The sequence below is a fragment of the Rhinolophus sinicus genome, linkage group LG13, assembly GCF_036562045.2.
Source record: "Rhinolophus sinicus isolate RSC01 linkage group LG13, ASM3656204v1, whole genome shotgun sequence".
Classification (NCBI taxonomy): domain Eukaryota; kingdom Metazoa; phylum Chordata; class Mammalia; order Chiroptera; family Rhinolophidae; genus Rhinolophus; species Rhinolophus sinicus.
In genome coordinates this window covers 24255241-24399419 of record NC_133762.1, presented here as the reverse complement: position 1 = coordinate 24399419, position 144179 = coordinate 24255241, and the positions used below count along the sequence as shown (strand labels likewise).

The 144179-nt window shown below is 42.6% G+C and overlaps 1 protein-coding gene across 5 annotated transcripts; it reads right to left on the bottom strand.

Moving 5' to 3' along the window:
• Positions 1-24904: 24904 nt before the first annotated feature.
• Positions 24905-99185, bottom strand: ZFP64 (ZFP64 zinc finger protein). Of its 5 annotated transcripts, XM_019726073.2 has the most exons (9): positions 98978-99185; positions 95420-95659; positions 84219-84380; positions 83101-83163; positions 79856-80107; positions 41260-41409; positions 40943-41005; positions 29196-29447; positions 24905-26171 (listed from the first exon to the last, which is right to left on the bottom strand). In XM_019726073.2, exons 1-9 carry the CDS (start codon positions 99021-99023, stop codon positions 25462-25464), a joined length of 1938 nt encoding a protein of 645 aa, XP_019581632.2. In that variant the 5' UTR covers positions 99024-99185; the 3' UTR covers positions 24905-25461. The 5 variants fall into 5 exon arrangements, with proteins under 5 accessions (XP_019581632.2, XP_074173605.1, XP_019581634.2 ...); XM_074317504.1 differs by lacking the exon at positions 40943-41005; XM_019726071.2 differs by lacking the exons at positions 24905-26171; positions 29196-29447; positions 40943-41005; positions 41260-41409 and adding an exon at positions 71947-73510 and having other exon boundaries at positions 98978-99180.
• Positions 99186-144179: the final 44994 nt, after the last annotated feature.

The window sequence follows — 144179 nt, the reverse complement described above, 5'->3', positions numbered from 1 at the left end:
CCGGCAATGGCATTCTTGAATAAATGAGTGGGATTTTAATTACAGTCGAGCAGAACGTAATACTTTCTAGGGCTGGGGGAAAACATTCCTGGGAAGTAAAGTTGGGGGTCATAAAAACTGAGGATTACTTTAGCTAGTCATTTGTAACAGGTAAATGGTCGAGTTTTAACTTCCTGGAGTTCAGGCTGGAGAAGCAGGAGGGGGTATCTTACGTGGGAGGAGAGTCCAGTTGAGAAAGGGGAGGAAGGTTTATGAATGTTTCCAGGGCTGCAAATTCATAAAAAAACAATAGTATTTATGGTAAGAAAGACACAGCTTCAGGGTTAACCTCATAAATGTGCCAATAGTGCTCAGCTGGAGAAACCCTGGTCTAGAGTTTAGCTGACTGATTATTGGGGGTGGGGGAGAAGCCCTTCTCTTGCAATCCACTATAATACAAATCCAGAGCAATACTTTTCCTTTTTAGGATGGGGCCTGGCCCGTGACGTATCATTTCATTGGGATAAATATTCCAGTCCCCGGAGGCCTTGCCAATAACGAACCACCGACAGGGAAGATCAGTTGAGGAGCTGGGAATATGTCATTTGTCCCACAACAGACAACATACACCCCACCACTTAAGAAATAACTAAAAAGGCATGGGAAATAGAAATAAGATACTTAGTTCTTTCTTTTGGTCGGGAGGGTGTAGGGAAAACCAGAACACAAGTTGAAAGAGGACGTTTGGCCTTGTGGTAATCTCTCTAATTGCAGAAGTGTTCTTTAAAAGACTTTTCACAGACGTCCTTGAAATTAAATGCAGAATATAGTTTGTATGTATGTGTACAGGGGCTGCAGTTTTCATCAGATTCTCGGTGGGGTCTACAACCCCCAAAAGACTAAGAATCACGATTGGCAAAAGGTTCCAAGTACTACTTGTGGCTAAATGCATTGCCCCCACACCCCCACCCCACCCCCAGTTTTGAATAAGCCATACTTTGGTGAAAAGAAAATCAAACAGTACAAGACTAGGGGGAGGAGATCCCTCACTTATCTTGGGCACAAAATTTAAAGGAGGTGCCAAAAAACTCAGTAATCACAATAAATACTATTTTAATGCACTACGTATTTTTAAAACTCAAACTTACTGGAAATGAAAAAAATTAATAGAGAAAGTCCATGATGAACAAAATATCAAAATTTTAAATAAAAACAGGGTCAGTATTACTGATTTTTCCTTTTGCTGCAAGCTCCAAGATGACTTGGAAGGGAGCTGTTACTGATCACGGCTGTTCCAAGTTTCTTGTGTATTCTTCTAGAAAGATTCTATGCAAACGCAAGCAAGTATGTACAGGTTTACTACCTACATGCATGACTTTTGTTACGCTATATACAGCATTCTGTACCTCACTTTCTTCATTCGCTATACCTTCGAGATTGTTCCATAGCAGAATAAAACATACTACATAGTTATGTTATAAATATATTTCATACATTACAATTATGCAAGAAAACACACTTATTGTCCTCTCTTTCAAAATACTGATCTAACCAGTTGCTTTGGATAATGAACCTTTCTTTTGCAAACCACACTCTTTTCCTTTAAAATCCATTTCTCTAATACTGGATGCGTTTGCTTGCCAGGTTACATTATAGTAAAACAAAGAAACAAACAAACAAAAGCCTCCAGAGAACCATACTTAATGCGTTCTCTATTTTTAAAAAGTGCACACCTCCTGCACCGGGGTTGGTAAAGTGTTTAGAAATGGCGAGATTGGTTTGGCGACACGCCCACGTAAACTGAGTGTCCTGCAGGGCACCCTGGCCTCCTCAAGTTACTGGTCACTGCTAATTAGTTTAGAGAGTATAAACCCTCCATATTCTCAAATTCCGTTTTCAAAGAAACAGGAGGCTTAAGTTGCCACAGATGCGAATGATGTCACTAAAAGGGACCTCAGGAGCTGTAGTCGAAAATCATCTGAGGCTGACAAGGCAACATAAACCCACGATGTGGTCCTCTGCTAATATAATTTAGCCAACACGAGAACCATACAGAACTGTCCCTTCAGAAGCTCAGTGGCCTCCAATACATTCTGAAGGCTATACACCTCTGGTTTCAGTTCCAGCTGAAGAAAAAAGTAAAACAGAGAGTCTTGCGTTGGAAATTTGACCAGTGTATTGTCGTAGGGTATTTCCCTCATGCCAATGAAGGCAGCGATTTAGTAAAATTGACTTTACGCGGTTCCCTTTACTGCTTTTCTGATTATATATTTACTACAGACAATAATTCCACAAATATTTACGGAGGGTCTACTTGGTGCCTGCATGCTTCCAGGGCTGGTGATACAGGATGAAGGCAAACAAAAGACAATGTGCCCCCCACTCCAGAGACGAACTTATTTCCTTCTGTGCATATGCTAACATATTATGTTTTACAACGATGGGGATTTCTTGTGTGTATACGCACATGCTTATACAGACAGCTGTATAGATTCTCTCAATGACATCTGTGAGAACAGTAAGAGTCTCCCAAATAAGCGATTTAAAAAATAGTCCTGTTTATCTTTAACCTTTACATAGAATTGTCCTTCAAGTTGCTGAAACTCTGAACCCTACTCTATATTTAAAAGAATGTCCTGTCTTTGATCATGGGTCAAGGTTGTCATATTTATGTGACTAAAAATGACAGCAATAACAATAACCATAGTAGAAATAAAAATGCTCCATTATTGAGGTCTGGGTATATGACAGATGCACGACGAAGCATGTTACTTCAGCTGGCTCTGGAAACCACACAGCAGCCCTGAGAGGCTGGTTGGCATGACCCCCTCCACGCCCCACCCACCCCCAGGCGGAGATGGGCAAGGGAGGCTTAGAGCGAGTGTTTAGCAGCCATCACAGATCTGTTTGGCTCCCAAGCCCAACATTTTCCATTACAGTACCATTTAAGCAACAAAAAGTGTCCATGAAACTTGTAAATCTATACATAGAAAACTAGGCTATCCTTTGTCAGCTGTGTATTTATTTGATGAAGCAAGTGCCACCAGAGACAAGGGGGCAAGATCAGGATTTCTCAGTCGCCTGTACTGGGTCGTCACTAGAAGGGGACCACAGATGCGTCGGGTCCCAGCTCCTTACTACAAAATGAGATGACTACTCAATATAGGAACTCCACAGGGACCCTATCCTATGAAGATTAAGACAGAGAATGCAGGTTCAAAAAACAAAGCTTTGCAAACTTGAAAGTGTTTTCCAAAGCTTACTTACTATCTTTTTTTAAGATGGTCTCATTTCATTTATTATTTCATGGAAGTGAAATTCACACAACATAAACAGTAACCATTTAAAAGTATACAATTAAGAGGCAGTTAGTGTATTCACGATGTTGTGCAACCACCAAAGTAAACTGTCTTGATGAACATATGTGGTGCATGTGACAACTTGGGGAACAAGAACCTTAATTTTGTCCTTCAGTAATTTAAAGCCCCTCAAAGACACTAGGCCTCTAGCTCACCCAGAGATTCCTGCGTCTTCTCCATCCTGTTGCATTTCAAAGCCTTACAATGGCACCCAACACAGTGCTATGGGTAGTCTGTGTGGCTGTTCTACAAAGCAAGTGAATGTCTGCATCTCTGATTGGCTACAAAGCCCCAAATAATCGAGGTAACAAGAGTAAATTTTAATTATAACCATACTTGGTTTTAAAGGCAGCCAAACACTGAACATAACCCTCTCCACTCGGTCAGGCTCCTTGGTTGGGGACAGACTCAATGCTTACTGCTGAAAATTTCTAGAAATAAAAGTAGAGCTCAACAACATTTAAATCCTTTAAAATGCACCGAGAGATACAGACGGCTGTTCAAAGCCTCTTCCACACCTGATAACTGGACCTATCATTTCTATTTAAATGCAAAGAAGTTATTTTGAGTATCTTCAGACAAAAAATAAAACTAGATTGTTTGCAGCATAGTGGCAGATAGAAACCTGAAAGAGTACTTTTAGAAAGGATGAATGTTTCCACAGGGACATTCATCTAGTTTTATAGATTCACAAATAAAGAGAGACCCTGGCTATTTCTCTGGAGCCACAAACAAGACCCGCGTCTCTGTTCGTTCTTGCCAATTGCTCTGGGTCAGGCAGTTTGTTTGTGATCACACCAGCCACGGCATCCAGTTCAAAGTGGGGGAAACCATCTTAACAACGCAAGAATTTCCAGAAGTCCAAACATCCCTGGCCATGCCATTCCCACAAATAGAAAAGGTGTCAGATCTGCATCATAATTGATCCTCCAGGTTTCCATCCACAAGGATGGGATCACTAAGAACAAACCACCGAGACAACAGAAGCCTTTTCGCAAACTTGCCCCTCCATCCGCCCACCAAAGGTTAGCAACCGACATCCACTTCAGCGTAATCGCTCATGATAGGATCACGGGAGGGTGGTGAAATATTCCAAAGAGCCGTGGACAAGCACCTCTGTGCTGCTGTCTTGCTCCTTGAGATGTGAAATGCTGATACAGGCCACGATAGAGGTCTTTTTTCCTCCCCCTGAGAATCGTTTGATTCTTCACAAGCAAAACCATTTGCGGAATCAAAGCTTTTTGCCCCTGTCCTCCACAAAAACACGGGGGGGGGGTGCGGGGGAAGAAAAGAGAGCAAAAATAAGGGAGAGTAGGAGAAAAAAGAAAGAAAAATGACAAAGATAAAAGAAATTAAGCGAGTCATAAAGTCTGCGCTTTATTTTAACTGGGTTGTAGGGTCCAGCTGTGCTGCCCATAATCCAGCTGGGAGAGAGGCCCCTGCTGTGTGGCTAATTAAAACAATTACAAATACAAAGAAGGTATCAATGGCATTCCAAGACTCAAACAAAGAGATAAAGCATCGAAGATTTAAATTGTCAATGGCCAATCTCTTTTTAGGTGGTTCTGAAGTTGAGTAAAGAGTCCCCAGGATTCCCAGCTTTCTGTATTGACTCATGTTTGATTACGTGGGACCCTTCCTTCCATCGGGTTTATAGACATCAAAATATGTCAATAACAGAATTAAAGGAAATTTGTTTATAGGCTCAAAAAGACTTCATTGTCCTAGCATGCCAGGAGAGTGGATATGAGTTTAAAAATAAAATCTTGTATGGGAAAAGGGCCCCTGACTCTCCTTGGGAAATTAGTATTTTTAAAAACAAGCAAACAGAAAAGATCTTGAGACCCTTTTTGCCTCAAATCAAAGTGATAAAGTGAAAGTCAATGTAAAATGTGCTTAAATACTAGTTTTTAAAAAGTACTGTGGGCAATTTGAGGAATGTTAAGCCTGTAGCAAGTGGGTTAGAATGCCTCTTGAATATATTTATAAAAAGTGATTAGCATAATTAAATTTATTACCCAACAAAAATGGAAATCTTTCTTAATTTCTTAGCTCAAACATCCCCCCACCCCCACACCCCAATCTGGCTTTCATAGGGTGAACTCTTAAAGGAACATTCAGAAGTATATTAACTCAGCATGAGTTCTCTGATTATGGTAAAAGTTCTCAAAGGGTATGAAGCCAGAAGCTACAGGTGACTGAACCTAGGAAAATGTCGGGCAACTTTGAGTAGTTTACAGAGCAGGACGAAATGTGTGTGGAATATGGATTAAAACGTGGGGAGAGCAAGAACGTTCCCAATTCCTGTATTCAAAAGCAATCTGCCTACCTGGAAACAAGCCAGTAGACTACCTAAGGAGCAGGGTTCCAGATATTATTCTGCACTCAACCTGGACATGCTAAAAGCTCAGGGCAGCTGAAGGAAGCTCTCAGGGCTGCAATTCCAGGGGAGTCCCCTGGAGAGGATGGTTCCTTTGCTCTCAGCAACTGGAGGTGACAGAGCTGGCATCAGGAGTCGCGTCAGCTGTGCTTCAGGAGAAAGTCAAAAGCTCCATCCACCAAGGTTCACCCTGAAAAGGGGCTACTCTTCTTTTCACCCCGAAAGAAAGGAACTGATGTAACTGGTGAAAGCTGAGCAGGAGGAAGGCAGTGAAGGCTGAACAGGCTGCAATGAACTCAGCGGGGGAGCCCTGCGAGAATCCGTTCCCTTCCTCCTCCCCTCCCCTTCCTGCTCTCCTTACCTCCTGCTTTCTCAGCTCCTCCCCCCCCAACCCCCTTCCTTCTAACTCTTCTCATCTTCCTCCTCCTTTTTTCTCATTTTGCCTCCTTTTGAGAGGGGATTGAGACTTCCTTCTTTGGGGGAACATCAATGGGCTCTCATGCTTTGTGTTGTTTCCTCCACCAAGTAACTGGAAAGTTTGTCTCTTTCCTAGTGTCAAAATATTGTCAGTAACAAGGTCTGAGAGGACTGAATGGAAACCCTGGCCCAAAGCATCTGTAACACATGACGGTGATTAGTACAAAGAAAGACAGGATTTGACCAGAACGACATTCTCTTTTGGGGGGTGGTAGGGGATAAGAACATTGCCTCAAAAAAAAAAAAAGAAGAAAGAATAAAAAAGTGTTGCCCACGAAAACGCCTTTGATGCTTTATGTACTTTTAAATTATTATGTAGCCAAAGTATTCATCCAAAGCACAGAAACTCTTCTAGTCATTAATATTCAATTCAGCATTTTTCTTGATGTGAACAAAACTCTACGTGGCAGCAAAAGTGTGACAACTCTGCCCAACGCCAACAGAGGGCGACAGATACTAGGATCTGTCAGTTTAGTCTCAAAATGTTTAGGCTATGGCAAGACTGGAACTGAAACGTGCTGGGGGAGAAGAAGGGGGGCAAATCAAAAGAGTCGGGCAGATTTTGCAACAACATTTGTGGGCCATGGCCCATACACCTTAGGCCGGAATGTGTCAAAGTCATAAATCAAGCAAAACAAATCTTGAATAAAATACTTAATCCTAAATAAAACATAGGTATCAAGCTATTATTTATATATGATTCAACATCAGAAAACTATCAAAGATGAGAGAATTTACTTAGCATTGCTTAGGTCTGGGGGTTCTGTGACAAGCCTGTGATATTATTAGTATGAGCAACAAACAGAATTCAGAAATTATTATATATTTATCCCACCACATTTCTTTTTGTTGCTTCCACTTCAGTAAAAGTCACTAAATATCGAGTTAGTCAAGTTTTTACAAAATTTACATTCTATTGACTAAAGTTGGTAAAATATTTTTTTGTAAAGAGCCAGACAGTAAATGTTTTAGGCGTTGTGGTCTATATATGATCTCTCGCTTACATATTTTTTGTTTTACAAACCTTGAAAAATAGAAAAACCACTTAGCTTGTGAGCTAAATATAGCCTTTGGGCTGTCCGAAATAAAATCCTGTTGTTTGTTGACCCCTGATATCAACATAATCATCTAAAAAATGAAAATAAAATCAAACACAACTACCTATAATCAAAGTAAAATATTTGAACATATATTCATTAAAAATGTTAAAACAATAAAAACTTCATAAATGTTTAAAAATACTTTTCTGAAACACTCAAAATTATTTAAGATGGAAAGGTAAAATAGAAATGATAATTGATATAAAGTTTTATATCAAAATTATCTCAACAAAACTGAAATATATATATAAAAGTTTTGGCAACAGCTCACTGAATATTTGTTATAAAAAACTATTTGCAGTTCCAGCAGTGTTCATTTAGCTGCCACTGTAAAGAATCTAAGCGTGTTACATCCAGACCACTATCTAAGCAAATGTAAGCGCAGTGTAAATTGTTTAATAGTACAGAATGTTCCTTACTGCCATGTGCAATGGGTACAAACACTGGGCTCTTTGTAGGCACCTTTGGGATGATAGGTTGGGACAGTGAGAAACAAGAGAGGGGAACGTTCCTTATTCCCGGGGAGATTGGCCACCCAAGTATCTGATGTGTGTGCTGTGGGAGACAATCTCTGACAAAGGTTCATTCAGTGGTTTCTCTTTCCCGAGTGCTTCCCCTACTCAAATCCTTCCTGCCCTGTGCAGCAGTGTCTGATAGAGGCAGCACTAGAGGACAGACCTTCGAGACACTCAGAGGAGAGTGCTTTTTGTTTTGCAGACAGAGGCCCAGAGAGGTGGAGGTGTTTCCCTGGGGCCCGAACAGGGTTAGTCACAAGAGCGGAAGTTTAGTGCCAAGGGCTGCCAAATGTCACCGCTGAGTACCACACATGGAGGGGCAGGTTTACCCAGGATTTTTAATGAATATTGTGTGTGTTCGGTCTATTCAGAGCCACAAGTGTGAGGAGGCCAGAGCAGGGGTCCATCTGGCCCAAGTCTAACAGTTGACTACGATTAAACCAACCAATCAACCAACCAATCAACCAACCAATCAACCAACCAACCAACCAACCAACCAACCAACCACACGGGTGGGACGAGGAAGGGCTGCTGACACCAAGTGGCAGAATCAGAGAGCTGACAGGAAGTGGTGGAGATGGCGGTGGTCTGGGGGCTGTGCCCTCTCTAAGAGAAATGTCAATATTCTGTCCTTACCACTTGCTGCCATGTAGGAAAGTGGACCCTGGGTTGCTGGACTGATTTCTCAAGAGAACACCAACTCTGGGTTTTTATGTGAAAAAAACTGATGTTGATAAGTAACCCCAATTAAAAAACTAAATAGCACATTTGGAGGGGGTCACATCTTTGTTCCCAAAGCACCATGATCGGCCTGCTGGACTCCAGCATTTTCTTATGTTGGTGTTCACTTTTGAAACATTTGTGATCACTAATTCCTCATTTTGAATAAATGCTAAAGCAATGACAGGGTCAAACGTAAGAGGAGGTATGTGATTAGGTTAGAAAAGAAAGTGATGGTTACATTCATACCAATGTGAACACAAGGGTCACCTTCTTACACTTAGGCAGGACACAGACTCAGCAATCTCTTGTTTATACTGTTTCCCCAAAAATAAGACCTAGCCGGACCATCAGCTCTACTGTGTCTTTTGGAGCAAAACTTAACATAAGACCCAGTCTTATATAATATCTGGTATTATATTATACCCAGTATTATATTGTATTACATTATATTATTTTGTACCTGGTCTCATATTATATAAAACCTGATCTTATATTATGTAAGACCCAGTCTTATATAATATATATAAGGCTGGGTCTTATATTAATTTTTGCTCTGAAAGACGCATTAGAGCTGATTGTCCGGCTAGGTCTTATTTTCAGGGAAATATGGTAAGTAGAGTGGTCTCCATAGCCACATGCATCAGTCTGTTTTTGGCTCTGTCACTAAGTTTAGAGAATTTCTTAGAGATCTGCGTTGCACTTCAACTTATTTTCAGTAACAGGAGAGCGAGTGGTGAAAAATGTGGGATTAGGGAGTGGAAGAATGAAATTGGAGATCTGTAGGGACTATTTGCAGGAGATACAAAGATTCAGGACATGGATTTACATCGTATGGTTCTGGAAGGGCAAGCAGGTGATAGCTGGCATGGGAGACGGAAAGGGGGCAAGAAAAGGGGGGCGTTCTGTACTGAGATCTGTTCCAGGTATTTGGGAGCACAAGTGAGATGCCTAGTGGAGTGGTGAAGAGGTCAGACTGGTCCCAAGTTCAAATCCCAGTGTTAGTACTAAGAAGTTGGAAAAAAGGTGCTTCTCCCTTGGAGCTTGTTTCATCATTTCTAAGAGGGCGATAATATAGGCCTACCACCAAGGATTGCTGTCAGCAACACGTGACTAATCAAAGTCAAGATCTAGTACATGCCTCAGAAAGCACTCAGTAAATGCTGGTTATTACTAGTAGGGGAGTGATTGGGATTAGTGATGGGAATTTGGGAATCATCTGCAGACAGGTGGACACTTGAAATCTAAAGAAAACAGCTTGGAAGGGGGGGCATATGTCTTGGGGAGCATCTGTGTTTGGCACAGAACAGTAGCAAAGAGGGGTCAGAGAAGGAACAGTCAGGTAGGAGAAAGGCCTGGATAGGGGTAATGGAAGTCTCCTGTGTGAAAATAGAGACCTTAATTTCAGAAGTGCTAATGATGAAAGTGAGTTAGAATGGCATTTTATAGGCTTTTGGAGGAGGGTAGATGCTTCAAATGCAGATTCCCAGAAAGTCTGACTCAGTAGTTCTGGGCTGGGGCCCAGGATCTCCAAGGATTCCAATTGCAGATAGGCAACTAGCCACACTTGGAGAATATTCTGTTAAGTCTGAGTGTGCAGACAAACGGGGAGGAGACAGAGAGTGGACAAGGTAGTTGGTTAGGGCATACAGGCATCTCACCCTCCTCTACCCACTCATTGCAGCCAAGTACAAAGTCTACAAGAGAAAATAAGTTGCTTTCAACCGGTTGTTTGGTGAGTAAAAGGAGGGACGCTGGCTGGTGGTGTTTATTTTTCCTGTGTATATATATAATGGCCAAGGGGATTTAAAAACATCTGTGACCCTGGGTTTGGATGGATAAATTAAATTGGTTATTTTTCAAGTAGTAAACCAACCTTGCATTCCTGGAATAATCCAACTCAGACACGTTGGCTAGTGGGAAAGAGACTTTCTATCCAAACAACACAATAGCTCCCTGAAACTTGGAAATAAATATCAGGTTTCCTAGAGCAGTGATCTTCAAGCTGTTTTTCTCTTATACCTTCTAAAATATATGTATTTTAAAAATGTAGTCCCTTGCATGTTTTAAAATTGATACCTAAAATGTTTTTCTATGTTTAAGTAACTCAAAAGGATTCTAGAGTATAGTAATTTTTTTGTTACATCATTTCTTTAAATGTATTCAAAGTAAATACCATGTATCCTTGATTTCCACTGTCATCCTTTTAAATAACACATGAATAAGCTGTTCTTTAATAGTTGCAAATTTATATCACTATTGAAGTAGATTTTTCTACTTAGGTTTGTACTTGAATTCTACTTTCTCATAGAATTTTATATTCATGTAATAATTTTGGGGGGTGCTTAGAAATCTTTTGTTGATCACCCTATCAAACTTCTTAGCAAGAACATTTATATGTAAATTAAGAAGACTTTTTAACTTCCTTTGATCAGAATTGAGTTACTATTACAACTATTATTTCTATGTCACTGATGAAAATAAGGTGAATGTGCCACAAAATCAGAATGACAGAAGGTTGATAACTGTCGAAGCTGGGTCATGGCTACAGAGAGGATCATTTTGATTTTCACTCCTGTGTATGTTTGACATTTTCCACAATAAAAAGTTCAAAAACATGCTGAAGAATCTAGTATGACATAAATTCTGATTAAAAATTCCTGAACAAACAAACAAACAAAACCCCTGAAAAATAAAAAAAATAAAGCAAAATTTTATCGGAAATAACATTTTAAGAAAATGGATATGACTTGAATGGTTCCTTTCTTTGAGGCCGATCAATTAGCAATTACTAATATCAGGTTCATATGCATCTTTCCAGTAATAGTGGATGAATATATAAATAAATACTCATACTCTTTGATATACACATGGGAGCATATTCTGTACCATATTTTTTTGCATATGTATCTTCACATATGACCATGTCCTATCAATATATATGTATGCATACATACATCCACCTGCTTTATATTTTTAAAATGTCTTGAAAGAATTCCATGGAATGAATGAACCATAAGTTACTTGACTAGACTCCTCCCTTCTTGGGGGCACTGAAGGGGTTTCCAATCTTTTGTCTTTACAACCAGGGGTGCAATAAATAACCTTCATATATATATATATATTATTGGGGAAGGGGAACAGGACTTTATTGGGGAACAGTGTGTATTTCCAGGACTTTTTTCCAAGTCAAGTTGTCCTTTCAATCTTAGTTGTGGAGGGCGCAGCTCAGCTCCAGGTCCAGGCGCCGTTGCTAGTTGCAGGGGGCACAGCCCACCATCCCTTATGGGAGTCCAACAGGCAACCTTGTGGTTGAGAACTCCAACTGAGCCATCAGGGAGCTCAGCGGCAGCTCAGCTCAAGGCGCTGTGTTCAATCTTAGTTGCAGGGGGTGGAGCCCACCATCCCTTGCGGGACTCAAGGAGTTGAACCAGCAACCTTGTGGTTGAGAGCCCACTGGCCCATGTGGGAATCGAACTGGCAGCTTCAGAGTTAGGAGCATGGAGCTCTAACTGCCTGAGCCACTGGGCCGGCCCAACACATATATTGTTTTGCTCATCTCTGAGTTTATCTTGGGGAAAAAAAAACCACAGGTGTTTAAGACCAGTTTTAATAGAAAATGTCTCCTTTCAATAGCTTAAGAAATACCTTTCATAGATTTAAAAACTGATCAAAAGTGATTTTCTTGGCTTATTTTCAGGTGGGGCCCTTGTCCCCTGCCTGCTTTTCTAATTCAAATCGGCCAACCCCAGTGACCTCACACAAATCTCACCTCCCATTATTTATTTTCCAAATATTTACGTGCAGTTGATTGCTCCTTTTTCTGCAATGACAGAGAAGGGAAAGCTAGCATTTACGGAGCTTTTATGATGTGTAGCTACCATACTAGGAGATGTGTTACATGACATATGTTATCTCATGGAGCCCTCACCACAAGCCTGTGAAGTGGATATTGTTTAAAAATGAGAAAACCAAGGCTCTGTGAGGTTACGCTACTTGCCCAAAGTCACACAGTTGGTAAGTGGGAGGGAGTGTGTGTGTGAGAGATTCGTTCCCAGGTCTCTCTATTTCAGGAATTCATTCACTGCCTGGGGAATCCTGCTCTATATATCCATACCGTCCGTGCCAACACAATCTTGTACTCTTTAAAACTATTTTCAGACTGATGGAAATGTTGCGAAGGTAACACAGAGGACACTACAGATGCTTCACCCTACTTCTCCTAATTAACAAACTAAGACATCAACATGGTACGACCCTATTAACTAAACTAGACATTTTATTTGTGTCTCACCAGTTTTCCCACTGATGTCCTTTTTTTTCCCACCCTGGGATCCAACCCAAAATACCACATTGCCTGCAGGATTTTCTATTACACTCAGTTATTTCCTTCCTGTATGTCTCCCCAACCCCCAGTACTCCTTGAGAGCAGAATACTATGCGACATTTCAAGTTGATCCCTGTGCCCTAAGGACAGGGCTGCACCCACAACATGGCATCCACCATGTGACATCATTTATCTGGCGTGGCCTGATTTATTAAGGTTCTGGCTGTAGAACAGAAGGTTCCAGGGCTCCAGAAGACCAGGTGTGCTAATGAACGTCCTGTAAAGCTGGGGAGCACATCAGCACCTTGTCTGCCAGGCGCTGGAGGAAGTGGGGGATTTGTTCCTAACACCAGGTCACTTCCTCCCTTCCTGCACTGACCTCCCAGCTCTTTTACCAACAGCAGACAGAAGCCAGGGACAAGTCACTTAGTGACATCTTAAGGTGAGGCAAAGAACTGACAGGGTGTGCTGGTCCCAAACTCAGAAGGGACCTTCCACATGGAGAGTTCCCCTCCTCAGATAGGCTGCCACACAGAAATATGAGAAGTCTAGACATCGAATGGACATCAGAAAACACTTCATGAAAAGAAATAATTTTGCTACGTAATTTTATCTGACCCCCATGATTATCTAGTACCTACCGTCCACAATAAGGTTATAAATGTGTGAGGTTCATTTATTTATTCCCTTAGCAAATATTTACTGAATATCTACTATGTTCCAGGCTCCTTTTTAGGGGCTAGCTAAAAGCAATACATGGTAGGGTGCTAATCTCTGCCCTAAAAGAGCTTATATGGACACAGGAAACAGATCAACAATCGATCAATCAATATAGTAAATAGGCAAGTGCAATGTTTGCCAGTTTTTTAGTTAAGTGTTTTGAGCATCTCCGTATGCCAGGCACGGTTCTAAATACTGGAGATGTGACAGGGAGTCCCTTAGCTTTGAGATGCTAAGAAAGATTCTAATAAAAAGAGAGGTGATTTTAAGTCGAAGGGGTCAGGGAAGGAAGGCCTCTCCAACACAATATCTTTCACTCTGAGATCTAAAAGATAAAGAGTAAATGGCAGAAAGCACATTCTAAACAAATGGGGCGGCATGTGCAAAGGTCGTGAGGCAGAAAAGAAGTTGGCAGGTTTGAAGAACTGAGAGAGGAACATTAGTGGAGAGTGTACAGTGAGCAAAGCGAGGAGAAGGCAGCTTTGGTAAGGAGTGAATTTCAGTCCACGGGACATGGAAGCCATGGGGCTAACTTGTCTGTTGCCATCTTGACATTTCCCAGAATCCCTTTCCCTGTGGGTTCCAGGTTAGAGACTGCGGGGAGGCGGGTGGTAGTAAGAAAACTGGCAGGCAGAAGAAGAGAAACTATAATAGCTGGAGGCAGCTGCAGGCAGAAGAAAGTTGGGGATGGGGGTGGGCAATGTATGCCTCCAAGGCTAAATCTAGCCCATTGCCTGTTTTCGTAAATAAAGTTGTACTGGAACATAGCCATGCTCATTTATTTGTGTATCATCTATATCTGCTTTTGTGCTACAACGGCAGAGTTGAGTGGCCTGCGAAACCTAAAATGGGCCCTCCACAAAAACTTTTGCTAGTGCTGCGCTTACATGTGGCAGACCAGGATTATCAGTAGCTGGCCCTGACCAAGGCTTCAGGTCCCGCATGCTCGACTGAGTGACTTCTGTTATCCGGACCTAACCTTGACACCTGCCAAAGGTTGTATGCAAGGGAACGATATGGCCCAGCTAATGTTTTAAGATTACTTTTTGTTGCTGCTTGAAGAATGGGTTGGAGGAAGGCAAGCCTGGAAATAGGGGGACCCATAAAGAGGCAATTATCCAGGTGAACCATGGCACTGGTTTGCACCAGGGGGATGGAGGTGACGAGAGAGAAAGGAGGGAAGATGCAGGATGCAGTTTGGAGACACCAAGAAGCAATGGGCCCAGATGGTACTTTTGTTCTCCAACGAAAGGAACCAGGGTGCCTTTGAAAAATGGCTGATTCCAGGACTGGCGCAGGAAATACACAAGATGTGCTTAGAACATCTGTGGTGTCAGAAAGTAAAGAAGTGCTTAAAAACTTCGGGGGCATGTTGAAAAGACACAGGAGCCAACGAGAAGAACCTCCCAATGGCCAAATCTGGAGCAATCTGAGCAACGAAATACGAAACGAGAATTAAAAAGTGGTATGTCCATAACTGAATAATACATGGAAGAGGAAAAAAAGAACGTGCTTCCCAATCACCGTTTGTCCAATACCACAGGTATACTGACACCAGCCAAGAACCATCGATGGATGCTAAAATCGGTGGGCAAAAGAATCATGAGAAACGGGAGATTTGCATAGTCTCACAGAACCTCCCCCTGAGATACCTATTAAGGACAAAGGGGAAAAGAGTAAGTTTATGGTGGAAAAACCCTAAGGGCACAGTCCTCACCACGGGACCACAGTCAACATCACCAGTAATGACACACACTGATTTCAGGTACCTCCTGATACGATATGACGTGCTGGATAAAGCCACTGGTGTGGCATTCATGGGAAAAAAAAAAAGCATAATCTCAACTTACTCAAGGAACCATCCAAGAATCCCAAATTGAGGAACATTCTACAAAATAATTGATCAGGACTCTTTAAGTGTCAAGGTCATGAAAGACAAAGGAAGACGGAGGACCTGTCACAGAGGGAGGACAACTAAACGCGCGTGGGATTCTGAGTTGTACCCTACACCAGGAAAGGGACCTGAGTGGGACAACTGGCGGAATTTGGATAAGGTCTGTAGATCAGGTGATAGTATCATAGCAAGGTTACTCTCTTCGTTTCGATAGTTGTACTGTGGTTATGTAAGAGGTTAATATCCAGGGAAAGCTGGGTGAAAGGTTTGTCTGGGAAGTCTACTAATTTTACAATTGGTTTTTAATTATATGCAAGATTTAAATCTTTACAAATCATCATGTATATTACTTTTATAATAATAAAAGAAATACAATTCCTTAAATGGATAAAATCATATACTGATGTCTCTCTCTCTCTCTCTCTCTCATATCTCAGGGTCTTGCACAATGCCAGGCATATAGCATTTGCTCAATAAATATCTCTGAACTGAAGGCATCAACGGTTTCTGTTTTCTACTTAGCAGCATTATGGGTAATACAATCGTCACGTTAGTTAAGACATCATTACAGGTTTTTTTGGGTAAGATAATACTGAAGGTTTTCTTTGCTTAGTGCCAGTTTTTCAGTTAGATTATACCAAATCTCATTCTAGGAATATAAAAAGCAGTAACTTTGGGTGCCAGGATTCTCTATATACAGTATATAATCTGTATGTAATCTTCCAGCCCTCTGATGCCTTTTATCGTTGATGGATTATTTACATCAGACATTTTCCGCTATTCTTAAACTAAGCTACTTTGTAGCAATCCCAAATCTTTTCTCAAATAATTAAATGAGGAAACGGAAATGACAGTGCAGTGAGTAGCCCTTAACAGATACTAGGTAAGCATTTCTCCTTCCTTCCTTTTAAATATGTAAAGTTGTAAGGGAATCGCTTCTCTCTAGCTCCCTGACCCCCCCTCCAAGGCTCCCATTCATTTTCTGACACAGGAGCCCTGTCAGCTGCTGCACACTTCCAATTTTCAGGCTGCCCTCAGCGTTACTGAAAATCCGGCAAAGCTGTATATTACTTTATTTGTGGCACCCCCCCCCCCATACCATTTCCTTGATCACTGCTTTGTGCAACTATCAAGAACTACATTTAATTATAGGAGAAGAAACCATCTTTGAGGCTATTAGCAATGAAAGATAATCAATGGGAAATGGTTCTCTGCTGGGCAATTTTCAAGCAGAGTCATCACCAAAAGCCCACTGTGCTCAAAGCTTTTGGTCATCACAAACATCACTGTCCAATTAAAGTTACAGCATTTGCTGAGTCCTGTGGTTTATACACAAGTGGTATTTAATATTGATTAAGCACATCAAGGCATGTGGGATAAACGGCCAACATTCCTGAGGCAAAAAGCCCAGGGTTTTTAACAATTTCCCTTTGTGCGGGTTACTACAATAATTACGTGCTAAATAAAACGGTGGAATTTCAAATGATTTTATGTCTATACCGTGCGGGAGTAAGGGGTTGGTAGATTTTAATATTTGCATATTGACACCTGGTCACCAGGACACTTAACAATACTTGATTTTTTTGTCATTCTTTTATTTAATATGCTATATGTCACTTAAACTATGCAAAAATATGACCATGTATGAGTTTTAAAAGCTCCGCTACTAGTGCCATAAGTTACTAATACAATAATGATTAGCAGCTTATCTAAATGAGTATGGTATTTAAAATAATATCCAGTTTTGGAGAAGGGGAACGTAAACTTGGCCTTTGTGGAAAGCAATTTGGCAACGTTTAGCAAGAGCCTTAAAAATGTACATCACCTTTGACCCAGTAATTCAATTTCTGGGATTCTATCTGAAGAAAATAATCTGATGTACAGAAAGAGCTTTACGCATTAAGACAACAAATGGAGCGTCGTGTTTAATTATAAATAATTAGAAGGGACCCAAACGTCCACTAAGGGAGTAGTGGTAAGTAACTTATGTTTATAAGTACTATATGGAAGCATGGGGCAATGCCTTCAAAGGCTTCAAAGAGGGGAAAACAAAAATTTGCAAATGGTGCATACATTAACATACATTAGACAATGATATAAAAACATACTAAGTAGAGCAAAAGAGTAATAGAGCAAAATGTTAGCAACCGTTGTCTCTGGATTTGGGACTAGATTATAGGTAATTTTGCTTTTCTGCATTATTTTGTATTTTCTAAATTTTCTACAAGCATGAATTTAACTTGTAAAAGTGACTGTTTGTACTGCAATAGCTTTTTAAAAATTAAGATCAATATTTTCTTTTGGTGTGAAAATATCAGTAATATATTGTATTATCCCCTAGTACAACATTACCTGCTCTTAAGAGATGTGGTAATGTTCTTTGGGAATATTTTATTAAAGGAAAGCACCAGAGTGGAAAGTTATAGATGGGACATGGGACTAGATCCACTCTGTGACTTGATTCATTTTGGGCCAAAACAAGGTCAGCTGCTGAAATGACTACTGCACTAACTGAATAAATTCCGATTTTATCCTGACATTAGAATCCCAGAGAATAAAGAAACACATGAAGGCTACCAATTCTTCCAGACTCACATTTGGAAAGAAGAGATCCTGTGCAATTCACAAACTGCATTGTAAAGAATGGTTTCCAATTTGCTACCCAAGTATTTTCCAGAGACTGGCAGAAAATAAGGTAAAAATTGTCCATAGGTGGGAGATAGGTAGGGAAGCAGAGAACAGAAGAAATAAAATGTGAAAGATGCTCACAGAATTTTTAAGTTCCAAGGATTGTATACATTAAAATTAATGTATCATATATTTAAAATGTGGATATCAAAGTGAGTAAACTGGCAAAATGAAGGAAAACCTGGCAGGTAATCAATATTTTTATCTATTTAATACATGCTTGTTGTAAAAAGCCTAACAAAACAGAAGGGAATGAATGAAAGCCTTCCTCCCCTCCCCATATGTGCTTCACTGCCAGAGATAGCCACCTTTTATTTCATCCTCAGAGACACTATCCATGCCTATACCTTCGTTTTGAAACACCAAGGGGGACTGTACTGTACAGAGCTCTGCAACTTGCATTTTGTTCATTTAATAATTGACCTTCAACCACTCTCCATGTCAACACACATGGGTCAACTGTGCCTCCGGTGTTTTAAAAAAGATTTGTGTGGTCACCCACTAACTATATGGCTGTATCAAAATTTGACCAACCCTATATTCATGGAAATTTAGGTTGCATCCTGCTAACTGTTCTCATGGGTCATGTTGCTCTGAATATCCTTGTACATATTCATTTGCATACCTAATCAGATTAATTCCATGGGAGAAATGCCTATAAATAGAATTGCTGGGTCAATGGGTATTTGCATTTTATGATTCGGTGGTATCGCTAAATTGCTCTCCAGTAAGTCTCCCTATAGCAGAACATAAGAATTCTCTTCGCCCCAGTCTCTGGCTGTGCAATTAAATTTTGTTTATAATGAATAGATGATATCGATTCTACTGTGTTCACTTTATTTCTATTATGTCCATTTATTTTCAAAAGTACACCCGTTTGTTTACTTGACTGAAGAGGATAAACATCTGTCCTGAGACGTGTGTAGGTTTGTCATAATTGAAGTTTGAACATCAGAAATTATTATTAACCAAGTAAATCCAATACAAAAATTAAGTAATTAATTCCAAAGTCACATATAAATGATTTGGGATGACGGAAATGCCTACATATCCTGCTAGGGCACAAATAACTGAGAACTGTTTGCAATTATTAACTCCTCATTTAAAAACACAAATTCTAACTAGCTAGCTCTTGATCTGGGACTTACTATGTGCCAGGCACTGTTTTAGCTCTTTACCTAGATTAATTTATTTAATCTTCCCGATAATTCCGTGACGTGGGCACTACAATCATGTCCATTTTATAGATTACAAAAGTGAGGCACAGAGATCTTACGTAATATGACCAAAGTCAAGCAGCTAATAAAATGACAGCTAGAATTCAAACCAGGCACGCTGATTGTAGCCTTTGGGCTTTTAAGTACCATGCTACGTATATTCCAAGTTCATCTGCAGGAAATGAGGACGCACACCACAATTCCCCACAGAACTTTTCATTTTAGGATTGCCAACAGGGAAAAATTTCTTACCTGCCTTTGGGCTGGAGGTGCTCACAACCTCAAGATGTTGCAATGGCTAGATTATAGGCTTTTGATTTTTTTATGTTGCTTTTGTAATGAGAAAGCAAAGGTACTTGAAAATACAGTTCTTAAGGACAGAACACTTTCAATAGCAGAAAGTGACTCATCTCTCACATGTCTTACCCAACCTCCCTACAAACAGCCACTCAGCTTCAGTAGGATTTCATCACCTCCAATCACAAAACCATGGAGACACCAGAGGCCAGGTTTTAAAATTCCTGATTGTAACATGTATCAGGTTGGGGTTTCTCCCAAATCTGGAAGAGGCTGTACGTCCACAGAACTTGGCACAGATCTGAGCATCACAGGGGCTGTATCCTCAGTGGGGTTTACCACCGGAAGGGAGTGAAATGTGCAAACAACAAAACCAAATGAAATAAACCCCATAGCAGAATTTCATGAGAGTTATCATCTGCTTTGGGAAAGACGAGCAAGCACATCTGGTTGGGGCAGGTTAGGTGGTGGCATTTTGACACAGGCGTTGGTGAACTTTTCAAGAAATGTATCACAGCATGAGAGAGCATGTAAGAGTGTGCAGTGCCCTCTGAACTTCAGAATTTTTTGACAAACAAACAAACAAACATACACGTCTGTTTTCTAATGGGCCCAAGTCCCTCAAACAAACATGAGGATTGAGCCGTCTTAAGAGCAGTTTATCAGACATGGACAATACACGGGAATTACAAAGAGCTGTTTGGTGAATCCTTCCTAATTCCAGGGTGGTTCTTATTTTTTGGGGGGAGGAAGGGAGTATTTAAATGATCGAGCTACCAGATCTGGTTGTGATGGAAAGAACGGCAAGTTCAGATTTTGCCAAGAACACCACACCCCAGACATTCCTTTAGCATCGGTCGTCTTAATATTGGGTCAAGGGGACCATGGATGAAATTTTGCGGGTCCAAGGACTTACAAGGGAAAGAGGACGAACCTTATTTCACTGGCCTCTAACTGAAAGCAAACATTTCTGTCCCTTTTGGATGCAGGCACCAAACCCCAGCAGCATCAAGCAGCACCTGTGATTTGGTCAACAAAAGAAACCAGACACTTACCGTATGGCACCACAGCCGTCGCAGACATCTTGAACTACCATTTATGCTCTTCGCTACTTCAAAACAAGAGTGGTTACTAGAGCTGCAGCTGGAGCTCATTTAATGGGCGGTCAGCACGCACCTACGCATCAATTCAATAAATATTTTGATAGCTACTTCGATAAAACTGTCTTCCTTTGCAAACCTTTTCTTTTCTTCTTTTCAACATCCCTTTGCGAGGGGACTCAGACTTCATTACACTGACAAAGGGGTCCATGACTCAGAACAAAAAAGACCTGGCTTTAGGGCAAGTCTCCCACGCAGGTGGCCTGGGGTTATTCGAAAGAGCTCCCCCTGGAGGCCGGAGGCGTGGGCACTAATCCTGACAACGTGTTCGAAGGGAGAGAGGTTTCTTGCACTTTCTTCTCTAATAAAATAGAAGCACGTGCGGCATAAATACGAGCCTAAGTGTCTCCCCTGAGAGCGGCTGCGCACAAACTCAGGTGGCCATTTCTACTCCTGTTGAGTTCACGTGCAGTTGCCAGGAAGATCGCTATTGACGCAAAACTTATTCTACACTTTTGTGGCCTGTGTTGGAGGAATGTAACGTTGGTCATTCCTGCAATACGTGCCCCGGCATGCGGGCGGTCAGCCTAGGGACACTTTTCCAAACATCCAACTACCCCCCTATTTGAAGCTTTTCCAGGTCAACTATAGACCTCACCATTCTTGCAAAAGAACTTGTCCCTCTTCCCGCATCCAGCACTGAGAACTCCAAAGGCTCCGTCCCTGATTCCCCCGCGTCTGCAGGTGAAAGACGATGTAGACTACGTGGAAGGTCAGATTGCAACCAACGTGCAGGTGCCGGTATCCAGCACACCTGGCTTTGACTCTGTACCAGGTGCCCCGAGCGTTAACTTTTCTAAGATCCATTTTCCCTCCGGAGGATGAATGCAAATGCACAGGGAAACGCTTGGACACAATGGTTCAAGATACTGTTCCTCCCATCTAGAGCCTTGGCTGGCCAATACCAGCCAAGGAATCCTGATTTCAGTGGCTGAAGCCCGTTCTGCACTGGTGATGCAGACGGGCTCCCTTAGGCACACTCTTTTTGTTCCTTCACAAGACTGGCTACATCATTTGCAAGGCCCCATGCAAAATGAAAACACAGGACCCCTTGTGTAAAACTTAAGAATTTCAAGACAGTGACAGCAGAGCATGCCACAAAGGGTGGGGCGCTTCTGAGTCAGGGCCCTTTGTGACAGCACAGGTGGCACGCCCATGAAGACAACCCTGCTCCTGCTATGGGAGCAGATATTCCCACGTGGCAGCACCATAGAATCACCTGCAAAACTTGAGAAAAGTACTGATGCCCAGGCCCCTCACTCCAGAGAGAGTCCAGATAGCTAAGAGTTTCCCAGATGACTGCAGCATGCAGCCACGCTTGAGACCCACTGGACTGGAGTGACAGGAAACTTTGGAAGTGTCATGGGCCAATAGCCACAAGAGCTGGCCAAGGTAGCCCCAATAAAGCCCTGGTCAAAAACAGAACTGCTAGTGTATAGAATACGCTGGGGGTTCAGGACCTGTGTGCCAGGTGTTTCCGGGAAAAGTCACCCCAACCTTTATGATCCTGCATTACTGCACAGGGGTAGAGCATACTCATGGCCCAACATCTCCCTCCAGGTTTGAACCCCATACAGGGTACCCACAGCCACCAACCTTCAGCACCCCTGGCAGTAGGGAAGTCAAGTGACCAGCCAGGTAGCCAGGGGCAGTGAATACAACTTTCCAGCAGTGTTAAGGGGAGGGGGCACGGACGCCTTCTGTCCTGATGTGAGCTGAAGTTGATGTGGGGTGGGAGTTGGAAGGAAGATAGAAGCCATGACCCCCAATACTGTCATAAGGCCCCAGTACTTGTTCTTGGTTATTTCCCACCCACCCTCCCCCCAAACAAAACAAGAAATGAGAAAAGGACACAGGGTAAACCCAAACCAGTCCATGTTATCATTATGACACATGCTTGAAATGGGCCCATTTTATAGAGGAGCAAACTGAGAATCCGAAGTAAAATCTCCAGCTGGATGTCAGCCAGACAGTATTGCCACAGGCAGGGTTGCCTCACCTTTTTCCTCCTCAAACCCATTAGCTTCTTTAAGGAAGAAACTAAATGTAGGGACAAACAATTCATGTTCTATAGTACTGAGAAGGCAGCAAGAAACCGTAAGCACAGGAAAAGCAAGAGGATATCACTTTCATTTTTGGACTCTTCCCTGGAGATTTTATAGTTGACCTGAATAAGGATCAAAAGGACCCAATTTTTTCCACTGCCTGCTTGGAACTCATCTATCTGTTGCATGAAGCAGCACCTTTGTGGAAGGGATCCTAGGATTCTTAGTAATTCTCCCCCCGCATTTACCCATGACCAATTACTCTGCTGTTTGTGCTCCAACAGGGCAGCTCAGGGGTCTGTCAACTATGGCCCTCCAAATCATGGCCTGCTTGTTTAAAATAAAGTTTTATTGGCATACAGCTATACCCATTTGCTTACCTATTATCTAGGGCTGCTTCAGTTACAACGGCGGAGTTAAAGTGATTGTGTTACAATAGCAGAGGTGAACAATTGAGTACTTTTGACACAGGCTGTGGCCAGCAAAGCCTCAAATATTTACTACCTGGCTGCCCACCCCTGGTCCAAGTGAAGTCAAACTGCAAACATACTCATTCATCAATCGACCCTTTCAGAGTCCCATCAACTTTGCAAACAGGTAGATGGGTACAGAAACGCTGCCATTCTGGTCAGCACCATGGCTGTCCCCCAGTTTTATTTGGTGATAATCTGTAGATGTTAAGTCTCGTCCAAGTAGGGTTGGCCACTTAACCTTTCCACTTCTGGAATTATTTTATAAAGTTTTATTGGAACACAGACACATTCATTCTTTTCTTGTAGTCTATGGCTGCTTTTGTTAAGCTAAAATCGCAGAGCTTAGTCACAAAAGAGACCCCGTGGCTTCACGATGCCTCACATACTATCTAATATTTGGTCCAAATTACTCTCTGGTCAAAAACTTTTAACTGACCTCTGCTCCACCGGGAACCCATATTTGGTAGGTGTTACCAGGGTAGATCTAAGACCCTTAAAGTCCATACGCTGTTAAAAAAAAAAGCGTTCTGAAAAGGCTGATGTCTTTCCTGTTTATCTGAAGAGCTATAACACCAGAAGTACAAGGAGAGTTTATATGATTCTGATCTCTGGGTTCCCACTTGAAAGGTCAACAACCCTTCTGTTACTAGAACAGAAACGTAGATAAGACTCATGACAAACAGCCGAAAGGTGACAACAGAATCTGTACAAGGCACCAGCATTCAGTAACCAAATGCTTCTCTATAAACAATGGAAAACACAGTTCCAAAGCAAAGCAATGGTTAATTCTATCGCGGGTCTCTCTCCTCATTTTCATCTTTTCTCCTTACAACAAAGAGCTTCCATAGCACGTCAGCACCCGCCTTATGTCAAATGTAAATAGAATCAGATTTGTTCAAACAACAAAATTCATAACAAAATAACCTATGTACCTCTTGCTGTTTCATAAGTGAAATATTCCCCTGGAGACAATCTATAAAAATCTGTTTTCACGTCCTTTTTCCTCGTTTCCCCAAAACAATGGCGCGGTTATAATTTGTTTTAAGAGCATAGATTTTTAGCTTGATGAGGACACACAAGAATTTGTATTAAACAGAGACTGCATGTGAAGAAAAGATGCTAAAGTAGGACACAGAAAGCAACTTTGGATCAATTATGTATCCACTGGCGTCCCATAGTCTCCTCAGTAAAATGTCTATTTACAAGAGGTTTGGATTTTTACTTTGTTGGTTCCGCAAACACCATGTGCTCAGTTTGATGACAGACATTAGTTTCAGGCTGTCCCCCACATCGCGTGTCCCATAACCGAGCCCAGGGCCCACTGGGCTCCTAGTCTCTTTATGAACACAAGTACGTAAATCTTGAATTTCACAACGCATTTACCGGCTGAGCGAGGGTTAGCTTGATCTCTGCTGCCACCTACAGATCAAACTGTATTTCACATCGCGGCAGCACGAAGACATTGAGAAACCCTGTCTGTGTGTTTCTAATGACTGAACGCAGGGGTTGAGGAACCCCACACCATAACCTGTCTCAGGAAGAAAAATGGAGTGTTCCTCTTACACCATTCTGCAGGCGAGTTTGCCTTTTTATTATAAGACAACAGATAAAAAGGAACCACACAAAAAACGTATAAGGCGGACACTCTTATAACCACCACCCAGGTTAGGAACTAGGCCAGCTTCCCCAGACCCTCCATGGACCCGTCCTCATCTGAACCTTTCCCAACCATACAGACCAGGTGAGTTTTAGTTTTCCATGTGGTCTAAATAATTCCATCAGAGATGGATGAGTCAGAGCTGGAAACCATTAAGGAGCTATCCCTGTGGGATAGAGCGGGACTCAATGGACCCCCCACCTTGGAACGGATGTGTCAACTTGCTCAGATGATTCTTGGAGGGAAGACAGCAACGTGGAGGGATGGATGTCTCCATGGCATTGCTTTGCGTCTGCCCTCGTGCCAGTGACTGCAGCCCTTGCCTCTGGAGGCCTGTGAAGCTGGGAGCAGCCATGCCCGGAGCTGGTGACTAAAGTCCGGCTCGGTGGCCTCACCCAAGAAGGGTGGGAGACAGTATCTGCATGGAATCTTGGACAACTGTCTTTGCCTGAATTAGAGGCACTGGCTGGGCTCCAGGGTGGTCTCCAGCTGCCCCACAGACACCAGGGTGCCAAGCTGCCCCGAGGTACTGCTTTCAGGCGGGAAGGTGACCAAGTCTGAGTTCTTGTTCTCATTCTGGTCACTGTGCTGCTTTTTATGGCATCGCAGAGAGTCATCCCTGACAAAGGCAGCGCCACACGTCTCACAGCGGAAGGCCCTCTGGGTCACTATCTTAGCCACATGCTGGGAGCTGCCCTCTCGGGGCCCCTCTTTGCCCTGTGGGGCTCGGTTCTCCGTTTTGGCCTCGTCCCTGTGTACCTTGTCAATGTGCTTGGCCAGGCTGCTGGGCCGCTTTGTGTCAAAGCTGCAGAAGTCGCACTTGAAGGGACGGTCCTTGCAGTGGACCCTGCTGTGCACGCGCAGGGCGGCCGCGCTGGAGCAGGAGTAGCTGCACTCCGGACACTTCTCGGGGTGGTCAGCCTGATGCAGACGGCTGTGCTCCAGGAGGTCAGCCCGGTTGCGGCCCTGGAAGCTGCAGTGCAGGCACTTGAAGGTGTGCTTGATGCGGATGTGTGACTTTAGGTTCGCCTTCATGGTGCAGCGGACGTCACAGAACTCACACTTGAAAGGCTTCTCCCCCGAGTGCACGATCATGTGCCTTTTCAAGTCCGAGCTGATTTTGAACTTGGCGCTACAGAGCCAGCACTGGAAGGGGGTGTCCCCTAGCAACGGAAGGTGTGTTTCCATTAGAGCAGGCAGGCAAAACAGAACTCCCCCCCAACATGCGTCAGAACACGTGGCCGCAAAGGGACAGCTGGGTCTTCTGAACTCCAGCTACCTGGAGCCTCCTAAGAACTCCATTCACCATGTTTATTAACGTTGTTAATCCTCACAACAGTCCTATGAGTGGGCACTATTACTCCTCCCATTTTACAGATGGGGTAACTGAGGCTCAGAGAGGTCAAGTTACTGACCTAAATAGCAGGGATTTGAACCCAGGCATCATAGCATCCAAGTCCACACTTTTCATGAGGACACTTTGGTTTTGAATCTAAACTCTCATTTAACCTAACATTCCAAAATTGAACATGAAAAAAGAGGTGCATATAATGTTACATACAACTGTTCCAAATCAAGCTAAGATTTATAAATATGCTTACTCCAGTGCTTAAGCTACATTGTATCAGTTAATTGGCTTGTTTGACTCTTTAAAATTTCACAACTACAGACTGAATTTTATTTTTAAAAGCAACGCATGAATCTGGCAGCCGGGGACAAATAAGGAGAAGCCATAGATAGCCTCCTGCACACCCCTGGAGACACTGCTCAAGGTTTTTCATTTTTTTGTAGGTTGCTGCTTTAAATATCATCATCAGTTGACTCTAAGCAAAGAAAGGAACCTCCCTTATCCTACACATGCATCCTTTCTCCAACGTCCTCCTGCATTCTGATTTCTACTCTTCCAGAACTACGCTCCAAACTATTAGCTTCACAACGTTTAGTCCATCAACTTAAAAGGTTTTTTGAGGATTCCCTCCTCTCGTCAGGAATAGCTTTATTTTTACAGTTAAGCTCAATAACATCTGCATTCTGACCTGTGAATTCTCATGCTTTAACTATTTGTTTTCAACTTTAGAGTCAAGCTACACTAAGTCCTCATTTAATGTCAATAGATTCTGCAATCTGAAGCGAAACAATGTATAACAAAACCAATTTTACCATAGGCTAATGGATGTAAGTAAGAGTTATGGCATCTTAACAATGTTATAAAGAAACAATGTTGAATGAGCTGATGTTATTCCAGGACTTGCTGCACATTTTGGATTATGACTGGGTACGAGATATTCATCACAACCAACTACTGCACCAGGATTACGGTACCTCCTTACAGGGTCACTGTCACATCTGGGCCAGTTGATAGAGTTGCTAGCATCAAGGTCAAATTGATCCTCTTTTCTTACATGTTCTTTTTAGGCCACATTTTATCCTGTTTCTTTATAAGACTGTGTTTTTTGAGAAAAAAGAATCTCACCATGATCTCAAAAGTCAGCCAGTCTCTTAATTATGGAAACTTACATGGAATTTCTAATCGATTTCCTGAATTTCTGATTTATTGAATTTTTTTTCTCTTAACCTTCTATACAAGTATCACCCTGAGATTTCTTTTCCCTTTGTTGCAACACCAGTTAGCCACATTCAGATATTCATATATCAAATATCTTATGTCAATTTTTTTTCTCCCTTGTTTTGCTAGAGTACCTTCCGGTACCTTTCACTAGAATGGTGGCTGGACGTAAAGTCTGACTCCTGGCATACATTTGTCTAGTCCGCTTTCATACTTGAGACAGTTTGGCTGGGTATAGAATTCTATGTTCGAATTCATTTCCCAACTTTGAAGGCACTGTTCCACTGTCTCCTAGAAGCCACTAATACTGAGAAGTCTGTTTTGGTATGGATTGCTCCAGCCACTCCCTTGGCCCTGCTTGGCATCTTGTGAGCCCTTTCACTCCCATGGTTCCTTAGAATTGTGAAATCCTTTACTCATTTTTCTCATTTCTATTTTGTGTCTTCCTAGACCTTGTCAGCAACCAGATTTCCAGCTTCTCATTCTTTCCCAGTTCTCCAATTTTTAAAAAATTTTTTCTGATCTCTGGGATTTTGTTTTAACTTTATAGCCAGCAATCCTGGTTTTAATTCATACTCCTTTGTTCTCACTACCTTTTCATAGAACTCTTCTTGGATGCAATATTTCTGCCAGTGGGTAGATACCACTTAGGATTGAAAAATTCTTGTCTATTATCCAAGTACTCTGTTAACTCCTGGATTGATTATCTTATTTGTTAGACTTGGTACATTTTATACCATCATTTCCCACAAATGATTCATAATCCATAGTTGACACTTTAGGAAGAGTGGATTGGTTTTAGGATTAGGCATTGGTGTCATAGATTTTACTGCCACTAGGTAGTTTGGGTCATTTTGACAATAGACTTCAGCTTCTCTGAGCTCTGTGGCCTTGGTAGTCCATGTGCCAGTTTCAAGTCCAGAACTCTCAGGGCAGCCAGATATTGGCTGGACAGATCAGCTCTCAGCTGTATGGCTGCCTCCCATTTGACTGTTGGGAGAGTTTTCTTTACTCAATTTTAGATATTAGTATATCCCCGTATGCTTTCCATCTTCCATGAATTCACTGAAAATTCTCATTTTATGAACCTCTTTATGAGCCTCCCATGCCCATTTTTCTGTGCCATGATGGGTTGGTTGGTTCTATCTATCAATCGATTATTTCAGTGGGGTCTCACAAAGAAGGGAAGGAAAAGCTACTTGCAAAGTCTATTTTCTACAACTAGAAATTTGTGACCTGCAGTTACATTCGACTGATTTTGCTACATGTTTCTGAAGCAAGCTACGCAATCAGAGTTTACGTTAAGTGACTGAAACACCTAGTTTATACATCAGACTTTTATTCGCAATACATCTTTACTTCGTGACTGCTGTATTGGGTATGCATCCCCAGCCGTCCTATCTATGGAGTCAAATTAGAAAACCCAGCTTCAGACTTTCACATTTTACCGGAAGCTCTTGTCCTGGCCAATGAAAAACCCCAAGCATCACAATCACCACAGAAATTCCAACTGTCTTTACTTAGCCACCAAGTTGTGTAAGCTGCTTGTATTTTTGGTAAATGAAGGTTAAGAAAGTAGAGACAAAGTAAGGCACAGAGGTCTTCCAGGTCAGGGACTTACCTGTATGGGATCGCAGGTGGACGGTGAGCTGGCTGGAGTTGCGGCTGGCGTAGGGGCAGAGCTGGCATTTGTAGGGCCGCTCGTCGGAGTGGATCCGCAGGTGCTTCTTGAGGCTGCTGCTGTCCACGGCAGCATAGTCACACAGGTGACATTTGTGGGGCTTCACGCTGGTGTGACACCGCATGTGCATGGTCAGGTTGTCCTTCCGGCTGAAGCACTTGTCACAGAACTCACACTTGTGGGGTTTGTCTCCTTCAAACACACAAAAGAGTCAAGGTTTTAAGGGTTCCTCTATCAAGATGACTGCGAGGAGATCTGACCAAAACGGTAGCCTGGGTACGTGCGTCTACCTCTTCTTTCTGTCCAAATGCCCAGAGATAGGAACATACTGAAGTGGAGATTAGCACACTGGGAGACAAGAAGTTGTACCATGCATGGATGGCTCAGAAATTCTGAAGACTCCTCAGGGACAGATTAGATAAAATCAGATGGAAGGAGAAAATCATAAGCCAAACCCTATCTGGGAAAATGAGAGTGGTTATAGGAGTATTCAGCATCAAAGGTGGCAGGTATAGGTGTCTCAGAAGAGCTTTCTGGCTCACTAGGTTCATGAACCACAGAGAGATTGGTCAGGTGGACCCCTTCCCTCACTTGTACCAAGTTACAAGCAGCAATGGTAACCCCACTCCAGGCTATTAGGAAATAGGGGGGCTTATACCAGAGAAATGATGCAACGGCCCCAAGTAGGTAGAGATACTCTGGAAAACAAAGAGCCCCATCCCAGAACATCTCCATATAAAGTGTTCCTTTCCTCCCCTACAACCACTTCCGACTGATCACGTCCACATAAAAATTAATCTACCCAATAACCAAATGCCTGGGGAAAAAGTCAGACCAGGAAGACGTGCCCAACTCAAAAACTTGATGTTATAAAAACAGTTTTCATTCCCATAATAATTTCCAGTCTCCTTTTATTGTCAAAATAGAATTTCCAGTATGTTGACTAGCAGAAAGGATGTCAAAAACATGACCAGAAGTAGAAGATGGAACTAAAGAATCTCCCAGAAGGCTGCCCCAAAGGACAACAGGGAAAGTCCAAGAAAAGGCATGAAAGCTAGTTCTAGATTGTCCAGGTCAGAACAGAGCAAATAATTATTTCTTAACACTAAAGACAGCCACGGGTGCTAAGATGCCTTATCTAGAGGTAGGGTGGCACAATTTCAGAAGCCCAAGAATGGTGAGCTCTTAAAACTTGAAGAAAAATGCTCAGATCAGCACACAGTTCCTCAGACAACACTGGATGGTAGCAAGATGGGAACAATATCTGCAAAGTTCTATAGAACTTATACAGAATCCTACACTTGAACTAACATTCAATGGAAAGAGGAAACAAAGCCAGTTGACAGATGACTCTGGATATCACACTTGAACTGTGTATATACATCAGGGGAAAAAAAAAAGGAAATGGAGATACTGTGGGATATATGAAAGTAATGAAATGGAAAGTATTGCTTCCAAACCACAAGAGAGAACCAAACAAAAAACAAAACAAAACAAAGAAACAGGCAATATCATACAAAATAAGGTTAAAAAAAACAACAAACTAAATGTAAGTATGCTAAAAATTTCAAAAAGAAGTCAGCTTAATGCTCTTAAGATACTTTAATACCAATGACAGAAAAATAGAAAATGATAGAAAGATATTATAGGGAAATAGGGAAATGCTAAAAGAAAGTGAGAGTATCCATTTCAGAATTAGGCAAAATACAAATCAGGATGAAAGCCACTAAAAATTTCATATTTGAGGTAAAACCACCAAGTAGACATGAATCAAACTTTTATGAGTCTCAAATGGTCTGCTCAAGTGTTTTCAAAAAAGGCAGCTTGCAAGTTGTAGGACATATTTTAAAACAGTCTTTTTGCTCAAGAATCCAAATCAGATTCCAGACCTCCTAGAGAGAGATGCGCAGTGAGAGCTTCATGTATCAAAACCTACAGCCTATCACTTTTCAGAACAAAGATTATAGACTTAAATTCATTTTTAACAAGACTGAAAGCAAGTGAACCATACGCAATTCAAGCAACTAGAAGGACTAAACAAAGACTACAGCACTTGATCAATAAAAAAAAGTAAAATATGGTTGTTAGAAAGGAAGGTTTGCTCACAAAGAGAAGATTCCAATAGACAAGGATTTTCAGTCTCGACACTATTGCCATTTTGGCCAGGTAATTCTTTGCAGTGGGCTGTGCTATGTATTGTAGGATATTTAGCAGTATCCCTGAACCCTTTCCCACTAAATGCCAGTAGCACCTCCCTCCCCAGTTGTGAGTGTCAAATATATCTTCAGCTATTGCCAAATGTCCCTTGTGGGGGGAAAGTGAGGGGGGAAAATTGTATCTAGTTAAGAACCATTCCAGTAGACGCTGGAAAAGAGAAAGGGGACTATAGATAGACAAAGTCAACTTTATCCCAATAAATTTAGAAGATTCGGTAAAATGATGGTCCAGGCAGATATAAAATTACCAAGTAAAATGGATCAATACCAATTTTAAAAATTGCTATGTCAGAGATTCACCCCAAGGTAGGTTATTTACTGTTCAAATATTTGCTGTCCTTCCCAGGAGAATCCTGCTTTCTTGTCCCAGTAGCTGCAGGCTTGGGCATGTGACTTACACTGACCATTAAAATATGATCAAACCTGATAAATCACTGGTAGGCAGATGCTTTTATGAGCCAGTGTATAGTCTGCCACACTCATTTCTCTTGCCCAAGATAACCTGTAACATTCCAGATCAGGGGATCTTAATTTGGGGCTTGTGGATAAAATTTAGAGGGTCCAACACCTTGTATGGGAAATGATGACCTTTTTATTTCTACAACCCCTAACTGGAATTTAGCATTTCCCCCAATTATGAATGCACTCAACAAACCACACTCAACACACCACACTCAACAAACCAATAATGGTACCTGAGACCCTCAGGAATAGACACAAGCCATGTTCGTATCACGTTATACTTCGCTGCTGTTCTCAACGTGTCATGTATGTTCACCACTGCTTCACAATTAAGGTAGTTAGTAGAGCAGCGATGAGATCCTGATATTAAATGCAGGCCTTCTCAGTGCCGCTGTGAATACTAACCATGTGGGGGTGGAGAGGGTGTCACTAAAATGCAGATATGTTTTCCAGCGTTGAGCTATAACTGACGTATAACACTGTGTAAAGTGTACCAGGGGATGATTTAATGTCTGTATATGTGAGAAATGATTAATTAACCTTATCGTGGTAACACCTCCATCCCCTCAAATAATGACCAGTTTTTGGTGGTGGGAACATTTAAGATCTCCTCTCTTAGCAACTTCCAAGTACATAGTACAGTAGCGTTAATTATAGTCATCATGCTGTATAGTCGATTCCCCACAACTTACTCATCTTATCACTGGAAGTCTGTGCCCTTTGACCAACACCTCCCCATTTCTCAAGCCAAACTTACAGAAACAAAGTAAAACGCTGTTTCTGACTTAGTGGGTCAGGGTGGGGCCTGAGATTCTGCATTTCTAACAAGCTCCCAGGAGGGATGCTGACATTTCTGGTTTTTACCACTGTGGATAGCAAGGGTTTAGGGTATTAACATACCACACGCTTAAGACTTTGATAGCAAATGTACTGAAATAATCTTTATGTGATTTTTATTACATTTAAAAACTTTACTCTGGGAAAGGTCCATAAGTTTCACAAAAATTGCCAGCAGTCCAGAGCAGATAAAAGGTCATGCATGCCTGTCTCTGGTGTGTTCCCGACAGAGGCTGCCCTACCAGCTGGGTCCTGGAGAGAAGCCCACAGCACAGAGCTATGACTGACTCTGGGGGATGCTGGGAAGAGCAGAGCGGTCTTCAGTTGCCACTGACATTGCTATTATCATCACAGTCTAATCTACAACCCCTCTCCATCCTCTGACAAAAAGTCATAAGCAGAGAGAGTATTGGGGCATGTTCTATCAAATTATGTGGGCACGCTCCATCAAATTATCTAGAAGCGTTTCCACATTCAATTAACTCTTTAATAGCATAGGGAAAGATAAAAAAATGCCTCAACTCACTTCATGATAGATTAACCCGGGTATCAGTGCCAAATGAAGGAATACAAAGTAGGATTAGAACACACAAACATTGTACATCAATCTCCTTTACGAGGTTAGATAAATGCCACGGGACCATCTTAAAAAGGAGCAAAACATTTGAAATTCAACCATCATTCTCCATTTAAAAAAAAATCCCTCCGCCCCCCCTCCCCCCAAAAAAAAGAAAAATGTGTCAGAAGGCTAGGAAGAAGAAACTTCTTTAACATGACAAATGATCTCTAAGAATTCTAGGGACTCTAACCACGAATAAATGACGCTGACATCAAAGCATTCCTTTAGAGCAAGGAATAAAATATGGGTGGTTTACTCTCACTGCTACTCTTCAACTCTGACCTGAATCCCCTGGGCCAAGCCACTCAATCAAGGAGAAAGAGGAAAAATCATTATTTGCATAGGATAGCCTCCTTAGACAATCTGAAAGAATGAACTGTTAGAATCAATGAGAAGACAGCAAGGGGCCTGCTGACAGCACTCAAAATTCACGTTAAAATAGCTTTGCTACTATCAGCGCTCTATCAAGTTTCTATGTCCCTCTTGCTCCCACAGCCCCAATCCCAGGCTTCTCCCTAAAGATAACCACATGCTCTCTGAATTGGGAGGTGGAGGGAGGGAGGGTGCGGTGATGGTAAAATTAAATGCCAGGTGATACGTGGTCTTCTGAGATTCACATTTTAACACAGCACTGTCAGATAGCCTGATGAAAAACCTACAGTGTTTGTGTTTCATTTGTACTTTATTGCTTATGGGCTTTTCATGTGAATGTGGGCATTTCTATTTCTCAGATGACGACCTATTCGTATCTTTTCCCACTGGGTTATCTTTGATGGGCAGGAATCCTTATGTGTCCTGAAGGTGAATTCTGCCCTCTTGCAAATTTCTCCTTGTGGGACACTTGTCTTAACTTCTTAGTGGTGTCTCGTTATAAATTTTAACTTCAGTCACATTTAATCTGACTTGTGGTCCTTGCTAATTGTTTGCCTGTCTGCTTACACCATAAATTTGTCCTCCTCCATTTCCTAATTATAGACTTTAAGATGTAACTTAAGTTACTATATTTGGAATTCGTGAATGGCGAGGTGAAAGGCTATAACCTTTGTCCTAATAGGCTGCTAACTGTCATGGTGCCACACATCAGCGTGCACCCATTCCTCCACTGACCTGAAATGCCACCTTTATCAGGTGTTAAATTTGCACCTACACAGGTCTGTTTCTACATTCTATTCCATATTTATTCCAGTTCTACCGTGTTTCCCTGAAAATGAGACCTAGATGGACCATGAGCTCTAATGCGTCTTTTGGAACATTATTAATTTTATTATATTATTATATTTTATTATATTAATTTTTGCTCCAAAAGGCGAATTAGAGCTGATGGTCTGACTAGGTCTTATTTTCAGGAAAACACGGTAATATCCATACTGTTTGAATTATAGCTTTATGGTATTTTAATTTCTGGAAAAGCAAAAGTTTTGTCCTGATTTTGGGGCTACTTTTGTGCCTCCTTCTCTCTTCCAGATAAATTTTACTATCCAGAAAGCAGGTGGGACAGTGGTACGGAAGTAGAGGTGGCAATTCTTACAAGCTTGTCAGTATAAGCTTTCAAACAATATAATTTATTCACCTTTTACTGGAATGATTAAAAAATTTGAAAATAAGAGCCATACATACTCAATATATAAAGTTAAGGAGAAAATTGATGCCGCTTTTAAACCTATCCAGAAACAGTTACTGTTTACAGTGATTTTTTTTCTATCTTTTTTTTGTTGTTTTAAACTTTATTTTTAAGTGTGTTTTTCCAGGACTCATCAGCTCCAAGTCAAGTAGTAGTTTCAATCTAGTTGTGGAGGGCACAGCTCACCCAGGCCCATGTGGGGATCACACCAGCAGCGCTGGTGTTACAAGCATCGTGATCTAACCAACTGAGCTAACCGGCCGCCCCTCTAACATTTTTTGCTTAAGATTTTACATAGGGGAAAAAACCGGAATAAAGCATTTTCTATCCTGCTTTCCCCCCTCTAGTCCTCAATGTTTCTATTGTGCATTTGAAAATTTATTTTCCCATCCAAGCAAGGACAAACCTGCATTCAATATGTATATTTATGTCCAACGTAACTTTAGAATAAAGGTAAAAGATCGAATCCAAGTTCAAGGCCTGATTGTCCAAGACTGCTCCAGTGTGGTCACAGCCTAGCTTTCTAATGTCCTGTCCCCAAATAAGGCCTCAGCAAGCCTGCATTCAAGGTGCACAGACGCCTGTTCATAGCCACACCTGTGCTGGCTGTGTACCCCTCTCCTGTATTTACCTGTCTCATGTGACCTCCTCGGTCCTCGAAGTGTAGTCTGTGAGTGCCTGGGGCCCCTCGAGACCTTTCGGTCAAAACTCTTTTCAGACTACAGCTAAATCATGATTCGCCTTTTTCACTGCTGACATTTACACACTGATGCAGGAGCGTGGGTGAGGCCTTAACACGGTGGCCAGCTCTCCCCTCAGTCTGTGTTGCCCTTCCTGCCTGCCCTCCCCGTGAGGCCAGGGCCAGCTTCCCTCAGCTTTTACTGCTCGCCAGGCTTTCCCATGGCTTTGATTAAATCTCCCTGAATAAGCCTTTTTAGCATTCTGTGTAACGAAATGGGAAGTCCACATAGTGTGCTTTTGCTGCAAACCAAAATACACTGGTTGTCTTGAAAACGAACACTTGTGGGGTGGCTGCACTGCAAACTCAGTGCTTTTTCCACGCAGCACCATTCTGATTTCAAAGAACTGGCAAACTCCTGCCCCTCATCCCCCACCCTCCACATTTGGGATTTGGCAGACATTCTCTTACAAATGAACTAAGTGAGCCTGTCATTTCAAGGAAAAGTACCAACAATATAGCAATGATAACATTAAGGGTCGAAAATGAAAAGTTAGGATTTCAGAACATATCTGTTACTCCAGGCTTACAGTTCATACATTCTTTTTCTTTTTTTTTTTTTTCTGATGTGATTGGTAATATTAACAGAAGTGATTTTTTCCTATAGTATAACGAGATGGGTCAACATGTGGAAGAACCACATACGTTGGGAAACCAGTGTTTTCCAACTAACCAGTGCACAACATGTCAAAAATCAAGCCTAGGTAAAACAATTCAAAATAGAAAGGAGATCAATGTATTTTAACTTAACAGTTTGAAAAGTTTATGGATATGGTTTTAGATTCCACATAGCAACTAATCTTTAAGAAACTACCATCTGTTGTGTTTTGGTACAGCATTAATGAAACAACAATGATATTAAAAGGCTATCAAAATACTCCTTCATTTCTAATCACAAATGTGAGGCCAGATTGTCTTCATATGTTTCAACCAAAACAATACAGGACAATGAATTATAGACAGAAACAGCTATGAGAATCCAGGTGACTATTAAGCCAGACATAAGAGATTTGCAAAGGTATAAACAATGTCACTTTTTGGTTTGGAAAATAGTTACTTTTCATAAAAGTGGTATGTTAACATATAATAGGCTTACTGTTACTTTTAAATGAATACATATTTTAAGTTTCGGATGGCGAATGCCCTAACTATAGATAAAAAAATACTCTTTGAGGCTCTTCCATTTTTAAGTGTAAAAGGATCTTGAAACATAAAACAAAAGCTCTTTGGGGATTTAAGTGTAAAGGGATTTGAAAAGCACTGTTCTACCCATTTGGTCAAGATCCAGGCTGAAGCCTTAAATGACACGTATATGTCCATCCCTGCCTCCCACTTACAGCTGGGTCAGCGACACCGTTTAGCCTATGTCAGCTCTCCTTTTCCTTGGTAACAGAACCTTCTCTTTGGGCCCAGAGCCAGACATAGCTAAGAGTGGCCATGTGACTAAGTTCTGGCCAAACAGACACGAACCCCAGTGATGTGTGTAACGTATTGCATGTGCCTTGAATGGGCAGTAAACCGTCTCAGGCCAGGCCAACGAGAGGCACATCCTTGGGATGTCAATGCAACAAAGTAAGAGCCTGCGTCACTGAAACCTGGGCCCGGCCACCAGACTTAACTTGTCATAGGACAGAACAGAAACACTTTGGTTTTAAGCCACCATCAGTTGGATCTCACTATTCCACTTATCATGAGGGATACTACTCCAGCCATGCCCTGAAGGAGACCCCTCGTCTACTTTCCATTGGGTAAGAGATTCAGAAAACTGGAGCAATTGCATTGGACCCAGAGAAGCAGCCTAAGGATACCTCCACTACAGGAGCAGTTGGTCTGCCCCACATCTGCATCCCTGACTCCGTGAACCCCACCAGGTACTGAGCCTTGCCTTATGCTTTCTGTACCCTCATCCTGCTGTATTACTCCAATAAAATTTTATTAATCTAGCCCCTGCCTCTCTCTCTCTAGGTCCACCTTAGCATGGCTGACATTTGGGGCCTGATAATTCTTCGTTGTAGGGCCTGTCCTGTGCCTTGTAGGATTTTGGCAGAACCTTTGGTCCCCACCCTTGCTCCCACCAATAGATGGCAGTAGCATCACCACAGGTGAGAATGACTGCTCCCAATATCCTCAGGACAGAGTCACTCACTTTGAACTCGCCTAAACCGGCCACTGGTTTCTGTCAGAGCAAACAGACGAGTATCTTAACTCCTACAGCCTGGTACAGGGTCTACATTAGAGACCAAAGTTGACAAAATTTTGTAAAGAGCCAGATAGTAAATAGCTCAGGCTTTGTACACCATTCGTCTCTCTAGCAACTACTCAATAACGCCACTGTAGGGCCACCGCAGCCATAGACAATCGGTGGACAAATGGGCATGACAGCAGGCTAGATTTGGCCCTTGGGCCGTAGTATGCAGACCCTAGTTACAGAGCATGACAATCCTTTGTTCCAGCATCCTGCCGTATTTCCCTGAAAATAAGACAGGGTCTTATATTAATTTTTGCTCCAAAAGACGCATTAGGGCTTATTTTCAGGGGATGTCTTATTTTTTCATGTACAACAATCTACATTTATTCATGTACAAAAATCTACATTTATTTAAATACAGTCATGTCATCTTTTTCTGGAACATCATCATAACTCTCCAAACCCCAAATTCCGGCTTGAATTTCTTGTGACTCCATTTCCTATAGAACCATTGGCCCCAATCTCTCATGTCCAGCAACAGAGCTCTCCTTAAATGAGCACTTCTTGTCCATGTAGCCTGCTCGTAGTGCATTGGCAACCCAGCTGTCAGTGATTTCATCCCAGGAATTCTTCACCCAAGTCACGACCTCTTACAGGCTAGGCTTCACAAAGTTTCCACGCTGATTTCTTTCCATTCTATTTTCAATGTAGTCATTGATTTCCATGCGCAAATGGTCCTTGAATGGCTTGTTTATTGCAATATCAAGAGTCTGGAGATAGGCAGTCATTCCTGTGGGAATCATTATTTGATCTATTCTTCTCTCTGCAAGGAAGTTCTTCATGTCTTTAGCGCAATGAGTGCCAGCTGAATCCCAGCCTAGCAGACCTCTTTGGCCACCTCACAAAACAAGTGGCAGCATTAAATCGACCCACTTCCTTATGACTGCTTGTGTGCACCAGGCTTTTTCGATTTCAAGAACATAAGTGCCTGAAACACGTTCAACCTTATTTTTCTTGCCCTTAGTGATGATTAGAGGTGGGGCTTTCTTTCCATCCAGACAAATTGTCAAAATACAGGTAACACGTGCACTTTCGTAACCAGTGGAGGGAATGTAGATTGATGAGGCACCCCTCTGATCAATTGTCGTTTGAGATCCTTGGCCCATAAACACCGCAGTTTCATCCATAGCAATCATGTTGGAGAGTGGTATTTAGAAAAGTCGATGCCATCAACAGAGGACTTGAATGCAAGTGCACGTTTAATAACTTCAGTGTCTTCCAGCTTGAACAGTGTTGTCGATCTTAGAGACAGTTCATATCACTGAAGGAAGCCATCCAGCCAGTGTTGTGATGCTTTGAATTCTTCTGGGGATATTTCTAACTGTGGTGCCATTGCAAGGGCAAATGCTTGAATATCAGCCCTGCGCACAACCAAAGCCTTTGCTCTCCTGTCAGCAATCTATTCACCGATGATGTCTTCCAGCTCAGGAAATAATGGTTGAGACCTGATCCACACTTGCGCTTCTTAGTATTTCCCTTGTCCACCTTTTGACTGAGGTTATCGTACTCTGCTCAGCATTTTCAGACCATTCGGAGATCCAACTTCTCTTTGCAGAAAGCTGTAAGATTCTTGCCCCGGGAGTCCTCTATAATTCCTTTCTTGTACTCGACAGAATATCTCTTTGTTTTTGCACTCATCTTGTCTGGGGGTCAAAATATTATTCCCTTTAAATCTACCATTAAATCAAGTGTTAACTGAAGACTTATGAGACAGGAGTGGCAACAAAAGTGATGACAGTTAAGAATGATGGTCCACAAAAACGTGACGAAAAACTGCAGCCACCAAAATTCAGAAAATGTTTATTTCACACGAGTGCATTAAGTACGCCCGTTACAACACATGATGTATTGAATTATGAAGATTCACATTAGACACAACCACATCCGTTCATTATCAAGTGCGCACGTTATTCGTGCAATGTGTCTGTATTCTGATTGGTCATTTGGCAATAAGTCTCGAGTTCATCTGTTTACATAAGCGTTTACCTCTCGTCCAAAGGCTCTCGCTTGAGTATTTACAGATACTTAATTATAACTTATATGATGATTTATTTTAAGTATTAATGTCGATAATAATATTTATATTTAATTATATATTAATATTATATAATTCAATATGTCCGTCATGTGTTGCAACGGACATACTAAATGCGTCCATCTAGCTGACGATCTTAACTGGGGCTTTTTTGGGGGGTAGGGCTTATATTATGAGCATCCTGAAAAATCATGCTCGGGCTTATTTTCCAGTTAGGTCTTATTTTGGGGGAAATATGGTATGCAGGTTCCTATGACTACAAGGCCTCATGCAGCTCTCCCTCTGCCAAACTCTCTAACTTCATCTCACACCCATTTAAAAAACCCCAGAAGAACATCTATTATCTCAATAAATTTCAGAACTATCGGAGCAGACTAGCTGGTTAATTCTGGCTAAAGGTTTCTTGTTAGGTTCTAATCAAGATGTTGGCTGGACCTGCCACCTGTGAAGGCTTGATGAGGGCTGGGGGATCTGTGTTCAAGTTCTGCCATCCTCTTATCCCCAGTTTTGCTCCTTCCAAGGCTTTGCACCTGCTGCTCCCTCTGCCCAGAATGCTTCCTTCTCTTCTTGTCTGGTTACATAGCCATCTTTCACCCTTAAAGTCAAGCGTCTCTTCAGAAAAGCCTTTCATGACCAGCCTAGATCCAATCCCTCTGCTACAGGTTCTCTCAGCACTTCTTTCTTGCCTCTGTCACAGTTACCATTTTTGCCTGTTTATGACTTGTTAGTCTAGTGGGGTGGGCTGCGATCTAAGTCTCATAAGGCAGAGATTCAGAAAACTGTTTCTGTCCTGCTCACCACTACATGCCCAAGCACTTAATTCATAGCCATTTCTTTGGTTATTTATTTATTTATTTTTTTAAGTTTGTTTTTAAGACTAAAAGTTCTGAGCAAATGAATGGATACCTACCGGTGTGGATTCTTAGATGGCGGTCCAAATCTTTCATGCCATGAACAGTTTTGAAGTGGCAACCTAGAAGAGAAGGGGGGAAAAAAACCCAGCTTTTCTTAAAGTACAACCTCAGAAAGGAAGTTACTATGAATCGGAGGTTCTGGTGAGTTGCACACTGGGCTCTCATGCCACGTGGCACTTAGAACCCACAGGACGCTCCCGTGTTGTGAGTATGCAAGAGGATTGCAAGGATTCAGCAAGCGACTTCACGCGGAGCTTGCATGACAGTGGTTGGCACAGAGAAGGGGCTCAGGGTGTCCGAATTCTTTATTTACCTGGGTAGCAGCAGTTGAATGTCCTCTCTCCAAGGGTCGTCGTTTGTTCCTTTGACTCAGAAGGGAGGGTCACAACAGAGGCTTTCTGGGCATCACTGCTGTCAGTGGAGGGACAAGTTGGTTTTGAAGCATCACTATCTAGCTCTGAAGCTGAAATTGAGACAAAAAGAAGCGTTAATTTCTCAAATAGAACCACTAGGGCAAGTCTTATAATCTAGCAGGTTTATTTCACCTCCCTTCACCACCTCTCCAGAAAGAAAGAAAAACAAATAATTAAAAACGGAAAGCCACTGTGGTCTTATGAAAGTCCTCTTTCTCTACCAATTTCCAGGAAATACAGGGGACCAAAGAATACGGTAACATGACAGGGACACAAATGGCAAGATCCAGACTGCAAAACTTTGCATCAACGCTTCTCAAAGACCTAGTGCGTAAGATAATTTCCGATCCATCACAGGACAAGTTTTTATAAGACAAAAATCAAAGTCCAGATGTTGTAATTAGATCTAACAGAGAGCAGGATGTCGTGACAATGTGAAGCTATTTTTAAATGCTTACGCTCAATGCGAACTCATGCTTACTCTGGGCTTCTTTTGTCACAGTTCAGTAACAAGTCACAGACCACACCTTTAAGTACCACTGCTCTCCAGGACAAAATGCCGGGTTTCAACAAGTAAACTGGAGAGAGGTGGAAGGAAAAATCAGCGACTAAAAGACTTGAGATGATGGTCTGTGATAGCACAGCCTTATTCGGGTCCTGATTTAAACATATTGCCAAACCATTTAAGACAGTGAGAAGATGGACATTCCCTGACAGTTGGATAAGGGATTTTTTTTAAAGGTATGAAGATGAAATTAAGAGTATGTAAAACAATCTCATCATTTAAGGATGAATCTTGACATGTTATGTATATGTCTGCTTTGTGTCAAAATAATCCAGGGCAGGGGGACAGGTAAATGGAAGAAACAAGGTCACCAACCTGCAGTCCTATGGCAGGTGCCTGGGGGCTCACTGTACCCTTTTCTCTGTTAGGAAGGTTGAACCATGAGAAATCACCTCTTTCACGGCCCACTGTGGTCAGGCAATTTCACAGGGTTTAATCTAACACGTAGTTTTAAAAATGTCTGTAACAAATACTAAGTACTCCTGAAAGACTGTAAAGTGATGTCTCTCCAGATAGATTTAAGTCCAAGGAAAACCGAGGTGCTATCCATGTCTGGTCTTCAAACAAACAACAACAACAAAAAAAACACCAAACAAAAAACCCAAAACACAGATATTATTTTATGAATTATAGGTCAAGGTCTAGGGCTTTTTGTTTGCCCCAGGTATAGAAGCTGGATTCCATTTTCCCTGGGCGTTTTCAAGGTAAACCTTGTATTACCTTGAGAAGCTGTAGACAAGCACGTTGGTGAGGGTTTCGGTTCTAGGCACAGCATTTGCATAGCTATAATGCTAGCTGTGTGACTATCTGCGACTGACCGAACCTTTCTGAGCCTGTTTACTCATCTGTAAAAAGGGATCACTGACCTACCTCAGGGTTGTAGAGTTAAGAGATGAACAATGTCAAGTCTCAGCACAGTGTGTGGCCTGAGTTAGGAAAATGCTATCCTAGGGCTTCCCGTTAGAAAGGACTGTCGCTGTCACATCTGAGTATTTGTGTTCAAAGCCCCTTAACAGGCTCTGCACAAGTGACCCCATCCGATGGCTCTCAACTGGGGGTCATTTTGTCCCGAGAGAACATTTGTGAATGTCATGATCATGTGGGCACATGTAGGTGATAGTGGCATCTAATGGTCAGATGCCAGGGATGTTGCTAAACATCCTACAGCGCACAGGACGGCCCCCAAACCTGGATCAGGACCACCTGAATGATGGGGCAAGTGTAATTTCCCAGGTGGGGTGGTTAGGGTTGAGCCCAGGAACCTGCATTTTAAAGCACTCCCCAAGCGACTGTCATATTACCCTAAACCTTTGCTGCTCAAAGAGCCGTTCACAGAGCACTGATTATCAGCACAAACGGGAGTTTGTTAGAAATGCAGAACCTTGGGCCCCATCCCACCTACAGAATCACCCTGCACTTTAACAAGATCCCCAGGTGTTCCTCTGCACATTCAAATCGAAGCACAACGTCAAGCCCATGCTTCTCTAACACATGTATGTCAGAATCACCTGGGGGGCTTGTTAAGACCTGGGTGCCTTGGGCCCCACCTCTAGGGTTCCTGATTCATTAGGTCTAGAGGGGAGCTGGGAGTTTTTCTATTATAACAAGTTCCCAGCTGATCCTGCAGGTCTGGGGACTGCACTTTTGGGAACGGCTGCTCTGTGAGAACAGAAACTGGCTCAGAGGAGGCACTCAAAAAGCTTTCAGCTGATCAGAACCCACACTTGCCAGATCTGGTGTCCTTTGCTATGTCCCTCAGAGGAAAGCACAAAAAAACTTGTACTACTAAGCAATTCACGTATTAGGAAAGAAAGCCATCCAACTCTTGAGTGTTTTAATCCCACAGAAACAAAGTAAAACTGAAAAGCAGAAATGTAAGAGAAAGGTTGCAAAGCACAGTGATTTAGGGAACTGACTTGGAAGCCAGCTGGTAAGTTTCAAATTCCAGTTCTATCATTAGCGGTGTGACCCTGGCTAAGTTACTCAACTTCTCTGTTCCTCAGTTTCCACATCCGTAAAATGGGGATCACCCCATCTCATGGGTTTACATGAAGGTTAAATTCTTTAGCGGCTGTAGAAGAACCTTGTACAAAAGTCAGCACTACATAAATGTTATCAGTTTTATTCACTGGTGTGCACACATGTGAACTCCTAGATTCTTAGAGAGGGAAAAGTATTGTGCAATGCAAACTTGAAAATAGGGAGAAGGGAGACCAATGGGTTAAAGCTATCAGAAAACTGTCCAACGCTATAAAGGGTCACCCAGGTAGAACGTGATGGAGAGGCTTCCGGGGTTTCCCAAGGAGACTTCCTTCACCTTTAAACATCCAGGGGAGCTCACACTCTCCTGGGAAAGGTACAGCCAGGGCAGAGACCCTTGTAGCCTCAAAAGGGGGAGAGAGGTGCATATTTGACAGAACCCAGTTTAGCACAGTGGACATTTTAACCCTTTGAGAAACTGCTGACATTCCTTTTGTGAGGTTGTTTTCCTGCCCCTGTTTCTTCTTTTTTACTGGTGGTGATTAAAGCCTATCAATGGACCTGCTCCATTATATTTCCTCCAAAAGCTACTGGAGTCGCAAAGCCATGTGCAAATTAAGAGCGGCCCAATCTTAAAAAAAAAAAAAAAAAGCGAGCCTTTTGCTCAGTATCACAGACCAAAAATGCAGGTGGAAAAAACCTATCCATCGGAAAGCTGCTTTTTCTCGGTAGTGGTGGCTGGAACTGAGGCACATTTTGGGGCATAATTCTGATTATGCCCGCTCCCAGGAAGCGAGGGGGCACCCCAGTACTGCACAATATAGAACACTCTCCTCAATTCCTCCAAACACAGCGCAGGGCTCCAGGACCAGCGCTGTTTGCAGGAATAAAAAGTAGCACATAGCACGCACTCTGAACAGCAGCCTGAGGTCATTCAGGAATTGCCTTCTACACTCGCTTCCCCCAAGAAGATTCAACATCTCCAATAACTCCCCAATTCCTCTTTCAGAGGCTTAGCAGGCGCCCTGGCCCCACCCCAGAAAGACCCTCCCGTTCCAACCACCTCTTCCCTTTCTAGGCCTTGGGAGTTTGGGTTTGAGTTATGGTAGTTCCATCCAGCCAAGATTCAGTTTCAAAGACAAACTATTCATTCGGTCGCGGCTTCCTTACGGTTTTGCCCCCTTCATCAACCACTTGGGAAGGTGTGGTCATCAAAGCCCTCCACAGGGACCCCTGGGGAGAAGGGACTTTCCCTCGACAGGAAAACGCAGGGGAGGGGGAGAAGGAAACAAAGTGTAGTTCAAACTCCTTTCCCCCCTTTCTTGCTAAGAAAAAGGTATCGCTAACCACCAGCGGAGGGAGAAGATCAAGTAGGAACCTACCGGGTCATAATCTGACTGTAAGATAATCAGGAATGGAAGTGCTTTAGGAATGCAGATTCCCGACCCCATCCCACCCCCGAGATTCCGGGGGGGCGGGGGCGGGGTAGGGAGGTGCCTGAGGAATTGAACGAGTTAGCAAAGCTCCCTCCCCGCAGACGTTTGAGACGTAGCGGCTCCACCGACCTCAGGATGAGAAATGGTGCCCTGCGCTTCTCCGGGACCCCTCTGGCCACGTGGCAGCCGGGGTGAGCCTGGTAAGTCCCACCGTGGCACTGCCCCGCTCGACAACCCCTCCCCCTCACGGCTCCACTTCTCTTAGAGTAAAAGGCAAGTCCTTCGCGGGAGCCCCAGGCGCCCACATCACCCCTGGGACCTCATCCGACCCGCTGGAGGCTCCAGCCCGCGGCCGCCCTGACCTGTGCACTTGCTGTTGCCTCTGCCTGGAATGCTCTCCCCCCCGCGGCCACCTCCACGGCGCGCTCCCTCACAACCTCCAGATGTTTACTCGATGGTGCCCTCCTCGGTGAGGCCTTCCCTGGGCCATACATTTGAAAAGGCCCCCTGCCCCCAGGCCTCATCTCTTCCTTCCCCGCTTTTAGGATGTTTTCTCCCAGCGCTCACCCCTAACCACTCAGCGCTTCACCGCTTTATCGCCTGTGCCATCCCTCTCGTCCCCACTGGGCCATGAGCTCAAGGGACGGCCGGAATTTTGTCCTGCTTGCTCTCTGTTGTGTCCCTCTCTAACACCTCGCCCCGGGCCCCCCACAGAAGCTCAAACATTTTCCAGATATTTCTGTATCCCCCAGGAGAACAGCCGGGGCGTGGGGCTCAACGCCCACCTTCCAGGCGCGCAGCCCCAGTCCAGCGCCAAAGAGGTCTGGGAACCAGGATGCCGACACACCCCGAAAACAGCCTCGGAAGGGGTGCCAGAGCATCCGTGAGCGTTTGGGATATGCACCGCCGTTTAGTAGCGCTTGGGGGAGTGGCTGGAGAAATCCACGCGGGAGCGGCGTGATTTACCCAAAGAGGGTAAATTTAAGGTGGAGGTGTGATTGACAAAGGCGGTGTGTATGGGGGGGCGGGGACGTCGAAGTCCGAGCCCCAAGATTCAAGTTGGAAGCTCCACCTGCCCTACCACGCCCGGTGCCGGGACCTCGCACCTGCGCGAATCTGGGCACACCCAAGAAACAGCCTCCAGCCCCACGCGCGGGGCGTCCCCAGCGCTACTCACCCGGCTCTCCCGCCACTACCCGGGCCGCCTCGGCTAACTCCCCGCGCGCCGGCTGCGGCTCCTCGGAGTGGAGGTGCTGGGGGTTGGCCTGCTTGCGCCGCGACATGGCGTGACGCTCCCGGCTCCCGGCGAGTCCCTACGAGTGGCCTACTTCATCCCACCAAGTCCCGGAGTTCAGAAATTACCGCCGCCCCCTGGCCGGAGCGCGCATGTCCCGGCAATTCTGCTCCTCAGCTGAGCAGGGCGATTTATCACCAGCCCTGACGGCTGATTGGCCCGGAGCCAAGGCCTCCGGGTCCTGGAGAAGCTTGGTCCGCGGCCCCGCAGCCCGTATCAACCCGGAGCTCGTTAGAAATGCAGACTCTCGGGCGTCACCCCAGACCCGCTGCACCAGAATCTGCATTTTAACAAGCTCCCCGGGTGACTCGCATGCACATTAAAGTTTGAGAAACCATGTCTGCATTTTAACGAGATCCCCAGGTGATTCGTGCGCCTATTAAAATTTCAGAAGCACAGCTCTCCTCCAACTTGAATGTGCGCACGAATCACTGGGGATCTCGTTAAAATGCAGATTCTGACTGAGTGGGTCTGGGGTGGGGCCTGAGCTTCTGGATTTCTAACGAGCTCCCGGGTGAAGCCCTGGCGGCGGCTGCTGCACAGGCCGCGCTTTTAGATTCTGACTTAATTGGTCTGGACTGAACGCTCGGTATCGGGGGGTTTTGTTGTTGTTTTTTAAAGCTCCCCAGGTTGTTCGGAGCGTTCGCCAAGGTTGAGGAGCACGACCTCCACGCGCGGTTCTCATCCTTGGCTGTATATTCGAATTTAAAATTTAAATGAGGCCAGAAGGTCTCCAGCAGCAGGGTGAACCACTGTTCCGGGAGGAACCGGTTATAAATTCAGATTCCGAAAGTTTTGGCTTCAGGCGCCGCCGCCCTGGAATCTGTATTTCTACACAGCGCCCCCACGCCACCCTGGGTCTAAGACCACACTGGAGCAACCGCCTGGCCAAGGGGGCGCAGACCCGCCCAGCAGGTGACTGAGGCGTGGCCCTGGGGGCGTGTGTGTGTGTGTGTGTGCGTGTGTGCGTGTGCGCTAATTGGCATTCGTGCTCAGACTAGCTGGGACCTTGATGAGACCCGAGCCGGGGAACCCCTCCTTGCACCAGGCGAACGACATCCAACAGGGAACACGAAAGCCACCTACATCCCCAGGTGTTTGCTTTCTTCAAATTGGGGTTATTATTTAAAGCGGGGCTGTGCCCCAAGCTTGCCCGAACCTGAGAATCACGTGGGGCCTTATTAAAAAAGACCCAGGTTCAGCTCTGAATCCGGGGGCCGGCCTGGGAACCTGTATTTTTAACAGCGCCGCTGGGGAGCTTTTCCGCTGTGGCTCGCCAGGGTCTGGTGGGGCTTCGCAGCGTCCTGTAACACGCCTGCAGCGTGGTTACGGTTGGCAAGCCCAAGGGACCGCCTGTGAAAAGGGCATTTTTTATATTTCTCGAAAACTGAGCTGTTTTCCTCCACCTTTCCATTGATATTCAAGCTGTGAGTTGATTCTAGGGATGTTTGCATAATGCCAGGTGAAGTCACTTGAGGTTAAGTTTTCGAGGCTTAAAAAAATGGAAAGCAATGATTAAAGATTTTTTTTTGGGGGTGGTGTGTGTGTAGCTACACGTATATGTAAAACCATTGGAAAACATCCGTTTGTGCTTGGGTGTGTCGTGTCTCCTTTTGGAGTGTCTCAGGATACTGGATAAACGGGACAGTGGTTGCCTCTGGGGAAGCTGAAAGGGGAGGTGCACCCAGCCGGTTGATGGGAGACATCTGACACCCCTTTAGATTGCTTGAGGTGTGTACCTGTGTTGTATCCACGCCCCCCTTCAGCTCAAGTGCATACAATTGGATTAATCAGTTCTTGCTACATAACGTGTTATCATTACTGACCCATCTGATCCATTGCTGGCCTATATTTGGTTCATTTGTTCCTTGCCTTATCAGGACAGAACAAATACCAGGAAATCCACCACCCAAAACTAGGACCTTGACCATAACTTACACCTCTCATATGACCCCCTTTTCCCCCAACTTAATAGCCATTAACCTAAACCTTACATACTTAATTCCTTTTTTCTTTTCAGCAGGTTTTTTGCTGCACTTACATGTATTCTTAAAAACAAACAAACAAACAAAAACCCCACGATTTTAATTTTTAAAGAACCTCATAAAAAGGGTGTGTAATCTTTCTGGAATTCCTCTCCCCTCCCCTGGTTATTGTAGTGCTAAGATCATGCAAATTGCTGTCACTGTCCTTTTTCCATTTTGACTGATGTATAATATTCCATAGTATGAACATACCAGGGTTCATTCATCCGCTCCCCTGTTGTTGGGCACTAGGGTTTTATGATGCACCCCCCCCAACCACTCCCCTTTTCATTGCTTTATCTCCTATGCCATCTCTCTGGTCTGATCATGGCCATGTGTATAGTGTGGCTGTAATTTATGATCTTTCTAAACAGTGTCAGTTTCTTAAGTGAATGTATGCATTGGTTAAATTGTAGGTGACTAAGAGATAATGCCAAAGTGGTGGCACTGATTGACACGTCCCCAGCAATGGGAGAGATACTGTGCAGCCACATCCTTTCCCACACTTGGTATTATCAGATGTCTTAATTTTTGCCAATCAAATTGATATTCAATGCTATTTCATTATGGTCTTGATTTGCATTTTCCTTGCATGTGTTAATTCAATAAAATTAAAGTAAAAATTATTAATGTTTTCCATAAATAGAATGACAGCAAATGGATTAAATTTGTTTCATTGTTTTGAAGGCATTGTTTTAATATTTTATAACACATCCACTCAGAATTATGATCCTAAATTCAGTTTATTACCATGTTTGGTTTTAATGGCTTGATTTCAAGGGTCATAACTGAAAAATTGTAAAACTGTAACTCACAGGATATAGAGATCCAAATGAAAGCCAAGTATCATTGGCTGTGCTTAATAAGTCATTATTCTCCTTTTTCAATCCCATTTGCCAATTATACAAATTGACTGTTCAATTTTTTTTTGAAATCCATCTGGTAGATTTTCATCTTTCCTGATAATCAACCTGGGGCTTTTGCAAATTCAACTGAAGACAGTGCATCACTAGTATATCTTTAACAATTGGATTTCAAACCCCCTGAAGCTCTTTATTTGGAAGATGTATAAACAGATTAGAAAATTCTGTTGCTAAGTTTAAACAGGCAAGTAGAGGTTTTTATAAGTGACAACTTTTCACTGTTTTCAGCAACAAAATCGCTTAACAAGGGAATCACGGCCAAACATGCATTCCGAAATACTTTCTCCATGGGATGTTTCTCTTGCAAAGTGGTTACTTTTTCTTTATATGTCACCGTTATCCTGATATTACCCTCCCTAGTGGTTGTTAGACAGTTCCCTTTCTTCACAGAGAAAGTCAATAACTTTTCAACCCTTGTCACTTTGTAAAAGGAAAATGGAGAATCTCTGTAATTTTTATACCTCTTAAGTATTTTGCCAAGAGATAAATACTACACCTCGGGGGGCGAACTATACAAAAGATTCTCCTGGTCACTCTACATCTCTTTACAAAGCATCATAAAGATTCCAGACACAGTATAGCGTAATAACTAAGTGCACAGACAGAGCCAGCCTGAGGTAGAGTCCTGGCTGTTACCGGGTGACCTTGAGAAAGCTGCTTTGTGCCCATTTTCTCATCAGTAACATGGCGATGCTAACAGCGAGGGTGGCTTTGAGGACCAATTAATTCCTATGTGTAAAGTACATGGAACAATGTGCAGTACAGAGGCGGTACTCTCTAAGGATTAATTATTATTTACGATGACAGAGTAAGAGTTCCAGTGATCTGTGATAATAGCTAACACTCACCTAGAATTGGTGGTGCCAGTGAAGTAGGCAGATACTCTGTTTTCCATGGAAGTAAATCGAGTCAAAACAAGCCTGTGTTGACAGTCCTCAATTCTGAGCTGCAGACTTTCCATGTTTCAATATATATATGAAATGACTCATTTAATACTACTCACTTAACATTGCTCAAGGAATTGCTTTCTGTTTTAAGAGAGATGATAAAAATAAATTATAATCACCTCTCTGATTGCCCTGGGCCTCCTGTGGGTTCCAGTTCCTCGCTTGGGTCATGTTTACCTCATTTGACTTCTGTCATGACCACAACTATTCTCCATGATGGATACAGGACGGAACAAGTAAATGTGTATCCAGGTACAAATGATCCCCAATGGGTATAAAGCTAGACTGAGGCAAATCTTATTTCTTCTTCTGCTAGGAATTAATTTATTAGTTCATCTGATAACAAATGTTTGAGCCACGCTACTGCCTGCTCTGTTCCAGGCGTTGGGTATGGAGTGATATGCAAGACAGACAAAATCTAGCAGGACAGTCAGAGAAGGAATGAATGGATCGATGCACAAGGTCATTTCAGATAATGACAGATGCCACGATCAAGATGAAAAGGGGTGGTGTGATCCAGAGTGACAGGGTAGTAGCAGACGGAATATATGACTTTGGCTAGAAGGGACCTTTGAGCTAAAATGTGAATATAATAGGCAGCCATGGGAAGAACCAGGGAGATGACATTCCTGGGAGAAGAAATGACAACAAAGGCTCGAAGGAAATCAGCTTTGGTGTGCTTGAAGCAAAGCAGGAAAATTCAGTGACTAGCTTGTTCCCAGAAAAGAAAAATCTGGCTCATAAGAAATTAAAAAAAATAAAATGTCCAAGCTCGCTTACGGTGAAGTAAATGCAAGTTAAGATAAATTGCAATACTGTTCTATATCCTGACTGAATAGAAAAGATTAAACACACACACATAGTAGTAAAGGTGAGCATATGCTATGATCCAGCTATTCCTCCCCCACACTGCACTTCTCAAATTTACGGAGCATGAGAATCACCTGGGGACCTTGTTAAAATGCAGATTCTGACTCCAGTGTGTCTCAAAATTTAACATGGATACAGGTCACCTAGGGACCTTGTTAAGAAGCCGATTCTGATTTCTGAGCTTCTCACACTTTAATGGGCAGAAGGATGACCTGGAGATCTTGTTAAATGCAGATTCTGGGCAAAATGTGTAAGAGTTGTTCAGCCTCGCTAATTATAAGGGGAATGAATATTAATAACCATAAATTCCTCTGTCTTTTTTTCACCTACCAGCTCCATAAAAATTAAGAAGGCTGATAACACTGTTAGCAAAAGTGTGGGGGAATTGGTCTCCTAATGCATTCCTAGTGGGAGTATGAATGTTTATAGCCACTTTGGAGGGCAGTGGGGCAGTAAGTTTTTGAATGTGCCCTGCCAATGATCAATGATCTAGCAATTCTCCTTCCCATCTCGTCTTCTCCAGAGAAACATCTTCACAGATGCACAAGGGAGTATGTTCAATGATGTTTGTTGCAACACCACAGTCATAGCAAAAACAACTAAGAAACAACCTAAATGCCCAACAACAGGGGAATGGTTAAACTGAGGTTCTGCCGTAGCATGGAATACCAGGCAGGAAATAAAAGTCAGCCAAATTGATGTCTACAAGCACGGGTAGCGCTCCAGATACACTGCATGGAAGAAGAAAAGCAAGTTCCACATAGACATAAACACATATTTGAATCCATATATGTTTCCAGTGGAGACACATGAAAACCCAGAATAAAAAGGTATTGGAAGGAAACACACTGGCTATGTGTTCAGCAAGGAGCGGGCGTCACAGTAGCTTGGGGGAGGAAGGATTGAAGAATCTAAATTTTCCGTATGTGTGTAAGCGAACATTACCTTTAGAATATTTCCTTTCAAAAAAACAGGGAATGTATTCACATACTACTTTATAGTTAAAAAGTAATAATTAAAGTAATTAACTAAATTATGGTTCTGTCATACAGTGGAATAAATTCTATATGACCGTACAAGGAAAGATGTATTTCTGTGTGCACTGATACGGAACAGATATTCTTCAAGACACATTAAGTGAAATATTCAAAGGACAGAAAGAGTAAACAAATTATGCTGTTGTGTGTATGTATGGAAATACATACATATCTATCAGCACGTCTATATAAAATTTAATGTACACACACACACACACACACACACACACTTGTGAATGCAGAGGACACCAGGGAATTGGTCTCACAGGAGTTATCCCCGAGGACAGGACAGCAATACTTGTGATGTCAGTTGTCTGAGTGACTGACATCTTGCTACTGATATGTACTTTTTTGCAATCTTTTAAGTTTTAAAATTTCAAATCGTAAATTTTGGCACACATACAAGAGTGTATCAAATATAAATGTGCAATTTAAGGGCTAAGACAACACCTGTGTAACCACTAGCTTTAGATCCAGAATATTCTTCGTACCAAAGAAACTCTTCACATGTTCCCACCCACTAGCTTCTTCCTTCTGCTACCTTCTTCCACGGTCTCTAACTTGGCGTAATGATTATTTAAAACAGTTTTATCACCGAAATGCCATGTTGCTTAGTTTGGTGACTTTTGGAAATACATGAGTAATTTGCCTTACTTGCTTCTTTAAGTTTGTGAGTGTCAACATGTAGCTGCAGGCAGCTGTCGTTTGTTCATTTTTACTCTCGCGTAACCTCCATTGTATGAATACACCACATTTTGTCTCCACCTCCACTGCTGGTGGGTGGTGAGTTCTGAGCAAGATAGCTATAAACCTTCATGCACAGATTTCCTGATCCACGTGTGTAAGTTTCTCTACGCCCAGAATCTGCATTTAACAAGATCTCCAGGTCATCCTTCTGCCCATTACAGTCTGAGCACAGAAAGCACAATCCGCTACTTAACAAGGTTCCCAGGTGACCTGCGTCCATGTTAAATTTTGAGACACACTGGAGTCAGAATCTGCATTTTAACAGGATCCCCAGGTGATTCTCATGCTCTGTAAGTTTGAGAAGTGCAGTGTGGGGGAGGAATAGCTGGATCACAGCGTTTGCTCCCGTTCAACTTTCCTAGGAGATGCCGAACTACTTTCCAACCATCAATTTGCATTCCCATCAGCACATGTAACTTTTTACATTAAAATGAAAGTAAGAAACTAGTTAAAAAGTCACTAGGGCACAATCTTAGTTGAAAATGTAAATAAACAGTATACAATTCCTCATGTCTTCCTCCTCTTTCCTTTCTGCTCCCACCCCTGCCACTCCCCTTTATGGATTAGAATCTGGAATGAGGAAATACTGGAGGAGGCTACGGTGTGGGCAACAGTGGATCAGGGCCTTTTTTTATAGAAAAAACAGGCTCCAATTCACCTGCTGGCTTCTACCCTGTTTCCCCGAAAATAAAACCTAGCCGGACAATCAGCTATAATGTGTCTTTTGGAGCAAAAATTAATATAAAACCTGGTCTTATTTTACAATAATATAACACTGGGTCTTTATAATATAATATAACATAACATAATATAAAAAATATGTAATGTAATATAAATGATATGATATAATACCGGGTCTTAAATTAATTTTTGCTCCAAAACACGCATTAGAGCTGATTGTCCAGCCAGGTCTTATTTTCGAGGAAACACGGTACATGTGTGGAAGTTCCTGACCTGTAAAGGAATGCTGTCCAAGAATAGGAATTTGAAGCTCCTAGACCTGGGGCAGGTGTGGTGGCCTGGGGGTGGTCAGTTGTTTCACCTATTCCTAGGAAAAATGAGTTTCTGATCCCTTTCTGGCAACACTGAAATCACCCAGACCGATTGTCATTTTCAGGTTCTTTTCGTGTTTCCACGTCTTATGCCACACAGTGCCTCTGACTGACATCTTCTGTTAGGGTGTGTTCCAGAGCCATTCATTTGTTAACAAACATTAACTGAGCTCCTTTTGGTGTGAGGCATTATGCTAACCTCTAGAAATGCAGACCTTTAAAGAAGTCACAGAATAATCAGGAGGAAAAATAAGTGAACATGCAGTTAGTTACAAGACAGTATGACAAAGACTCACAGAGAGGTCAGAGAAAGCTTCCTGGAAGAGGCAGATTCCTAAGCCCAGATGTGTAGGATGAATAAGGTTTGGGCAGGCAAAGAAGTGAGGAAAAGAGATGGTACTTTTGAGGAACCTCAGTCTGGCTGGAGGGGGGTGGCGTGCTGGAGATAAGGTGAAGGAGGGGGGAAGGGGGAAACGGCAAGCAGGATTTGATTCCATCATTTCCTGTTGCTCCTTTCCCCTCCCCCTATCAAACCTCAGACACATCCAGAGGCAGATTTCAGGCTAGTTTGGGAAGGTTACTTGACCTCTCGTCACCTGAGAAACAACAATGGTGGTGGCGGTAATGATATGACAAAGAAAACAGTGAATATTCACAGATGCTCGCCTATGCTAAGTACTATTTTAGAAGACATTTTAATGTGCATTATATCTCACCAGAGTCCAGCTCTTCACAGATGTGTGATTTTGAACAAATTCTTAACCTCATTGAGCCTCAGTTTCCTCATCTATAAAATGAGGATAATTCTAACTACCTCAAATGGTTTTCCTGAGTAGTAAAAGGGAATACTTGTAAAGGGATTGACAAACAGTAAATAATCAAGAATATTAGTTGTTATTATTGACAGGCATCTACCTACTACCCTTATACTACAGTATCTTTTAAAACTATTTAAAAAATAACAATTATTGTAAATTTATTGATGTTGTTGAATACCTATATTGTGCCAGGTGTGCTGGGGATACATCAGTGAAAAAGACAGAAGGGGTGTGTTTGGAACACTTAGTTCAGCTATATTATATGGGCCCTCATGTGATCCCATATTTAATTAGATTATTGCTTTGGATTCTTTAACAGAGATCGAATAAAAGTGACTTAAATACAATAGAAGGTTCATTGCTGCTCAGTGATGCTCCAAGACATCATCCAGGGACCCATCTCCTAGCTTATGGCTTTACTATGCCCTGGAGCATTTTCCTCAAGGCAAAGATCCACACCAGTGGTCCAGGCCATGGGAAGGAGCAAAGAGGAAGAGGAGGGCAAGCAACTGCCTTTTACAGAGGTGACCAAGAGTGTGTGTCTTTCTGGTTGTGCCCCATTGGCCAGAATTTCATCACATGGTCACATGTAGCTGCAAGGGAGTCTGGGAATGTGGATTCTAATAGGGTGGCTGTGTGCCCAACTAAACCTCGGAGATCTTCTGGGAATTTATCCTACAGAGACACAGGCATACACACAAAATGACCCATCTACAAGATTATTCATTGTAATACTCTTTGAAATCGCAAAAGCCTGGGAACAACCCAAGTGTTGGTCTACAGGACACTTGCTGAGTAAACTGGTACAGTGACACAATGGAATACGCTACAGCTGTAAAAAAAAAAAAAAGATAAAGCTCTTTATGTACTAATATGGTAAGATCTCTGAATATATAAGTGAAAAAAGAAAGGGATAATACGGTGTATACAGTATGCTTATGATATACTGGGGGTGCCAAAAAATGTACACACATACTTATATTCATCTTTTGTTACTGGTATATATCAAGTATTACAATTTTAATACAGCTTTTCTTTCTTAAAATGTACATACATTTTTTGGCACCCTCGATATATATGTTTATATATATATGTATAGCATATATATATATATATATATATATATATATATATATATTGCAAAAGGGAAGTGGGTAATGGAAGAGTATATTCATATTTGCTTATGAATTTGTATACAGAAACACTGGAAGGCTACACAGCATAGCAAATGCTGTTGATGCCCCACTCATATCCCCTCATCCATGTCACCTTGGTGCATGCTGGACTGACTTTTAACTGCCAGTACCTGCATTTCTTTTCCTAAGGGTTTTCTCTGGTGACCAGCATCCCTCTGTCCACCTGTGCAGCAGCCTGAATGACTTGGGCTATTAGTCTCTTCCCACCACCTTGGGAGGAGCCCTCCGTCAGTGCATGCCGGGGATTGGTGGATCCCCAGCTCCTTTGCTTTGAAGCTTCAGTTCCTTCCTGTCTCTCAGGGCTTCCCATCACAGTGGCAACAGTGTTGTGAACACACTTATGTATCCACTCCTACTCTCCTCTTCCTCACTTCCCCTCCCCTCATTGGTGTTTCATGGGATCACCTCCCAAGTAAACTGCTTGCCCTCTAATCCTTGTCTTAGTGTTTGCTACTGGGGAAACCCCAATAAGTCAATAAGTCAAAAGAAAAAAAGAAAAAGAGATCAATAAAAACAGCTACTCATAAGGACCAGGAAGAGAACAAAGGGTGGGAAAGAGACATCTTAGTATATACCATCTTATATAGTTTTACTATTTGGACATTATGAGTGTATGAACTATTCACTAATGACCTCACAAAAATGTCAGTGGTACTAGTCCTAACAAGAAGAGCACACTCACTATTGGGGTATAATTAACAGTCTGTGCCAGAGCACCCTGTTCCTCTTAGCTCATTTCTGCTTGACGTCAAACTGCTTGCCATATTGCAAAGGTGTGAGTCTCTCCATCTCTTCTCTCTCTGTTCTGTTAGAGGCACAAGTCCAAGGTAGCAAATGGAATGGGGGAATTGAGTGTGATGATGAATCTTGGCATTGCCTGTCTGGCAGTGAACAATGTGCATCCATGACTTTTGGGCCTCAGTTTCATCACCTGAGAAGTGGGCGTAATAAACACCCAACTGGCCTTCCTCTCAAAGTTATAAGGAAAAAGTCCCCTGCAATAAGTATGCAGGCCTGAGGAGCTTCTGGGTTGCTAAATCAATCAACCAAGCAACCAATATGGTAAATGTATTTAGCTTGAGGGGCTGGGTTGATTAAGTTTCTACAAAGAAGTAAAATGCATGATATTTCACCAAAGACACAATCATTGAAAAGTAATGTAGTCTAATGAATGTTCAAAAACATATAAACTCTGATGTAAGACAGAGCTGGCAAGTCATAGTTCTAGAGCTTGGAACAAATGGTTTAACATTACTGGATCTTGGTTTTCTCATTGGTGAAAAGAGCATTATTGCAGTATCCACTGTTTAGGGCTGTCAGGCAGTTCTCTCATGGGGAAGGCAGCTTCTGACATGGTTCCTACTGAGCCCCACCTCCTGATAGTCTTGCTCTTGGCAAGACATTGATGACAGCCTCGGGCCAACAGCCAGTGAGGAAATGAGGCCTTCAGCCCAATGACCCACAAGTAACTGACTCTTGCCAACAACCACATGAGTGAGTTTGGAAGCGAATGTGGCCTCACTTGAACCTTCAGATGAGACCCCAGCCCTGGCCAACAATGTGATTACAGTCTTGTGAGAAACTTGAGATGGAAGACCCAGCTAAGCTATGCTTGGATTCTTGAACTGCAGACACTCTGAAATAATAAATATGTTTTGCTTTAAGCCATTAAGTTTTGAGGTAAATTGTTACATAGCAATAGATAAATAATACATCTCTATTTGGAAGTTTTGGTAGTGCCAGCCTTACATCCTCACAGCTCCAAGGAAGAAAAAGTTAAAGAAAGTGCTTTTCCCCCAATCATTCAAACAAAAGTCCCAGGATTCAGCCCTGGTTAGGCCTGATTGGTGTGCCTTGGGTGATAGGCCCAACCTTTAGACCATGAGTTGGCAAACTACGGCTTGTGAGCTAAATCTGACCCACTGCCTGTTTCTGTAAATAAGGTTTCATAGGAACATAGTGTCATTTATTTATGTGTATTGTCTATGGCTACTTTTGTGATAAAATTGCAGAGTTCAGTAGTTGCAGCCAAGATCAGATGATCCTCTATATCTAAAATATTTACTATCAATTATTTCTGCTGAAACCAGCAACAATTTCTGTGGCTTTAGAAAAAAATTTGCTGACCCCTGCTTTCGACCAATAATTTTGACCAAGGTCATGGGGTACAATGATTGGCCAACCATGGGATACATGCCCTCCCCTCCTGTAGGGAGTGTGACAGCCCCATTTGAAGCTGAAAGTGGGAGGGGTGGATCTTTGAATGGCGGTACTTACTCTCCTGCTTAAAAGTAATTTGGATGTGTCTACGCTGTCTACACTGGATTAGGTTGAAAGACAGTCTGTAAAGAATTTTAGTTCTTGTTGAGCCTTCAACATATGAATCTTTCAAATTAATCTTTACTCTGCTTATCTTTCTGAAGATACATGGTAACTTAAAGTATAAAGTCTCGTAAAAGCTGAGGCATCTCCAGCACTTTATTCCTTTCATGTATCTTCTCCTGGGAGAGGCTGGGTCTCAGAGCCAACAGGGAAAATCCTGCTTCTTCATATAGATGCCCATATGGAGACTAATGGGTTTTAGGTAGATTGGTTGAGAAGTTCCATGGGCAGGTTTTCCTTTCCTCTCTTTCCCATGAAAGGAAACTGACCAGAAATTAAGAAAAGAAAAAAAAAAAAGGCAGGGGGGAGAAAAAGAAAGGAAAAGGAGGCAAGACGAGATAGGAAGAAGAGACTTGCTGTATTTGCATCCAAATTTTCCAAGTACAAATACTTTTTTCATCATACTTGTATTGAGAGTGATTTTAAAGTAGAATTGTAGGGAAGATATCGTTTCATTCATTTAAATAAATACTGGACACTGGATGTGGCAATTCATTAGGCAGTCATAAGTTAAGGATTTCACTAACAGTCTCCTGTATCAGTCAGTTTTTGCTGTGTAACAAAACAACCTCAAAATCTCAGTGGCTTTCCACAAGAAATACTCGTTTTCTTTTTTATAGGTCTGTGAGTTGTGGCTCTGCTGAGTTTGGCTCTAGGCTGCGGGCTGGGTTGAGGTCAGGTCCATGTTGCCTGCTTATTTCTTGTTGAGCCGTCAGCTACATGGGGCATGTTCTTCTTATGACAGGTCACACGAGAGCAAGAGGATGAGCCAAATCATACAGGCACATTTAAAGCCCCTCCCACTAGTATTCCATTAGCCAAAGCAAATCACATGATTTGGCCCCAAACAATGAGACAGGGAAGCACATTCCATCCCCCATGACGCCCATGGGCAAAGGTGGATCAATATAATTCTGTACCAGGGATGGAAGGATGAACTGGAAACAACAATTTCTTCTCCTACATTTACTAACACTGAAAACAGGAATACAATCACATGACTAAGAATAAACAGATGACTAATAATAAAAAGGCTGATAGATATATTGGCAGTAAATAATTTTTTTATCTAAAGCATTAGATGGAAAACACAAAGTCTGATCAGCTTTGTGGCATGTGACTTGTTATTTTTTTCTGGAAAACTGACCCCATAGGATGTGGAAATCTAATTTTTGTCTTGTTGGGTTGTGTTTCTGTTTTGCACCACTAGGGTGAAGCATCAGTCATTATTTTATAGCTTCTGGGCTTGACCTTTTATCAGAAGTAATGATATACTGGAAGATGAGTTATACCTGTTCTCCGAGCGGAATTATCAATAGTGCCACCTCACTCTTAAAGGTGTCCCAGTTTGGATGACAAATTGTATGATCCTTTTATATATATGGTAGAAATGTAGTATTTTTTTCCTCCAGAAACAAACAAACTTCCCAGGAGCTAATACTCCCCAAGGAGCACCAAACTTTCTAAATTGTTTTCCCTTTCCTTCTAGAAAAATGCTCCAATTATAAGTGACTTCTCTTCCTCCAGACCTTCAAATGTTCCAGTCCACTTTAGAATGCTCATCCTCCATTTCCTTGTCCCTTGCTTCCAACTGTGTGACTTGTATTTATCACTTGGACCTCCCACGGGGAGTCTCTTCTGTGCTTTCTAAATCTGGACCATACGATTCCCTGTTATGCTGCTATTTCCCCCCCGCTAGGACATTTACATGCTGTGGCAAATGTTTATTTGCCTCTCAGCCTCACTAGACTGTAAACTCCCGGAGAGCAAGGATCCTGTCTACCTGTGTCATCACCATCACATGCCCCTTTGGCAATTAGTGTTTGCTGAATGAATGCAACTGTTACTACTGTTTTAGTTATTATTATAAAATACGTCAGACATGCGGAAAATATAGAGAATAATACTGCGCTCAACCCACCTCCTACCTTCTCCTCTTTGTTGCTCACTGTTCTCTGGCCGCGTTAACCTCAAACACCCTGGGCACGTTTCTGTTTTAGGGCTTTTGCACTGGCTGTTCCCTCTGCCTGGAACTCTGTTCCTCTTGATACTCACATGGGTCCCCCATCACTTATACCAGGCTTTGCTCCAATCTTAACTTCTCAGGGAGGCTTTCCATTTAAAACTGCAACTCCTCTCCCCATACTAAATCACCCCACCTCTCCCACTCAAGCCCTGAGCACCTTCTGAGACACTGAATAATATACTTAAGAATTCTGTTTACATGTATTGTCTGTTTCCCCACACTGGAAGGGAGGCTTCGTAAGAGGAAGAGTCACTCTCTGTTTGCTCACTGATACCTCCTAAGTTTCTGGAACGGCCCCCGGCACATAGTAGGTGCTCAAGAAACACTGACTGACTGACTGACTGATGGACTGAGCATTTCTGTTCAGGGGTTTGACTGGTCAGAATCAGTCTCAGCCCTCAGGATCCATCATTTTGGTGGAGGAAACCATAAGACAGGAAACAATTGCACTCTAGACAATAAGCTGCTTTAAGGCTTGATTGTACAATCTAGTGTCCTCATAGCTCCTGGGGCGCTGTTACAAGTTACACTCATGTACTTGGAATGAGTCCACCAGGGAACTGACGCTATCGTAACAGCTGATGGTGTCCAGAACATTCATTCTCCCTATAATCCCCCTTTTCTTAATAATTAAATATTACCCAGTTCCACCTTCGAAATTCAGTGGCATAACTCTCAGGGAAAGATAATACTGGAAAATCATAGCCCACGATAAATTATTGTCATCATTGCTCAAGAACCACAAAATCAGGATTAAAAATTTAACTACTGCCTAAAGTAATTCTTTAAAAATGTTAATACCTAACATTTTTTGTAAAAAAAAAAAAGACTGGTTTAAGGAACAATATTCAAAAGTACTATGTTACTTATAATTTGTAAAAATCTTGACGAGCCTAAGAAGCCATGTTTTAAACACACAAAGAAATACACCTTTGTGTGTTAAAAAAAGGTACATGTGATATGTTTGCAAACAGCTCCATTTCCTGAGGACTGAGATGCCAATATTGTGCGGTGAGAAATCTCAGCGCTTTCCTCTGGTCCACTCGTGATTTTTGGAGAATGAGTTGTGGGAGGCAGCAAGTACCTGGCCCACCATAGGTGCCCAAGAAACATGGGCTTACTAAGAGAACTGAGGCACCTCCAGTTGGCCAGGCACCTCCATCCTGTCTGCTCACCTGAGAGGAGACTGGGTCATTTCCTTGCCGTGCTGTACTATTTCCCTCCTTTAGCCACTGGGCTTGAATCGGCGGCTTTGTCTATGTGTTTATGCAAAGATGGACGAACTCTTTACTAGATATCCAACATGGAATGCTGGCTCCGGCGCCTTTGTCCCTGTATGAGTCAAGTCAAATCAAATATACCAGGGCCAGCTGCTTACCCACTGCACTGTTCAATCTCATCAGCCTTAAGTGGTGATGGGAATAGCTCCTGAACAGGGTTGTGGGACGGTGGGGAGTGGCCAGTGAGTTGGGGTGGGGGGTGGCCAGGGAGTTGATGTGACTGACACGGAGTAACTTCTCAATACGTAGTGGGTATTATGATAAAAATTCACAAATAATTCTAAAAACCCGAATATATTAATATCTTAAAAACTAGGGCAAATAGTGGGAACAACCCAAATTTCCATCAGTTGACAAACGGACCAACCAATAGTATAGCCATGCAATGGAATATTACTCAGACATAAAACAGGAATGCAGTACTGATATTAGCCATAAAACAGGAATGCCACAACACGGATGAACCTTGAAAACACTATCTATGCTCAGGGAAAGGAGGCAGACACAAAATATCCCATATGGTATGACTGCAATTATGTGAAATGCTAAGAACAGACAAATCCACAGAGACAGACAGTAGAGTAGTGGTTGCCAGGGCCTGGGAAGACGTGGGAATAGAAAGTGACTGCTAATGGGTATAACGTTTCTTTCTGGGGTGACGGGAATATTCTGCAGTTAGATGCTGGTAACGATTGCACACTCTGCGAATATACTAAAAAGTATTGAATTATATACATTAAAGGTGAATTTTATGGCGTATGAATCATATCTCAATAAAGTGGTGATTAAAAAATAAACCAGGGCAAAACAAAGATAACTAATTATCTTTCTGCCCAACCTATTTCTCCTCCCTGAAAAGTGAAAACTTCTCTTGCATTCCTCATGTCTTGGTTATAATCTCCCAGCCCCCGGGGGGCCGACTCACCATTCGGCATAGCGGGCATCACGCTCAGAGCCAGCTAAAAGTGCTTGTCGGAGCTCATGAAAGCGCTTTAATTTCTTTTAAAAATCAGGACTTTTTAAAAAAAAAATATACATATCTGCTTTATTCTTTTTAACAGGTGCATAATAATTCCATGTGATGGGCGTCCATTAATATATTCCACCTGCCTTCTGTTCATGGACATTTATTTAGTATGTTTCCAATCTTAGAAAAAAAATTGTTTTTAATACAGTTCATCCTGGATTATATTTCTCTTTATACCCATAGACTTGAAAAAATAATTTTGAACATATATAATTGTGTGTGTGTGTGTGTGTGTGTGTGTGTGTGTGTGTGTGAAGGGCCCATGCCGGCAAAAAATGCCCACGGCCAGGACAATGCAGCGTAACCCTCTGGGCTCCCAATAAGTCAATATTAAACTGTGACCTTTTTTGGAGCTTGTGTGCTCTGGTTTGGGGGCTTGTGGGGGCCCTCTTTTGGTTTCATGAGATGAAGCGGAAATTGGAGGAGGCACCACACAAAATTAGAAAACTGAACTCCCCAAAATGAAAAAGGTACTTTTGCCTGTGTTCGTTACCCACCAGCCAGATACTCAACACTGGGGGAAGGACGTGTGAGGGAAGTAAGCAGGTATGGGCTCAGGGGCAGTTAGGCTAGTGGCCACCAGAGTGACCTTGGGCAAATCACACGACTTCCCTCTCTTGCCTGTGTCCTCATGCCATTGAAAGGGCAGAAATAGGTCAGCGGAAGAGTATTTTTAAAGAGTGAAGGGTTGATTTAAGCAAGAGTTCACCCTCTCTCTGGGCTGCCTTCTTTGAACTTGAAGTTCTCCCCTGAGATTAGACAGCCCCATGGGGTTGCATCCAGTTCCTCAGACAACCTCAGATAACCTCTGACTTACAGAAGGACTATCACCGCAGCAAAGGAAGCAGGAATGGCAGGGGGAGAAAAGCTATGATAGTTTTTATTCCAGATCCTTAACTGAAATCTTTCCAGAAGGTCCAATTCTGCCTAATGAATCAAGGAGAAATTTCGGTTGCAAGCATTTGGTTTTTATTGCTCAGAGAGAGAACGCTTCTGAAACCAAGACAAAAAAGGTCAAATTAAAAAAAAAAAAAAGAAGGAAGAAAAAGCAGAAGTAGCTACATATACAGTGCCTGCATTCCAGGGATACAACCCTTGAATTCAGTTTTCTTAAAAAATTTATTTTTAATTAACAACCCTTGTATTCTTGGCCTCAACAGAACCCATACAAAACTAGGTACCAGCAGGCTTATACCAGCTCCCTAGGACCAAGCACAGTGGAATAATGGTGAACACAAAACTGAACTATTTTGGTGTGTATAAAAGGCTCACAGCAAAGATAACTTTGAATCCCACACATTGTAAATCGAAGTGCAACAAAATAGGCGTGTCATTTACATTAGGGGCGGGGCCACAGGAACCCCAGGAAGGCCCACCGGGTCCTACAGTAACATTCCATCGAGATCCATGGTGGGGGGTCACAGTAGAGGAAATGTGAATTCTTGCAACCAAGTCCTGATTTAGCAAGGAAGGTCATGACTAACAAAAACATGCTGACTAGAAAGAGAGCAGGTGATTTGAGTGTTGGTTCTAGGTTTAAGTTTGGTAGGGCTAGCAGCTGTGTGACCTTGGGGAGGTCTCTTACTTTCTCTGAGCCTCTGGTTCTTTACCTTAATATTTCCCATAGGGCTCGACCAGAAAAGTCTCCAGAGGTGCTAGATTTAAAATACAGATTCTCAGGACCCATCCAGATAGATGCCCTGTCTAGGAATTTCCAGAGCTGGGCAGTGGCTGTGCCCATTTTAACAAATTTTCCAGGTGATTCTCATACCAGGCAGGTTGGGAAACATCCTTCTCTGTGCTGTGTGGGTGTAACAGTGCCACCCTCGTGGGCTGTTGGGAGGATTACGTGAGATTATTATGTATAGAATTTAGAGCTGTGTTGGAACATCGTGAGTTAGCTTTTATCATTGAAAATCATCACTGCCATTTATTATTTATTAAATAAATAAATATTAGTATTTAATTAATATTTATTATGCTCCTACTAGCTGCAGGGTCCAGGACAAGGGCTGGCAAACTATGGCCCAACACCTGTTTTTGTATGGCCGGTGAGCTAAGAATGGTTTTCACATTTTTAAAAATAGTTACACAAAACAAACAAACACAAATTTTATGACATATGAAGATTATTTGAAATTCAGACCTCAATGGCCTTAAATGAATTTTACTGGAACACCGCTGCACCCACTCCTGTAAAGCCACAGCCATAGAAAGTAGTCTGTGGCCTCTTTCACGCTGCAAAGTCAGAGCTGAATCGTTGCAACAAAGAGCATGTGGCCCAATGAGCTGAAAATATTTTCTACCTGGCCCTTTACAGAGCAAGTTGGCTGAACCCTGCTCCAGGGTGAGGGCTTTCAACTGGGGTTCTTGTATTTTGGGAATATGGAAAGATTTTTTAAAGAGGTGTACGGGCATGGTTCAGGAACTCAATTCTCAGATTTTCATCTTTCATGTGTACTCTTTCCTAAGGTGGATCATCAAAGAACACACCCAAAAGACATGTCATCTTGAATAATCCATACTGAATCAATAAAGGAGGAGGTAAAGTCTCTGGGACACTAAGAAGAAACAAGAAAGGAAGGAAGGAAGGGAGGGAGGGAGGGAGGGAGGGAGGGAGAAAGGAAGACTGATATTTTGTCTAAGCTTTGCTGTCACTGGATCTGGGGCATCTGAGAATTGGATCATACCAGTATCAAACTTTTCATCTCCACTAGAACAGAATTTAAAGATTACTTTAGAGAAAAGAATCCTATGTCCAAGGTGTCATTCATCTACCAGGACAAAAGGAATACCACCTATGTCCATTTTCTAAGGAAATTAAGAAAGAATGCTAAGCGAATAAAGACAAAATCAGAGTAAAGATGTGAAACGGGGGCATCTTACTGATTCCCTCATTAATTAATGAATTAAATAAAATCTCTAACGTGTTCATTTTAGATTTGTAGGACAGTTATGATTTTAAGTTTTTTTTTTTTTTTTTTTTTTAAAAAACGATCTTTTAATACAGGTGAAGTCAAATGGAAAATATGTAGCTTTAAATGCTTTCATTATTAAAGACTGAAAATAAGTGAACCTAACACAGGAAATTAGAATAACAAAATGAACTGAAAGAAAAGGAGGGGAAAGAATTAATAAAGATAAAAGATATAAGCTGAAACGAATAAAATAGAAGAGGGGTAGAGAAAAGAAATAAAAGCAAAAGCTTTACTTTTAATACAAATGACAAAATAGTTACACTCTTGGCAAATTAAAGAGAAGACTGAAAATACAGAACAAAAACAATAGAAATAAGAAAGCTGATGGACAAAAAAAATGATAAAGATTTTAAAATAATTTTTGGAGGATCTTTTTTTTTTTTTAGACTCTTAAATAGGATTATAGGGCTACAGATTTGAAAATTTACAGCACAGTGAATGATTTTTTTTCTTTTGAAAAATATATATTACTCAAATGGATCCAGATGAAACATAAAACCTGAACTGGTAATTACAGGCTGGTAATTACAGAAAAAATTGTAAAGTTTGTTAAGGATGTACAAAGAAAAAGGGCATCAGCCCAGATGATAAACAGGTAATTCCTGGGATAGCCAAACTATCGCTGGTTAGTGAAAAAGAAGGAAAGAGCTCCAGTTTCTTTTCAGAGTTACCATAACCTAAAACAAACAAGCAAAAATCAGAGCACACACACACACACACACACACACAAGAAAACTAGAGATCTGTACTTATGCATATAGTTGTAAAAATTTCAAGTAAAACATGAATAAATGAAATCCAGGAATGCCTTAGAAGACGAACCCAACATGACCAAGAGGGTTTGCTTCAGGAAAGCAAGGTGATTCGATACCAGGCTATGTCCTACATGAATTCACTGTATCAACATATTTAAGTGCAAATCCCATATATTTATATCAAAAGATACTGATAAGATATTTGATAATAGTTTGCAACCCACCCTGATAAATACTCTAAGTGAAAGTTGGAGTAGAAGAAAATGACCTTAGTAGTATAACAATCACCACCCAAAGGAGCCATGTATTATATATTAAGTTCTAAAGTCATTCAAGTTAAAATTGGAGACGCAACAGGGATGTCAGCGGTGTCAACATTGTTTGGCTAATGCAATAGGACAAGAAAACAAAACAAGTGGTATAAATATTATAAAGAAAGGGTCAAAACAACCTGGAAATGAGATGACTGTATCAGAACCATCATAAATTATATTTACCAGAGACCAAGAGTTTCTAATAAATACTATTGATTAATAAGAATTTTTGCTAAGGTAGCTCAGTATTGATAAGTATACCAAAATATAGCCATCCTTTATGCTTGCAACAAATAATTATTTTAAAATGGAAAAAAAAATCCTATTTACAATTACAATAACATTCAGACTAGTAAGAAAATACTGGCTTATATAATAAGACTGGATGGTGTATGAAGAAAACTATGTAATTTCATTGAATAATATTTACAACAGCATCTGAATAAAGATTTTGGGTGGAAGATTTAACATTGTAAAAAAGTCATTCTTTTCACAAGTTCATGTATCACACTGATGGAATTCTAATAAAAATCTTCAAAAGGTTTTCTTTTTCTGGGTGGGGGAGGTACGGGACCAAACGCCAGTTCATTTGGAAATATTTGTATCTAAGAAGTTCTAGCCTTTTCAATAAATGGTGCTGGCAGAATTGGAAAGCCACGTGCAAAAGAATGGAACTGGACTGCTATCTGTCACTATGTACCAAAATTAATTCAAATGGGTCAAAGACTTAAGCATAAGACCTGAAACAATAAACTGCATAGAAGAAAACATAGGTACTAAATTTATGGACCTTGGGTTCAAAGAGCGTTTCATGAATGTGACTCCAAAGGCAAGGGAAGTAAAAACTAAAATAAATGAATGGGACTATATGAAACTTAAAAGCTTCTGCACAACAAAAGAAACCACTGACAAAATAAAGAAGCAACCAACTGAATGGGAGAAGATTTTTGCAAACAATGGCTCTGATAAGGGGCTAATATCCAAAATATACAAGGAACTCATGCAACTCAACAACAAAAAAACAAACATCCCAACTGAAAAATGGGCAGAGGACTTGAAGAGACATTTCTCCAAAGAGGACATACAAATGGCAAATAGACATATGAAAAAATGCTCAACATCACTAATCATCAGAGAAATGCAAATTTAAACCACAATGAGATATCACCTCACTCCAGTCAGAATGGCTATCATCAACAAGACAAATAGTAACAAGTGTTGGAGAGGCTGTGGAGAAAAAGGAACCCTCATACACTGTTGGTGGGAAGGCACACTGCTGCAGCCGCTATGGAAGACAGTGTGGAGGTTCCTCAAAATATTACAAATAGAATTACCGTATGACCCAACAATCCCTCTCCTGAGTATCTACCCCAAAAATCTGAAAACATGTATCCATAAAGACACGTGTGCTTCAATGTATTGCAGCTTTATTTACGGTGGCCAAGACATGGAAACAACCAAAATGTCCTTCGATAGATGAATGGATAAAGAAGTCGTGGTATATATACACAATGGAATACTATTCGGCGATAAGAAAAGGTAAAATGGGATCATTTGTGACAACATGGATGGATCTTGAGATTATAATGCTAAGTGAAATAAGTCAGACAGAAAAAGCAGAGAACCATATGATTTCACTGATATGTGGTATATAAACCAAAAACAACAAAAGAACAAGACAAACAAATGAGAAACAAAAACTCATAGACACAGACAATAGTTTAGTGGTTACCAGAGGGTAAGGGGGCTGGGGGGTGGGGGGTGGGAGATGAGGGTACCACCTCCCCAGCCCCCTTTTGAGTCTATGGTGATGGAAGGAGAACTGACTCTGGGTGGTGAACACACAATGGGATTTATAGATGATGTAAAACAGAATTGTACACCTGAAATCTATGTAACTTTACTAACAATTGTCACCCCAATAAACTTTAATTAAAAAAAAAGTTTCTAAGACAATGTTGGAAACGAATAGCTACAGGGAGGCTTTGTAAGCCTGAAAGTTATTATGGCTTACTTTAATGCTAATATAATCAAATATGTGATACTGGCAAACCACAGAAGATATAGAGATCAGTGAGAAAAAGTAGATTCCAGAAATAGATCCGAGTATATTTGGGAATTTCATGTAAAGGTGAAATTAAGATTTCAGTTCCAAGGAAAATAACACGTTATTTAGCAAATGTTCCTGGTATATGTGGGCAGCCAAACTCCAGTATTACACATATTATAAATAGGAATTCTGGCTGCAGTAAGGTGCTAACTAAAAACAAACAAACAATTAAAATATTAACGAAAAAACCTCAGGAGGAGGGAGGACTTTCTTAGAAAATACAGGAGCCATAAATTAAACAATAGAAGAATCTGACTGCATAAAAAAAGTTATTTTTAGATGGAAACAACACCATAAGGAAAGACAAAGGACAGGAGGGGAGAAAACTCAGCAATATGTGACAGCCATGGGGTTCATATCCCCAAGTTCCCAACAACCCAAGGGAAAAAATGAGGGAGTATGAGTTTAAAGTTTACAGAAGAGAAAAATGGAAATGATCAACAAATCTATGCAGAGATGTCACAGAATTACCAACAAAACACCAGCTGGGGAAGTGCCCAAAGACCAGGTAACTCATTTCACTCATGAGATTGACAAGATGGATAACACACAAGACTGGTGACAGTTGGGCCCACACCAGGTGAGACTATCCTTTTGAAAAAGTCATCTGAATTAATGCAAATACAAACGGTGGAAACGTGTTGAAAACTCCAAAAGCACAACTGAATATGAGGAGTTATGCAGGTGTTTAATTACTGTGGCAGTTTGTAATCGCAAAAAGCAAACAAACAAACAAAATCTGCCTAAATATCCATGAGTAGGGAGATGGTTGAAGGAACCATGGGATAGTCATATTCTAACTTCTGTTTAAAAATGCAAGTTAGGGATAGCTGTATGGACCCATAGCACCGTTAATAAACGGAGTAAGAGCAAGTTGACACAATTACTACAAAAACAGGAAAAAAAACTTTTCTGTTATTTTTTGAGTCTATGTATGTTGGTATGAATACAGAGGAAACTTGACTCACCTTGGGTGGAGTGAGAAAGGCGGGGGGCTGGAGATTAGTGGCAAGCAAGATTATTGGTTTTTGTATGATTCTGTATATAGTTTATTGCAAGGGACAAGTTTTACTGTTGTACTTTGTTTTAAAAAATCCAAATATGCATGTGTGTGTATGTACATGCACGTATGTCTATGCATGTATGGAGGGCAGCAGCTAGGTGGAGATACAAAGGTATAAAAAGAAATATGGTATAAAAAAGGCAACAGTATGCTTAATTCAACCCCCAACTCTGTAACTGGAGTAGAAAACACACACATAAGCAAGGAAAAAAAATTAGAGGACAGTCCATCAAAATGGTCACAATTTTTACAACTGGACAGGAAAATTATTAGTGACTTTAATTTTTTTCTAAATAATGTAACGTGTTTCCCATATTTTCTATCTTGAATACACATTACTTTATAATTAGGAAAAAAATCCTTTAAAAGTTGAAAAAAGGGACACTCTGGGAAAAAAGAAAGAAGCAGAAAACAGGTTCATGACAACAGATGTTTTCCAGCTAAAATTCATCTGCTGAATAGCTCCCTAAAGACCTGCAAACAATAGTTCTAAAGCAAGGACGTAAAAATATTCACATAGGACGCTGCAAGCTTTTTCGATTTCTTACCAAACCATAATGAATCAGTATTACCATTGCTGATATGAAAATAAAGAAATTCTGGCAAAGAAAACATGGAGAGTTATCAGAATTGTGTTGAAATATTAAAGAGCAAAGAACGAAAGGAGAAAATCCAGCTCGAATTCTGTATCTATTTCCTAAGGGCAGCTGACTTTCCAGTTCAACAGGCAACCCTCAAGGTTTCCAGCATCACCATTTTGTGTATTTCCTTAGTTTGTTATATGTCTTTTGTGTAAAAGTGAGCTAAGCTGCATGCGCACTTTAGGGAAGTAAAAGTGTATGAAAACTGGTAAAAATGTATCTAAGTGTTCTCAAAACATTTTAAATATACTTCTTGGCACAAGAGTAACCTTCCCTCCTCACCAATCTTTGCTGACACTCTGTGAGAGCATGTTTCATTCATTCAATATTTATTAAGAGCCCACTGTGTGTTGAAAATGATGCTAGAGGCTGGAAATTAGAGAGATTACCACGGTAGTTGTCTTTCGGTACAAGCATGGGTAATCCTAGCTTGCTCTCTGGCGCCACCTACCGATCAAACAGCATTTCCATACAAAACAAAATTTTAATTAGATTTCCCTCTTCCCATTCGTCTGGTCCCTGGGACTGCACATATATTAATGTCTAAAACAATGGTATCTTAGAAAACTCTGTCCTAAATGTTAGTAGGAACTTGCATCATATTTGCATCTAAACAGAAATGTCTGGTTCGTCAGTCAGAAGTTTCAAAAAGAAAACGATAATTAGGTCACTTTACGCACCACACATATTTGACTGTTCAGGAGGTAAGACGTTTGTATAATATTTATGAGAGCGGACTAAAAACCTCTGCTTCTTCAAGTTCTCTTTAATTATATAATTCATACCCCCTCAACCGCAAATCATACCGTGAGTAAAGACTCATTAACATTCAGTATATTTTAATCATGTATGAATTTATTAGGAAACCATTCCTTTTTTTCTCATTAGCACTAAACTTTTTTTTTTTTGGGGGGGTCAAATACCCATGTGATATTATGTAGAAAATGGTCCTTCATGCCAGTAGATTTGTATCCATGTGCTCAAACCCTAATACCCCAAAGTCTGGTGGGTATTTCAGAATGGGGACTTAAGAGAGGCTGGGAAGTACCATCTACTACACAAATGTAATGAGACGGAAAAACCCTTCATTAGAATTGGGAAATCAAGTTGGAAACAAACAAATGTATTCACTACTCATCGCTTTTAATTCCAAGCCCTAATCGGAACCATGTTGGTAACATTTAAGATTCTACAACAGTTACGACTGGGTGATTCAGAGGTGGTCTCCAGGTTATCATAGCATTAAAAAATGATAGTAAGCAGTACAAAATTACAATTTATTCCGTGTGTGTGTGTGTGTGTGTTCACAACAATCCTTAAAAACATTAAGGGCAAACCTCTTCCAGAATTCTATTTATGACTTTTTTGTCACATTTCCCTCCCTTTCTTTTTTTTTTTAAGCACTAATCCGGTATAGAGTCCGCTGGACAGAGCAAAGCTGGGTGGGCCCCTCCTTGAATGATGGAGTAAGTCTGCTTGGGCAGTTCTTGTTGGGAGGAGGAGGAGAATATAGGTGGGGCCGTGGAGGCCACAGCAATGCTCTGGCCTCCGTCGCTCACCACTGTCACTTCAGCTGCCCCCTCCTGAATCAGAGCGTTAAGGCCGTCAAAGTCAGTACAAGTAATCCCCGAACTGGTGATGAAAGTCTGGTTGCCAGAGCCTTCCTGGAGGCCGCCCGGGCCGGTGGGGATGAGGGCCTGGTGCAGAGTGGCTCCGTCTGTCTGATCATGCGTGGTCAGCAGGACAGCCGGCTGGGTCATCGTGCCCGCCTCGCTCGGACACCCCGAGGACTGAGAAGGGGCGATCAGATTGACCTGGCGTAAGATCTGCAGCCGGCTGTTCCCCGGGAGTTCCTCTGGGCTCTGGGCCACCAAGGCGGGTGGTACGATGTTCACGGCGGCGGCCGCAGCCTGGACAATGGTGTTTGCCTGCGGCACCTGATGCCCCACGATGATTTTGACTCTCCCCTCGCTGAACTGGGGCACTTGGCTGGGCTGCAGCGGCACCTGCAGGTGACCCACCGTGAGAGGCGCAGCCGGCTGCTTGCTGGGCTCGATCTGAAACTGCAGGACGGTCACATCCGAGTTCTTATTCTCACTATACTCACTGTGCTGCCTCTTGTGGCTGCGGAGCGAGTCCTCCCGCATGAACGAGGCATCGCATATGTCGCAGTGGAAAGTCTTCTTGGCGTCCAGCTTGGCCACCTGCCGGCTGCTCTGGCGGCCGGTGTCTTTCCTCTCCGAGGCCTCGGTCTTGACCATATCCCCGTGGAACTTCTTCATGTGCTTGCTCAGGTTGCTGGGCTGTTTGGTGTCGAAGCTGCAGTAATTACACTTGAAGGGGCGGTCGGTGCAGTGGACGCGCTCGTGGATGCGCAGCGCCGCCTTGCTGGAGCAGGAGTAACTGCACTCAGAGCATTTCTCCGGGTGCTCCGACTGGTGCACCCGGCTGTGCTTCCGGAGGGTGGCTTTGCTGTCACCCAGGAAGTCGCAATGCGGACACTTGAAGTTATTCCCACTGTGCTTGATGCGGATGTGCGACTTCAGGTTTCCTTTCATGGTGCAGCGGACATTGCAGAACTCACACTTGAAAGGCTTCTCCCCCGAGTGCACCCGCATGTGCCTTTTCAAGTCCGAGCTGATTTTGAACTTGGCGCTACAGAGCCAGCACTGGAAGGGGGCGTCCCCTGTCAACACAAGGTGAGTTTCGATAAGAACAGGAAGGCAACAATCACAGCGGATCCCCCCGAAGCACACACCAGAAAATCGCTCACACCAAGGCGGGCGGGTGGAGACCTTCTAACTGCAGCTGCTAGCAGCCCCTGGGAGAAAAAAAAAAAGGGGGTGTGGGGGGGGTCGGGGACTTCTCTTCTTTCCCCAAACCACCCACCACCATATGCTTGGTACACTACCACCTTTAAAAAACCCAGATGAAAAACAGAGATGGAAAAGAGCTATTTAATTGTCCCAAGTAAAATAAGATTTGTGAATATACTTAGCACATTCTTTGAAACAATCAAGCTATCGTTCATTGAGTTAACGTGACCACTCTGCTACTTAGTTATTGGCTCACAGTTGTACAATTTTGCATAATCCGTTGATTTTGATTTGAGTTACATGTTGTAACAGATCGAAGGGACACATTTTTGAATCATCAGCTCCATGCTCACTCATCAGAATATTCTTTTTACAATGATTGAAATGCCCAGCTTATACTTTATGCAGATTTTTATTAATAAAGACGTGTTGATTGTGCAAACTTTATCCCACATTGCCAGCTGCGTTCTTTACTTGTGAAGTTACAAAATCCAGCTGCTTCATTTTTTTTTTTTAATTGCTAAATTCATATTCGCTGAAAGATGAGCAGGGAAAGTGAAACTGCCAACATCTGAATGGACGTGATAATCCAAATTTATTTCGTCAATGAATGTCAGGTCCAAATTATCTAAGGCACTGTGAATTCAAGCACATTGGTGACCCGCCTATTTCGATACTGTGTAAGCAAAAGGACAGCAGCTAACATTCTTCGGTTGCTTCCTTGATGGCAGACGCTCTGCTGAGCACTCCACAAGAATAGTCTCATTGGATGCTCCGAACATTCCCACGAGGTAGGAACTGTTATCAGTGTTATTCTTAACGCTATTATACAAATGAGGAGATTGAGGCCTACAGAGACTACAAAAATTATTCATGGTCACCCAGGTGTATGTGGTAGGGCTTGGATTCCGACCGACCCAGGCTGACACCAAAGCTGGTATTCTTAGATGCTAGGTAATTATCTGTACATATGACCGATGTTCGCTTTCCTAGGCCATCAACTCAAAAGAGTCAGATTGTGTTCCAGTTTTTTGGTGTAAGGCTTAACACATCACCTGGAGCTGCTTAATACATACAATTAAAGATGGCAGGGTGCAAACGTAGCAAGCTTTGAGAAACTTGAGAAGCCCAAACCTACGTAATGTTTTGTCTGAGTACGACCCAGAGCATACACACTAAACTCTAGAACAAAGAATGGTAAGTAGTAGACCATGGGCCGATTTCGGCCCACAGCCTGTTTTTGTCAATAAAGTTTTATTGGAATACAGCCACGCCCATTTGTTTATGTGTCATTTATGGTTGCTTTCAAGGCAGAGGTGAGCAATGGTGACAGAGACTGTATGGCTCACAAAGCCTAAAATATTTACTATCTGGCCCTTATGGAAAAAGTTTGCTGACCCCTGCCTTAGAATGTTGTTTTTAACCTTTTCTTACACCATCAACCCTTTTCCCCCAGGTTAGTGAAACCCATGGACCCTTTCTTAAATACACAGAGTAAACTAATGCGTAAATACACAAAGTAAACTAAAATAAAAATCAATAGGAATACAAATGAAACTAATTATATGGAAATACTCTGTTTCCCCGAAAATAGGACCAAGCCGGATAATCAGCTTTAATGCGTCTTTTGGAGCAAAAATTAATATAAGATCCAGTCTTTACTATATTATATTATATTATATTATATTATATTATATTATATTATATTATATTATATTATACCCAGTCTTATATTATAGTAAAATAAAACCGGGTCTTATATTAATTTTTGCTCCAAAACATGCATTAGAGCTGATTGTCTGGCTAGGTCTTATTTTGGGGGAAACACAGTAGTTATTACAAAAATTAAAAGAAAAAATTTGTGATATGGCAATGGATGGGCTTTATCAATACATTAAATAATAAAATCTAGCGGCGGGTCTAGTAACTACAATCATTTCTAAATAGAGAAGAGCGGAAAGATATTTTGATCTACCTACAACATCTGTTATGAAAAGATCTGGGATTTCTCCTGGCAACAAGTTCACATGCACTGTTATCAGACTGGCTGCCTATTTTCCTAACTAACGACATATCAAATTTCAGTACAGGTTAGTGAAAATGAAGAGGTAAAATTTTTTTCCCTTCCAAGTTCACGGACCACCTACATTCTATTCATGCGTCCCTGGGTGGAGATGTCTGTGGACTCAGAATAAGAATCTCTGCTCCAGGGGCCAGCCAGATGGCTCAGTTGGTTAGAGTGTGAGCTCTCAACAAGGTTGCTGGTTTAATTCCCGCATGGGATGGTGGGCTGCGCCCCCCCCCCCCTGCAACTAAAGATTGAAAATGGCGACTGGACTTGGAGCTGATGGACCCTGGAGATACACACTGTTCCCCAATATTCCCCAATAAAATTAAAAAAAAAAAAAAAAGAATCTGGTCCAGAATGTTCTGTTAGGTTTTCCCGTCACACCCCTGCCCAAATAGTGACACTCTTTCTGCCTTTTTCTTTTTTTTTAAAGAAGTCAGCAGAGGTGAAACCTAGAAAAACCAGATAACCATATCTCATAGCTGAGCTGCAGAGCTTAATAACACTTCTGACATGAAAGCAAAGAGTTTAAATCCCTTCATCCTCTTAAATGAGTCATACTGGTCAGCAACAGTCCCACCGGACCTTCAGTTCTCCAAAGCTGATGGCTATGCTTGCTGCTGCCCACTACCTGATCCCCAGTGTCCAGTATGTAGTGGAGACTCAATGAATGTTGAGTGAATAAGGAACTGACATATCAAAGCTGACAGACAGATCTTTCTGGAGTTTAAGTTGCTACTAAGACGACTGACAATGTAGTCAATTGAGCAAAGCGAAGGAAGGGTAAAAACAAAGTCCCATTAATTTTACAATTTGTAAAATGGTCTAAATGCCACTGATCTAAAAAGGGAAATGAACATTCCATGGAGACAATGCACAAATGGCACACACTTACATTTTTAGAAAATACACATTTTCTAGACCAATTAAAGATGCTACTATAAATGGTTAAGTGTAGCCTTCTAAGTCAAAATGATTCTGAATCACTTTCATAAATGAAACTTTCAGCTCCTCTAACTTGGGCTGTGGAGGTTTCTGAAGAAAATCATTTGGGCATCAATTATGTCAATGTCTTCACTTGCTGTAGTGGATGCCAAAAATGTTCCCAAATCTCCCCACCTCTCCCCCTTCCCTACAGGGGCACGGCCCCTGCCACATATGTAATTATGCACACTTTCCTGACGGGGCAGGACGACCTGCCATGACCTCAGACAATAGTCTCATTCATGTCATTGGATTTAGCTGATGGCATGTTGTGTACACTTGACACAAGTAATTGGCTTGAAACGGGCTTGTGCATTGGGGTTTGCTCACTTGCACCTCTGTCATCCATTGCCATGAGAAGGTCAAGTCTGACCTAGCCTGCTGGTCCCAGGAGGAAGATGACAGATAGGTGCAGCAGAGCTACAGAGCTGTAGCCAAGGCCAGTGGATGGTAAGCCCAAGTCTCCAATTCATGAGCCCCGCCAAGACCGGCAGAGTTGCTCAGACGATACTCAGCTGATCCCCAACACATGAAGAGAAAAGGCATGTTGTTGTATCCCCTGAGGTTCTGGGGGGAGGGTTTGTTACACTGCCATTATTGTGACAATAGATAATGGAATCAAATATTGGTGTCGAGACTTGGAGTTTTGCCATAACAGAAAACCACATAGCACTGGCTTTGGGATTGGGTGGCAGGTAGAGGCTGGAAAAGTGGCAATGCACACTATGGAATGACAGCATTTGGTAAAACTGTCACCTGCAGTAGCTTAGACGGTAGAAACTATTCCTCTTGAATCTGAGACTTGGTCAAAGAGATTAATTCCAGGCAGAATAGTGAAGGTATGTTACCAGCTGTACATGATAAGGCATCACAAGAAAGAGACACACTCAAACTGACCATTTTCTACATGGAATTTAGAGAGAATAGAGAAAAATCAAAGATGTGTTGGGTTAAAGTTTCTCATTTCCAACGAGCAAGAGGTTTGCAAAGTCAGACAGAAGCCTGGGGACAAAGATCATATCCCGGGAACTGATCTCGGGGTAGATTGAACGAGAAATGACGGGTGTGAATGTAAGACTTTTGTTACAATCTCTGAAAGAATGAAGTTGGTGCCAAGTTAAGTTCTCTCAGCTGGACCAAGATTCCTAGAAGTCTCAAGGGACTCAACCCACAGAGGGTTATATGCCAAAAGTGCTTATAATTGGCTTTAGAGGAAAGGCAAGACTCCAGAAGAATTGTGGATGTGGCTGCTGGCACATTGACACACAGGAGACTAACACAGTGTTTTAAGAGAGCAAAGCTGTCACCAACCTAGACTAAAGCAAAAACATAAAATGGTCCCTAGCTTTCGGTAGACAGGAAGCCATGCTAAAAAGTTTCTCAAAGGTACATTTTCCACTCCTTTTCAGAAGTGGGTAAGGAAGGCTTTGGAAAGGAAGCACCGGTAGACAGAGTCAAGTACCAGAGGGCTGAGCCAAGGCCCAATCAAGAACTATTCCCTGTCCACAGGGTGGGGGGACCTGGGCACATTTGTCCAGAGGGATTTCAGAAATCTGTGGACCAATGACTGCCAAGTGCCCCTGTTCTCCCCCTTTCGAACAGCAGGATGACTGCACTTATCTGACTCTGTTGCACTGCTATACATTGGGAGTGTGGGCACAGACAACTTGTGTGTCTACTTCAAAGGCTTTAGGTCCACAGGAACCATATCCAGATGGAGATCACAACATCCTGGTCTTTAAGCCTGATCCCACGATTGGGTGCGACTTGTGAGGGTTTGGGGAGAATGTGAATGCATCTGCATGTCAGAGAGATGTGAATGAAGGTGGGGTGGACTGTTGTTTGCAAAAATGGCCCCAATTCAGGGCGGCCAGTTAGCCCAGTTGGTTAGAGCACGGTGCTCTAACAACAAGGTTGCCGGTTCGATCCCCACATGGGCCACTGTGAGCTGCGTCCTCCACAACTAGATTGAAACAACTACTTGACTTGGAGCTGATGGGTCGTGGAAAAACACACTTCAATAAATAAAAATTTTTTTAAAAAAATGGCCCCAATTCTTTATTCCTCCTCATATCTCTGTCCCTTGCCATGTAACTTTGTGGTGACCTCCCACTGTGGGTAAGCTCAGCCCCATTCGTTGACACCAGGCCCAAACTGTAACTTGCTTTAGCCAATGGGATGCAAGCAGAAGTTTGAAGAGACTTACACAGTGGGGCATGCTTGCACGTACCTCTGCTGTTGTCAGGAGAAGGATAAGCCTGGGGTAGCCCAATGGTCCCAGAAGGAGGATGAGAGCTATGTAGAGCAGAGCCAGGCTGTCTCAGCCAAGGACAGCCAGCTAACCTACAGCCAGATCCCCAGCCAAGGTCAGTGGACACCCAGCCTTCCCCACACAGGTGATTAAGCCCAGCCAAGATCAACAGAGTTGTGTAGCCAACCCCCTGCTGACCTGAAGTATGGGAGAAACAAATACTTATGATAACAGGCCACTGAGGTTTTGTGGTGGTCGTTACACAGTATCATTGTATCAATAGCTAATGGATACACTTGACAAAAGGAAAACATACATAATTTGTTACCTACTCTGCTGAGTTTTTCCATCAAGCTGTCCCATGCGGAACTGATCAGAGTATACTTAAAAATGAGCGAAATGCCTAACCAACCATTATACAGAAATTTATTAAAACTGCATTGCTTATACCTCTATTTCATTTAGCATACCTCCTCAATTAAACACTAGTGAATAAGTTACAAAGTTATATAAATATATATACCATGTTTCCCCGAAAATAAGACCTAGACAGACTATCAGCTCTAATGTGTCTTTTGGAGCAAAAATGGTCTTATAGTAAAATAAGACCAGGTCTTATATAATGTAAGACTGGGTCTTACATTAATTTTTGCTCCAAAAGACGCAATAGAGCTGATTGTACTGCTAGGTCTTATTTTCAGGGAAACAAAGTATATTGTTATAAGTTTGACGGTTCCCCCTGTCTTACTGATACAGGCACTTCTGGGCAGATGAAACGCAAAACTGCACAGGAAGGGACGCCCAAACGTCCCCAATTCATTTACTTCCGTCGTGACTACATGCTGTAAGGTGCTGACGACCAAAGCAGGAGGCAGGGAGGAGCACAGAGTGAGAACACCGGGAGGGACTTACCTGTGTGGGATCGCAGGTGGACGGTGAGCTGGCTGGAGTTGCGGCTGGCGTAGGGGCAGATCTGGCATTTGAAGGGCCGCTCGTCGGAGTGGATCCGCAGGTGCTTGTTGAGGCTGCTGCTGTCTGCCGCGGCGTAGTCACACGTCTTACACTTGTAGGGCTTCACGCCCGTGTGGCACCGCATGTGGGTCTTCAGCTTGTCCTTCCGGCTGAAGCACTTGCCACAGACCTCACACTTGTGGGGTTTGTCTCCTTCAAACACACACACAGATGGCATCAGGAAACCAGAGCAAAAAAGAAAAAGGCTCATTTCCCACTGCCTTGGGGAGCGTCATACACAGTTACCAAAGCATATTTAGAAAACTCCCAAAAGCTGGAAAGATGATTGGCAAAGAGCTAACATCTTTGGAGGGTGTGTGTGTGGGGGTATTTCTTCTATTTTCTTTTATTATTATGCTATTATTGGTGTTTTCTAATTTTCCTACACTGAATCTGAATCTGTCATTAATTAAAAATCAAAGGCAACTGAAATACATTTTTAAAGTATGGCTAAGTAAAATCAGAAACTGTTCTTTGTCTCAGACCCATTTTCTGTCCTTGTTTCCTCTTCACGTCAGACAAACCCTAAAACTCAGAATGCCTAAGTTGTAGGAGCTCATGACTGACCAGCTAACGATTACATTTTTCATTACATTTTTCAGCCTCACGCGCAGTGAGCGGGGATTCTACAACCAAGTCATCAATGGAACAGCAAAGAAGGTAACTATGTCCCTTTCGTAAGTGGAAATTGCTTGCTTTGTAACTTTTTCTCTTTCCCCTCCTTGTTGCCAGCTGTAACCAAGACATGGGGGTGAACTGGCAGGTGTGGTCAGGTGGGGCAGCCCACCTGCAGATGGCGGCTCACGGAACGTAATGGACCCTAATGCCAGAGAAGGAACTCGTGATCTCATAGGACAGAGCCGCCTACCTGCCCGAGATCACCTGCTTACCTCTGGTCAGTTACGCAAGGGACACATAAAGCCCTACCTTGTCTGAGCGGGGGTCTGGGTTTCATCTGTGCTCATTATACATATGTCAACTTGTCAGCCCTGAATAACTGCTAGTTTTTTCACGTATATTTTTCCCATCTTTTTTTGTATCTGTGTGGATGTGTGCTTTTTCGGTAAAAAAAACCTTCTTGGCCAACATCGGTGAAAACACTGTGCCTGTGAGTGATTTTATTTCTCTCAACAACTGGGATCAGAACCCAGGACTATCTCGCTCTCGTCAACGTGGCTTCCCCAATGACTACTTCCTTCCACTTAAAATAATTTTAATCATCTTTTCACGTCATGAGTACCCACAATAGGACTTTGAAGGCTGGGAGACATATTCCACTCTATGGATGTACCATAAGTTGCGGAACCAGTTCCTTACTTGTCCATTGAGATGAATGAAGTCGGTACGAACTTACTAATGTGGAAACATGTCCAATAGTAAATGAAAAGCAGCACGTGGCAGTGATAGCAAATATAAGATTAACTTAATAAGAGAAGAAAAAAGTAAACTGTGTGTGTTTTCAGGCTCGGTCCAGGCATGCCAAAATCTAAGAATGAGTCACACTAGACTATTAAGGCCGGGGGATAAGAAGGAGGTGAGTCAGGATGTTCACCTTTTACTTTATATGTCCAACATGTATTTTGGCCAAATCCCAAATAGTAGCCAAGTGCTCAGAACAATTGTCAGCCAAAGCTGATCACTGTCATCACAGAATACACATCTGGCATTTAAGAATATGTCTAAAAGTATATTAAGGATTATAATTTTATTATTAAAAATGTTAGTCGTCAAATCTAAAAATCCAGCAACAGTAACTTCTCATTACTGTCAGCTGCTACGTCGCTTGTGGGTCGCCATCCTGTGTACAAGTATTCGCAATACTGGGCACATGCTGGCTAGCTCTGCGGGTAAAGAGCCCTGCTATTCTTGTTCCAGCTGCGACCTCATCTCTAAAAGTAACTAAGGTAAGGACACCTTTTTGTCAACTCTCCGCCTTGAAGATGTTGATGGAGACACTGCAGTTATGTAGAAACTACCCTACAAACCCAAGCTTGGGTTTGTATATAGAAGATACTTTCTGAAGACGTGTAGAGACAGACTGAAGGTCGTTGCGCTCACTTATATTTTATGATGTTTCCCCCATCCTCATTAATAATTACAGCCCTTTACTCTTGCCCTGACGAATATCCTAAGCCTGACTGACGGCACTCCAGCATATGAAACCCACATGGAGAGATGCATTGCTTGCTACATTGGGAATGCTCACCAATACTTGAAACTTAACTTAACATTCTGATAGAATAAATCCAAGTGACGTGACATTGTGAGGTTGATGACATAAGATTGTGATCCAAGGGCAACAAGGCAACCAGTGGCCATGGCCAAGGGATAGCAGAAATAGCTGCTGGATATTTCATCTTCCAAAGACTGAGGCTGAAATGTAGGCTTTGGGCAATGAGTGACCCCCAGGCCAAATGTCAGTGTGTCCCTACCTTATACACACCTATACTCTAAATTGATACACGTCTGTATCATTGAATTGTGAGCATCTAATACTTTGTTAAAAATAGTCTAAAAGCAATTCCCTGCTCATGCAGAAAATCTGGGAGACAAAAAAATACCTTAAAGAAAATTAAAATCACTAGAAATAATCATGTTTTTCTTTTTTCCATGCATCAATCTTTTCCTCTCCTTTTAAAAAAGGAAGTACTTATTTATTAAATTACCCCTTCAAAATTGTAAAAACAACACACACTAACTGCATCCAATGATACAATGTAAAGATACATACAAGTTACTATTCTTCCCCCTTATTCTTCTCTTTACAATCATCTCTCTCTCACACACACACACACGTGTGTGCGTACACACACACACGCATATACACAGACACATTTAAAGAACCTCCTTAAAATGAGAATAGGCGCATTTGAATTTTAGTTAACTCTGCCAGATTAATTTCAGAGTGGCTGTAGCAATTCACAGTGCCACTAGGTAAGTTTGCTCGTATTTGTTGCATCCCTGGATTTTATTGCTTTAAACATTTCCTGCCAAAATCATGTGTAGACCCAGCATCTTATTTTTATTTAATTTCCCTCTGTATTCCAGGGAGGTTCTATGTCATATCACGTGTCTGACTCGTGTGGATCCCCAGTTCCTAGCACTGCATGTGTTCAGGGCATATGTGCCAAAGAAATGGCACTTACCTGTGTGAATTTTTAAATGACGTTCCATGTCCTTCATGCCATAGGCGGTCTTGAATTGGCAACCTTAAGAAGGCAAGGAAAGATGAGTTGCAAAGGGAAACGGAGTAACTTTAGAGTGGAGAAACCTGGCCGAAACTTCCAGAACTAAATGATGAAAGTTAACTCCACAGTAACAGGGCAAACAGATATCACGCGCCTCCTGATATGACCAAGAAGATCATAGCATCGCGTCTGTGGTTCCTGCCCAAACTGCATAACCTAAATCTAATCATAAAGGAACATCAGCCAAACCCCAAAGGAAGAAATTTTTACAAAACAACTGGCCTGGATTTTGCAAAAAATGTCAGGGGGCATGAAAGACAAAAGTTAAAGGAAACTAAAGACTCGTGAAAATTAAATGCAAAGAGTGACTGTGAATTGGAAGCTGGACCAGGGGAAAAATGTTTTTCTTCTGATATAGCGGGCATTAGTGAGACAACTGGTAAAATCTTAAAACGGTCAATAATGTGATAATAGTGTGTATAAACGTTAATTACCTGATTTGGATGATTGTACTGTGGTTCTACCAAAGAATTTCCTTGTTTCTAGGAAATACACATTGGAGTATTTAGGGATAAAGGGACATCATGTCTGCAACTTATTCTAAAATGGTTTGAGAGAAAATATATGTATACATAGAACGACAAAGCAAATGTAATACGTTAACAATGGGAAACCTAGGTGAAGGGTATACAGAAAGTTTTTGTACTATCTTTACAACTTTTCTGTAATTCTGAAATTATTTCCCAATGAAAACTTTTGTCTTTTTTTTTTTAAAGGAAAGAAAAGTCTTTCCTAAGCGATAGCACTGACAGAAAAAAAAATCACAGTCACATGAAATTCTCACGAGTCCCATTTCAAAGTCTCACGGCTAGAAAAGTCTTAGAGATTGTGCATGGTGACCAGCGACAGGGAGAGAGAGGTCCTATGTGATGATGAGAATACTGTGGGGTTCTGATTTTTAAGCCAGGCAGTTTGGAGAACATCTAGGTCTGGTTGTCAAGAATTCACACGTTAGAGCCCTGGAACCTGTTAAACGTCACATCCCTTACACGAGTAGGATACAAGACGGCCTTTACCTGGATAGCAACAGTTAAGCCTTTTCTGAGCAGGTGGGGCCGTGGGCTTTTTGGCACGTGACTTGGCAGGGAGCGAGATGACGGTGGCTGTCTGGTTTTCATTGCTTTCCGTGGGCAGATAGGTTTGATAGCCATGTTCAAAAACAAATTCTGGAGCTGAAACTGAAAGGTACAAAGATTATTAATTTTCATAGTATGAACACCCAACAGCTATTCCCTTTGCCTACCATCCTTTGTAAAGAATGAACATGTTAGCTGGCTTTCCCCGTCTCCCTAGCTGCTTAGGGGTGACCATGTGACCCTGTCCCAGCCAATGAGACACTAGAGAACACTTGCTGGGGGGCTTCTGTAAAAGATTTTGTCTCTGTTTAAGATGAAAAACAAGTGGGTGAAGAAAATGAGGCAGTTGAGGAAAGCTCATTCTTGCCGACCTGGTTGCCCTCCTTCCTGTCTTTGAATATACTGGAGTGAGGATGTGATGCCTGGCACGGTGGCAGCCATTCACAGGGGCGAGAGAATCAGATGCTGGGCCAGAGCTCGGAAACCTTCCAAATCTGGACTTATTAACTAAATAAGAAATGTCCCTGTCATTTATGCCAGGGAGGTTTTCTGTTTATTCAGCCACAGTTTCATAAGTTTGACCATAAAATCCTAACAAACAACTGGAGAGGAAATGATTGAGGGAATTCAGGGTGAAACAACAAGTACTCTCTGAAAACACCAGTACTCTTTTTAACACAAGAACTCCTAAAAAAAAAATCCTTGTACTCTCACTGACGTTTTGAGGAAAAAAAGAAGAAAAAAAGAGACTGAACATCTTTATCGTTATAAAAGATAAAATAGGTAGTTTCAAATTTCTTTTTTTTTTTTGTCACAAAAAAAATTTTGTGACTACTTTGTTAACTAAATTTATGGTTTGCGGTTTGGAAATATGTTCTTCCTTTCTTACATGTAGTTTGCCACATGGAGATTTGGCTTCCAATGAAGAGTAAATACGACCAATGGGGGCTCGTTCTTTGGGTGAAGGTGTCAGGCCAAGAGGCCCTAATGATGACTCTGAAAGCCCTATTCTGTTTCCCAAATTTGTCACAAAGGCATCACCTTGGACATTTTGCCATTTTATTTACAGAATATATGTATTTAAATCAATACAGACCTGACACCACTACTTATTTTGGCTGGGCCTGAAGGAGTAATAGGTATCCACGCCACAGGTGTGAAGTGCTAGTGTTTCTCTCAAAACAAACATCTTCCTTCTCTGAATCTAAGATGGTATAGATTGTAAGATGCACCGTGATTTTATGTACGACAGATAAAAGAAGCAGCCAGTTAAACACATCAGAATGCAATGCTTTCATATCCCTTATTTTATATACATACAGATATTCCTCAGAAATTCTACATTTTTTGAATGAGTTCTTTTACATGTCTTTGCACATTTGCTTCATCACTGTCAGGTTGACCCCCTGCCACTGTTTCCAGGTACTTCCGGGTATACGGTTACTTTTCATCTTCAACCTGAATCATCAAGCAATATCTTGGAAGACATTCTAAACAGCAATTAAAACCAAGACATGGAAGTTCCAAACACTGCACACAACTGTCAAAGTGACCAAAAGGGATCAGCTACGATCAAGTTTGTTCACAGGCACACACAGACATTATTTTAGTGTGACTGCCTGTTGGTTGACAGCAATCTCATTCTAGGTCCTCCTCCGTTTCAGATTTCTTTTTTTTCCGTTTCCGATTTCTTAAAATGCATCTTTGCATTGACACGAGTCCGGGTTCAGCCACTGACTGTGCGAGAGACCTCAGGCGAGTTACGTAACTACTCTGAATTTCAGTTGCCTCGCCTGTAAGCGGAGATAATCACCGTCCCCACTTCATACGGTTGCTGCAGTTTAATGAGAGAATCAGAAGCTACGGTGGAGTTTTCATAAGCGTCAGCCACTAACAGTTAAGCAGAACCAGGCACAAAAATCTCAATGGGAGTGATCAAGGGTGACCAGCTGTCCCTGTTTGCCTTGGACAGTGGGTCACCCAGGACATAGGACTTTCAGTGCTAAGCCAGGATGGCTGGTCATGCTATCGTGACTTTCTGCTCTACAACTTGAACAAAAAGAAGGCTGGAAGGCATGGCGTGGGGCAGGGGTTGTGGGCATGGCCAGGTCCTCCCCACAGCGCCTGGAGTCCTCACAACGCTCCCGGAAGGTAAATGCGAGCCCGGCAGCCGCCTGCACCTGAGCCTTCCCGCACTCCTGGGAGACCAGCCCGGCTTTCTCTCCTGACTGCCTACTTGCCCGTCCACCATGAGCCTCAGCAACCCTTTGGTGGCAAGTTACAGCCCAGGGGAAACAGAGGCGGCGTATTCTGGGTATTAACCCCTTCTCAGATATACGGGGTGCAAATGTCTCCCATTCTGTAGACTGCCTTTTCATTCTGTTGGTTGTTTCCTTTGATGCACAGAGTTTGGATGCAATCCCATTTACCCAGGTTTGCCATTTGTCGCCTGTGCTTTTGGTATCAGAGGGAGGCAGCAGGAAGCAAAGGGAACCAGGCTCCTAACTGCAGGGGTCATTTGGGGGATGGGCTAATCACACATACCATGTGAGTCACCCCAAAATAGATGGCTCCTAGATTGCAAAGGGTTTGTTCAAGAGTTTGGGCTCTTACGTCTTATCTCTTTGAGCCTCAATTTCCTCACCTGGAGAATGGGGGCAATTTCCAGTCCTATCTCCTAGAGCTGGTGTGAGGACTAGAGATGAGGCATGTAAAAGTGTTATCACTGGTGTCATTATTCATTGATTTATTCAGCAAATATTCATTAAGCACCTACTGGGTTCCAGGCATGATTCTAGGCACTAAAACACATCAGTGAGCCAAGCAGGCAAAGATGCCTGCCTTTCTGGAGCTCAAGTTGGGAGTGTGCAGGCAATCACTTAAATATATACTATATAGTTAATATAAGTATATAGTGAAATGCTACGGAGAAAAATAAAGCAGGGAAGGGGTACAGGGAGTCCCGGGGGGCATGCAATTTTAAGGAATGTGATCTGGGAAGGCCTCAGTGAGAAGGTGACATTGCAACAGGGAAGCACATAATTAATAGTATTCTGTTGCAGGTGTCTGGAATTCAACAGCCAACAAAGGGGCATCGGGGCATCCAGTTACCCAGGCTGGTTGTAGCCTCCGTTTTATCAGGGTCATCCCCTCCCAGGACTCTTGTTCTAGTCCCACCCCTCCCCCCCACTCTGCTTCTTTCCTGGAGCCACTGTGAACAGTGGGACCTGCAGATACCCCAGGGAAAGCCTTCAGGAGGCCCTGGTCACTGAGGGGCTGCGCTGAGTGTGTGTGTAATTTGATGTTGGAGTAGCCACCCATTCCCAGGTGGTAGTGGGGAGCAGGGTTGGGGGGGGAGGAGAGGAGGGAGAGAGATAGAGACAGAGAAAACTTTTGTCTGTCCTGGGACCAACTTCTGTCTCCACCGCTCACTAGCTATGGGTTCTTGACCAAATCATTTCTCTGCTCTCCAGTTCTTCTGCCAGCAAAAGGGGGATGTTAGCTGTGACCTTTGAGCTTAGACCTTACCGTTCTAGCAGACACTTGACAGGAGCTGGGCCAATGAGATCCGCTTACCCTGAAATTAGGACTAAAATACTGCGTTTTGGTGTGGACTTTCTCTCTGAAAAAAGAAGGCCTAAACCTTGGGAGCTGTTCCGAGGACAAAGTGCTTCACCAACTGTGGCATGCACACGACCATCTTGGAATCACTTTAAAACGTGGATTCTGATTCAGTAGTTCTGGGTGGGGCTAAGACTGGATTTCTAACAAGCTCCTGGGCAGTGTTCATGGTCCTCAGACTATAGGTGGAGCTGTGAGCATCTCGAGAGCCCTGATATATTTCTAGCTTTTGGTGTCAGCCTCTTTGAGATCCAGCTGCATCCCTGCCCTTAGTCCTCAGTTATTTCCTATATCCTTCTAAATAAAATCTCCTCTTTGGCTTAAACGATACCCAAAGTAAAGGTCTGTTACAGGCTCATTCCTCAGTAAAAGAAAACTAACCAGCACTATACTGGGAATTCACCAAACAGGAAAAAAAACAAATCAAACTAAAACCACAAATGGAACAGAGTTTCTGTTCCATGCCCCACCCCCACCCTTCCTTCCCACTTCCAGGGCTCAGTTCACTTATTCATTCAGATCTATCTGCTGAGCACCTACTATGTGCCAGACACTGATGGATTTCCGTCTTTTCTTCTCCTTCTCCTGATCCAGCGGTTTTCAAACTTGATCATGTACCAGAGAGTTGGATGCAGAGATTGTGGTAGAGTCTTTATAATTATTTTTAACGAGCTTTTTAGGTCATTCTTTTGTGCACCAGCTTTGAGAACTCTTGTTCTAGTCCAGTCTGACAAGGCAGGGGCAGGCATGTGGCTCTGCACAGGCGCCCTGGTGACTGGATTCCACTGCTAAGCCCTCCTCCTCGTCCCTTGTTGGCCCAGCTGCCCCACGACAGTGGCACTGGGCACGTGTCCCATCTTAGTCAGCAAGATCTCGAGTTTTGGGGGAAGCATTTCCTCCCTGACAAAGAGAAACTGTCCCTTTCCCCACCTGCGGACACGGTTGAGTGAGAACTGGAGGCTCAGACCCACCCCAGATGTTATCCCCTGGGCAGGGTCCGGGTGACGGCGTTGTCACTGAAGCTTCAGGCGGTTCTTTTGAGAAACACTGTGGAGGAGTTTGCTGACGGACGCTGTGGAGTGGTCAGTGCACAGACTCTGCAGCCAGGCAGCCTGGGTTTGAGACCCAGTTCTGCCACTTTCTGGCTCTGTCATCTTGAGTAAGTCACTTAACCTCTCTGTGCCTTAGTTCCTTATTCGTACAGCGGGGATAATAATTCTCAGTATTCCCCTGGGGATTGTGACAAGGACTTCTCCATACAGAGTCCTTAGAAAAGTGACTGGCACCTAATAAGCACTACGTAAGAATTCACTATTAGTATAGCTGTTGCTGCCAGACCCTTCTGGCAAATCATTAAGTTTGTCTCACTAAACCACTCCCATGCTCCATAACCTTCAATGCCTCCCCAGCTCCTTCAGAATAAAGGCCAGGGATGAAGCGTGACTCCTACCACACGCTCCTGTGTCATCTCTAGCCACTGTTACCAGATCTTGCCTCGAGCTGCCCCACCCCCAGGCCACCAGGAGGAAATGCCCCCTTCCTACCATCTTCCTCCCAGAAGCAGGTGAGTCTTTCAATTTCGAGACTGATTATATATGCTCGATCTCACTCACAGTTTTTCCCCCTGGCTTTCTCCCCTGGGGGCCAATCCGCTGCATGAACTCTTTGCATCAGGCTGTGCTCTCATAGGTGGCTGGGCTTGAATGTCTTACAACTAAACCCTCCTCCCCTGCCCATGGTCCTGGAATTCTCCATGAGCGAACATTTCCGTTCTCTCGGCTCCAACAGCTGCCACACCCCAGTCCTGAAGCTGCCCTCGCCGGGTCCTCATGGTGGGGCAGACGCCAGGCCACGTGCTTCGTGCCCATTAACGAATTTCATCCTCATTGTTGCCTTTTCCTCTAGTCAGTCGGTAACTGTTTTACTGAGCGTCTGTGCTGTACCAGGCCTGGTGCTGGGCGGCAGGAAAACAAGACTAATTAGGTCCCCGCCTGCAGGGAGATAAGCGGTCCAGTAAACTAGAAATTAAACCACTCGTCTATGCCCCACGGGCCACTGAGCCTTCAGAGTCTTTCTTAAGGCTTTCAAAAATCAACGGGTGGGCTGGGTCTGCCCTATGTCAATGTCCTCTGGCCACAGACCACCAGCGACACACTGGTAGTTAAATAAGTTTACTCACTGCACCGGGGGAGCTCTCACACCATGGGAACGGTGGAGCATCTCAGTAAGAGGGTGCGAGAAAGGACTTACAGTTCGGGGCTCACGTTAAATGTTATCGAGGGAGAGTTCAAGGAAGTCTGCATTGGAAGCTGTCAGGAAGTGGGGAAAAGTCCATAATTTGATATCTTAATAAATATCACTGAAAAGCAGAGAAGGTGAAAGCAGTAATAGGTAGGGAAGCAGCCGTCTCTCAGATTAGTGGGGGAGGGGATGCTGGGTATTCTGTGGCTCTTGTGTTTGTTCTGTCCCACCACAGTCACAGAGGGGCCGTGTCTCATGTTGATGTTCCGTGAAACTGTTTATGTTCAGCAGGAGAACAGCATGGCCTACCTGTGGGGGCCAGTCCAGCTCCTGGCAACACCGAGACCTGGCAGATGAGGGTTGCTGGCTGTCGGGGCTGCTTTCCTTGCTCAGCTGGTTGCCCATAGGCCCTCCCACTCTCCATCAGAGCATAGCTGCTGCTGCATTTGCTGCCACTGCCAGACCCCCAGCACTATCTGAAGTCACTGCTCTGGATAACTAAAGATTGTTTGTCACCAAATAACTGATTAATGACCACTGTGATAAGTGTTAGGTGGGGAAGCAGTGAAAAACCTAACTTAAGGATAGGGGGTTGGGGGAAATCATGGTTACCTTCAAGCTGGAGGTGACGTTTAACCTGGGACCTGAAGAATAGGAATCAACCAGAAGAGGAGCGGAAGATCCTTCTAGGTCAAGGGATCAATTCAACGAATGTTGGCTAGGGGTGTGCTGTGAGCCATGCCCCGTGTCAACATTTTCCGTGTTTCATTTACTTCTCACATCCCGACTCGGTAAATACGAGCTAACATTGACAACTCTAAGTGTTTTCCACGTACGAGCCACTAAATCCTGGTTAGAACCCTCCAAAGTGACTACTACGTACGATCATTACAGCCATTTTACAGTTGGGGAAACGGAGACACTGAGACCCAAGGTTACCTGGTGAGCAAGTGGTTACAGCCAGGATTTCATCCCAGTCTGGCTCAGGACCCCAGACTTTCTATGTATTCCTGTCCCCACATTACAAATGAAACTCCAAGAATCCTTGTAACGTGCCACGGTCTCATGGCTGGCTCCTTATGCCCTATGCAGCCTAGACTCCAACTCAGGGCCTTGACTCCAAAGCCCCTTGATCTTAAGCCATGAACTTCGAAAATGCATCTGAGATGCTAATTTGTTTTTTTTCCCCCACCAGCATCACCATCTAATTTTACTGCTCCTACAGGAAAGTTCTTAAATCAAACGTGAAACAACAGGCAGCAAAGCTGGCAGGCAGAGAATAAATTTTACTTACATCCAACTATTGCTGGACACAGAGGAGACCTGTGAGCGGAGTGAGGAAGGGTTCAGCTGAATCAAGGGCCAAAGAACGACAACTACGTCTGCGCAACATCTGGGTGAGGGTATTTGGAGAAATCTGCCAGTGCTGGGTCGGGTGGTGGCCTTGGGCGGTGAGTGACTCTCCAACCCAGTTGAGACTCGGAATCTCCTGGGAGCTTGTTAAAAAAACAGATGCGTGATCCTCACCCCCAGAGATCCAGATTCAGGAGGTGGAGCCCACTCAAGCACCGGTACCTTTAACAAGCTCCCCTGGGACTCTGGTCCATAGGCAGGTCTGGGAACTGCCGCCAGTGGCACATGGCAGCCCAGGCTCGGGGGGAGTTGGGCCCAAAAAACCAAACTAGATAATGTAAAAGAAAGGGGAAAAAAAGCAAGATTCTGCCTGTTTTGTGGCTTCTGATTGAAAGAGGAACAATCAGAAAGAGCAGCTGAGTCGGGCAGAGAAGCTGCCCACTGCAAATCTCACCATCCATCCGTTCATCACCTGTTCATTAATCTGTACATTAATAAAAGCGGTCGTTTATTGGGCCCAATTACTCTGCCCCAGTCCTTTATGTGGATTATCCCCGAGTCCTCACAACCACCCAAAGACATTAGGTACTAGGCACGCAATTCTATTATCTAATAGTATTAGGTACTATTATAGCTCTTTTTTACAGATGAGGAATATTAATCAGAGATGGGAAGTGACTTGCCCACCGTCTAGGGCTGTGGGGTATGAGACCGGGACTCACGTTCAGCAGTGTATGTTGGGGGCTCGGAGTGGGTGCCAGTGGGTGCCAAACTCAGCTGGGCATTTTGAGCCGGGCACAGAGAGGACTTCACCTGAGTGTGCAGGGTGTAAGCAAAACTGAGGCATGGCAAGAGGGAATGATCGCAGGGCAGCGGGAACATGGAGAGGACGGTGACATCTCTGAGCAAAGCACTAGGAGGACAGAAGAAGGAACAGTTGTTTGGTGTCGGGTCAGCTTCCCTGGCCGGTGTCAGATCTGGGCAGCTGTTCATTTACTCAACCGAGAACGAGTTCCTTTGTGCCCAGTGCCTTGTAGGTGCTGGGGGTCCAGTGGGGAACATGAGGGGGCAGCCCCTGACCTCATGTTGCTGATGGTTCAGGGATGGGACAGACCTTCAGTTTGTCCTGCAAATAAGCATTTGATTATGGGGACCTGACCTGGTCTGGGAGAAGTGTGTGTGTGTGTGTGTGTGTGTGTGTGTGTGTGTGTGTGTGTGTGGTGTCAATGAAGGGGCCTTTGCTGAAATGCCTAAGCTCTGCTCTGATGCATGCATAGAATTAAGTTAGTTCCAGGCAGAGGGAACAACGCATAGAAAGGCTCTGAGGCTACAGGAAATGTGGCTTGTTCAGGAAGCAGAAAGATGTTCATTATGCAATTCAGAGGGGATGGGAAGGGAGTGTCCCAAGATCAAGCCAGATCCTTTGCATGTAGAGCGTCATGAAACTTAAAGTCCGGAGGCTGAGCTGGCATCAGCCAGGCAAAGGCAGGAAAGGTATTTCAGGCAGGGGGAACAGCATCAGCAAAGGCTCAGAATCTAGAAAGACAGAATGGTCACAAATAAAGTGTGAAGCCCCCCTTGAAGCCCCTCACTCTGGGGCATCGTGCTATAGGCTTCACGCCCAGAGTGGGGGGTTACCGGGCATCTGTTTTTGAGGACAGGACACAGAACACTAAATCTTCAGGGAGAAGACCATTAGGGTAAGGGCTGAAATATGTAAGTCCCAGGACTGTTCTGAACTTGTGGGGGGACCTTGGCCATGTCTTATCCCCATTCGCAGCTTCCCTTTGTCCAGCTGTGAAATGAGAAGGCCATAGCAGGCCCGTCTCTAAGGTCTTTTTTTTAGTTTTAACATTTGTTTGGTGACTTCCTCTAAGATGATAATTAAGATAAACTCAGGAGAAAGTAGGAAGACCTCAAGGTATTTCCATTAAGGTTTGTGAGGTGATCAGTTAGTTATATTCCAATGTTTTAAAAACTCAGCAGAGGGGGCAACGGGGTAGTAGATGAGGGCAAAGGGGATCAAATATATGGTGATGGAAAGAGAACTGATGCTGGGTGGTGAGCACACAATGTGAGATATGGATGATGTATTATAGAATCTACACCTGAAACCTATGTAACTTTACTAACCATTGTCATCCCAATAAACTTTAATTAAAACAAACAAAAACAAAAACAAAAAAAACCTCAGCAGAATCATTATGGTGGATGCATTAGGGAAACAACCACAGAACTTTGCTTATTGCCAAAAAAAAAAAAAAATCAATCGTCACACCAATCTACAAATGATAAGGTGGAAATTCTCCACTCAGCTCCACATTCACTATTTGGAAAACACTGAGAATCAGCTTGAAAAAGCTTGTGGGCTCACTCAGGCTCACAGATGTATTTTGTCTGGCCACGAAAGGTTTAAAATTTGGGACATTTCACATTTTTCAGTTTCTCTGAAAAGCCCAAATATCTAACTGACTGGATCCAAACAGCAGCTTTCTCCACTTCAGCACCGTCCCCACCATTCCCTAATGCTGACACACAACTTACCCTTCCTTGTTTCACATCACCTGCCTCATTCCTGTTCTAGAAGCTTTCCTTGAATACAATACTATGTAAGTATGCAAAAGGATGTTTTTCACATTTACCGCGAGAATTTTTCTACAGATGCACACAGATCTAGCTTCCCTTTTCAAGGCGAAGTCACAGTTCACTGTCTGAATCTCTGATGTGTATTTATCTGAATTCCTCTTGGTGTGTATACATATAGAAGTCCCACTTTCTTTGCAGTATATACTAGAAACAAATACCCTCATACTTTTGTTTATCAAGTTTTATAGGATAAATACCTGGAAGTGGACTTACTGGGTAAATGTGTTTATGTACATTTTAAAATGTGAAAGATTTCAAATATAATAGTTGAGACTTGGAAAATATCACGAACATCCCGAGAAAAGGAAAGCGGTATCCTTACCCTAAGCCTTCTTTTGAGTTGCATTTCTTTAGCTACTAAGGTGAGAAAGCATTATTTCATGTTTTGTGTCCTCTTGTATGCCCTCTGACTTTTTCAGTTGGTTCTTTTTCTCTACTTTTATTGACTTTAGGAGTTCTTTGTATATGAGGGACATCTGGCCTTAGGCATACATGCTGCAATTTTTTTCCAGTTGTTTTTAGACTTTTTAATACATTGTTTGTACTTCAGAAAAATTGCAACTTTATTTGCAAACACATACATGATTCTTTTTCTTTTTTGGGGGGGGAGGGGAGTGTTTACAACCTGTCTTCTTTGGTAGGTACATTAAAATATATGTATTTTAATCTAAAAATGCGAATGCCTTTAGCTAAGGAATATATTCTCCAAGGCCCCACAGGATCCAGCAGTATCTGTACTATCTTCTAAATGAGTTACCTCATACTTTTTAAAGTGATCTGTCTGGTCCCTTAAGACAGAGTATATAGGTTTAAGTACAGGTATATGTGTGTGTGTGTGAGGGGAAGATACCAACACTTGTTTATAGATTTAAAAACAAATAAAAAAGCCCTTATGTTTTTTGTCCCTTTACACAAAATAACGCAAATTCAGGGATCACACACATACTCCCATCACCCAAAATAACCATTTCTTTTTAATTGCAATGTATGTCTCGCAAGTATTTTTTTTCTTAGTATATAGGTTTTTGTTTTAGAAACCTGTTTGTGTTTGTTTGTTTGTTTACCATGTGACAACATTTATCACCGCTAACACTTAATTTTTTAACCCAGCAGTTTCCAAAGCTGGCTGGGCAGCTGTTTGCCCAGCGGACCTTGTTAAAAATAATGAATCAGCAACCCTAGGAGGAGGATGGACCCTGGGAACCTAGAGTTTTCACAAGTTCCAAGGAAGCATTTGGGACATCGCCAACTTTAACAGACGCCCCATCCCCCAGCCATACCTGTGATCGTCTGGGTCTCCGAGGTGATGGTTCTGGTGGTGGTCTGGGTCTGGGTGGCAGGTACTGTTTCCTCGGATAGAAACTGCACTGTGTTGGGGGCTGCCCCGGAGGTGCCGGTCAGCTGGCAGCCACTCTGCTTGTGAGCTACAAAGGTGTCCAGGTTGTTAAACTGCTGCTTGCAGATGCCGCAGATGTGGATGTCGGGAGTCAGCTCAACCAGCACCGTTGTGCCACCTGGAACTCCATGGGACAAAGGGAAAGTCACAGATTAATTCCAAGCAGCCTGAAATGACACCACCAGCCAGTCAGGGTAGGAAAAAAGGACACGGTGGCAGATGCGGCTAGTTGCTGGCCCAGGGTCCATTCCCTTACCCTCTCCTTCCTTGCGGACAGAACCCCAATTCTTTCCTAGCAGCAATGTACCCAGACCCATGCGATGGCTCCTAACAACTCTTTGTCCAGAGGCACTAGTGGCATTTTATTCAGGAAAATGTCTTTGCTGTGCAGGACTGACCTGCCTTTCTAAGGACCAGCAGCCTTCTGCTACCCCAATGGAAAGGGAGCTGTACTTCCCAGTCATTAGGAAAACCAATCCTTCCACGTGTCCAAACCCTACCTCACCCGCCCTGTAAGAACCCCTAGTCTAAACAATCTTGGTTCCCTACATACTCGGGAAACCCTCCAGCACAATGCTAGTGGAGCTGCTGGAGAAAGTTTGGCTTTTATGATAAAAAGGGAAGAGACATTCTGCCTTGAATGCAGGTGTGATGCTAGGGACTTCTGCAGCTATGTTGTAACTATGAGGAAAATGCAAAGATCCCTACAGATTAGTCTTTACTTCACTGATCCCCTGAATCAATCAATTCCAGCCTTCTCATTAGGCTAGCAGAGTTCCGTTGTGTGATTTGCAGTCAAAATCCATTCCTGAGGGGGACGTTATTTCGCCATGGTAATGCTCCCAAGAGTTAATACTGTGTTAACATATAATGCCACAGTACCTGGCATTATATTAGAAAGTGCTATGTAAATGTTTACTAAAGAAATACCACTAAGTAATAAATCTCTAATATGACCTTAATTTTTCTTTTTAAAATTTTCTTTGCCCTACTATAAGGAGACTCATGTTTATAACAGAAAATTTGGAAGAGAAACAGGGGGAAATCACTCACAATCTTTCTTATTTTCAAAAGTTTTTAAAATTAAATTTATTGGGGTGACAATGGTTAATAAAATTACATACCGTGTTTCTCCTAAAATAAGACCTAGCCAGACCACCAGCTCTAATGCGTCTTTTGGAGCAAAAATTAATATAAGACCCGGTATTATATTGTATTGTATTGTGTTGTGTTGTGTTGTGTTGTATTGTATTACATTACATTATATTATATTGTATCATATAAGACCCAGTCTTATATTATAGTAAAATAAGACCGGGTCTTAATTTTTGCTCCAAAAGATACATTAGAGCTGATGGTCCAGCTACGTCTTATTTTCGGGGAAACATCATAGGTTTCAAGTGTACAATTCTATACTACATCATCTATATACCACCTTGGATATTCACGACCCTGAATCAGTTCTACACTCACAATCTTTCCATGTATGTGTACCAGAAACATTACAAAATATTTTCTTCCATTCATCTTCAATTAAAAATTGCCTTTAATTGAAAATTGTTTAAGATCATAATGTACTGTAAAGCTAATCTCTCCCCCACATAATATCACATAAGCATGCACTACATCTCTAAAATATATTTGTAAATATATTTAATGATAACACATTATTTCATGTTCTCCATGCTTCATATTCTTCTCAGTAACCATCAGGTCTTTGTTATTTCCAATTTCCCCCAAGCCTACAAGTAATGTGAGAACTATTTTGTGCGTATATGGTTGGCATCCATGCATCATAATTTTCTGAAAATGTATACAATATTTACATTGTGTTCAATTTCCTCCACGTCTAACGAAGACGAGGAGTCTGTTTAGAAATACACATTGGTCAATGTGCTAAGGAGAGATGCTCTGAGCTGAGCGTGAGAACGTTTTCTCAGCTGGGAGGAGCAGAGCACCCTGGGTACTTAAATACTTTGAAATCAGTGGATGGAAGGAACAAAGACTTGGCTTCTCCTCTGGAACCTGCTTCCCTGCAGCTGCTGAGATGCTCACGGGACTAAGAGGAACACAAGGACCCGAAAGAGGAGGTGACTTGCATTGCTGACCATTCCTTAATGATCAGACAGGACTGGTACCCAGGATGAGATGGGGAGAAGAGAAGTTTCTGCTTCCCAGTCTGGCGATGAGGGTTACATGAGATGGTGCTTGTAAAAGTCCAGCTCAAGGGGGTCCCCTCCCTCAGCATGTCTCCTGGTGGGATTCTTACTGAGGTCTGCTATTTGAACTTGAAAGTATGCCCCTCTGAACATGTGGAATGATAAAATACACCCACCTCTTGCGCTGGTAGTGAGCAGTAATTGAGACCAAATAAAAATCACTGCGCTCAGTTTGTGCTCACCACCAACAAAAAGAATTCCTTTATCTTTGCAAAGTTCTCCAAACCTGTGTCAGCAGCAGAAAAACCTGGGGGTGGATGGCTAGGGGTTAAACATGGACATATCTGAGTCCCACCTCCGAGATGAGTCATAAAGGAGGTGGGGTGAAGGGGCACTGGGGTTTAGGGAAATCTGTGGTTTTCACAAATTATGCAAGGCATACCCAGCCAAGTTGGGGAGCCAATGTCTCTCAAACTGTTAACAGCAACAGCTAACAGTCTAAGCGCTTACTCTGTGCCAGGGGTCTGCAAACCCTTGTGCCAGGGGTTCTCAAACTTTACGTGCATCTGTTTCATCCAGGGAAGGCCGGCCGGCAGATCCCTCTGGCCCCCATCTCCACCCCATTCCCCGACCTGATGGGTGGGGCCCAGAGAGTTTTATTTATATTTTTTTAAATAAGCGCTCGCGCTCCCAGGTGGTTGGTTTGCACTCAGTCCCTGGACCACACTTTGGGAAACAATGCACCAGGCAAAACCATGGACTGCTGTCCTCATCAGGAAAATATAAATGAACCCCAAACTCAAAGAAAACGACCAAGGCTCCGTTCCCCATTCAAAGCTCCACCTTTAATGTAGAAAAGGCTTTGCAGTAAGGCGGCAAGCCCAGCCAGACAGACCTCGTGAAACACTCCGCTCCCCAGACTTTAAGGATTTGGGACCACCGAGGCAGAAGTTTTCCCACCAGTGTTGCCACGGTTACCCCAAATCCCCCCAAACTCCGTTGGGGGGCGGGAAACGTCTCGAGGGGGTGGCGATTGTCTGGAAGCATGCCCTCCCCCACCATTCTCTTCGTAGGAGTCTTGCGAGGCTGGAGAGCGCCCCCCGCCTTGTACCGGGTTAGGTGCCCCCACTCCAGCGCCCCCTGCACGGCGCGCCCGCCGCGGTCCCCGAGACACCAGCTCCGGGCCGTCACCCCGATTTCGGGGCCCCGGGCCTGCTCACTGCGTCGCAGACGTGCTTGGGCCCGGGCCCCGGAGCGCGCACTGCGCCCGGAAAAGCACTTACTTTGCACGGAGCCCGGGAAGCTCTCGCCCTCGCTGCTCGTGTTCATGGCCGCAGACTGGGAGGTTCCCTGCCGGCCGGGGTGCTAGGGTGGGGGGCGCTGGTCTACATGGTGCAAGGACTTTTCCTTTTATTTTTCCACACCCCCAGCCTTCCTTCTCCCAACTCTGCGAGGCGGGGAGGACGGATGTAATGCAACCTCCACTTCCGCTGCCTAGAGGGCGCTGGCCGGGCCCAGCCGCTCCAACCTGGCTTTGCATCAGCGGCTCCCGGGGGAAGCTGCGAGCCAATCCCGAGGCCGGAGCCGCGCGGCCCGGGACTCGCGGAATCCCCGGGGAGCTAGGAGGCGCACACGCGCCGGGGAGCGTACGGTGACCGCGGGCGGCGAGGGATGCGCCCCCGGCCCGCACCCCTGCGTTCTAGGCCGACACTTTTGTCCTCCCCGGACCTGGTGCCTTTGCACCTGCCACCCTGGGCGTCTGGTCCCCAAGGCGGGTCGCCGGGGTGGTTTGCCGAGAGGACCGTGTCGGGCTGTAGTTGGTGGGGGTGGGGTGGGGGTGTGGGTGCTCGGGGTGCGGTGGGCTTAGGAGAAACCCCGGCTGAGCGTCAGCGCCCAGCAGATCCGCAGAGCGCTGGACTGGTACCTCTCCCTGCCCAGCTAGTGAAATAAAGAGGACCGTGATCACGTGGATGATAAGAGTAACAACTGGGACCACACGCCGAAAGCCTCCTTCTCCAGGGGTCTGCCACCTTTACCGTGCACACAAGCACCTGGAGAGCTTGTCAGAGCAGACTGCTCGGCCCACCCCACAGTTTCTGATTCCGTAGGTCTGGGGTGAGGCCCGAGAGTGAGCATTTGTAAGTTCCGCGGGTGATGCCCCAGGTGTTGGGCGACCCTCCCCTCCCTGATTGGTCCGCTCTCCCGACCTCTTCTCACAGTACCCTATCCTTCCCTCCAGCTTCAGCCCCAAGCTCCCTCTGCCCTCTCTAAGCTTTTGCACTTAAAGCTATTCCCTCTCTATCCACCTGCCAACCTCCCTGACACCTTCAGGTTTTGATTCAAATTCACATTCTTAGAGAGGCCATCCTTGACTTGCTCATTCCAATATTGCCGCCCCCTGTCCCTGCACCCAAACGCGTGGAGACTCCCTCCTTTGTGCTTCATCTTCCTTCTTAGAACTTATTCCATCTAACGTTATACATCTGGAGTCTATCTAACTATACAGATAGATAATGATTTACTTGTGTATTACCTGTTTTCCTTTCCCCCTTACATTCACTAAGTCCTCATAAAAGCGGGATTTTGTTTGTCAATCTCTGTGCTTCACTGGGAGAGCTATCATCAGCAACGTGGCCTAGAGCCGGCATATAGCAAATACGGCTTGCATAATTAATAGAATTGTCCCTGCTGCTTCCTTTAAGGGTTTGTTCCTTTGTTCAGCAACTATTTGTTTGTGTTTGCAATGTGCCAGGCACTGTGCCGGCCCCTGGAAATACAAGGGGGATTCAAACGACAAGAGAACTTTGCTAGTGGCTAGCAAAGCAGTCAACACTAAATGATCAAATCAGCATTGTAATTTCTTGATAATGATACGGTCTCAGAAGACATAAAACAAGGATGTGATAGTGGCTGTGGGAATGGTCAAGGAAGGCCTCTCTGAGCAGGTAATATTTGAATGTGTGTGGGGTGGGGAGGAGGGGGGCAATTTCAGCCTGAGGAATTGATTGGCAGAGGCAAGAGCACGGAGACAGGAACTAGCCACGCCCACTATGTCTTAACCCTGCACGTTTTACCACTCTCCTCCTGCTTTGCTCAGGCCAGCTACACCTGCTCCTTGCGATTGCTCAAACAAGCCCAGTTTTCTCTGCCCCTGGGGCTCTGCATCTGCTCCTCCCTCTGCTGGGATTGCTTTCCCTTGGTCCTTGCAGAACTGGCTCCTTTCTGTTATCTGGGGCCTCATGGAATGTCCACTTCCCAGGGTAACTTCATGTCTCTTATCTAAAGCACTTACCGCCCCTGCTTCTCTCTGCTACATGACCCTCAGTATACCTATCCCTGGCTAACGTGATCCAGAAAGGCACTGAAGCTTAGGGCAATATTTGTTTTTTAATGCTTGGTAATGCTTTACGTATGTGCATACCTGAGTAACCACCAGCCCATCAAGATATAGGCTATTTCCAGCCTGTGTCCTTTCCCTGTCAATGCTACTCCAGCTCCCCAAGCTGTGTGTGTGTTGTTCATATATATGTATATATACATATATATATGAACTGCGTATATATATGAACTGCATTAAAATTGTAATACTCAATATATACTGACAACAGAAGATGAATGCAAGTCACGTTTGACTTCTGCAATTACAAGAGGTGCTCAAAGTGGTTAACATCAGTGTAATTTTAATACAGTTTTTTCCTTTCTTAAAATGTGTATACATTTTTTTGTCTCTCTCTGTATATGTATATGCATATATATGTTGTATTCATATATTTTATAAAAATGTGATTATAACTTACATGCTGGTTTTAATCTCTTTTTCTGTGTACATATTATGATCCTTATTTTTAAAAATTACATGGCTACCTGAGAGTCAACCAACTAGAGACAAACAGTATTCACATCTTTATGTACTGCATGTCTTTCTAGACTTTTCCCCACAGAACTATAATAGGATGAACCATATGAACTGCTATTTGTCTATTTCTAACTTAGAAATGTTAATTTCACATGGCTCCAATCAATATGTACTCACCACATAATATTATATTTCCAGTAGAGATTGCTGTATGTGTACCCACATTGGTTGTCTCAAATTTTCTTAGTAATAAAATTTCTGATTTGTAACTGAGTGAACGACTTCCTGGAAAATGACTTCTCCCAGCCTCCTTTGCAGCTAGACTTAGCTCAATGACTAAATTCTATTAATGTAAATGAAATGTTGTGATGTAACTTCTAGGCAATCTAAAAATAGCAATTGACATATGCCATGTGCCCCTTCATTTTCATTTTCTGCCTTCATTTCCTGGAATGAGGATGTTATGCTGGAGCGCTAGCTGCTATTTTGGACTCTGAGTATGAGACTATACTCTAGGCATGTTGGGGTGGTGAGTTGGAAGTAGCCCAGGTCCCTAACTTCTTTATGGAGCTGTCAACGGGAATGCCTACTTCTGAGCTTCATTTACACGAAAAATGCACTTTTAGCTTGTTTCAGCTACTGCGACTTGTGTGTATATGTGTGTGGGTGGGGGTGGGGGTGTTTCTTTCATATGCAGCTGAATCAAATCCTAACGAAACACAATATTATGCATATTGTTTCATAACTGGCATTGGTTTTGAAGAGCGTTCCCAGTTGGCTTGGTGCATTAGAATCACCTGGGAAGTTGTTAAATATACAGACACCCCAAACCTATTTGTGGAGACTTTGCTTCAGAAAGACTGGTGTCAAGCCTGGGCTTCGGTACGTTTGACAAGCTCCCTGCGTAATTGTGATGCATTTGCTGTTTGCAACCTCTGCTTCCCACTCTTAGTTTTAATGGTTACGTAATATTTCATTGTAGGGTTACATCATAATTTATTTGATATGCTACTGGATGTTATTAATGATTTTTTAGATATAAATAGTATACTGCAGTAGCTTTATTTTATTTTATTTTGGCCCATTTGAACACATTATCTCTCTATGCCAGCCATCCTGAACAGAGCTGCCAGAATAATTTGTTTCAACACAATTTGGAAGGGCTGTTTCTTTCTTTCCCTTTTCAGATCATTTTCTCAATATGGGTTCTTTCCAGATGAATTTTCTCAGTAAGAATTACATTTTTTAAAAAGTTAACAGGCTTTGTTTGACTAGAATGCTCATGGATTTTTCTGCTTTTAAGTTTTTTGACCACTTCTCATTTAATAGGTAAAATATAATTTAAAAATACTTCATATTTTAAGTGACTGAAATTTGTTTCACAGTAAACATTCTAACAAATATAGTTTCCTAGAATAATCATGCATAGCCCACTAAAACATAAGTTCTCAGGGCAGGAAATGTATTTATTTTCTTCCTTGTGGTACACTGGCATCTATTAACAGTGCCCGGTGTATAAAAAGTGATGGATGAATGGATGGATAGAAGGATGGATAGGTGGATGGATGAATGGATGGATGGATGGTTTCAAGGTTCCTTTGGAAGATAACTATAAAAGCAAACCTTTGACTGTTACAGAAAAGTATTACCCCTTTTTAGTAAACACACAGAAAAAAGTGTTGTATGATGACAGAATCTACACAAATTATGGATTCCATATAAATTGTATGGAAATATTTTAAACCTCCCTTATTTTTCTAGACAAAGGCTTACAAGGATGGCTAACTCAGGGCTTTGCACTCTCAAAAGCACTGGCATCAGCAGCTTCTCCACTCAAAATTTCTCAGAATGACTACAGAAAATGTGGCCCAAGGTTTCAACTAAATTTAACCAAAGCTGGTGGGATGGCCCTGAGTCTATTGCCCTCTGATCCCTTCCTTGCCTCTCCTGCTCAGCTCTGCATTGTCAGGGCAGCTGACAGCCCACCCCTCCTCCCCGCCTGCCCTTCACCCCAAGTCTGTGTTTTCCAGGCTTCTGGGGCTTCTAGCTTCCTATAGGGTTTGGCTAATAGGTGGAAGGGAGAAGCCCGAGTATTTCTTCCCCTCCCTCCCTATCTTGGTGGCAGTGGCTGCATCTGCTCTGGCCCCAGATTCCAGATGGGCACACTGTGGCCTCAGCTTCTGTCATGTGACTCTGGTTCCTTTTCTCTGCAAACATCACCTCCTACCTCTGTTCCCAGCTTTCTCCCTGGGGAGGCGGGGGCGTGGCTTCCCACTGTTACATATTAATCTCTGGGCTGTCTAGCCATTCGCATTTGGCTTCTGAACTCTTTCATCACCTGTGCCTCAATCGCCTGCATTGAATTTACTCCCATCCTCAGAGTTGCTTCTCTTTTGCTGGTTGGGCCCTGACTGACATAGGTAGCTGGATAAAGGTTTGTGGGGCTTAACACTTTTTTCCTGCTTTTCTGGATACTGCAGGTGAATGCTAACTGCAGAGTGCTTTAGAGTCTCCCAGGGAACTTGCTGAGAACACACTTGCTCAGGCACCACCCAGCTGCACTGGAACAGAATCTGGGCAGGGTGTGTGGTCCAGGCACGCAGCATGGAGACACGCCTTGGGTGACTAGCAAGCACTTCTGACTTCATCACTGAAACTTGATCCGAAATCTTGGAATGGACCAGGGGGAAATTTATTCCAAAATTGATTCACTAACAATATTTAACAACTGCCTGCGATCCTTGCATAAATGTAAAAGTCAACGAAGAAACACTTGAAAGTTAAAACAAGTGCAAAAACAGTGTGTAGCAGATGATCAAGATTCAACCTGTTGGGTATTAAGTGGTGATTACACAACCGATTATTTGATGAGAGTTGGCTTTAAGTCTTGCCTGGCATCTAATTGAGGGTGGCACACCTGTATTTTAATAGTATATTCACTTGGATAATTTCACACAGGCAAGCATACACAGGCCTGATTTTTTTCACTCTTTTGTATAGTTAGTGCATGAACATGAAAATACTCAAACAAGACTGAAAAAAAAAGCGTATACAGTGAAAAGTGGTTGCCCCTTCAACCTCTGGTAGCCTTCCATTTTCCTTTCCAGGAAGCAATAACGTTTACCAGTTTTTTGTCCATTTCTTTTTCTTTTTTCCCAATTTATACTATCATGCAAACAACATTCTACACTCTGCTTTTTTTCTTTTTTGCAGTGTATCTTGGAAAATATTGCTTATAAGTGGATCTAGATTTGCTTCTTTGTTTTAGGAACTAGAGTTCAGTTTTCCACGGTATATGTACATAGACTAAAATTTACTCACACAATCCCTGTTAATGGACATTTCATTTGTTTCCATTTTTTTGTTACTATAAAGTTGCAATGAATAGCTATATCTATATTTGTATCTATGTCTGTACATGAGAGAATATATAGATAGAATAATTTCCTAAAATAGAATTACTAGGTCAGAAAGTATGTGCATTTAAAATTTTGAAATAGTCCAAAGGGGTTGTATCACTTAGAATTCCCGTCAGTAACTTGTAAGAGCATCTATTTTCTGCATCTTACTCACGTGGTAGTACCACATTTTGATCTTTGCCAATCTGATGGGTTAAAAATGCCCTGAGGTAGGTATAATTTGCATTTCTATAATTGTGATACAGGTCTGAATTTAAGCAAACAAAAAGCAAACTCTTAACACCCAACTCCAACAAAGTAAAGCAACGAAGTTGCAATCGGTGTAATTATTCACTCCAAAGAGGAGCAAGTATAATGCACAGATGGCAAAGGAGACACTTTGTTACAATGTCAAAGAAAGTACCAGTGAACTTGGAGCTCCAGTAGTGCAATTGGTTAGTGACAGATACTTATAATATGAAAGTACAAGTGAACTTGCTGGGCTCTCCAGTGTATTAAAAGTTAGCGTGTAATCCTTTTGCCTGTGCATTTTCAAATGGTTTGGATAACATGCTAAAGATGACAATGAGAGCAAATGCTGGCCAAGCTGTTAAAACACTCTCAGTGACATTATGGTTTAAAAACCACTGGTCTAGTCCTCATTTTACAGAAGGGGAAACTGAGGCCCTTCCATGTGGGACTCCAAAGGTTGTGATGGAATTTGGAAAACAAAAATTTTTAAACCTTTTTGGCATATGTTTTTTTATATTCTTTTATTTTGAGAGAGTTTAAGACTCACAAAGAGTTATAAAAATACAGAGAAAAGTACAGAGCATTCTTATGTACACTTCCCCCATCTTCCCCCAATAACGTCAGATTCATTTTTCTATTTTTTTAAGGAGGGTGCAGCCCAGAGTGGCCTATGAGGGATCGAACTGGCAACCTTGGTGTTATCAGCACCATGTTCTAACCAATTGAGGAACCAGCCACCCCTTTTCAGATTTTTTTGAGTTGCAAAAACTTTTAAATGCTCTTTACTCATCCAAGTTCATAGCCACTTCAGAAGGTAGTCACCTCATGATAATACTGATAATCCAGATTTTCACTAAAATGTCCTGGAAAGTAGTTAGAGTCACACTTGACACTGAAATCAATATTGCCCAAAATACAAAGGCTCAAAGTCCTAGAAACTTATTTCTCATTCTCAACAGTCTTCGCTGCTAAAACCCCTTGGAATTTTCTAAGTGTTGACAGTGATAAAGGTGTCTTTTGTTATGTAAATGAGGTGACTTTTGGAAAGAACCTAGGTAACCCAAGAATGGGGGTGGGGCTGGTTGCCAGGGGAACCAACCCTGTGATTAGAGGGTTGGAACTTTCAGTCATACATATCCATGCCTCCCATCCACCCACCTTCCAGGGAGGGGAGAGGGGCTGGAGATGGACTTCAGTCACCAACGGCCAATGATTTAATGAACCAAGCCTATTAAATGAAGCCTCCACAAAAAACCAGAAGGATGACGGGCTTCAGAGAGCATCCAGATTGTGGTATACCTGGAGATTCAAGGAGAACGTGGAAGCTCTGTGCCCCTTCCCACATACCTGGCACTAGGCATCTCCCATCTGGCTGTTCCTGAGTTGTATCTTTTTATAATAAACTGGTGATCTAGTAAGTAAAATGTTTTTCTGAGTTCTGTGAGCTACTGTAGCAAATTAAATGAACCCAAGGAGGAGGTCCTGGAACCTCAGGCTATAGACATTGCGAGAAACCCAGGTGACAGCCTGGACTTGCTACTGGCTTCTGAAGTTGTGGGGGAAGGTAGTTTTGTAGGACTGAGCCTTTAACCTATGGGCTTGGCTGCTGTCTCCAGGTAGATAGTGTCAGAACTGAGAAGAGTTGCAGGACACACAAGGTAGCTGGTGTTGGAACACACATACTGGAACATGTGACCAATTTCTGCTCTGTAAGACAGAGGAAATCTCCCGGAGCCTTTTGTGAAAGATTTTCAATCCTGAAAAGAAAGGAGCATGTGAAAAGAAAGTCCTTTCTTACCCTCATTCCCATCTTCATCCTTTGCCAGGGGTGGACCTGGTTTCCATCTTGTGAGCAGCAGATGGCAAGCTTGGACAGGAAGCTGTGATGCTAGGAGAAATACAGAGCTGGGTTCCTTCCAGCCTCTGGTCAGGACATTTTCATGAATCCATTAATCCATAACCTTATTTCATGTTGTTTAAAGACACCTTGCTTGACATATATTGTTGATTCATTAGAATTGAACTTTCTGCCAACAGCACTGTTACTTATGCCCAAAGCTTGTCTGACATACACCATGGTTCCCTGTAAGCACACGCCAGCCTCGCAGTCAGGAGCAGTAGAAAGCGCTTTAGCTCTGTGCTTGGGGGACATTTTAAACAGTTCGCAATCACTATAAAAAAAAAACCCCAAAAATGTGAGCAAGGTGGCACTAAATAGACTGTGATGAGGACACTTGCTTAGAGAAGAAGGCAGAGTGTCGCCTTGGGAATGTGTGTATTGCTCAGTTTTCACCACTCTGCCCAAGACCCTGAATGAGCAGGAAAACATCTCAAGTATCGATCTCCATGTTAAAAAATAAATTCTAGCGAGTAGGCGAATTCCAAATACTGAATCCTTGAATAATGAAGATCACCTGTAATTGCCCCTCAGAAATTTGAAGGCGTTACGCCATTGTTTTGAGTGTCCCATGTTTCTGATGAGTCTGATGCCATTTTGATTGTTGAACTTTTAGGTGAAAACTTTGGTTTTTTTCCCCACCAGCTTTTAGCTACTTTCCCTCGTCCCTTAGCAATTTGAAATTTAATGGTAATATTTATTGATTGGGTCTATTTCTATCTATTGCCTGGGATTCTCAGATGATTCCTACCCTCGAATAACTCACGTCCTCTGATATGAGTCCTGAGACACATCACTGAATGTTTTTTCTTCTCTGTTCTCTTTCTGGAACTACCAATATTTGGCATTGGAACTCCTGCACTGGTCCCCTCATTTTCTTATTTATAATTTCTCTCCATGTTCCATGTCGTGGTGAGTTTGCTCTCCTTTCCAGGATATTTCCTCAACTGTCATCTTTCAAGCTTTCTCCTTAGTTTTTCAATGCCGCGCTCATTTTTCATTTCCCAGAACTTTTTTCTGTTCTCCACGTTGTTAAAAATGGCATCTGATTCGTACCTCCTGGGTGCTGCTGTTTCGGGGGAAGCATTTTCTTCCTCCTGCACAGTTTTGGTTTCCCTCCTGTGGCCTCTGCCTCTTTTCTGTTTGCTTGTCTTGGCCTCTGTCTTTCGGGGTTTCCGCAAATGTCTTATGCTCCTTCACTGCCTGAGTGTGTTCTAGAAAGAGGCACTAAAGAGCTGATGGGCAGCTCTGAGAGCATGGGGTGGGGTGGGGGTGGGGGGGTGGCTTGTCAAGCTTGGGCGTCAGTGTAGGGTGACCTGGCTGGGCTGTGTCACTGCCCAGCCCCCAACTCCCTACACCCACATATGAAAATCTTTAGGTTTCCTTTTTCTACATGGGACAAATTTTCCAGAGAATCTTGCCCACCTGCCTGCCTGGAGGATATCAGCTTTCTTGCCTGTGGAAGGTGTTGGTGAAGGAAGGGGTGAATGTGTGTGGGCTCTCCTCAATCAGTATGTAACCCCTCTCCTGTCCCCTCAGTTTTCATATTAGTCCCTGTGCCTGACGCTCCCTGTCCAGGGACCCTCTCTTTAATTCTTTCAAAAGCATCAAGTCCGGTCATTTGAACAGGAATGGAAAGAGTCGCATACCCAGCATGTGGCATGCGGGAGGGAGTCTGGTGATCTGACTCTTCCTTCGATTTTCACACATTCTATTTTCTTTGCCACACTTTCATCCTCACCTTGCAGAAGTATCTGGAATCACTGATTCCTGAGCATCTCAGGGCTCTGTAGGATGCAAGGCTTCCTTTTTGGTCCTTCCCCCTGCTGGCTGAAGAGTCAGCTTTCCTGAGCCTGCTCATTCAGTTTCCACTTGTTCACCTGCTTTGCAGCATTACAAGGTACTTTCCAAAAGAGGTAAAATCCTGTCAGAAAAATGAACACACTTTAAAGATTTTATTTAACTGATTAACGAGGAAAAGTGAGATGTTAGAAGCAGCTCAAAGGAGAATCCAAAGGACAGAGACATTCACGTATCGGGGATATTGAAATGACAGAGCCCAAGGAGGCGTATTAGTTTCCTACTGTTACTGTAACACATGACCACAAACGCAGTGCCTTACAGCACTGAGTGGCTCACTATCTTACCGTTCTGGAGGTCCGAAGTGCTAAAACCAAGTTGATGGCAGGGCTGTTTATTTCTGGAGCCAAGTCGGTTTCCTATTTCCCATTTCTCCTCCTGGGGCAGTCAGAGAAATGGCCTCCACTCCCAAGCTATCCTAATTCCCGGGAACAAGAACCCGTGACCTCACATGGCAAAAGGGACTTTGCAGATGTGATTAAATGAAGGACCTTGACCTGGGGAGATGCCCCTGAATTGTCTGGGTGGGTCCAGCGTCATCACAGGGACTGTCATGCAAGGGGGGCTGGAGGGTGAGTGTGAGGGAAGATGTGGTGACAGAAGAAGAGGGCAGGGAAGACATCTGAAGATGCTTCTGGCTTTGAAGATGGAGGGCGGTGCCACAAGCCAAGGAATGCAGGCAGCCTCTAGATGCTGGAAAAGGCCAGGAAATGGATTCCCCCTTAGAGCCCATGGAAATAATGTAGCCCAGCCAACAGCTTGGTTCTAGGACTTCTGATCTTGAGAACTGTAAGATAATAAATGAGTATATGCATGGTAATTTGTTACAGCAGCAGTAGGAAACTAACACACCTCTTTTTGCACATTCATTTCAATATCCCTGATCTGTGAATGTCCCTGTTCTCTGAATTCTCCTTTGAACTGGTTCTAACATTCTAACACCTTCACAAGCAATCAGACCTGTGCATACCTTGAACTGAGCCCAGTGAGACTAGGCATGGACTTCTGACCTCCAGGGATGTAAGATGATACATTTGTGTTGGGGTAATTTGGTGTGAGCAGCAAGAGGAAACTGCCCTCTCCTGTGGGACACAAAGAGAATTTCAGCACCCGGGCCTGAGATGACTGGGTTGGCATGAAGAAGTGCTTGAATAACTTACAAACTTCATAAATAACTCAACCTGAAGCCTGTAGCCTGACTTGAAGTAAGCTTTCATTATATTGGGATCACTTACATAGTTTCGGAAATGTATTCAAGTCCCCAAACTCCCATTAATGGAACAGAAATTCAGCTATCAGTGTGAGAAAACATAGATCCTGTTGGGTCAGCATTAATGTCTGACCGTCATGCATAAAAGTTCTCAGGACCTCCTGGAGTCACAGGAAATAAAGCTGGTGTTAATGAGACCCCATCCAAGAGGCGTCAAAGGCAGAGGAAAGTTATGCAGCAACAGTCACTGACTTTAATCTCCTTTCCCACACTGCGGAGATGACCTGATGGTTGAAACATTACAACTGACTTCCTTTTTGATTTTTACCAGAGAGTTCACCATTCACTTCATTTTTTTTTCAGTTGGCAGATATGTGACATATTTTTTTTTTTTTCCCCAAAAAACATATTCAGCACTTCAAGTTGTCAGTACTCATTAGTCCTGTGTCTTAGCATATCTGGCTCAAGTTAAAAAAAAAGGGGTGGGTGGGGGGATAGATTTGGTCTGTGCATGTGACTGACCAGGTCTAGAGGGAAAAGAAAAGTGATCAGAACTGATCAAGAAGATTTCAGTAAAGTCTCATTTCTGGCACAAGTTCCACATATTTCTTCCCTCCTCCTCCCCCTTCCCCCCCCCCCCCCCCCCCCCGCAATGGCCTCCTACCTGGGAAATGGCTAAAGAGACACAGGAATAGCTTAGTTTAGGGCCTTGCTTCTGCTGTGGGTTTCATTGTGTGCAGCCCAAAAGTTATGTTCCAGGCCTAACCCTTGGTACTTGTGAATGTGACTTTATTTGGCAATAGGGTCTTTGCAGATGTAAGGAAGGATGAGACCATCCTGGAGCAGGGTGGGCCCTTCATCCAAATGGTGTCCATTTAAGAAGAGAAGAGATACAGACACGCGCACATACCCAGAAGGCCGTGGGAAGACAGAGGCAGAGATTGGAGTGACGCAGCTTCATGCCAAGGGACACCAAGGCTTGCCAGCAACACTAGCAGCTGAGCAAAAGGCAAGTGACAGATTCTCCCCAAGAGCCTTCAGAGAGAACACAGCCCTGCTGACACCTTGATCTTGGACTTCCAGCCTCCAGAACTATGAGAGATTATAACCTGTTGTTTTAAGTCACCAAGTTTGTGGTCTTTGTTACCGCAGCCTTAGGAAACGGATACAGCTTATCAACTGTGACGCTATGGCTACTTGGGGCTGGATTATTCTTGGTGGTGGGGGCCGTCCTGTGCATTGTAGGATGTTTAGCAACATCCCTGGTCTCTACGCACTAGAGATCAACAGCACCTGCCCACTTGGGACAACCCAAAGCGCCTACAGACATTGTCAAAAGTGCCCAGGAGACCAAATCATCCCTGGTTGAGAGCCACTGGTTTATAGTTTAGGAATCGTCTGTCCATTGAAATGATGGGGATGTAGCTAAAAGCACTGATTATAATTAACCTGTTCATTCTTTTGACCAATAAATCACTTTTAGTTGCTGACTACTCTTGGTCAGGTGTTTATTTTCCAAGCGACATCTTCAAGGGCTGTACTTTCCCCTGGCGTGTTTCTCCCTCCAGGCGGTGGTTGGACTTGGGCTCTCTGGGTTTCCCTCCTTGGGCCACACAGAAGGACCCGAGGGGTCATGCTTGAATGCTTAGAACAATGTCCGTCTCGCGTGGCTACAGACTACCTGCCTCACATCATGTCAGGGGAACAACTGGGTAAAGATGCAGATTTCTGGGCCTGGAATATTGACTCTGATTATGTGCAGTGGGACCCCAGAATGTGTACTCTCACCCGCCTACCCTCGTGACTCCAACGCAAGCTAAGTTTGGGACATATGGGCTCAGAAAATGGAAAACAATGTGAATTTAAAGTCGCTTGTTTTGTATTAAAGAGGAACGTCTGGGTCACGATTATACTTTAAAGTCCTTTCAAACAGATTGTTTTTACATATTTGTCTAAGATTTATTTAGAGGGATGCTAATGGCTGGGAGGGAGGAATACTGAAGGTAACAGCAGTGGGTCCCTCTGAAACTATTCAAAGCCTTTGTTCCCTTGGGGATCCCATTGGCTACAAGTAGCAGAGAACTTGAGTAAAGATGGGAGAAAGGAGAGAGAGAGAAAGACAGATTATCTTTTCCTATAAGGGCACTAATACTATTCATGAGGGTGCCACCCTCATGACTCAATTATTTCCCAAAGGCTCCACTTCCAAATAGCATCACACTGGAATTAGGGGTTCAATATATGAATTTTCGGTGGGGTTGGGGGGGGGGATGCAAACATTCAATCCATAGAAGCTGTCTAGAACTGCTCTGGTCCAGATGGCAGCCCCTAGCCACATGTGGTCATTGAGCCCTTAAAATGTGGCTAGTCCAAATTGAAACGTGCTGTGTGAGATACACCCCAGATTTTGAAAACTCAGGAACAAAAAGAAAAAGAAAGATCTCATTAATACTTTTTAATATTGATTAGATATCGAAACAATGTACTGGGGGTGCCAAAAAATGTATACGAGGGGACACTTTGGTCAGCGTTGCTCAAGCAGTAGTTTGCCATCATCAGAAGTGTCTGGACGCTGATGGGAACCACTTTGAGCACCTCTTGTAATTGCAGAAGTCAAACGTGACTTGTATTTATCATTTGTTATCGGTATATATTATTATAATTTTAATAGTTTTTTTCTTTCTAAAAATGTGTATACATTTTTTTGACACCCTCTGTATTTGACAATAATAGGTTAAATACAACGTATAGTCAAAATTATTTCCCGTTTATTTTTGCTTTTGTGAAAATGTAGCTACTAGAAACATTTAAATGACAGAGGTGGATGGACTTATATTTCTATTGGACAGAGCTGGTTTATACCCTTACACTATCTATCACTGGTTAGAATATTTCTGGCTCCCCCTGATGCCAGGCAAAATGTCAGAAGCTTGAGGTGAAAAATAGCCCAAGTGCTTGACTGTCTGGGGTAGGGGCACCCAGGAGTCTGTATGCAAAAAGTGGGACAGGGATTCACAGGGACATGATGGTATGCCGACATCATCTGCTATAATCTGTAATACTTGTCCCGTGACTTAGTTTTATTTTCATTGATATGAACTTGTTTTTGAAACAAAATGTCATCATAAGCAATAATGTTGCCTCGTTTCAGGCTTGCTGTGCTAGTAATAGTTGTTTCTAAGATACATTAAGGTAAACACAAAACTGTTAAAATTGAATCATATTTACCTCTTGTCCCGCCGATGATACATATTTTGGAACATTCTAGCAAAAACCACTCTTTGCTAATTCTCAGCCAAGGAAGTCTGTTAAAAGAATAGTCAATCACTCTCTGATGTGTGTAATTATGACTTTCCTTCTCTTCAATTTTATGAAGCCATTTGAATTCCTCCAATGTGTTACTTTGACAATACAATGTTTATGCAACAATCATAAAAATTAATTGTCTTCCTTCTTGAAACTATTTAAAATCCTCATCCTTGGCCTGCCTTATTGACATGTGCACATTAAAGTATGACTATGTGACAATAATAATTTTACAACAATGAATAAATGTCAAATTAATTATGTTAAAATAGTAATCTGTCTGCTTCCTTTCAAATATGTATAATTATTAATTTTTTGGAAGTGTGCAGAAAATATTAAATATATTGTCAGAGCTTAGGTTCAACCTCTGAAGTGATGTTTACTTTTTTCTTCTGAAATGTATTATTTGGGAGTTTCCTTTTTGTCAGGATCTGTTACGTGGTGCTCAATAAATTTTAGGGAAATTCCAGGCTATGTCTTAGATTTCAAATCAGTGGCTAGGAGGTGTCAATAGCAATATTACCAGAACTTTCTCTTCATGCAAATTTTGTGGAGTTTTTTTTTTTGGGGGGTGGGTTGGTTATGATAAGGATTGTACCATGTTCTAATTTTTGTTTCTTTGCAAGGGTAGCTATGCAGCGAAAAGTAGGAAGTACATGTGCTTCTTTTCATTCTTTAAATATTATCTTAAATACATATCTTCAGAAAATCCTTCCCAATTTAAGCTTAACATTTTTGGTAGTGTTCTCTGCCATCATCTTAGATGGTATAAAGAGATGAATTTTTCTCTTTTGTAATGACACTTAGTTTATAACTTTTACACAAGTAATTTTTCATGTGTGTATTTTCGCAGTATGTGTGTATTTTCCTTAATTAGAGATGGATTTAGTGAAAAGCACTGCAAATCATAAATGTGGCTTGGGGATATAAGTGGGGGCTCTGGCAGGTTGAGGTTTAGCTTCCCAACTCCTCTCTACTGTAATATGGAAGTACTGCAAAATTTCTTACAACACATTACGGGGTGCAACATTCGGCATGATTTTCCTGAAGGCCTGGGAAACACAGGACAATTACAGCTATTAAATGTGGCTGTTGGCAGAGCCAGAGCCCAGCGTGTTCTCAGGGGACCTCACCCGAATCCTTAGAGCTGGAGCCTGTCTCCCTTTTGCAGGGGCCAGCTCACTTCCAATATTCTGGGCGTATTTTGGGCAAACCACTCCTCTCTCTCCCAGGCTAGGACCTGCCACTGAGTGCTGAGGTATCTCTCTCATCTCTCTCTCTCTCCTTTCTTCTCCTTCGCCTCCTCCTCCACCCATGTTTCCCCTTTCTAGAAGGCAGGGTTGGGACTAGGTAAGTGAGTTATACAAGTGGAGGGGTGGATTCTGTCCTTGTTTAAATTTTTGACATTTGTTCCTCAGATTTTTTGCACATTAATTTTGAGTTTTAAAAATATTGCATTAAAATGTTATTTATTTTGATGACTGAGCTTTTTGGTGCCACCTTAACTTTTTCACTTGAGGTGAGTGCCTCGCTTGCCTCACCCTAATCCTGGCCCTACTTCCAAGCTCTTTCCTGATAAATTGAAGTAAATACAGCACAGTCTTGACAACTCGATAATTATTGAATCTACGTAATGAGTACATGGGGCGTCACATGGTCTGTGTCAAACTGCACGTTTGAATTTTTCCAATAAAAAAATACAACTTTACAAATACAATACAAATGCCTATGTATATAATAAAGAATGCTTTGTGGTATTGCTTTATATAGATCATATATAAGTATTAATGATAAAATATTTTATATTAGAAGTTCTGCATTTATATTGTAAAAATTTGGAAAATATGTTTTTAAGTATAATGAAAAAGATTAAAGTTACTCTTAAATCCCATCTTGCAGAGAATCACCAATAATATTTTTATGTATTTCTGTCCCATCTTGTGTGTGTGTGTGTGTGTGTGACAACAGCAACCACAGGCAGATGAGGACAGCAATTGGGAAGGCCCATTGGCATAGGAATTTGGGACCTCAACATTTGGGGTCATATTTTATAATATATGCAGTTGACACCTTTCACTTTTTGCTGACTATGTTATTAAACACTCATAAAATGATTAAAAATAACTTCTCTCATATCTAGTTCTCATCATAAAAGGAATTTTAGAAATTTTAGAAATTTCACGTTAATTTTAGAAATTTCTGTTTGTATGTGAATGTGCACTACGAAAGTATCATCATATTACATATGCCATGTTGTATGATATATTTTTATGCAGCGAGAAATCGTGAATATTTTTCAATGTCAGTAAGATTCCATGACCTTTAACGATTACCTGGTCCTCCACCAAATGAATACCCATCAGTGTGCTGGCTGAGAATGCAGGCGTTGGCATCTTCGCTGCCTGGTCTGATCCGTTCTACTCCTTAGAGTGGTGGATTGTGGGCCAGTTATTGGAAGGACTCACATCTCTGATTTGTTACCTACGAAGGTAGAAAGTAACAGCATGCATCACATAGGGTTGTTACAAAGTATATATGAGCTGATGTCTGTTAAATTCTTGGAACAATGCCTAGCATAGCATAAGTAATCAATGAAGGTAATAATAATAATATCATTATTATTTAATCATCTAATCCTCTCCGATTAGATATTTAGGTTGTTTCCCACTCTTTGCTCTTTAAGGCAGTGCTGTGAGCATCACTCTTTTCTTAGGCTAACTTCTTAAAAGTGTCAATATTGGATTCAAGAGCACAAATGTCTATACAGCTCATGATATAGAATGCAGAAGGGCTCACTGGAAAGGTTGAGCCAGTTTCTGTTTCCACCATCAGCTGAAATATTTTAAATATCATTTTGCCAAGTTAGATATCATCATCATCATCATCATTTTACGTTTCTGTCACTAAGATATTTGTCTTTTACCTTCCCCAGTCTCTGTTATTCACACTTCTTTTAGTATTATTCCCCTATACCTCATGTAAAGGATATTTTTTTTCATTCTTAGCTGAATCACTGTATACACAAAGTGAGTATTGTTTAAAGTAAGATGGGGCCTTTTGTTTAAAGAGAGTGACACAGACACAGGTGAAGAGCGAATGTGCTTTCGCTTACATCCTGCTCGCCATGATGGCCATTGACAGGTTGTTTGGTATACTTCTGGAGAATCGTTTGAAAATAACACAGTGAATTATTAAAATGCAAACAATGTTTAAATATATCTAGGGTTGCTTATTCATTTATAAATTATTTATAAATTATTCTTCCTGAATGTAGAATGCTTTTTGTGTGCAACACTTTGGGTTCCACGTTATGTCAGGCGTAAGCTTTCACACTGGTATATGCAGATGTGCTCAGTTTTCCAAAATGGCTGCGAAGTGTGCTATATCCTGATTACAGGACTCGAATCAAAATTTAGCCAGGTCCTACTGATGGAAAATGTCTCCAATTTGATAATATTATAATTTGGTGCATTCAACATCTTTGTACCTATAGGTATTATTTATGTGGATACCGTGTTTCCCAGAAAATGAGACCTTGCAGGACCATCAGCTCAAATGCGTCTTTTCGAGCAAAAATTAATATAAGACCCAGTCTTATTTTAATATAACACAGGGTATAATATAATATAATATAATATAATATAATATAATACAATACCGGGTCTTATATTAATTTTTATTCCAAAAGACGCATTCGAGTTGATGGTCCGGCTAGGTCTTATTTTTGGTGAAACACGGTACATATCTCAAAATTCAATTGTTGGGATGATTCGTTTAAAAATATTAATGCAGATCGATAAAGTTAAGATTTGAGACAATACAGTTGCAATATTTTTCCCCCTCATCGGTTATCTGAGGTATTCCAGCATAAATAGTAAATGAGCTTAATTAAAAATGAAAACTAACCAAACAAAAGAATACTCCAGCCCAAATTTCAGTTTTAAATTCTTATTTGAAAACATTAATCGCATCCTGTTCTTCCTGCTTTTGCTGTGAACTTTTAATTTTGAACTATAACCTAAACCACCTTCAAAACAAATAATTTATTCCAAAGGTTTCCTATGTCATAATTGCCTGGTTATTTGGAAGATTGATGTGTCACATCTGAAAACAAACTAGTTAGCGTCTCAAATTTATTTCTACATGCATTATCTAAACCACTGAAGAAGAGAACACTGCACGGATAAATATGATAAAAAACTAAGATGGATTTAGAAGCACGGTGCTCCGGTTTAGTATTTAGTCATTTTTATTATATTGTTGGGTCGAAAATGTTAAAGACCAGCTGAGGAACTGTTAACGGGCCCTGGAATGTTTGCCTGTTCTCTTGCCTGCGAAGCGGGTAATTCTAGCCTAGATACTCTTGAATGCTTTACAAGTACTAGAAAGCAAGTGGGAAAAGCATGTTTTATATTTTAATGCTGACATCCTCATAGAAAAAAAAAAAAAAGATTCAGAATACTTGGCTGTGATTCAGTACCTAAACACTTCCTGGTGTTTTTCAGAATTTCCAGGAGACCCATAAATGCTTCTGGGCTGCAGCTACCCTTGGTTGCTGTGCACTTAGGCCAGTTCATCAAACTAACGAGCTCAGGAGTGATGCTATTTCCAGGTTCAACTCCATGAGGGAGGGACAGAGAGAAAACAAAACCCAAATGCAGACTGAAGAGTAAATCCTAAGGGCCAGCCTGACAGAAATTTATGAGCTCATACACACCAAATCTTACCCAGAGTAATATTCTTTGTGGAGATTTTACTCTACAAATCTTATGCTGGTTCCTCAAGTGTAAACATTACAGATAAAGCACTGTGGTTTTTACACTGGGTGATGTTTATTGATCTGGACTTAAAAACAGTACCACTGTATGGCTTTCTCCATGAACATACTATTTGCAAATAACTGTGGGATGGATAGAATGTGTTTTTCTCTTGTGAGGTGTCTAATGCTTCTTTTAAACGAAGAGAAGGGAAGGACGCTCTGAAATTCACTTAGGAGATGTTTTTCTTTACTTTGGAATTTGAATGATGAGTAAGGTTGGGGGGAAATAGTGAGTTTCTGTATAATTTGTGTCATCAGAACAAACACTGTGTTAGACTGAGATACTGTATCGATAGATAATGAGAAAAGAAGATGGAACTTATATACAAATGTGTATTTCTTAAAAGCTTTTGCTACCTATTATTTTCTAGCTGTGTAGGCGAAAATTAGACACATGCTGGATATGCTTATATGGATAGCAACATACCATATCATTTAAAATGGTAAGTCCATCTTGCAGGTTTGCTTTATGTAATGCTAAATCATTCTGAAATTCAATTGGTGTTTAAATGGATTATTCAAATATTGTCAATCAAACATTAAAAAATTTCCACTACAGTTTGGTTTTAATATTTGCAACATAACCAAATATAAATTTTTTGAGTTGTAAAGTTAATTTGGGTTATTTTTCTTTATTTTCATGTTATTTCTTCTTCCCTCTTCCTCCTCTTTGTGGCGTATTTGCACATATAATTCAAATGAAGCATGAAAAAAATTTTAATTTGTCCTACATTTCCTCCCTTGCTTTATGGGAGAAAAACTGGACTGCATATATTAGGTTGGTGCAAAAGTAATTGCAGGTTTTGCAATTATTTTTAACCTTTTAAACCGCAATCACTTTTGCACCAACCTAATACAAATAACCTGCTAATATTTCCTAACCTTTACATTTGGGCCCAAGAGAAGACATTTTTCCTGGAATGACATTTAAAAAAAAAAAAAAGGAAGTCAAGTATTATGTATATAACTCTTGCACTCTTAGTTACATTTTTAAAACTTTAAGACATTATTATTTACATTAATGTTTGAAGTATTTCCTCTCGAGGAACTGCTGTTTTCTGCATAATGGTCTAGATTTCATTAGTAACATTTTGTAAATGATGATGGTAAAATTTATATTCTTGGACTTTCAGGCCCTGATTTATTCTCTTCTGAACCTAAACAAGAACATTCTTTCCCAACTAAATGGTCATGCCTCATTTATCCACACGATCTACTGTTTTTGCCTTAAAAAGACACGATCGTCTGACTGTTTTGTTATCAGTAATTTCATACATGACTCACGAAGCCCACGGATTTCCTCAAGCTCGACACACACTTCTTTATTTATATTTTTGCTATACGTTGATACTTTTGGGAGAAGACTTTGGATTTCGGAAAAATGGATCCTTAAAGCCTAGGTTTGCCATTAAGTATATGTATATTTTTTTTTTCTGTAATGCTGGAAACCAAAAGAGTGTGAAAAAGCCCTTTAGGGAAAAGAATATTGTCCCCTCCACTTCGCTTGAAATGTGTAGAGCAGGGCTTCCTGCTAAGGATAAGAAAATTGGTAATATTATCACTACTTCACATTTGTGTGACCTTTCATATTGTAGTTAACATTTATCTTCCCCTCTGTCCTCCAGCATTTCCCTTTTCTCTTCTAACAGTATCCTGATTTCTTTTTCAGAAACTTTCTTTTCCTCCATGAGCATGGTCAAAGTGGTCTGATCTCCCACTACCGAGGCCAAAGAGGTCCTTTCCAGAAACAACTTCTTTTTCCATTGCAGTCCACGCTGGGCAAGTGACCTAAGGTCGCCTAGTCAGACTGTCTCACCCAAGACTTAGAATTGTGAGTGAAGTGACTCAGTGATGGAAAGAGGGTCTCAGGGCAATGGCCTGTGATAGATGTTCTACACTGGTCTCCACCTTGCTTCCTGTCGTTTGTTCATGCCTGACTTTGCAGCTTTTCTGTAAATTCTGCAGGCTCCCAAATATCCTTCTAGCGAATTTTTTTTTTTTTGCTTTTGCTGGCTAATACCAGTTTCTGTTGCTTGCCACCAAAGTACTCTGATGGAGCATATGTTTCTTATTAACCATAATGGAGTGGTGAGCAGGTATCACCAGCCCCATTTTAGAGCCTGGGAGCTGTGGGTTCAGAGAGACTAAATGACTTGTCCAAAATCTTACAGTGGGTAAGTGACAGAACCATGATCATCCCCCTACCCCCAGTTTTGGCCTTGCCTTCAGAGGTATGCCTTCAAAGATTCTTTTAATTTCTTTTAGTGGCAGAGTGTGGCTTAAACACCAAACAGCCTTGTGTTTGCATCTTGGCCAATGGCTGAAACTCTCTGAACTTTATTTCCTCGTTTATGAATGGGGATAATAATATTAGGTTGGTGCAAAAGTAATTGTGGTTTAAAAGGTTAAAAATAATTGCAAAAAACTGCAATTACTTTTACACCAACCTAATGGCTACTCCAAAGGACAGCTGTGAGACCTTGTAAGATAATGATCTCAAAAGCCCTTAGCCCAGTGCTTGGCATGTGATATGTGCTCAATACACAACATTCTGAAATGAGGAGTGACAACATAAAATTCGGGATCTCGGGCGGCCGGTTGGCTCAGTGGTTAGAGCGCAGTGCTCATAACACCAAGGTCGCCGGTTCGATTCCCACATGGGCCAGTGAGCTGCACCCTCCACAACTAGACTGAAAACAATGACTTGACCTGGAGCTGATGGGTCCTGGAAAAACACACTGTTCCCCAATATTCTCCAATAAAAATTAAAAACAAAAAATTCAGGCTCTCTGGATGTCGAGTGGGCAAATCAGAGATAGTGCCTCAGCCGCAGGAAAGTTGGTGAGATGGAGAAGAACCCTCAGAACAATAACCCTCGCTGGATTTAACCAGGACGCATTTAGATTGTTGGGCCATTCCCACTCCAGCCGTCTGCTTCCTGTGACCTCTTCAGAAACCACTGGGTGGCTTCTCCTCACTCTTACTTTGAGGGCCGAGGACAAATTGGCATAGATGTTCCACCATAAAGATGTTTGAAGGGGTCAACCAAGACTTGGTTGGATCATGCCCGTAGGCACGGAGATTTATTGTATTGTAAAGAACATAAAAGATGATGGAATGACATGGACAGACCGAGGTCTCAGAGTTTGAATCCTGACTCTGCTCCTTACTGCTTTCCCCTGCTGTGGGCTCCTGACAATGGCTGTCCAATCGAACTTTCTGTGACGATGGACATGGTCCCCATCTGCACTGTCCAATGTGGTCGCCACTGGCCACACAGGCTATTGAGTTTCTGTGACTAAGAACATGAATTGGTTATTTTATTTAAATTGAAATAGTCACACATGGTTCGTGGCTACTGTATGGAAAACTAAGCTCTAGAGGGAGAATAGGCCAGTTGTAGAATACCAAGAACCTCTATTTACTTTGAGGGTAGAGTTTAAATTAGTGAACCAGTGACGTGTGGGTGGGGGTGGGTGAGATTCTGGGACAAGTGCATATATTCAGACCAGGGACCAAGTGGCTGGGACAGAAATGGTGAGTAGAGAAAGATGGGGAGCAGCCCCAGTAATAAGAAAAGAAAGGCCATAGAAAATGATCATTAGGGCCTGCTAGGGACTGAATGTTTGCATCCCCCCAAAGTCCATATTTTGCAACCCTAATCCCCAAAGGGGTGCCTTTGGGAGGTGATTAGGTCATAAGGATGGAGCCCTCATGATGGGATTAGTGCCCTTAAAAGAAGAGACACGTTCCCATGTCTCGTGAGGACACACTGAGAAGATAACAAGCCAGCTGGGCCTCACCAGACATCAACTCTGCCTGGATGCTGATCTTGGACTTCCCAGCATCCAAACTGTGGGAAATAAATGTTTGTTGTTAAACCACCCAGTCTATCGTATTTTGTTACAGCAGCTGAGCTAAGACAGGGTCCCTTCCTGGGTTACTAATTTGTCAAAGAACCAAACCTTTTTATAGAAAGGAAAGCTGATCTTAGCAAGAAGACTGGGGAGAAGCCCAGAAAAACACAACGTTTATCCAAAAGAGAGAACGGGTTACTTGCAAGATACTATTTCAAACAAAAACAAAACAAAACAAAACAAAACAAAACAAAACAAAACAAAACAAAACAAAACAGGCTGTATTGAAACCAGAAGGGAGGGAGACATCTTAAGTGGCATGGGTGAATTTTCATCTCTGCATATCCTGGTCATCTGCCCATCCACTGACCCCGGGGTCTAAGAGCAGGTCTAGGTCAGCAACAGAAAATGAAGATACATTTTCCCCTGCACACCCAAACATAGCATGCTAAATATATTTTTTAACCTCAATTACAATAATTGCATATTCATTTGCATAATTATTCAATTCATGTCTGTCTTGTCTTCTTGACTACAAACTCCCCACAGGCAAGGGTTGTGTTTGCTTTTCTCACTGTTGGATAAAGGGCCAGGCAGAGCGCTTGGCGCAAGGGCGGGCTCTCTGTGTGTATTTTCTGAATGAACACATGGATTCTTCTATGACTGGCATCCGGCAGTTACTCAGTGATTTAATCTCTCCATTCCCATACAGTAAGGGCAGTTGAAACATGCTTTGAGTTACAGGCCACCTGGAAGAGATCGTGTTGTCCTGACAAGTAAGAATTCCTACCTTTAATAAGTGAAGGGAAATGATCACTGAAGGACCGTCAGTTATCTACTTAACAGATTAAACTGACTTTACCTAAAAAGTCATAAACATATGATTTCTAGTATCATCTGTAGAGCCGAGTTTCCCCAAACCTTTTCAGGACTTTTTGCCCTGGGTATGTAAAATGTGTGCTGGTACTTATTTTTATGAAATGAACTCAATTTAAGAAAATAAGCCTAAATGCCTATTTTTGCATTTTTTGACCCGAATGTGTATAATATCACAGATTTGTTGTGCTCAATTTTCTGTAGTATACAGTAAAATAAATGCACAACTAGTAGAGTGTGGAATCCTCCTTGATGTCACTAGAATAATTCTTTTTGCCACCACACTTTGGGGAACCCCAGCTGCTTCTATGGATTATATGAAGCATGATGTTTTATGGATTATACTTATTTGTTACATGTGGGATGCTGGGGTCTCTAAATTTAGAACTGTGTAGCCCCCTCCGTAGAGGAAAGGTGGTAGATAGTCAGGGTGACCAGTGGGTCCTGGTTTGCTCGGGACTGGTCACTGAAGGTCCCACTTCCTGGGAACCCCCTCAGTCCTGGGCAAAGTGGCATGACTGCTCACCCTCTAGCTGGCACACTCAGTACAGCCACTGTCTTTTTAGAGATGGCTGTTAGTTCAAAGATCCTGGATTAAGGGAGCAGTGGCAAGGAGGGTACAAATAAAAACCATCCTAGATGTGGAGGTAGGAAAACTGGGTTTAAGAACGGACTCGACTGCTCATTTGCTACTTAATTGTCTTAATTTGGGTTTCCCCGTTAGCAGACTGAGATACAGGTTCGAATGCAAGTCGATTATGTGGGAGGTGACCCCAGGAAACGCCCGTAAAGGAGTGGGGCAGGGAGACTAGGATTGAGAACAGCCAATCAAAGATGTACTATCAAGCAACTTACCACTGTGGATAAGGAGACTCATCCGCGTGGGAATTCGGGGAGCTGGTGTGGATCACATGCCTCCCCCGTGGGAGGGAGAGGAAGCTGGAGTATTCATACACTGATTCCCGTAGTTAGTGGCTGAGAAATGCTCCTTGGCATGGCAATTCTCCAGGACTTCCGGCCTGCTCCTAATGTAGGAACAGGAACAGCTGTTAAGTTTCCTCCACTAGAAAGAGCCCTCAGGCAGAGAGTTGCAATACTGGGGCGGGAAGGTGTGGCAGAGAGCACTAGAATGGAAACGCCTGAGGGGCTGAGGGCAGCACCACTAGCTCCACCACCTAACCTTGGGCAAAGCACTTTCCCTTCTGGAGTTTTATTTTCTCTCATCATTGAGAAGCTGAGCTTCCTAAACTGTTGACATGGACCCCTCGCAATATGGGAGATGCCTTTGGTGTTAGATGGACATTGGTTTCAAATAACAGTGAATCACAGTGAGAAAGTGATGCCAGATTCTCGTTCTTCCAGAAAAAGGATGTGGACGTCTCCACTGGGCTAATTTACTAAATGTCTGTCTTCATTTACAAATACTAAGGAAATAAATTTATTGTAAACATTAATACGGGATGTTACGATGATAAAAATTGTGAAGGTGAGATATTGAGTAAAATCAACTCTGTCTGCTCTCCTTCTTCAAAAGTTCATTGTTTTGGGGCTTTTTTGAGAACTTCATTGTTTCAGCGAAACTCCTGTTGTTGACCTTTTGGATCATGTGTTAAACCTTCTTACTGTGCTAGGGTTTTAAAATCTCCCCCCCCCCCCATTACTTGTGTGGCGCCTCATTTGAAGCACTAAACAGGGACCGACTGTGATGAGTGGTTGTATGGAGATCACTAATCCTGGACACTTTTCTGAAATAAGCTGTGGCAGGTTTCCCAGGCACCTCCAGTGCTGCCTCAAAGAGGGATTTCAGTTTTAGTCGTTACTATTGTCTGCATCAGGGCCACAAGACGGCGTCAGCAGATTTGCACGGAAGCTCAAGGAACAGAAGCTTTTAAGAAGGACGACTGTGTGCTCATCTTCTACTCATTTGGGGTCATGTTGGCGTTCAAAGTTTTCCAAACAAAGGAGGGGATCTGAAGAAGAAAAAGTGATTGTGGTTTCAAGCCTTGATGTGCTTTGAGAAGAAAAAGGTATTTTAAAGACGAAGCAATTGCATTTCATTTGGCAGTTGAAAAGAAGAAACATTAAAAAGTGCAGTGGCTTTAACAAAGAATGCTGTGATTTAAAGCAAAAGATTGTAAGCATAGTCGGTTTTATTGATAGCAAATCTGCATGCAACATTTTCTGGAAATAGGTCAAATTTTGAGTGTTTTGTATAAACACTACACCCCACTAGAGGGCGATCTTTAGTTGTATATTTAACATTCTCTACCTTTTTGTAAAAATATATATATAAAAAAATGACTGTAGGGCTATGAATTCTGATACAATGCTTGTTGAGCATGTTATGAAATTTTCTCCGAGACATTGTTTTATTTTCAGCTTATAAGTGTGAAATTCCACTTTAAGAAGTATAACATGATCCTGAATCTTTCAATATGTATAAAATCCCTGTGGCATTACGGCATGACAGAAGCAAAACACATAAGTTTAAATTATTGTAATCCCATAGGTCTTTTGACTATTGTTTCTCTATATATGTTACCGCACAAAGAAAATGTATTGTAAATATTAATACCGCCTGTTTAGATCTTTTGTGAAAAGACAAAGAGAAGCAGTGTGGTCTAGGTGGGTGATTCTGCAGGTCTTTCCAGAGTGACTTTTATCTAAAACAATTTCCAGGATGTTCGTTTAATTTGGTTTTCAGTATTTCAATCTGTTTAGCTTGTATTGTCTTAGCTCCCCAAAATCATGGCCTACTTTGCTTTGATTCTAGTTTTCCTAGATTCTTTACCTTTCTCTGTAGATTTGGGCTCCTAAACTACACTGTATGAGAAAGCCTGGTGTTCTCGAATCTGCCTTTAAAAAGAAATTATGACTTTCTCCCCAATTTTCAGAAAAGAAAAATAAGTTTACTGAACAGGAGTTTTTCAGTTTATTTCACTGCATTACTTTTTTGTTAAACTGTTACAGTTTAAGGCTATAGTTTGATACGATATGGATATAATGCAGACATGCAAAATTTAGTTCTTTAAAGTATAATAAATTGATTTCCAAGGTGTTCTACAAAAGCCTTCAACTAAACATATTTGGGAATTCTAATGTTGTCCCAAATTTACAATTCTTTTTCATTTTTGTAATTAAACATGTAATATAGGAACATATGCTTGCATAAAAATTCAAACAATACACATTTCATAATATTTTTAACATAGTCCCTCTTCCTGAAAACCCTCTTCCTTCCCCAGAAGTAGTCACTGTTCACATTTACGTGTGTAGACTTCAGACATATCCTATGTATATTTGTAGTTTCAAAGACACTGTTAGTTTTTATTCGTTTTACCTTATGGAACCACAGCCGATGTATTGATATATTGCTTTTTCCAGTTAGCAATGTGTCTTGGCCATTTTTCCATTTCACTGCATGTAGTGCTTCTCATTCTTATATTCTGCAGAAGAGTCTATAGTCTATAAGGGATGTTCTTTCAGTTATTTTTCCAGAGATTGAGGGGGAACCCAGTTTTTAAAATATTTCAAACAACCTTGCAGGTGACATCTTTGCTTATACAGAGAGTACCAAAAAAAAAAAGTATACACATTTTAAGAAAGAAAAAATCTGTATTAAAATTGTAATACTCACTATATACTGATAATAAAAGATGAATACAAGTCATGGGTATACATTTTTTTGGCACCCCCGGTAGATCTTTGAGGCCCATGTAGGTAGGTCTGTAGAATGGATCTGTAGGAGGGTCTCTAGGCCACAGCATAAGTTCAGATTTTTTATTCTCAGCAATTCTACTTTCAGAAACATATGTTCCCACTTCTCACCTCCAGGAATCGCCTAATAGAACTCTGACCTGAGAGAAGGGCACAGAAGTTTCTCAGAGGATCACTTGAAGCTTGTGAGAACGCGAGAAAACCTCTGAGCCTGTATGTGTGAGTTTTGTGAAAAATCACGGCCTCTGGTTCCTCAAGGATATGGCTGATTCAATGTCTTAGAAAGAAGTAGCATTTGAGACCATTATTCTGATAAGGTAAACTTTCCTTGGTTAAAGGAAAAATGAGAATTCAATTCTATGGACATTAGTTGGCTACCTAATCGGTGTAAGCTACTGAGCCAGTCATGGCTTGGAATAAGAAAATAAGTTAAATAGAGTCTGTGCTCACAAAGAGGGTGGCAGTAGCCCGGTGGGAGAAAATGGGTACACAGTTAAACCTCATCATAGGCCAGACAAATGAGAGATAGTGGAGTAAGCCAGAGGTCTTGTGGGTTATGGGTGGGGACAGATGAACAAGAGAAGGAAAAGAATGAGGGATGGAGGGAGGGAGCAGGGAGGGAGGAAGGGAGGGAGAGAGGGGGGGGGAGAGGGAGAGAGAGAGACAGAGAGAGATCTCACCCAGTTGTGTGGATTAGGAAAGCCTCCTGAGAAATGGCATACCTGATGGATCCTGAAAGATGCGTGGACCTTCCATGTGATGATGAAGGGAGGGAGAACGTAGCTGCAGTAGATGAAACAGGATGAACCATTATTTAAAAACAAAATGCATGCATATAATAGAAAATTTAGACAACACTTAAAAAAATCCCATTAATATACCCTCCCAAGGACAACTGCTGCTGTAAGTTTGGCATTTTTCTTTTGAGTATGTTTTCCGATGCATGTTATGTAACAGAGGGTTTTCCTGGTCCCAGCTTTTTGGCTCACTGACAAGAGTGGGTGCCAAAGCCCTTCCCTACCCGCCTTGAGAGCTACCTGGCAGGGCCCGATTGCCTGTTTAAAAGGAGCTCCCCTTGCTAACACTATGAAACTGCATCCTCCTTTCTCAAGCTCAGTCTTTGGGTCACACAACTGGATGCTCACCGTTTCTGGGAGGCACCATCCAGTGTAGCAAAGAGAAAGTTAAACAAGGTGAATGTACCTATCAAAACATGATCACATCTTTCTGTACTTGTCAAGACGTCAATCAACACCATTGGGCGATTTTCTCAACAGGGCTCCATCATTCCGGTGCAATGATGGAATGGTGGCAAGGGATGGTTGGAAGAATTCCAGGTTAAGGAAAAAGTTTCTATTCATTCATTAAGCAAACACTTTTTTTTTTTTTTTTTTGAGCTTGCTTGTTTTCCATCCTGGGCAAAGGTTTCCTCCCCACAAGAACAGGCCAAATGTTGCCTTCTAAATGTAGCAAGAAAGAAGCAGAAGACAATTTCACTTTTTTCTTAGCAGAGACAGTTTGAAACTTCAGGTTGTGCAATACAGTAGTCTCCCATTACCCGCGGTGGATACATTACAAGACCCCCAGTGGATGCCTGAAACTGCAGATAGTTCCGAACCCCAGATACACTGTTTTTTCCTATACATACATACATGTGATAAAGTTTAATTTATAAATTGGGCACAGTAAGAGGTGACCAACAATAACTAATAATAAAATAGAACAAGTATAACAATACACTGTAAAAAAGTTACGTGAATGTGGTCTCTCTCTTAAAACACCTTATTGCACTGTACTCACCCTTGGGTGGTGATGTGAGATGGTAAAATGCCTTATTAAGTCGAGAACTTTCACCTTTTCACATAAAGGAAGCACTTCACAGCTTCTCTTTGGTATATCTGAACTGGCAGCATCACTAGTCTTGCACTTTGGGGCTGTTATTACGTAAAAAAAGGGTGATTTGCACACAAGCACTGTGACGCCGTAACAGCCAATTCAGTCACCCTAATGGAGAGGGTTACTACGCAACTAATTGGCGGCGTGGGGAACAGGGCGTCTCCAGCGCGCGGAGCGTCTGCTGCGTGGGGAGCGTCTGCTGGGTGGAAATGATGGACAAAAGAGTGGTTCACATCCCAGAGGGACAGAGGGGGCCTCTCGACGCTTCATCACGCTCCTCGGAATGGTGAGCAATTTAAAACGTATGAATCGTTTATTTCTGGAATTTTCCATTTAATATTTTTGGATTGGGGTTGACCGAAGGTAACTGAAACCGCAGAAAGCAAAAACCATGGGTAAGGGGGCACTACTGTACATTTTAAGCATAATTTTTAATGGAGCATAGCCTGGGCCAGTAGGGTTTTGCACGTCAGAGAGAGGTATCAGCAGGTATCAAAGTGGACGATGAGGCGTATCGTGGGTGTGGAGGGGCCCTGCATTGCCTGACTTGGGTGGAACAGATAGAAGCTGCTGACGATCCGAAGCTACCGTAATATGTGGGTCAGGTCCTCAAGAATTGTGATGGACACTCGCCATAGTTTTTCACCGCTCAGCCCCCTTTCACGTCCTTCCTAGGCACGGGAGAGTCTCCGCGTTTTAAGAGCCTGTCGTCTACCACAGAAGGTTCATCTTCCCAGCCTGCCTAGCCGCGGAGGCACAAACACAATCAGACACCTGCTGCAGATCCCGAGATTCCTGCTAATGAGAAGCAGGCACCACATGGCATCCACTCCGGTGAGTGAAGTGGGAGCTCTCCCCACGCTCTGGAGGCGGCAGCTGCAGGGGTTTGAGGAGCAGGGTCCAGAGCCCACACAGTGGGGCAGGTGACACGAGCTGCAGGGTCTGAGTCTGGGGGGGGACCCTGGCGTCTTCCTGGAGAAGTTCTGCGGGGCCACTGAGGGCCTTCTTTCTGGCTGCGCTGCCTCCAAAGTTGGTTCTCTGTCCCTCATGAAGATTTCCTGACTGTGAAAGAGCCTTTATTACCTTCCTTTTCCAGCCAAAAAAAAAGCCAGAGGTGGATTCTGTTGCAACTGTGATTTTAGAACAAGTGCATTGGAGGAGCAGTGGGAGAAGAGGCGGGATTTTGACACTGAGTGAATGTCTGTTAGGGCACTGGCTGTACTAAGAAAATCTAATTTCTTAGTTCCTAGAACAATATGGGAAGCATATGAAAAATGATGCAGCCTCAGTAATAACAACATTGCAAATAAAATCAGATATTACTTTATTTGAGATAAATGGAAAAGATTAAAAAGAAAATGCTCAGTGCTGATAAAGACGTGGGAAAGTAGCCACTTGAAGTTCCACAGGATATAATGTTTTTGGGAGGAAATCTGGCAATAAGCACCACTACTTTGAATGTCTATGAGCCTTGATCCAGCGGTTTCACTTCTAGGAATTTATCTAGGGAAATAATTGGATAGGTACATAGGAAAGTTGGCAGATGGAGGTGAAAACATCAGCTTTATTACTGATGAAAGTTTTTTGGAGGATGTACTGTGGGAGTGCGTGTACCTGGGTACAGCCCATCCAGGGAAAAGTTATATTTGTCAAAGATTGCTGCTTCAAAGACTGCATGGTTCTGGGGCAGACAAGAAAGGGAACAAATTGCGGCTAGCCTTTTAATATGTTCGCCTGCCTTTAAGCAACGTGGACCAATGGCCATCACTCATCATCCATCAGTTAACTCACGCTGTGGGGTGTTACTGTGATTGTGGTTCCTCTACAGGGAAACATGAGGGATAGAGAATAAGTGTTCCCGGCCTCTCACATTATCATGTGATTTCATTTTTGTTCTAAAAATGTGGGTGTGTTGTGTAAATAGATATAAACATAAGCCTGAGATGGACGTGCAATAAGTAGTTTTCCCTGTGGGATGGGGCTGTGAGGAGGATTTTCAGTTTTTCTTTGTTATTTGACTTCCAAAAACAAACAATAATTCTTTTTCATGAGAAAATAAACTGAAACATATTTCTATTAGAAAATGAAGTTTCTGTTCATACTGAGTATAATTCATGCTTTATGTAAATGACATTTAATCATGCGGCAAATATATTTTATAGTTAGCGAAACATTGACAATCAATAGATACAGGTTCTGTGATGAGAGGAATTGCTGGGCCAAAAAGAAAAGAAAAAAAAAAGAAAAAAGGCAAGTGATTGGTGTAAGAGGAATACTGGTCTCTTTGACTTGCCTTTTCATTTCTCCCTGTTCAATCAGCTTGCATTTTGCACTTAAGACTAAAAATAAACCAATTTAAACTCACACTTCAAAAATCAGTAGCTTTAGGAGGTAATGACCACAAGGACCGTGTATCTTTTGTTTTCAGAATTTCAGTATCCAAACCTGCTCCTTCTGTCTCCACTGCCACCTGCTGAAGTCCTAGCTTGTTCCAGGCACGTGGAATATGATGCTAGTTGTCCATCCAGTATCTGTTGTCTTTTCTTCCTTGCTAGCAGAACCCCACCTTTGTTCAAACAAGCAATGTGTCCAGACCAGATAAAACGCATGCTCTTCCCGCATCTCCCTTACAAGCAGGGGTGGCCATCTGACACAGTTCTAGTCAGTAAGTCTGAACCTGATATTTTTATAAAACGTCTATTTTCCCGATACATGTACAGTCCCTCCCAACTTCCCCTGTTATCTGTTGCCATTCTCATTCTTTCTGCCTGGAATACAGATGTGAGGCCTGGAGACGAGGTAGCTATCTTATGACCCTGGGGAATCAATGTTACTTGCTGAGGCTGATGGGGCAGAAAGAAAGGAAGGTCTGAGTCCTAGATGGCTTCATGGACCAGCCCTGTTCTGTTACTACCGGGCTTTCTGTGGTAGAAGCAAACAAATCTCTACTTTTTTAACCACTGGCTTAGGGTTTTCTGTTATTTACAGCCCAAATCATTTTTTTTTTTTTTAATTGAGGTTAAATTCACATACATAAAACTAACCATCTTAAAGTGAATCCAGTTCAGTGACATTTAGTGCTTTTATAGTGTTATTCAACAATCACCTCTACCTAGTTCCAAAATATTTTTATCCCCCACTCCCCAAACAAAAGGAATTCTTTTTTTAAAAGGTCAGCATTTATTTTTTTAATTTTTTAAATTGGGGAACAGTGTGTTTCTCCAGGGCCCATCAGCTCCAAGTCGTTGTCCTTCAATCTAGTTGTGGAGGGCGCAGCTCAGCTCCAAGTCCAGTTGCTGTTTTTCAATCTTTAGTTGCCTGGGGCGCAGCCCACCATCCCATGTGGTAATTGAACTGGCAACCTTGTTGTTAAGAGCTCGCACTCTAAACAACTGAGCCATCCGGTCGCCCCATAAAAAGAATTCTTAACGGACACAGGTGTTAGTTTAATGTTACCTTACTGAATTCTCTCATTAGCCCTAAGAAAGTGGGGATTGGACATTTTCTGTCCAGCATGCATTCTTCCTTGTTCTGGTAACAGCATACAATCTCCTTCTGGACAATGACCTCTTCTCCAGTCTATCCATGTGATTTGATGCATGTGGTAGTGCAGACAATCAGAGCATCGCTGACGTAGGGATGGGTTTTAGGATGGGCACCTGACACAATGTGGGCCATTGTTTGAGGGGCCGGGGAGGGGTTTTCCAGTTTTCATGAGAAAAATTTGTAAGCCAGGAGCAGCTGGCCACCATCCTACTACCATACAGAGCTGATCAGCCTGAGAGTGAAGCCAGTGAGGGGAGAGCAGAGCCCAGAAACAGAGGTCCCAGGTCCTGATGAGGTTTTGGAGCTCCCAGATCGGACTGGATTAGAAGCCAGCTCTGTCTTCACTGTTTTCAAATATTTGAATCGGATTTTCTGTCACAATCAGAAGAGTACCGCCTCTCACAGTGGTAGTATGTTGTCCCCATTTTACAGACATGGGACCTGAGCGTCAGGATTATATAATTAGCCCAAAACCCCCCCAGTTGTGAATTCAGGTGAGTAACCCTCCAAGGCTGGTCAGTATTACCGCTAATAAACCATTTATCCACTTTTGGTCCATCCTGGCTGTATCCCAAAAAACAGAAGTCATGCTCCACCGTCATCTTGTTAGGGAATGTGCATCTGTGATTCCCTTGGGTCCCGGGCTGAAAACACTTGTTGGACATAGGCAAGAAGAAAAGAAAGATTTCTTTGAACAGATTAATTTTTGGACTTGGTATTTATAATTAGCCACTTTTGGGTTAGCATCAGCAACCTCTGTGGGTTATTTATTTGATCGCAAATGCCTCTGAAGTAAAACAGCTTTGATTTGGTTTTCCAGTGACCCAGGTGAACTGTATCATTAGGCAGTTGGTAGAGGTCTTCCTAATTACAGGAAATAAAAAGATCTGAACACTCTTCTCCACCAGGCCTCCCCTAACATTCTTTGCAAAACACGCTTTGCTAGGCTCTGGACTAGTTCATGAAAACGTGTCACTAACAAAATATGGAAGAAGCAGAAGAGCCTGATGGAAACAGTTTTATTCAGTGCCTTGGTGACAAAAGTATCTTCGGAGGGAGTTCTATCAATTTTATTAAGCTACATTGTGCACTTTTATATGACAAGCATATCAAGCACAATAGCATTTGAATTAGCAATCAAGTTTTAATAGTATTTGACACTTCCCCACCTTGTACTGGCAGAAGCTGTCTCTCTGAGGAGAGATGCGGTGAGAGGAAGAGTCAGCCTCCAACAGGGAACTAGGTGGCGTCCGAAAGTTCTTTTGTGAGTTTGGTGGTTGGGGCTCAGAACACATCTTCCCACAGCAAGAATGGTGTTCAGCGTCTTGTGCTGACACATAAAAGCCAATTTGACCCATTTTATCAATTAAAAGCCTTTGGTTGCAAATACTAGAAACTAACTCAGGTTAATTTAAGCCCAAAGGGCTGTACTGGAAGGATATTGGGAGCTCTGAATCAGTGGGAAGGTTGAGGGACCAGATTTTCAAGAGGGAGACCCAGAGTGCTACAGGGCGAGACCCATGCTTAATGGCCACCATTTTAATGTCTGTCGTTACCCCGACTACCACAAACCTGGTCCTGCTTGTGGTTCTCTACTTTGGCCAAAGGGACCTGCATTTGTCCAGTTCCTCAGGCCAACGTGTTGGAATTATCTGTGACTCTCCTACTTCTCTTGTACTCCATATCCATTCCTTCAGTAAAGCTGCTTCACTGCACCTTCTTAATAATATGTGGAATCTGACTACTTCCCATGAGCTCCACAGTTACAACCCTGGTCCTAGGTGTATCATCTCTCACCTAAAATATTGCCATCACCTCCTCACTGGTCTCCCTGCCTTCTCCCACCTCCCTGGGCGAGCAGTCTGTACTTTACTCAGCAGCCAGAGGGATTATAATAAAACCTAAGCCAGATCATGTCACTCCCTCCAAGAATGTCTGTCTTAGTAAATGGCTTGATCTGACTCGATTTGGCTCCTGCCACCTCTCCAGCCTTCTCACCAAGCATCGCTCCTCTCCACCCTTCTGTTCCAGCCACGTTGACTTCCTCCTCACTGCTCTTCAAATACACCAAACATACTCCGACCTCAGGGCCTTTGCACTTGCTCTGCCTTCTGCTTCTTGCCTGTTTTTGCCTTCTGGTTTTGTCAGAGCTGCTCTGCTCAAATACAACTTCCTTAGTGAGGCGTTCTCTGATCACCGTTTAAAACAGAAGTCACCTTTTCCCCATCCCTGTCACAATCTGTCCGCTTCTCCCTTTATTTTTCTTCATGGCCTCATCACCACCTGATATTATATAAGACACTGATGTGTTTATAGTCTAACTCCCTCTCTTAGGGTGTAAGTTACTTGAATATGTTTCCTTTAATTCCATGTCCTCCCCCTGGCAAATATTCTGCCCACTAAAAATTTTTTGGCATGAAGGCATGGAGACGTGTGGATGAATATAGGAACAGCTCTGTGGTGGGAATGGGTTAATTAGTCATCCCTCTCCCAGTGGAAGGAAGGAACTCCAATAACTTCCCATTTCAGTAATTAAATTCCAGGGAGGGGCTTCCAGTGAGTATAGGTTGGCTCATTGGCCCTTGTCTAAAGAAGAACAAGACGAAAGTCCCATGAGCTTGCACCCAAAGGGAAGAGACACTCCCAAATGGAAGCTGAACCTTATGTTCAACAAATGGTAATGGATTCTTGGCTCAGAGGTGAGGGACCTAGACCCACCAACATGTGAACTAGTGGATAGAAATGACTTTCTGGTTCAGTTGGGTATATTTGATGCTTCAAGTAGCCAAAACCCAAGTAATTGTCGCTTAGATAGACGAGGGCTTATTTTTCATTCATACCAATCTGTGAGAAGGCGGTGGCTGGGACTGGTTCAGTAACTCAACAGCATCAGAACTTGGGTTGGCCTTTCTGGGATCCTCTTGGCCTTTCTGTCATGGTCACAAAATGGCTGCCCTGCCTATCGGTTTCCTGCCTTCACACATTCTTCGAAGAAAGGAAGGGGTGGAGAACAAGCGGCAGAGTATTTTCTTTAAGTCCATCTCTCTCTAATCACAGAAGGAATTATCTTTTCTAGGAGCAGTCCAAGACTTCCCATTTTCTCTTTTTGGCAAAACTGGAGGGTTTAGGACGATGACCATTTGGCCTTTCCAATCTCTATGGTATAAGAGTTGGGTGGTGAGAAGAGTGTTGGAGATGCTTTTGGGTCATCAGTCAGTGGTGTCTGCTGAAGATCGTACAACTAGAGGGTAGAGGAATTAATTTCATTGGAGTTTTGTCTGACGCCAGCGTCAATCTAAGTTTCACTGCCTCTTGGAAGAAATGCTTTGTTTTTCCTTTCATTTTGCTTTGCTTGTTTTTAGACACTGTCTAGGTAGCTACACACAAAAGGCTATATATTGCATAATTCTGTGGGTATGAAATGTCCAGAATGGGCAAATCTATAGAGACAGAAAGATTGTTGGTTGCCAGGGGCTGGGGCATTGCAGGGAATGGGGTCGTGGTGACTCCTAATGTTCATGGGGTTTCTTTTTGGGGTGATGAAGATATTCTCAAATTTGACAGTGGTGTTGATTGCATGACTCTGTGAATATACTAAAAACCACTGGATTGTACCCTTTGAAATAGTGAATTTTATGGTGTGTGAATTTTATAATCAAGCTGTTATTTTTTTTTAAAAAAGGTAAATGCTAAACAATACTATACATTTTGTAACCGCTTACCTTTAAAAATATACCAGGAACTTAAAAAAGAAATCAGTGTCCCCGGCCTCCCTGTCCTCTTGGAGGTCTGGGGTACATTCACTCCCGAGGCGCTTTCCAGCTTCCAGTATGTCCCATTAACATCCCTTGCCCTCCTTTCGCAGATCAGCACTCATTTTTCTGTTATTCCTTTTAAGTCTCCTTTCTAGGTGTTTTTCCATATGTACTCACATATGAAAAACAATTTATTTCCTGCGAACTCTCATGACCTCATTAAATTGCAAATTCCACAAGACAGTGCTTGACACTGCAGCTAATATTGTTTCTACGTAGTAGCTGCTCATGTGTTGCTAAGTGGCGAGCCTGATTATAAAAATATTTGAGAAGGACTATAGGACGCGCCATAGCTAGCTGCGTTAGGGTGGAGATTCTCAACCCAGCCTGTGCTTTAGAACCCCTGGGCCGCTTTTTCCACGCTGGTATCTGGGTCCCATGCCCAGAGACTCTGATTCCCCTGGGATGGAGACTAGGTATCTGAGCTCTCCGGGTAATTCTGATAGCAAGAACTTGAACCGTGCTTTTCATCTGAGAGCGACTCTACTGCCCCCACTCCCCCAACACATATTTGACAATGGCTGAACACACTTTGGTTGTCAAAACTTGGAGAGGGGCATGTGTGTGTTGGGACATCTAGTGGATAGAGACCAGGGATGCTGTTAAACATCCTCCAATGCCTGGGGCAGCCCACACAACAAAGACTTATCTGACCCCAAATGTTAGTAGTGCTGAGGTAGAGAAGTCCAGGGGTAGAGGAAGCAGAGAAGACGGGCCACCTTCACAGTCAGATCTTGACTCTGGGCAGGTGGTGGCAGCAGGCAGGAAGTAGAAACGCATGAGCGTCGTATCCAGGAAACCAAATGGGTAACCACCAGGAGTCACAGCTGTGGTCCAACATGACTTGTTTGAGCTCCCCAGGCGTTCTGTGGATCCACACCACTTTTGTTGATATGCCCATCTGCAAGCCAGACAGAAGTTAGGTTGTTAAAATTCTTGTTATTTTTACAGACATTCCACAGCTAAAAGCCGTCAACTGTCAACCACGATGAGCCAGTGCCTATTCACATTCAAAATGAAGAACTTTTGACAATTACCATGTGTCTTTATTCCTTCGGCATGCTTGCAGAGTGATTCCTCTCTTTATGGAGCAAAACTTGGGCCACAGCACCAGACTCCAGAAAACAGCACCCCGTTATTTGTGATAAGGAGGAAAGAGTAGATAAGAGCGAACATATGTAGACTCAGGAGAAAAGTCTTTGGGGGTTGGCGTGAATACCCAAATCATTTGCAAGCCACCGAAGCCACAAGCGTCCTACACACACACCTGGGGACAGATGTTGACTGGGAGAATTTTTGTTTGTTTGTTTAAAACCAACCACTTGGTATGTTCTCATAAGCTCTGGGAGAGATTGGTATCGTGGATCACAAAAACAAAATGACAGGCAGATACATTTAGTTGCTGTTCAAGAAATCGTGGAAGGTATTCTCAGTAGTATGACGATAAGGCAATCGTGTAATTGAAAGCGCTGAAAACAGCATCCTCACTACGGCATCTAAGGAGAGCAGGAAACCAGTTGTGGAATGCAGGAAAGGAGTTAATAAAGCCAAGCTCCCTTCGGGTAATGGGGTTGTCCACTGTGGAAGCCAGACGATCTAGCCCAGTGGTTTTCATCCTGGGCTGCACAAGAGATGCCCCTGGACAGTGTTACAAGCTCCTGACGCCCAGGCTGTAGTTCCGACCAATACAGTCTGAGCCTCTGGGGTGGCACCAGGTAGCAGCTTGCTTTAGGGCTGCCCAGGCTGTTCGAATGAACAGGCATGTGTGAGACCCACTGGTAGGTGCTCCCTCTCCCTTCCAATTGTGGTACAGCTGTGGCACCTTGGCTTGCCCCATATCATGCCCTGTTGCACTTGACTCTTGAGGGTGATTGAGATACTTCATTTAGGAAGTACTATTTGTGGCAAAGGCACTGGACAGTGTTGTAAGCCCAGTGGCAGCCAAGTCCAGTAGCAGCAGTGGCCATGGTACTTAAAGATCGTATCTTAACAAGAGTGTCCCTGTGGAGTGACCTGGAAGTGGTTCCTCTGACATGACCTCCCATTGCTTGCAGCCAAAGACCTTTTTATTTAATGTTTTTCTGAAATTGACAGATTAAAACAATTCTGGTTTTGGCTTCATCCTAAGTAATGCTACCCATGGAATCCCTTAATGTGTATATATTTTTTGAATCTACATTAAAATAAATACTGTTAAAGTAAAACATCTCTATACTACCTAAAATTGTCTTGCATCCACTGCCTCATGTACTGCCCTTTGGGAAAGGCTGAGTTACGATTCTTTTATTACAGTTAATAGAAAGCAAATCTGAGTAGCTTAAGCCAAAATAAGGAATTTATTGGGGTTTCACATAAAATCAAGGAAGCAGCCATGGGCATAGCAGCCACGGGACAGCGAGGGCCTTAGTGAGGCTTGCAGCCCTTTTTTTCACAAGTGCTCCCAGTAATGTGGCTTAACTCCAACATCTCCAGTTGAAACTTGCAAATATTGGGAAGGAAGAAGTTCGGCTGTGGCCAGGAGAGGCAGGTCGTGGGGTGCAGACAGCAGCCGGGGGCCCTGGTCCCTGTCTAGGGGCAGTCCCCAGGGAAGGGTCATGGACGAGGTGCCTTCCACATTTCCGGAAGATACTCGTGAACCAGGATAGGCTATGAATCAGACAGGATGTGTTCAATTGAAAGTGACAATCCCCCCGCCCCCCTGAAACTGATCTAAGCCAAAAAAGGACTTTATTAACTGAGAAAACTGGAATGTCTAGGAATGAGAACCAGCCTCATTCCTCAATGAGTCATTGCTGGATCCAGGGCCCCAATGACGATGTCAGGACTTAGTTTCATCTCCCCCTTCTCCCTCTCTCCTCTGTGTTGGCGTCCTTCTCAGATGGGTTTTCTCCACCAGCAGCCCAGCAGTTGTGGGGTCATTTGTCATCTTTAGAGACAGCAGTCTCAGTGCCTAGAACACCTGTCAGTAGTTTCAGCAGCAGTCCTAGGAGAGATTCACATTGGTCAGACAGCAGTAATGTGCCCGTCCGTGAACCAATCACTGTGGCCCTGGGAGGCTGGGACTACACTGAGTGGCCAGGTCTCAGCCAAGGGCCCACCCTGGGTGGCGTCAATTCCTGTCAAACCACATGAGCTGAGGTCATGGGTGAGCTGGCAACTATTTAACACCTGGCTCTGGGGATGCAGGGCAGGGAACATTTCCATGTGCAAGTACTCCCACCGTGGGTGATTTCAAACTACTGACATACTGTCAAATGGCTTAGAAGGTTGATAAAACTTTAACAGTCAACTTTCATGAACTGGTTAGACAAGGGAGAAGTAGTTCCTCTAAGAAAAATCATCATTATAATACCAGCATCAGGGTAATGGGGGATAGATGTGGAGCAGGCAAGGCCAACCGGTGCCTCCCACAGGACGCAGAAAAACTTCAGTTTATTTGGCTAAATACCTATTGAGTGTCTATTCCTATGAAAGTGCTAGCAAGTAGGTTCTAGAAGAGAATTCATTGATCCTTCACCAAATATTTATTATCTGCCAAGGACAGAGCCTGTCTCAATTTTGGGGGCACAGAAAATGAACTCATCATCTAGTGAGTGAAGGTGACATGTAACAAGAGGTTATCCAATATATGGTATGTGCTCTAAGAGAGGAAAGGTATTAGTGGGGAGGGGTGGACTGGGGAAAGTTAGAGCAGGACTTAGGTTTTGCAAAGCCAAGGGGGTGTGAAATAGCTCTACGTGGTTTCAGATAAAAGCAGGTGGGAGAGGGGAGGGAGGTAGTCTGGGGCTTGATCTTGCCTGATGTGTTACGGATGTTGGATTTTATCCTGCTGCCATTGAAAGAGCAATTACAGTGTTTCAAACAGGGAAATGGGTCATGATCAGATTGGCATGTTAGACTCTTAGGCAGCTGTGTGGAAGACTGATTCAAGAGGAGGGAAATTGAAAACAAGGAGCTCAGTGCAGATCCATGTGAAAGAAGGTGAGAGAAGCAAGGAGGTGGAATGGAATGAACATGGTGGCCGACAGCGTGTGAGGGAGAGGTGAAGACACAAGAATAGTTACTGTTCTGGTCTAAAAGTAGCTTTAACTCATAAGGACAGGCTTATACATAGGAGACAAAGTTAAAGCCTACACGCCAAAGAAACAAGGCCCCAGAAATAAAAAGTGCCTCATTGATTTAATATCATTAACTAAAACAATTGGTGAACAGGCAGGAGAATGGTTAATACTGGTTGATACAATGCAAAAAAACCCCACAAACCTCATGGAAGCGGCAGAATGGGATGGGATCTAACCAGTAGAGGTTGAATTGGCAGAGTGAGCCAAAGACTTCAGTGAAGATCATATGCCTACTCCCCTCACTTCTGGGTCCAAGGCTCACAGGATGATGTCGAGATTCCATCTTCTGTCTCTGGCCGTCTCTCTTTTACTCTGGGTGGCTTCATTCCCAGACAGGCATAGTGGACCCTCTTTCTCTGGAGAAAAAACAAAACAAAGAAAAAAAAAGAAAAAAAAAGAAAGAGAAAAGAAAACAAGTTTCCCTTTTTATGGGGGAAAAGGCATCTGAGATTTCAATTTCTGACACTGTTGCAAGTTTGAAAATGGGTTTATTTTAGCCTTCACATTTGAGCAATAATTCGGCTGGGTATGGAATTCTTGGTTGGAAAGAAACACTTTTGCATTAGCATTTTGAAGAAATGCATTGTTATACAATTTCCAGCACAGGTGTTGCGAAGTGTGATGATGGCTTTAAATACCTTCTAAAAAAATCTCTCTCTGGAAAGTTTTTAGGATCTGAAATTTTATGATGACATAACTTGGTGTGGGACTTTTCTCACTTCCTGAGCTGGGTACCTTGATGGGTTCTTGCAGCTGGTGTTTTCCAGTTGTGGGAAATAGTCTTGAATAATTTCTCATGTTATTCCCCTCCTTTTTATTGTTGTTTTCTAAAACTCCTATTATTTAGATGTTGTATCTTTAATTTTCTTAGTATTTTCTCTTCATTGTTCATCTCTTTTTTCCCTTTTGTTCTATTTTCTGGGAGAGTTCTTCCCATCATCTTCCAAACTCTCTTTCGAAATTTTAATTGCTGCACTGTATGTTTTAATTCCAAATGCTATTTATTTTTTTCTGACTTTCCTTTTTGTGCATTTTAGTCATAAATGCTGCATCTCTCTGAAGATATTTCAGTGTTTTTGACTTTTTAATTGTTTTTGCACACTACACAGTCTTTGTTTCCTCAGAATTCCTTCTCTGCCTATTTGTTTTCATTTCTGAATTTGTTCCTAGAGGTTTTGGTCAATAATATGGTGCTGTGTGGATTTCCATTTGTGTTTTGAAGACAGGCACTAACAGTAGGCTGAACGCTTTATGTCTGGGGTTGATTGTGTTGACTGACAGGTCTCTGAGCGGTGGGGGGGGCAATGGGCAATGACTTGCCTGTTTCATTGAAGGACCCCAACATATCAGTATCTGTAGTTTTTTTCCTCTTGGACAGGCCAGTTTTTTTTTTTTCCAGGGAGAAAATGGAATCTTCCACTTGGGAAGGAGGTGACTATTGACCAGGTAGTCCCGTCTGGGAGCTGAGCAGAGAAAGGATGGTGAGGGTCTCTCTGTCAGTGTGCCCACTTATATCAGACAGAGTTCTCACCCTCACACTCCCGTGTGTCTGGCGTCCTCCTGTCCAGACCCTTTGAACTCATGCCTATAGTAACTTTCCTTTCTGTAGGAGGAAAATGGAGGAGGAAATCCTTAGTGTTTTCCTGATTTCATTGCAATTCTGCACTCATGACTTCAGAAGTAACTTTAGGGTCTTAGAGCTTGAATTGGCTTCACTTGACTTCCCACTACCCAGTCCCAGGCTGATGGGAAAACGCGGAAACCTCAGTCACTTACCCCTTGTTCATCCACTTTCCATCTTTCAAGTTTGGCCGACGTTTCTCTCCTGTCATCGTCTGTTCTCCTATTCTCTTTGTCCTTGTGGGTTTGTAACTCTTTAATCCCTTTACTGACATTTTATTGGGGTTTTGAGAAGGAGAAAAGATAAACGGGTGAATTCAACCCACCATTTTTAACCAGAAGTCCTTTAATATACTTTCTATTCATTTTTAATGTGTCCATCCATCCCACTGCTGTCTACACTGCTGCTCTAGACTGGTCAGACACCTTGGCTGAGCTGTCCCGGGTGACTTTCTTTGAGCCTTTTTCTGTTGAGCATTCCACACGGTCAGAATTCACGAGCGTGAATGTCAGCCCTCCACGTGTGCAATAACACCAGGTTTAGAAGAGCAGTTGTTCCTTGTAACTGTTTTCTGTCACATCCTCACCCCTCTTTATTCTAACAGGAGTTGGGAGAAGGAGGAAATGGGGCAAGATGGAAGGGACTATATAGAACTTTGTGGCAGATTCTACAGTCTTAAAAAAACAAACCAAAAAAAACAAATGGGAGACACCACATGGCTTTCCATTTTGTGGTTTCGTTATGTTTTGAAAGGCTTTTAATTTTTTTCTGATAAAGCCTTTTAAAAAATGCTCATCCTAAAAATACAGTGCAGAGAATAAAAACAAACTTCCCAAGTCTCTCACCTCCACTGCTGTGCCTCATCTCTTATGAATTTGGTGTGTATTCTCCCATACCTTTTAAATTATGCTTGTCCTAGCATACGATCATTCATTCATTCATTAATTCAACCAACCAATGTTTTTTTTATGGTATCATACAAAATATGTTTTTTTATTAGTTTCAGGTGTACAAAACAATGTAATAGACATTTACACCCCTCACAAAGTGATAACCCCCCTCTCCTAATCTGCTACCCCTCTGACATTCTATATAGATGTTACAGTTCCACTGATTCTATTCCTTATGCTCTACTCCACATCCCGTGAAAATATATATATATATATATATATATATATATATATATATATATAAAATTATAGTTGACATTCATTATTATTCAGCTTCAACTTCAGGAGTACACTGCAGTGGTTGGGTACCTACACCATCCCAGTGGTTTTTGAGTCTCTGTCATGTACTAGGCACTATTGTAGAGACGGAGGTGAATAAGACAGGCCAAATTCCTTTCCTCATGGGGATGTACATTCTACTGGATATATAAAGCTTTAAACATTCAACACATGTGCACCCCACATACACACACGTACACGCACACACACGCACACACTCACTGGCCATGTTATACGTAGTGTTCTATGAAGTACCTTTTTTTTTTTTCCCGCTCATCATCTAGTACATCTTTCCACATAGATCTTTACAATTTTTAATGGTTGCGTGGCATTTCATTACATGAATGCATCGTTGATCTAGTCTTCTAATAATGATCATTTAGATTATTTCCAACACTCTGCTGCTCCAAATACTGGATTAAGGATGATTTGTTCAAATATTCCCCCATTTATTGACCTTGAGGTGTTTCCAGTTTTCTGTCTTTTTGATTGTATAAACAACTTTGCAAAATTGATTTTGTACATTTACCTTTGTAGCCCTGTGCAAGAATATTTATAGTGTGTATGCTTCTATAAGGATAATATTCGTGTCAAATGGAATGACACTGGATGTTTTGAAAGTTATTGCCAAATTACCCTAAAAGAAGTTTGAACTTATTTATTCTCCCACCAGCCATGAAGGAGTGTGTCTGGTTCTGAAAAGGTGTTTTTGATGTAGGCTCTGATTTTTTTCATTTTGCCATGTTGCATTTTCCTAGTTAAATTTGACCGTTGCAGGGCTATCACTTCCAGACACCGCCCAATTTACACCGAGATTTCTTGCCAGATTCCACGGCACTTACTACCCTCTCAAAGCAATGTGGACTTTGAAAACTTATCATTTTTCTTCCCCTGGATCTTGAACAAACAAACTAAAGAATTTGGGTCTCAGACCTATATTTGAAGTAGTCATTTAATGAAAAAAATTCTTTTAAAGAAAATCTCCAAACTATATATCTCTAGATTGTCCCAAATCACTTTTAATTGATAACAAAATGTGCTCCTTCAGTCCATATTTTAAAAAGCAAAGCATATTTTATGTATAAGGTCATCTCGACCCACTATCTCCATAAGCATTTTCAAAGAATTCTATGCAGGTTGCGGCATGATTTGATTATAAATGAATGTGTATTACTAGGCATGAAAACCAAAGCCATTCAAGTCTCATGA

Coding starts and splice junctions, on each gene's coding strand:
- ZFP64 (XM_019726071.2), bottom strand. CDS start 99,023: ATGAACACGAGCAGCGAGGGCGAGAGCTTCCCGGGCTCCGTGCAAA. Junction 80,108..83,100: donor TCATTTAAAAATTCACACAG/GTAAGTGCCATT, acceptor GTGTGTTTGAAG/GAGACAAACCCCACAAGTGT. Junction 73,511..79,855: donor CCACCTGCGATCCCACACAG/GTAAGTCCCTCC, acceptor TTGTGTTGACAG/GGGACGCCCCCTTCCAGTGC.